This window comes from Vombatus ursinus, unplaced genomic scaffold (assembly GCF_900497805.2).
Source record: "Vombatus ursinus unplaced genomic scaffold, bare-nosed wombat genome assembly UNPS02014830.1, whole genome shotgun sequence".
In the NCBI taxonomy this organism is placed as follows: domain Eukaryota; kingdom Metazoa; phylum Chordata; class Mammalia; order Diprotodontia; family Vombatidae; genus Vombatus; species Vombatus ursinus.
Genome location: NW_020954608.1, coordinates 8,971,494 through 9,115,672, shown reverse-complemented (window position 1 = coordinate 9,115,672; position 144,179 = coordinate 8,971,494). Strand labels below are relative to the sequence as shown.

Below are 144,179 nucleotides of genomic sequence, written 5' to 3'. Positions count from 1 at the left end.
GTTGTTTACATCTCTGTCAATTAAGTGACTCTGAAGATGTAGTCTACTTTTATAAAGAATTATTTGTGAAACCCTGCTTATTCCATTTCCAGTGTTTTCCTCAAGGATGCCCTCGATATAAGCAGAGACTACTTGTGTAAAGATTTTATAAAGATGAAAAAGTGAACATATGGACAAAGATATCTTCTAAGTTACCTTTTTATGGTAGTAATGTCATCCATGATCTTTCCCATTCATTTGGAAATTTTCCCCCTATGAGATACCTTGAAAATTGTTCCCTGAATGTTTCCTTGAAAATTATGCTGCCTACAGGATGGATTTCCTCCTCTCTTTATTCAGTCAGATCCAGACACTCTTCACATTTTCATTCTCTACTTTACTATGTCCATTTCCTCAGAGCATACTGGGTATTGAGGTATTGGAGTCCAAATATGATGGCTTAGCTGTCACAAATGGTCAGAAGTCACTGCAGTAGAAATGCTGTCAGATCTGTTTCTATTTCACATCATTCTGTTGCATCTTGAGAGGTTCTTGGAATGATCTGGTTTACTGGGGTTCTAAGCTGAGTTTTCTACAAGTGTGTTTTCCTTTCCATTTCTTGTTTGCTGTTGTGTGGGACAGTACTGCCTGTAATCTTCCATAATGTTTTGCAAAGGAGTTTGTATTTGAAACTGGTATTGTCCTTGCCTACCATGTCTCTGTCACCTTTTGGTGGAGAGATCTAGTTTTTACTGGCTAAGATGATTTTGGGGCTATTTTGAACTTTAGATTGTGGCAATTAGTCTATATTTTCTATGTAAGACATCCTTCGTGACCCTGGCCACCTTTGGCAAGCATATTCCTTGTTGGATATTGATACTAGGAGTATTATTGAGCAAAGGTATCTCTTTGGCAGGTCTGACCTTTTCACTACCCTGCTTAAAAATCATCAGTGACTTCCTTTCATTTAAAGGATGAAATGCAAACTCCTTAATCGGACCTGTAAGGCTGTTCGTGATCTGCTGGCATCCTACCAATATAGATCAACATCTCTGATTTATAGTCGTAGGGAGTTGCCTGCTACACTGAAGGTAAAGGACTTGCTCTGGGACACACAGCCATTATGTGGCAGAGATAGGACTGAACTCAAGTCTTGTTGAAACTGAAGACAGCCTTCTATCCTCTATTCTGTGTTCCTTCTCACCCATTTCTCTTTTTCAAAACGTGTTTCATAATACTTTTTGTCTTTATATCCCAGTCATTGGCCAGCCTGCTCCAGATTGAACCTTTCCTTGTGACAAAAATTGAGCAAAAACATTTGATACATAAACTTTGACTAACATTGTATATACTATTCAACCCTGGTAGTCCCCCACCTCTAGATTAAGGAACTAGACTTAATTATCTCTACTCCAGAAGCTTCAGTGCAAACCCACTACCCTATTCACCAGCCAAAAATATATCAGCTTCCAAAAAAGGAGATTGGAAAGTACTTGGAAATGCTTGGCATTCTGTGAACCAAAATAACACAAGTCTTAGGAATATTGAACAGGATGTAGTGTTGTCCAGCTGTCACAAAATTTAGAATGTTGTCTTTTGACAACCTCATAATGCCAACAGAAAAAAAAAGCAGGATGAGAAGATTTAGGAAGCATATGACTTTTTTTCTCTGTGAGTAAAACTATAATTTTGATCCATTGAGAGGCAGCATGGCTTAGTGGTTAGAGAAGTAACTTGAGAGTAAAAACTAGATTTGAGTGCTGTCATTGACGCTTAGTTAGTGGCTTTGTGACCTTGTAAGCTACTTAACCTCCTGGTGCCCTAGGACACCGTAAAACATGAGTTCTTAACCTTTTTTTTTCTATCATGAACCCCCTTTCTAGTCTGGCTTAGCTTGTGGACACCTCCTCAGTATTATATTTTTGAATGCATAAAATAAATAGGCTTACCAATTATATTGAAATACAATTATTTTAAAAAGTTTTTTAAAGTTTATAGACTCCAGGTTAAGAACAACTGTTCATTCCCTTCGGTATTCAGTCCCAGAACTTAGCTGTACAGCCTGTCTGACTCAGCCTGTGAAACTAGCAACTTCTAAATTCATGGCCCCCAAGTTAGGAACATCTGCTCTAAGATTGTAAATTGCAAAGAAAATACTGACCTGGTGCATTAATAGAGGAAATATACTATATCATTAAAGTCACAGGTGTACGTCTATCCACATCTCTACCTAACTTTACCCCTTGGACAAATTACATATCCTTCCCCATGAGAAATTCAAGCTCAACAAAACCGACGTTCAGTTTTCTTCTCACCCAGCATAAATTATTATTACTGATCTGGAGAAAGAATACATAACTATTTCCAATACTCTTTTAATGATTAAAGAAAGGGCTCCTAACTCTTCTGCTTTTTAAGTCTTTTAAGGGCAGCTTTTGTGTGTGTATATGTGTATATGTGAGTGATGAAGAGAAAGTACCAACGAGGAATTAACCCTAACTGTAGAAAGCATACCCCTTCCCTTTTCTTCATCCACTGCCATGAGGAATTTTATCCCTCTTTCTTTTCCTTTCAGAAATTAAATCCCTGATCTAAGTTCCTATAAGCACTAACTTCACATAAATTCAAGATCTGAATTTAGTATTGTCTGGGGATATTTCTCTCGCTACAAATGAACTGTTAGGAAGAAAGGGCACTTCGATGAAGAAGGCATTGTGGTTGTAACACGACACCTCTTTTTATCAGTTACAGTGTTGGAGATTTAGACTGCATGAGCCACTTTCTGAGTGAATCAGCATTGAGGTAAAAGCAGATTTTACCTGTTTGAGGATGTCCAAATTGGATCATTCAGGATAAGGGATATTTTATGAACACCCTGCACCTGAAATTACTGTTTTTGATAAGATCATTGCTGACCTTGTGAAGATCAGATTTTTCTGCAACTTAGATGTTTCTTTGACCATAAAGCATTGGACCACAACAACAATTGCTCATGAAGGTCAAAACTGGGAGGATTTAGGAGTCACAGCAGATTAACTCAGCGCCTTGCTTATAATAATCGTCATAATAGCTAACATAGAAGGCTTCAGAATTCGTAAAATGTTTCATATACATCTTTGTTTGAGCTTCGCAAAAGTTAAAGGTACACTTTAAAAACAAAAAGTTTGCTATCACACTTCAAAGCTCCCCAGTTGTCTTACCTAAGTGAGTCTTCCTAGTATTATTTTCCATATTTTGCATATGAGGGAAGTTGAGGATCAAAGATGTTAAATGACTTTACCCTTGAACATACTGGTAACCATCAGAAGCAGCCCAATTCAATAAGCATTTATTGATTTTTTAATAATTTAATGACCAGATGTATTAATGTGTCTACATGATCAAAAGAGAATTCATCTTTCCTCCCAAACACTCCCTTCCTCCATAGGTTCATAACCTGGCTGTTATGAGAGTCTTCTCACTCTTTCTCACTCCTTTTCTCTACTTCATAGCCAAATCTTGCTATTTCTGCCTTCATAACATGTCTCTTACTTGATCCCTGTTCTCTACTTAGGCAGCCACTCTCTTAGTTCAGGCCCTTATCTCCTCTTTTCTAGATTATTCCAACAGTCTCTTGATTGCTCTCCTCCAACCGCCAAAATGATTTTTCCCCAGTGGCTCTCTGACCTTGTCACTCTCCTACTTAAAAAAAAAACAAAAAACAATTTAGGGTTTTCTTGGCAAAGATACTGGAGTGGTTTGCCCTTTCTTTTTCCAGCTTATTTTACTAAGGCAAACAGGGTTAAGTGACTTACCCAGGATCATACATCTAATAGGTGTCTGAGGTCAGATTTGAACTCAAGAAGATGAATCTTCCTAACTCCAGGCATGGCACTCTATCTTCTATGCTATCCAGCCACCCTAGCATAACTGTAAAGTTAATAAATATAAATATATGTCAAGTATTTGAAGTACAAGGTGGTTTGGGAGAGCAACTGCTAATAGAAGGATCAAGAAAATGCTTCATGTAGTAAGTAGGTGGTGCTTGAGCTGTGTCTTAAAGTAAGAGAGGGTCTTCTGAGGTTAGAAGTAGGGAAGGAGAATATTCCAGAAGGAGGATACATCCTGTGCAAAAACATGGAGATGGGAAATAACATCGTGTGTGAAGAGCAGAGAGAGCCAGTTTGACTGGACAGGAGTGTCAGGGAGAGGGAAAATAGGTTGGGGCTAAGTTTTGAAAGGATTTAAAAGCTAAATGGAAGAGTTCATATTTGATCCTGATCCTAAAGGCAAATTAAAGCCATTAGAGTTGTTTGAGTAGGTGAGTCATATGATAAGAACCAAACTTAAGGAAAATTACTTTGGCAGCAATGTATCGGATAGACTGAACGGGGAGAAACTTAAGGCAAAGAAACCAATTAGGATTTGTTGCAATCATTTAACTGAAAGGTAATGAGGGCTTGGACTTGGGGGTCACATTGAGAGATGTTGTGGAAGTAGAAAGAGCAAGATTGGAAGCTGATTAAAAATGTGGGATTAGGGAGAATGGGAAGTTAAGGGTAATGCTTAGGTTATAAACTGGGCAGATTCAAAGGTAGAGCCTTCTTCAGAAATGGGAAAATTTCAAAGAAGGGGGGTTTAGTAGGAAAGATAACATGTTCAATTTTGGACTTGTGAGGTTTGATGTCCATCAGGCAACACGGACTAAAGCTCAGGGGAGAAAGTCAGGCTGGATTTGGATCTGTGTATCTGTGATGAGATAATGGTTAAATCCATGGGAGCTAATGAGGCAACCAAGACAGGCTTTAGAGAAGGGGGTCTAGGACAGAGCCGAGAACAACTCCAACATTTAAGTGTTGAATAAAAACCAATTTTAAACCAAAATGACATGCATATATAAACTATAATAAGTATACATACATGTATATGTATATCTATCTAGGGATAAATAGACATAAAAGTTCATTTTAGATGGGCAGACAGGAAAAGGAGACTATTCTCTTTCCTACCCAGAATGTTGCTAATATGTTCTCCTACCATTGCTTGTTTAAAGTGTAGGATTTGATTCCTTTGAAGTATTCTAATAAAAAAGAAAACAAATGTACAAGCTATAGACAGTCAGTGAATATTTATTAAATACCTCTTATATACCAGGGACTCTGCTTGGCACTGGGTTAACAAACAGTCCCTGCCTTCAAGGAGCTTACAGTCTAATGAGAGAAAGAACATGCAAATAACTGTGTATAAACATGCTATATAAAGGATAAATTTGAAATAATCAACAGAAAGATGGCACTAGAATTAAGGATGATCAAGAAAACTTTGTTGTAGAAGGTGAGGTTTTAGCTGACTTCAAATCTGGCCTCAGTTACTTCCTAGTTGTGTGACCCTGGGCAAGTCACTCAGTCCTGTTTGCCTCAGTAAAATGAGCTGTAGAAGGAAATGGCAAACTACTCCAGTATCTTTGCCAAGAAAATGCCAAATGGGGTGACCAAAAGTCAGGCACAACTGAAACGACTGAACAGCAACAACAATTGTAGCATGATCAGATCCCAACTGTACTGCTTCTTATTTCCTAATCTGTAAAATGGGAAGGCATAAGGAGATCTTTAAAGTCTCTTCCAGCAATTGTAAATCCCATTATTTTTATTTAGACTAGCTGATACTTCATGGCGCCGAAATGTAAAAACTGAGGTCGTGAAAACAATGACAGACATATGTTATCTGCTAGCTTTCTCTTGGAAAAGAGGTACATCACTCTCCATCAGATTATAAATATTGGGTCAGATTTCTTCCAAGGGAGTAAATTACTACCGCATTAGTGCACTAAAATACTTTCCCAGTGTACTTGAATTATTTGCACCCAGGAATTACTTAGTTATCTAGAATGAACTGAATGATCATTTTTTATCCTTTTAGCAACCATTCATTTCCCAAAAGGCTGGATATTGTAAATGGGCATTGCTGACAGTAATAGATCTGTTAACCTGCCATTGTTTGTCTAACGATTCAAGTTAAGCAGACTTGTATGCTGCAGAAATCTGTATTTGTAATATGGAAGTTAACTCCACTACAAAGATATGCTTCCATTTGTAGCTATTGTGACTGCATTTATGCTCATTGACTAGAGAAAGAAAAGCATCCATTTTAAACCTTATAAATGTATAGTACTTTTCAGTTTTAAAATTATTTTTACATGTAGCCCATCCTCCTGAAAAGATGGAGATGCAGCCTGGCAACTGCTCCTGCAGGGGCCATAACAACAGCTGAAGACCCAGAAAAGAAGGTTCTTACAAGCAAAGTCCTTGGCAGTATCAAATGATTAAACATCAGTAGCTGATAGGATTTTTATCATTGGAAATTACACTAAAGGAGAAGCATTACCATTTGCTTTGCCGCTGCATACTAAATACTGTGAGACTTCCATCTCACTTGGAGCTGAAACATTCCATATATGTTGTCTTTCCCATTAGATTGTGAACACCTTGAGAGCAGGAGAATCAGGACCAATTCAGTTAAATTCCAACAGTAATTTATGAAGCAATTGCCATTTGCAATTTTTTTATTAAGGGCATTCTGTGAACTTCAGATTCAGTCAAAAGGCCACACTCGAGGACCTAAAGGGCTCCATGTGGCCTTGAGGCTGCAGGTTTCCCACTCCTGTGCTAGGCTCTGAGTTTACAAAGACAAAAGAGTCTTAGTTCCTCAGGAAGGTTACATTCTACAGTGGATACAAATTCCTGTGAGGCAGAATCATACATAAAAAGTTCTCAGTAGTTTCAATAGTCCCAAAACAGGATGGGTTTCTTTGGGGTTTGGTGAGTTATCTGTCCCTAAAAATTTTTGAACTGCACAAAAGTTTAATCCTCTTATAGAGAATCTCATATCCAGCATTCATGAGTACATGAGAATTGGATTAGATGAAGTCCTTCTAACTCTTATTTTATTCCATGATTCTTCATGCTTCACAACACCTACATTGTGTTTGGTCTTATTGTGATTTTGCTTCATTACCTTTTAATGTACTTGTGTGATCCTAATGAGAATCGCTTTCTTTTGGCCCTGGGTCTTTGCCATATCTGCAAGGCACTGGTTCCATGGTGTTCTCCTTTAAAAGAATAGCTCAGCTGACAGGGTGAATGTAGAGAGTGAGCATTGCTGGTCTGAACTGGTCTATTAACTTACAAGTATTTTAGGCCATTGTTTGAGTCAAATTTTCAGCTCTGTATTTAAAAAACACATATGTCACCCTTGATCCCCATCTTATTCCTGGAAGCCAGTGTTTTTTGTCAAACTAGAAAAAAGTGTTTGCTTGTTTTAGGAATATACATATTGAAACGCAGAATTGAGATGTTGAGACCTACCATACCCTAGCTCCCTGTTGCCTTCCTCTCTTTGTCCATCTGTTGCTCTAGCTGCTTGTGCCGGCCACTTTACCCGCCCAGGGCCTAAATGAGTAAAAATAATGACATGATTCATGTCATCCTATCATTAGGAAGCATGGTTGTGGGAGAGACAGGGATTTAAAGAAGAAAACATTGACGGGATGGTACCAATGATGCTTTAGCATCATCAGCTACATGAAGACTCTGTGATTCTGCCCAGTGGATTGAATAACTCTAATTATTAGGAAGTTTTTCTTTATATCAAGCCTAAATTTGCCTCTTTTCAACTTCAACCCATTGCTCCTAGTTCTGATCTCTTGGGACAAACAGAAGAAGTCTATTCCCCTTTCACATAATAATTCTTCAAATCCTCAAAACCAGCTCTTATGTCCTCATCTCCTAAGTTTTCTCCAAGCTAAACTTCATTTGCTTCAATTGATAATCCTGGTATAAGAGCTTCAGGTCTTTCACTGTCTTCATTGCTCTTATTTAGATGTTCTTCAGCTTATCAATTCCCTCCCTAAAATGTGGTTCCCAGAAATGAATGGGAGCAATAGATGTCCTTCCAGATGTCTGACTAGAGCAAAGTGATATGGCACTATCACCTCCCTGGTCCTATACCCTCTGCTTCTTTTCATGCAACCTCGGATTGCATTGGCCTTGTTGGCTGCCATTTCACCATGCTGATTCACTGAGTTTTTTAAAACTTCCAGACATTTTCTAGACAAACCTCTGTATAGCTGTACCTGCCCCAACTCCCATATAGAATTGAATTTTTTAGTCGAAGTCTAAGATTTTGAATTTATCCCTGTTAGGTATCATCTTTTTGGATTTGACCCATTGCTCTACTATGGGTTCAAAGTTTTTTTTTTAATCCTTACTCTGTAATCCAGTGTATGAGTTATTCCTCCTACATTTGTGTTATCTGCAGATTTTATAAACATACTACTCAGTGCTTTTATCCAAGTCACCAAAAGATTGTAAATTCCTTGGAGTTGGGGGCTGTTTCATTTTTCTCTTTATATCCCCAGCACCTAGCTCAGTGCCAAGAACATAGTAAATCAGTCAATCAGTAAAAATATTTCTTAAATGCTTACTATATGCCAGGCACTGTGTTCTCTAAGAGCTAAGGATAAAAAAAGTGACAAAAGACAGTTCCTGCCCTTAAGAAACTCACAATCTAATGGATTGTGAGTAGGTGCTTAATAAATACTTGTGGAATGATTAAAAAAAGAAATGGTAAGCAGTACAGAGCCATATGCCAATTCTTAGCTAGAGACCAAATTGACATCAGATCATTAATATTAATATTGTTCAGTCATATCTGATTCTTCATGACCCCATTTTGGAGTTTTCTTGGCAAAGATACAGGAGTGGTTTGCCATTCCCTTCTCCAGAGCATTGTACAAATGAAGAAACTGAGGCAAACAGGGTTAAGTGACTTGCCCAGGGTCACACAACTAGGAAGTGTCTGAGGCCAGATTTGAACTCATGAAGATGAGTCTTCCTGCCTCCAGGCCCAGCCCTCTATCCGCTGTGCCACCTGGCTGCCCCAGTCATCAGTGACTAAGCCATTGATGACTACTTATAGGGCCTGACCATTCAACTCTTTGGAATTCCACCAAATTGCACTATTACCTGGTCCACACCTCTCCATCTTGTATACAAAAATAGCGTGAGAGATTTTGTCACATACTTTGCTAAAATCTAGACAAATGCTACCAACTTTATTCCCTTGTTCTACCAATTGATTCAATCTATTAAGAAAGGCAATAAGCTTTACTTAGCATGACACCGGTGCCTTTAATCACCCCCTTTCCTTTTTTGGTGTTCACTAGCCATTCTTTTAATAGTTTATTGCCAGGAATCAGTAAAACTCACAAACTTGCAATCTGAAAACTCCATTCTCTTCCCCATTTTTTTGAAAGTCATGTCATTGCTATTCCCTAGTCCTGTGGTTGATACCTTTCCAAGTTCTTCACCATCTACTCATTGAGGTGATTCAGCTAGGCCAGGTGACTTGAACTCAGAAAAGGCAACTAGATATTCCCTTATTATTTTCTTACTAATCTGGGGTACCAGCTTCCTCATGGCCATTTTTATTCTGTCTAGAATGTATGTCAGACCTATTCCAAGCTTTCCTCCTCTTCTCTATCATAAACTTCTCCCTCAAAGTTTCCATCCCAGCAACCAGCTTCTCCTTGTTAGTGGCAGTCAGATCCAAAATAGAACTTAACCTTGGCAAGTCAAGAAATTACTAGTTTTTCTGCTTGGGATAAGAAAAGACCAAATGTCCAGATAATTGAAGTCCTCCTCACTGTTATATAATACCTTGGTGACAGGACTGTGATCTCTTTCCTGACTCCTTCCCTAGTTTCTTTCTTTCTGTCCAGATGGTTTGTAGTGTAATCCATTGACAATGTTGCTTCTGTCTCTGCTGCTGTTTATCTTACAGATGTTTTTAGATATAAGTATAGTGCATGGTAGTGAGTGAATGGAGCAAAAGAGGCAGGCTCCTTCCTTGTCTCAGTTACCCAATTATATACCTTCAGAATCTAGTAGTACAACTGTTTTGGTTTGGTTTTTTTTTAATAGTTAGTTGAAGGCTACCTCTGACTGCAAAATAAAGGTGAAAATTAAGATCATCTTCTGGATAATTAACATTTTGCCTAGAAATATCCAGATAATTCAGGTAAAAAGATATTTTTGCTTATATTATCTGGGTAAGAGTCTCCATTCTCCACTTTCCTGAAAGGTAGACATCATCTGAATATTTTTTTAAATGTACTTTTTTGTCTGAATGATGTAAGTAACATTGCAGAGTGGGTAAGATGTGTCATATTAGCGTTAGCAGGTTATTTAATCTCTTTGAGCCTCTTTTTCCTCATTTGCAAGATGAGGGGATTAGATTTCTAAGGTCCCTTCCAGCTCCAAATGGTATAATTCAATGATTCTGCAAAAACAACAGTTGAAAACTTTGTTGTTAGCTTTTGAACCTTGCAGCTATGTTCATTTTTAGATAGCAATGATAGTGACTTGATGGTTTTTCCTTTTTTCTCCCCAAACATAACAAGTAGTTAATCTGTAATGTGCATTGAACCATGCTTTTTTCACACTGGGAAAATATTTCATGCTTTCTCATAATCATTCGGACAGGACCCTGCATGTTTTATCCATTTGTTAACACATAGGTCAGGTGTGTTATGTGGAATGAGGCCACAGATCTGAAAAGTGTAGTTCCCTTGGGCACGTATTTATATTTGCCAGTAAACACAACTATTTCTCAATAGTATTACAGCATGAGCTTATTAAATCCTAATTTAATTAAAAAAAAACTCACCAGAAGAATATCTATTCAATCATTTATTATGCAATTAAAAAGTTAGCTCCAAGAAAGGAGAAATAATTAAAGAAAGGAAATGGATCCTTTTATTTTTATCATGTCTTTTTTCTAGGTAAAAGCAATCAGAATGATTAAGAATCAGAGGACCTGGTTGTATATCCCAGCTCTGCCAGTTAATAGCCATGTGGTTTTGAGCAAGTCATTTAACCTCCCTGAGATTCCATTTCTTTTTCTGTAAAATGGGAATAATATGACTTGCCCTCGTCTGCCTATCTCACAAGGTTGTTGGTATAGTTACCTGAGAATTTTTAATAATGTGAGGGTGGTTTTTAGATTCTGATGCACTGTGGAAAACTAGAAATTATTATTACTAATAGTGATTACAGTAAAATCTTCAAAAGTTGTTTATTAGTTCCTTTACATTGGCTTTTCTGCTGTTCCCTGATTACATCCAGATTTCATTTCACTGAATTTAATTCAGTAATACTTTTTAAACTCCTACTTTGTGAAAGACAATGTGCTGGGTATTAGATGTACAGAAACCAAAAATACAGTCTCTGACCTTAAAGACCCCGTGTTACATTGAGGAGATACGATATGTACACCAATGAATAAATACACTTTTTGTTGTTATTCATTTGTGTCCCATCTTCCTTGGCAAAGATCCTTTAGTGGTTTGCCCTCACCTTCTCCAGTGAGAAGCAGAGGTTAAGTGACTTACTTGGCCAAGGCCACACAGTTAGGAAGGTCATTTGAAATGGACAAAAGATCACTAACAACCTGGGAAATCAGAGCATGTTTCACACAGGAGATGGCATCTGAGTTAAGCCTGGGGTGCAGATAAAACCTGGAAAAGGCAGACTTGAGGAAGGAATACATTCCAGTGCAGGCAAAGGCCCTGAGGTGAGAGAAGGAATATCAAGCTCAGGGAATAGCTGGCAGTTTCATTTGGTTGACACTAAGAGTGCCCGAAAGGTAGACTTGAGCCAGACGGTGGAAATAATAGGGAGCAGCTAGAGATTTTTTTTAGAACCAGGGAAGTGACATAGTGAGACCTGTGCCTTTGGAAGATTATTTTAGCTGTTGTAGGGAAGAAGAATGGAAGAGAGGATAAAATGGAAGCAGTAAGACCAGTGAGGAAACAATTGGAGTAGTTCCAGCAAGATAAGTGATGAGAGTCTGTGCCCGAGGCAGTGTAGTAGTGTGGTGGAGTGGGGAGAACAGACTGGATCTGGGGCCTGTAGGCCTGCTTCAGATCCCAGCTTTGCTACTTCGTGCACCCTGGGACCTCAGACATAGCAACTTATGTGGAATTCGGTTTCCCCGTCTGTAAAATGAAGGATTTGGACTAGATACCCCTGATGCCTCTTCTTCTCCCCCCCCATTGTTAATGCCCTAAAAAGTCATGAAATCAGGGTTCTAAAGATGGAAGAAAGCTAAGGTACTCTTTAATCAAACCCATCATCTACTGTGTGCAAGGAATTTGTGGAATATAAAAGAGTCTTTTCCCTTAAGGATCTTGGGCAGCTAGAAGGCACAGTGGATAAAGCACCTGGAGTCATGAAGATTCATCTTCCTGAGTTCAAATCACACTAACTCTGTGATCCTAGACAAGTAACTTCACCCTGTTGGCCTACATTTCCTCATCTGTAAAATGAGCTGGAGAAGGATGTGGCAAATCACTGCGCTATCTTTGCCAAGAAAACCCCAAATGAGGTCAGGAAGAGTTGGACGTGACTGAAACGGCTGAACAGCAACAAAAGCAGTGATGAGACAAAGACCTGATTGTAATAGAAGATAAGATACAGTGCACTGTATGACATAATACACGGCGTTAGTAGTAGAGTCATAGGACTTAGAACTACCAAAGAGACCCACAAAGACATATAATCTGATCCTCACATTTTACAAGTCAAAGAGCCTTTGGGGCCACACGGCAGGCGGGAAGCTTAATCCTCTCTCCAGATCCAGTTGTGAGACCCAGTGTTGTATTTTGGGTAGAGAGAACCAGCCTTGGAGCCAGAGTGACCTAGGTTCAAGTCCCATGCAGGGCTCTGTGACCCTGAGAAAGGTACTTCACCTCTTAGTAACCTAGGCCATTGTCTGTCAGTTGCGGAGTTTGTGTCTGTCTACTTTGGTCCGGGGGGGGGGGGTTTCCTCACCCAGGAGTTCCCTCACCAATGAAATCACAGTCCAGTCTCCGTCCCTGAATGTAGGTCAGGGGCCTGGGGATAAAGAGGCCCTGGAATGTTTAATGGGGAAAGCAAGTTAATATAAGAACAAAACTGGGTTCCTATTTGAAAAAGCCATTCATTCAATGAAACATTCCTTAGGTACCTGCTGTGCTCCCCCACTCCCTCTCAGCAGAGGGCTTCGCCTACTACTTCCCTGAGAAAATAGAGACCATCTGTCTCAAGCATCATCTTCTCACCTCAGAACCCCACAGCATCATCCCCCATTCTTTCCCCTCATTGTTCCAGCCTCCGTGCCAAAGCAACTCCTCTACTTATGCCCCAATCTTAAAAAAAATCTTCACATGGGTAAGCAGAACCAGGAAAACAGTATACACAGTGTGACTACAAGAATGTCAGTGGGAAGAACACAAATAAGAGAAAACAGAATGCTGTGTCATTTGGATGGCCTGGCTCAGGCTAGAAGAGGAGGTGAGCAAAGGGCCTCTCCCTTCTTTACAGAGTCACAGGCCTGTGGATGTGAAACATTACCCACTGTAATAGTGATTCAGTTGTTGTGCTGTTTAGCTTTGCCCAATTGTTTTCCCCTCCTCTTTTTGGTTTATTCTCATAAGAAGGGATGGCTCCTTGGTCTGGGAAGGAAGAACGATTTATCCAGAATTGAAAGTGATAAAATAGCTAAAGATACCCATCTTTTAAAAAAAACAGAAACAAAAAAACCTTTCATGTGACTTTGCTACTCCTTCAAGCTGTTTCCACTGAAGCTGTTCTTCATTTCATATCAGGACTGATAGAAAGTGGCTATCCGCACTCTGCCTCCATTTCCTCGTCTCCCACTCATTCCTCCCCCCACTTGCAGTCAGTCTCATGAACCGACAGCTCCAGTGAAACTGTTCTCTCCAAGGTTGCTAGCAATGTCTTACCTGTTAAATGGCCTTTTCTTCATCATTTTTTACCATCTCTGCACCTATTGGTGGCACTGATTGCACTCTCCTCCATTTGCTTCTATGACATTAATATTTCTTGGCTCTCCTCCTGTCTGTCCAACTACCCTTTTTCATTCTAGTTTGCTGGACCACCATCTTCGCATCCACCAAATGTGGGCTATCACCCAAGGCTTTTTTCCAGGCTTTCTTTTCTCTTACAATTCCATAGATTGTTATCTGTGTGCATGTGACTCTCAGACCTCTGAATTTGGCTCTGATCTGTTTCCTGAATTCCAGTTTTTCATAGTTAATTTCTTAGCTTTGTTCAGTGGCTCTTAAATTCAGTTTGTCCTAAGTGAAACTCCGTATATCATATTGGGCAACTAGGTTGTACTGGACCTGGAGTCAGGAAGACCAGAATTCAAATTGAAGCTCAGATACTTCCTAGCAGTGTGACCCTAAGCAAGTCGTTTAACCCGTTTGCCTCAGTTTCCTCAACTGTACAATGGAGATAATAATAGCACCTACCTCTCAGGGTTGTTATAAGAATCAAATGAGATAATTGTGAATTATTGCAAATTTTAGATAATTGTAAAGTGCTTAACACAGTGCCTGGCACATAGTAAGTTCAATATAAATGTTAGCTATTATCATTATTATTTATTACCCCCTCAAAAAAAAAAGCCTCCGTATTTCCTTATTTCTATTGAAGTTACCTCCATCCTTCTTTTTCCTGTGGATTCACAACTAGACCTAGCCAGACCCTCCCAGTCTTTAGTAATCTTAATTAGATTACTTTGTATTTACTTAAATGTTTACAATCCTTTTTATTTACTTATCTGTCTACTGTTAGAATACCCCCCCACCCCCACTCTCAGTAAAATACAAACTTCTTGAGGGTAGGAACATTTTTGGTCTTTTTTCTTTTGTATCCCCTGTGCCTCACATATAATTGGAGCATAATAGTTGATGGATTGAATTACTCTGTGCAAGGCACTGTTATGCAATGTGAAGATACAAAAATATTTATGCCACAGACCCTTCTTTAAAAGAGCTTATCACCTAATGGGAAATGATGTGATTAGAAACAGCCTTGGTGCTTTAATTAAGTCAGGATGACTTGGATTTCAGTCTTACCTCAGACACTGAAGTAGCAGTGTGACCTTGGATAATTCACCTGCCTCCCAGTGTCTCAGTTTCCTTATCTGTAAAATGAATAGGTTAGACTCAATAGCCTCAAAAGTCCCTTTATGCTCTAAATATCTATGATGTGTACACAAATCTGTGACACCTAGGAGGTGAGTGCTAAGGAGCATGAGTTTGAGAAGTCTGTGATGGCTAAGATTTTTTTTCTCCTGAGGGATGAATGAGGATGGGCCCTGGAAAGACCAGGATTTGAGCTAAAATTAGACAAGGAATTATGGAGGAGGATGTCCTGAAGGAAGGGAAGGTTTTCAAAGGATTGGGAGCCAGAGTTTGAATTAGGCCAGAAAAAAAGTGGAATAGAGAGTACGTGGAGGGGGGAGTATGAGGTAAGCTAGAAAAGTCATGGAGTATGAGGTAAGCTAGAAAAGTCATTTAGAACCAGATTGGGGGAGGGTGGGAAACTGACTGACCTGTTAAATGGGCCTTTACTGAAAACAAAAAAAAAAGTTATACTTTTTCCACTGAGGGAGGGTAGTGTAGGGTACCCATTAATAAGGGAAATCAGCTGTTATTGATTAATTTTATTTATTTTTAGTTTGATTGTAGGATTAGGCTCCCTTTCGGAAAAGCTGGCCCTAACAGTTAAGCCAGACTAACTTAGTCTCTTAAATCTAGATTACCTATAGATTTAGTGAAAAGATAGACTGAGATTTTATCATTTAGTAGCAAATAATTTAGAAGAAGAAATTATCATAAGATTATAAGGTCTTTCAAAAAGCTAAGTCTGCCTTCTGCTAGAAAAGGGGGGTTGACCAGAGGCTAAATTCCCCTTTCTGGCAGCTGGAGAAAGTTTAGCCAGAGATTAAGTTTCTTTTGTCCAGTCTTAATGTATAAGCTCTCCTTTTTCTTGAGCGAAAGTCTGTTGAATCATGGACTCTGCTAAGGGAAATGGAGCAGCGACTACTAATCACTGACCTCAAGTTCCTGTTTCCAAGTAAGCTTTCTGATTACAAAAGGCATCACCTGGAAGAAGGGATGTCTGACACAGGATTAAGAAAGTCTGGGAGAAGCTAACCAGTCAAGTGACCTGACTTGTCCATTGAATTATATTCAAAACACGTTTCTATAATTTTTCCAGTTCCCCCCTTTTTTATTTTTGTTATATTTATTTTATATTTATTTTTGTTATAAAAATAATATCTGTAAATCACTCTTTGTCTCTGACGTCCAAGGAGTCAGGTGACCTGGTTTGATATGCAAACACTAGCTTTGCACATTAAATCTTAAGATGGATCGGTAACTTTGTCCTCAGTTTCCTTTTTATTTCAGATAATCAATTTTAACACCATATATATAGAGATAGGTATGTATGTATGTACATATACATATACACACACATATGTTTGTATGCATATATATTTACGCATATATATATATATGCATGCACACAAACATCTTTGAAATGCAACAACAGTTCTAACAATTGTTAATGCAGAATGAGAGTTTTTCATCATTGAATATCTGACTTATTTGTACCCCATTTTGGGAGCTGTCAGAAGCCATTGGCAATAGGAGGTGGTTTAATTTCTGACTTTGATTTCTGTTCGTACCCTTTCCTTAGCAGGTAGCAGCATAGTTGATATGCCCAGAGAGGCCAGGAATCAAATGGGCCATGACACCTGAAAACATGAACTAAAGTATATGTTCTCTTGTTTACCCTCATTGACATTTTGTTTCCTCCCTTGTGGCATACCTTGAGACAGTGAACTTTCTTTCTGTTAAATGCCTTTATTAGTTTTCCTGGAAAGGCATCATGGTGTAGTGGATAGACAGCTGGCCTGAGAGCCACAAAGATTTGGATTGACATGTCATCTTTGACAGATACAGGCAGTGACACCCTTGTCAAGTTACTTAACTTCTCAATCCCTGAGGCTAGTTCGCTAAGACTATAAATTGTGCAGAAGGTGCCCATTTGCATTTGTAGGATCCTCACCTGAGTGTTTCTAGTACCAATGAAATCACAGATGTCAAATCTCATTCCCTCATACCCATTGATTTTCCTGCCTATTTAGCCACTTTCAAACCAATTGGGTTAGAAGGTATGAAGAAAAGTAAGTTTTCCTCTCTACTTTTTCACTCTTGAGAGGTCAGGTAAAATGTCATTTATTTGGTAGTATTCAAAAAAACTGACCAAACCAGGTGTTTGTGTGTGGACATGTGTACACACATTGTTACAAAGAAGACCCCAGACTTGGTTGCGAAGACTGGTGTCTCAGAGACTTTATTTTAAAGAGGTTGAAGTGCGTCCTTTCGATTTCTCGAGAAGCAGGCACACCTCCTTGGAAGGGGAGAAATTCGAGCTTGAAAGAAGCCAGAGCAAGCTTTATAGTTAGTAGTTGCCTAACTCCTCCCTTCTGGATCAGGATTGGTCCTAATCCTTCTGGGTTACAATCTTCCTTACATGCCCCACCCTCAACATACATTATGTGCCTAGAACTGTCTTATCACACCCCCCCCTTGCACAAAGAAGTTAGTCTGTCTGTGCTGATTTCTTATCTACTTATGTGGAAACTTAACTCTTTCATTTCTCACAACAAGTATGTGTATACATCTTCGTACATGTGTGTACATACACACATACATACACACTTGTGTATATGCCTTCTTTTTATAAAGAGGGAACCTGGATCAACACCTGGGACATTTATACATGATTTCATTAGCACAAAGTGAAAGATTGTGATCATGTTTTCAGTTACATTAAAGATTCACTGTGTGCTGCTTTCCATATGACATTCAAACCAAGAACTGATTTTAAAGATCCACTTGAATGTACTTGGTCTCAGAGAAAATTTGATCATAATTGCGACAAAGATTTTGACTATTTAAATTACAGCGCACAGCCTCCTCCAATGCAACTCGGACAGCTAAATGAAACAGTGAATAGAGCACCAGAACCTGAAGTCAAAAAGACCTGTGTTCAGATCAGCTTCAGATACTTACTAGCCATGTGACCCTGAGCAAATCACTTAACCTCTGTTTGCCTCAATTTCCTCAGTTATAAAATGGGGATTAAAAATAGCATCTTACCTCACAGGTAGTTGTGAGGATGAAATGAGGTAAGTGTAAAGTGCTTAGCACAGTGTCTGGGACATAGTAAACACTATGTAAATGTTAGCTATTATTAATGCAGTCCTGTGTTTATGTTTGTATGGCTAATATCTTTGTTGTCATCCAAAATCAGTGATAGTAGCCAAATACTGTCCTGTGAATAATTACATATTGCAGACTAATTTTTCTCCTCTTTGTGGCATTTCATGAATAAAAGTAATATAAATTAGGGAAGCCTACAAAACGCAGAATATTAAAATTGGAACCTAAAGATTAAGCATCATTTCCATGGTAACTCAGTCCAATTCAGAGATACGTGGGGGAAAAGCCCTCATGTTCACTGATAAGGATTGTACACTTTAGAAAGGAAAGAAATTGGTGTTTTAGCATCTTTACAAGAAGCTGTTAGAAACTGAAATGGTGATCAGGTGCTGAATATTCCCCTAGGGCTCCTCAAAGTAAAATTCTAAAGTTCATTTCCTGAAAGAAATGCAGCCCTTGGGGAAAAGGTGTAAAGGCTCAGAACCTGCTGGATATGTAATGTTTTTTGTTCCAGAGTCAGGGCTTTTGGGGAAAAGGTTTGTGTTGGGAAACCCCATGGGAAGAAAAACCTGAAATGCCCCCAGAGTTCTCTTTGTAGAAGCAACAGAGCTTGGGTGCTATTGGCTACCATCAGGGCAGAGATAAGGAAATGCTTTTTATGTCTTTGGAAATGTGGATGCAGCTGAGTCTTTTATTTTTTGTTTTGTTTTGTTTTTTGTTTTTTTATTTTTAGGCAATTGGGGTTAAGTGACTTGCCCAGGGTCACACAGCTACTAAGTGTCAAGTGTTTGGTCTGAGGTTGGATTTGAACTCAGGTCTTCCTGAATTCAGGGCCGGTGCTCTATCCACTGTGCCACCTAGCTGCCCCCAAGCTGAGTTTTTTAAAATAAATCTTGAGACTGGTCTTCATTGGAGGGGGAAAACCCTTAAGTAAGCATTGGACTAAGAGTCAGGCAAATTTTAGTCTCTTACCTAAGAGTCTGGTGGTCACTGTCTTTATTTAGAGCAGGTATTCTTAAGCTGGGGTCCATGAATGTGTTCTTTTGAACATATTTAATTGGTTTCTTGTCCATAAATTTGTTCTTTTGGATTATTTAATTGGTTTCTTTTGTGATCTTATGTATTTTATTTTATGCATTTAAAAATATTCTAAGAAGGGATCCATTTGATTTCACTGGCCTGCCGAGGGGGTGGCATGCTAAAAAGATTGAGAATCCCTTCAGAGGTGTATTGGAGAGCTGTTATCCAGTACCAGAATCCATATACTAGAAAGACAAGTTAAACATACTTGTGGAGAAGATAACGACCTGCATTGGTAAAGGGAACTTCCCTATCTGAGAGTTCCCTATATCAGTGAAATCACAGGTTCAGTCCCTCTCCCTAAGTGACTCATCTGTCTCTGATTATAAATTAAGGATAATTCTCACTCTTCCTTTTCCAGGGACACTTCTCCCCTTTGAAGGGATCTGTTGAAATTGCAGATAAAGCTCTATTAACCTTAGATGTATTACCAAGTGACTACTTAGATTACTAAGGAACTCTTGGCTTAACAGATGAGTTCACCACAGATGCCCTGTAAGAAGTTAAGTTATTTTAAGTAAATAAGTTTTTTTTTTCATGTTTTCTTTCTTCATTTGACAGCTGTACTCTACTACCTCACTTGCTAAAAAGAATGGGGCATACTTCATTCACAGTCAGTCTTATGAGGTCAAAATTGGTTACTGCATGGTGAGCCATGCAGTTCAAGGCTGTTTGCCTTACAAATTTCTCTGAATTCTTCATATTCTTCAGATGAGCCTTCTGAAGAAGCCTAGAATGATTTGCCTCTTCAAATACCTTTCTCATCTTCTTTTTTACCTTCTCTCTAATTTGTGGCACTTCCCTGATGGTGAAAGGCTTAAAAAAAAACCTTCCTTATTGGACAAAATTGTTTACATTTCATTCTAAACACTCAGTCATCACTCAGAAAGTGACTTCCATTAAAAAAAAAACCCAACACTCCCATATTCCTTTATTTCCTATTAACTTCCAAATAGCAAATGTGGTGAAGTAGATAGAGTTATTATCGTTATTATTATTAAGTGTAATTATCTACTAGAATGGCCCAGCTCTTCCCCACTTTTATTAATAAAATATTCCCAAGCTATTCCCATAGGCATTTCTCTTCAAGGGTTCTTATGATGATTTGAGACAAGAAAGCTCCCTGTTGATTTCTACTGTGCCCAAAGTATGTCATGCCTGTAAGGGAATATAAAAAAGAAGAGGCAAGAGTTTTTCTTTCCTTTTTTTTTCCCCCCACTCTTTTCTGTCCTCAGGGTTTCCCCCTTGTCCAAAAATAATTGGAGAAGTAAACACTGCTGGAGAAGAAAAAAGAAAATAACTTTGCAGATGCATAAATCTCATTTTGGAATTTCATAGGACACATTTCTTTAACATTTATTTTTAAACAATACCATTTTATCCATCATTTTGGTTTCTAAGCTTTACAGTAAATTTTCCTAAGTTAAACAAGATATTGTAGATGTAACAAATGAGTTCCTTTTGTAACTTAGTGTTTATAACCTGAAAGGGAACCTGGCATGATGGATTTTGCTAGAATTGAAATCAGAAAGACCTGAGTTCAAATACTGACTCTGACAGGATCCACTTTAGTGAAGGAAGTTCCCACATCAGAAGTTCCACATGCTGACCTTTGCACATTCACATTTTTATAGTTATATTTTTAACTAGTACAACTCCTTCTGGATTTCCCTCACCCCACTTTAGGATCATGAACTCTTCTTTTGGCATTGGCTTTCTTTCAGAACCCACTAAATCCTTTTTTTCCACCAGAATAAAATTATAGCTAGTATTTATAAGACCAAAATGGGTAAAGAACCTTTGAAGTTAAGGCCTAGGTCTTCCAAAGCTTGGAGCAAAGGTGAAAATGATATTTTGGCTGATGACTTTTGATTCCTTTCTTTATTACACTAAATAAACGTGGCTTGCTTACAAAATACGAGGATGATGGGATTGCAAAGAAGCCATGAAAAAGACTTCACAAATTTACCTGCCTGGTATTTTAAAATGATGAAATGTTGCAGAAATATGTTTGTCTTTTGCTTTGAAAGATGGAAATGTGACTAAAATGTTGGAGTTGCCATCAGACGTCAGAATGATTTGGAAACTTCAAAGGGAAAAATAGAACAAACGGTCTTTTTTCCTAAACCAACTCTCCCAACACAGGTTACGTATCCATACTTTACTCAAGTCTGTCACCATAATATCTTAATGCCCTAAAGGAAATACTGACAGAGTGGTAAAAGAAGTGGACCTTATTTAGAAGTTTTAAAATATTGGCAGTGAATATTTTAATCATAATAACATGTCCTAGTTTGTTATTTTATTGTTCTTTTTTTTTCTTTATTTTTGGGGGGGGGGCAATGGGGTTAAGTGACTTGCCTAGGGTCACACAGCTAGTAAGTGTCAAGTGTTTTGTCTGAGGTTGAATTTGAACTCAGGTCCTCCTGACTTCAGGGCTGGCACTCTATCCACTGCGCCACCTAGCTGCCCCTTTATCGTTCCTTGTAATAAACAGTCAATAATGTCAATAAGCATGTATTTGGTGCCTTCTGTGTGCCCGGTATTGTGCTTAGTGTTGAGGATACCAAAAGAAATAAATGACAATCCCTGCCCATTAGGAGGTCACAATCTAATAATCTAATCTGATAAACCTAATTGCAAACATTTTCCATACTTAGGGGTAAGTGTAGGACTAGACTTGTGATCTCAGTGGTATAAGGAGCTCTTGCTGAGGACTTTTCCTCTAACAGTCCAGGTGGGCACCATCTCTGCTATTTAAATAGTCTTAAAGGAGTTGCTTAGAACACCAAGAGGTTAAGTGACTTGTCCAGGTTCACACTGGCAGGACTTGAACCCAGGTCTTCCTGGCCCCAAGGCCAGTTTTCTGTTCACTATATCATGAAATATGGAAGTGTCTTCTTGAGTGTTTGGATGAAGAATCACCAAAGGGACTCACTTTTATTTTAAACAAATTAATTTTTCCTTCAGCAGATAATTTAAGAAATTGCCTTCTGCTTATGAATAGTAAAATTATCATGCCTCTGCTTTAATTACGAGTCTGCTTTTGCATCTGATATGTACTGGCCAGAGGCTCTTTTTACATCCATGTGTGAAGTCTACCCCTACCACCTTCTGTTTTCAGTGCCATTAGTGAAACCTACACCCTTTGTAGTGGGTTTGCCCAAGATGTGATTCACTCTCAATTTTTCAACCTTAAAACTTCTTTATCACATATGTACCAAGAAAAAAGACACTTAAAATTATTAACTACTTGATAGAACAAATTTTTTTTAGTTTGTCTTTGTGCTATTTAGTGACAATACCTCTAGGTAAGTTTTAGTCTGCAAAGTTTTCTTTTGATTCTTAATATTTGTTTCACCAAAAACATATGCCCTAGAGCTAACTTCTGTTAGGATTAAGTTCTCAATGTTTCCTCAGAAAGAAAACTTATTTTAAAGATCTGGTGACTTAAAATACGCTGTTATGGAGGTGGAGGTCTTCATTTTTCAAAAGTTTTTATCTCTGATTGTGGGTGAACCCTGACTCTATGTGCTGGACCCTCTTCTCTCTCTTTATCATCTTCTCTCTGGGTGACCTTTCAACTCCCATGGGTTTAATGATCATCCCTATTACAGATGACTCATAGACCTGTATCTGCAGCCTGAGTCTTTCTCCTGAGCTCTAATCTATTTATCACCAGCTGCTCATTAGATATTTTAAACTAGATGTCCCAAAGATGTTGCAGACTCAACATGTCTAAAACAGAAATCATTATCATTCATCTCCCTGCCTCATGTGCCTCTTTACTACTATCCATAGTCTACACGGCTAACAGCTCTGACAATGATACTTCCCTATTCAGTCAATTTCAGTGTTGCCCTGTTTTATCTGTAGGATAAAATATAAAAATGCCTCTGCTTGTCTTTTAAAGCCCTTCACAACTTAATCCCTGTGTATTTTTCTAGCCTCAATATACTTTACTTCCCTTTCTGTACTCTCCAGTCCAGCCAAACTGACCTTGCTTCAGTTCCTCACATGGGACACTCATCTCCCACCTTTGTACTCCCTGTTTACCATTCCAGCGAAGCACTCCCCTCTCCCGCATCTTCGCTCTACCTAAAAGGATAATCATAATGAATATCATCACGGGCACTCTGCCCTCACTTTCCTCCCTTCAGGGACTTGACTCTAGTTAACCAGTTCAACTATTGTCTTCAGCTCTTGATTCGATTACCCTCTTATCCTCCTGGTGTTCGCCCCCCCCCCCATCCCCTCCTCAAACCTGTATCACCCCAAGATCTCTCTCTGGAGCTCCTCTTCCCAATCAGCCCTTCCTTATCATCTTCATTCTCTTCCTATCTTCTAATTCCTTCCCCACTGCTTACAAACATGCTCAGGTCTACTCTGAAGCCATTCATTGGACTGCTGTTCTTAGACAATCCCATTCCAAAGCTCTTCACTTTTCACTACAAGATTCCTGGAATCCTCTTCTGCTTCCACTTCTTTACTATCATCCTCTTATTTCTCAGCCCCTGGAAACCTAGCTTCCAGTGCTGCCACTCAGCTGAAACTACCTTCTCAAACTGTTAAATCCAATGGCCTTCTCTCAGGACTAATCCTTTGTGACCTCCTCTGAATACTTCTTTCTTCCTTGACCTTTGTGACACTTCTTTCTATGCCAGGACAGTGTACCACAGTGAATAGAACACTGGCCCTGGAGTCATAAGGACCTAAATTTGAATTCCATTTCAAATGTCTGATAAATTCATTTAACCTTTCCCAACTTGTGGGTGCATTTCTGTGCCGGTCCAAACCGCGCACTCTTTTACAGCCTGATAGGCAACCAGGGTCATACTCACCGGTCTTCGGGATCACCCGGATTTACCAGAGACGAGCCGATCGGGGGGTGCAAAAACCTGAACTTTATTCAGTAGTCATCACAGCAAGGCCAGGCAGGAAGGCACACGCGCGAGCAGGAGCAAAAGCCGACTCCCCCCCCCTCCCTGCAGCTCTTTTTAGTACCTTCTTCCTCCCTCCTCCTCAGCCCACCCATAGTGACTCGTCGAGGATCAAATATCAAAAGGGATGTCCAGCGCTAGTGTCCAGACAAAGGGAGCATACGTGGCACAGGAAGTGGGTCCCAGAGATTTGGAAGGAGGCGTGAGGGATCAGTGCATAGACAAAGGAGAATGTACGTGACGCAGGAAGTCGGGTCCAGATACCGGGGGGAGGTGTCTGGGGTCAGTGCTACACCTAGGGAGCATACGTGACTCAGGAAGTCAGGTTTGGTCACAGGAAGGAGGCGTCTGGGGTCAGCATAGTACCTAAAGAAGGAGGCTAGACAGAGAGAGCTCATTCTCTGCCGTCCTCCTCCCAAGCGGCACCGTCCCTGCCTCAGGAGCACGCGCTCCGGCCACTTCCCTATACCCCGCTTCCTCCCCAGCCTGTCACAGCTCCATCCAGCACCGCTCCAGTCTCGGGAGCGTGAGCTCCGGTTACCTCTCCGAACCCATCCCAGTACACCACAGCTCCGCCCAGCACCGCCTCTGCCTCGGGAGCAAGAGCTCCGGTCACTTCCCAATACCCAGTTCCCGTCCCGTGTTGGCACAACTCCCACTTGGCAGCAGCTAGCATCAGACAGTCCCTCACACATTTCCTCCTCATCTCTAAAATAGGAATGGTAATAATAGCCCCTACTTCACAGAGTAAGGATAAAATATATATGTGTGTGTGTACATATATATATATATATATACTTATACATATGTACATACATATGTATGTGCATGTACATATACATATGTGTGAATAGTGTGTGTGTTTATAGTGCTTTGCGAACCTTGAAGGTTTGTATAAATGTGAGCTATTATATCTTTTGGCTTCTAGCTGGCTGACCATTCCTTAGTCTGCTTTACTATTCATCTGGCTCTCTTAGAATAAGTCCCACCCCTCTCTTCCTCCAGGGATCCATCTGGACCTTCTTCCTTTCTCTCTCTATTTTATGCCTTCAACTAGTGTCATAGTGGGCACAGTGCACTGGACCTTGAGCCAGCAAGACCCAAGTTCTAATCCAGCCTTAGACACTAGCTGTATGACTGTGGTCAAATCACTTTACCTTTGTTTGCCTCAGTTTCCTCAGCTGTAAAATGGAAATAATAATATCTACCTCCCAGGACTGTGGTGAGAATGTAATGAGATAACACTTGTAAAGTACTTAGCCTAGTACTGGACACATAGTGGGTGCTATAAAAGTATTACCTATGTATTATTGTTGAGTTGGTTCAGCTTTGATTCTCCTGATTTTAGAGATGGAAAAGCTGGCAACAACAAATTTACCGACTTTCTTTAGAGCATACATTTAATCTCCTGACCCCTCATTTTAGTATTCTTTACATTATAATGATTAGACCAATCTGTTGCTAGTTTTATCTTTATGTTTTTTATTTCCTAGTTCACCAATTTTTAATAGCTGGCTATAGTTGTGTTTACAAGAATATTGACAAGAGTACCAAATGTTGTTGCTGTAGGACTTTATTTTTTCCCAGTCATTTAAAATAGTTTTGCACAATGAAACAATAGATCAAAGAAAGTAATAGCTATTTTTAAGTGAAGCTGGATTTGAAACAGAGAATGAATGTGGCCTCTCAGCTCATTTCTGCAGTACCCTTACCTTGGTTCAATTTCATTGAGCAAATATTTATTAAATGCCTGCTGGGTACAAAACACTGTGACAGACACTGGGGGTAGGTAAAAAAAATCAGCATCTTTGTTCTCAAACTTACATTGGAGTAGGGTAACCACAACTATAATATTAAATAGAACATGTTGAGTGCATCAAAGAGGTTGAAGTACTATTCAGAGTTCAGGGAAGGAAAGGTCATTTCTAAATTGGTATATGGGGTACTGTGACCAAAGGCTTCTCAGTTGGTTCTCTCTCCTCAATATCTCTTACGTTCATCTCCTCCTCTCGGTGACAACATGGTCATAGGATCATAGGTTTAGAGCTAAAAGGGATCTCAGAGTCCCCGTCTCTTAACAGATGAGGAAACTGAGGCACACATAAGTGATTTGGCCAGAGTCAAACAGCTGGGAAGTAACAGGCAGGATTTGAACTCTGATCCTCATGATTTCAAGTTCCATATTCTATCTAGGATACCACCTGGTATAGTGAAAAGGTCAGGTTTTGAGTTTTGACTCCTACATTTCCTTACTTGTGCAACTCTGAACAAGTCAGGACCTTTCCAAGTTCATATCTTTGTCAAATGGGCTTAGTAATAACAGGGTGGTTGTGAGGCACAAATGAGATAATTGATATAAAGTGTTTTGTAACCCATAAAACATAGAAAGGATTGCCATGATTATGATTCTTCCTATTACCACTTCCCTTTATTAGGGAATTATTCCCTTTATTAGGTAATCTTATCACCATCCACCTCAGCTATTACTACCATCTCCTAGTCTTCCTGCTCTGCGTTCTCCCTCAGCCAATTCATCTTTCAGATCACTGCCAGGATAATATTTCATGTGCGAAGGTCAGGTCAAGTCACTCCTCTGCTCAAAATTCTCCATTGGCTTCCCCCCGCCCCCCGCCCTGCACTGAGTAAAGTTCACATTTTTCTGTCTAGATTAAAGTCCTTCCAGTGTGGTGCTACACTTTCTTTCCAGCCTTATTTCATGCCACACCTTTCCATCCACTTTACATTCTAGCTCGACTAAACCACTCACTATGCCCAAAACATGCTTATTTTGCTTTCCCTCCCACTACTCACTGGGCTTGGACATGCCCTAAAGAGCCCTGAATTTGAACTTAGAAACCCTGCCACTTGGCTATTGTTAATGACCTTGGGCCAAGTAACTTAATTTCCTTCAGTAGTAATAAATCACCCAATAGCCCTTTATTAAGTACATGCTAGGTTAGTTAACAAGCATTTCTTAAACATCTACTATGTGCCAGATACTATGTTAAGTGCTTTTACAGATATTCATTTGATCCTCACAACAACCCTATATGGTGGTGTTTTACTCATTTTCAGTCATGTCTGACTTTTTGGGGTTTTCTTGGCAGAGATACTGGAATAGTTTGCCATTTCCTTCTCCAGTTCATTTAACAGATGAGGAAACTGAGGCAAATGGGGTTACAGCTAGTAAGTGTCTGAGGCTGGATTTGTACTCAGGAAGAGGAGGTTTCCTGATACCATGCTCTATCCACTGTGCCACCTTACTGCTGCCACCAACCCTGTGTGATAGACGCTCCTAGAATTATCCCTATTTTACAGACGAGAAAACTGGGACAGGTAGAGGTTAAATAACTTGCCCAGAGTCACAAGTAACAAGTGTCTGGGGCCTGATTTGAACTCAAGTCTTCTTGACTCCAAGCCCAGCGTTCTATCCATTGTATCATGTAGCTGCCACTATGTGCCAAGCACTGTACTACATTCTAGAGATACATAGACAGAAACATAACAGCCTCTGTTATGGAACTATGGAGCTATGTTAAGGAACTTAGATTCTATCTGGGGAGATACTATATGCATATATGAATGATTTCTGTACAGGAATCTTCATTGGTTTAAGGAACTCCAGGCTGAGGAAGCTACCTTAATCAGTGCATGCTAGCTTCTCCCCTGCAACTCTGCGGTAGAGAGTTCCTTAGAGCGCTGAAAGATTAGATAACATTATGTGTCAGAGTGATTCTTGAACCCAGGTCATCCTAGATCTGAGACCAGCTCTCTAGCCACTACACTGAACTCTACACATTTAAATAAACCTACATACAAAGTAAATACAAGGCAATATTTTGGGAGGATGGGAAGCAGAGTACTGGCATCCAGGGGAATCACAGAAGACCTCATGTGAGAAGTGGCCGCTGAGCTGAGCTTTGAAGGTAGCTAAGAATTCCAATAGGCAGGGGTGAGGAAACAAGCCAATTCCAAGGGTGGAGGAACAGAGCGACAGAGAAGAGAGATGGAATATCACGTGTAAAGAACAGCAAGAAAACCCATTTGGCTGGACTACAGGGTGTGTCCAGAAAAGGAATGGGTAATGAATCCAGAATAGAATCACTAATATTTAACAGTTGATTGGATATGGGAGTGGTAGAAAATGAGGATGAAGTAAATGAGGATCACTCGGGTTTTAAATGTGTTTGATTTGAAGGATGATGATGATGGTCTCCATAGGAAAGTTATGGAGGATGGGTTTGGGGGGAAAGAAGAGTCCTAGTTCGGATATGTTGGATTTGAGATGCCTATGGGATCTCTAGTGGGAAATGTCCAGTGGGCAGTTGGTGTGGGATTGGTGCTCAGGAGAGAAACTCAGGCTGGATATGTAGATCTAGTAGTGTGTAAAATGGTGGGATTGTGCCAAGTGAACTCTGAAGTCTTTTTTAACTCTAAATCCCTGAACCTAATGATCATTTCTTCATCTGTTAAGTTTCTGCCCATCTGTTTTTAAAACCCACATCCTTCAAGAGGCATTCCTTGGTTTTACCAATTAATAATGGACTTTTTCCTCAAGACCTCCCGTAGCCGTTACTTTTTCACAGTTATTTTACATACTCATAATATGTTGGAGTTAACCTGTGCATCTTAGTACTGTAAGTTCCATGAAGGCAGGCACGATGTCTTAATCTAAACTTTATATCTACCTAAGTTCTCATCATAGAGATTTACACATAGAAGGTACTTAAGGCACATTGGTTGAATTGAATCAAAATTCCTTTCTGCTTTGTCATCCCTAGACATTTCTTTGGCAGTGGACTTGGGTGGAACTGTTTGCTCCTGAAGTAGCATGAGACATTTGTAACTTGAGTGTTTTCATCAAAACATTGCAAAAATGGTCTGTTTGCTATGTGGCTCTCAGATATCTTCAGTATTTTGTTTTTTGATTTAAGATATGGTTGTTTTTAGTTGCAACCAAAGTTACGAGACCAGATGACTACAGTAACACCTCCTTATTAATTATAGCAGATCTGAGAATGGATTTTTCCGCATAAGTGAATTTTCCCAATTAACTGAAGCTTTGTGTGCTAAAACTGTCTTAACCATATTTGATTGAAATATTCCTAAAGTAATTTATCTGCCTAACACTTATGTATAGGCAGCTAACTAGTACACTAGGTAGAACGTGATTAACTAGCTTTGTGACCCCAAGCAACTCATGTAATCTCTGTCAACCTCAGTTTTTTCACCTGTGAAAAGGGCATAATAATACAGCCTATCTCCAAGAATTGTTGTAAGGAATATAATAACACAATATATGTAAATTTGTGAATTTGCAAACCCTGAAGTGTTAATCATCATTATATTAGTTCCTGTGTCATTTTTTTATAGTTTTTCTCTCTCAAACTGCTGGGTTAAGCTTTTTGTTGTTAGTACTTTACTTGCTTTTATCAACTTCTCTCTCATATTTTCAGTTTCTAATCTGATGTGGGCTTGGAAAGCAAATTATCAAGTTTGTTAGTACTATGTCTAAAATTTAAAAGTAAATAAGATTTATATGAGGGACTGAGACGCTATACTATAAATTAAGGCCATAAACTTCAATGCTTAGACTTTGTGGTATCTATTCAGGCTGTTCAGAGGCCTTTTTAAAGCTTAGATCTTAATTTGTGGCCAAATATCTGTAGTTGCCAGGTAGCCAAGCCTGGTAAATATGATGTCACTGTAATTATTTAACTTAGGGGTGGTAAGTTAATGTCATTGTACTCCTTAATTGATAGGAAAAGGAGAACATGCCAGTTTACATCTAAACAAGTTTTATATGGGGAAACAAAGTATTTGCCATGAATAAAGGAATATACAAAGACTAGGAATTTCACTGATTTGCACAAAGATCATATGGTCATTGTTTGTAGAGCGGGAATGGATCTTGGGAGTCATCTAACCCAATGCCCTCATTTTACAGCTGAAAAAACTAAGGCCCTGAGAGGTTCATTGCCCTGACCTAGGTTAGACACATAGTAAGTCCCCGAGCTAGGATTTCAACTCAAGCCATCTGACTTCAGATCAAATGCTTTTTCCACAGTACACATGCCTTTTGTGTAGAGTCCATTGAAAAGTGTTCAAAACTAGAAAAACACCTCCCTTGCCTTCAGGCAGAGCTCTGGGCCAGTTCCATTCTGTGTGCAATTAACTTTCATAGCCATATGTTTCATAGCCAAGACCATGCAGGCTTGTCCTGGGTAGAGCTCATGTGAGAAAATGACCTTTTTTTTCCTCAGGGTAGGAATTATTATAGGATGATAGAAGACTAAATTTAGAGCTAGAAAGAACCTGAGAGACCCTCTCACTTAACAGATGAGGAAGCGAAAGCTTCAAGGAGTTAGAAATGGCTTGCCCAGGGTTACACACTCTGTGAATGTCCAAGGCAGGCTTTGAACTGAGGTCTTCATAATTTCAGGTCCAGACCTCTTGTGTGCTTACGCCATGTTTCCTCATATATAGCAATGCTCTTTGTTTAAAATATCATGTATTGAATACACAGATGTTAATTAAAGGACTGTAAGAAGAGTTCTGTCCCTTGAGCTCATCATTATGTTGTATAATTCAGAGGTTGGCAACCTCCTAAGGAAAATCTTTTTTTTTTTTTTAATATTAGTCTCAGACTGTAACTTTTCAAAGAGACACATTTTCACACACAAAGACATATGTATTTATATATACACATACATGAGTATGTATGTATGTATACTTCTAATTGATACCAGGAATGAAGGGCAACATGGCACTGTGGATAAAGAAGTAAAGGCTGGCCTTAGAGTCACAAAGACATGAGTTCATGTCTTCCCTGTGACATGACCTGGCTCTGTGAAACTGGGCAAAGCACCCTCTCAGGGCCCCGAGCTACTGTCTTAAGGCTGCCTCCATTGATAGAGGGAGTTTTTTCATCCTGGAGGTCCTTATACCAACGACATCAAAGATACAGTCTCTCTCTTTACCAGTGATATTTTATACCAACTTCATGTATACCAGTGGGCCCTGTGGTACAAATTTTAGCCTTTAGCTTTCAGTGCTTTCTCATTGTGTAATCAAAACATATTTGTATGTGTTCCATTTAATTTAGTCAAATTAATACAATATCATTTTAACATATGTACAAAATGTACAAAGAGTTAGAAGAAAAGCCTCTGTCATATTGGGTGAATCCTCTGTTGAAGATCTATTGAAGAAATTAAAGGAATCTCTATTGAGGCTCACTGGACAAGATGTATTTGTAAGAAAAACTTGTACGGTTCTGGGATCTCATCAACATGGGTATTCCCTTCCTTGATGCAGATTGCAACCCATCAAAACTTTCTGATCCTGTATGTTCCTTGTCCTTAATACAAAATCCTCTTGTTGTTTCCTAGAACCCCAACAGATTTACAGAGTGCTTTACCACCATCACCTCATTTGATCCTCAAAATAGCCCTTTACTTGTTACTGGTTCCTGAGTGACCTTGGGTAAGAAACTTAACCTTCCTGGGCCTCAGTTTCCACATCTGTAAAACAAAGTGGTTAAACTAGGTGACCTCCGAGGTCTATTCCAGTCATGATCCTATGATCATTCCCATTTCAGAGAGGAGGAAGCTGAGGCTCGAAAAAAGTGTATCTTGTGATAAAGTGTGAGAAGCAGAAATCAAACCTAGGGCTGTCCTGATGATAACCAATCCGGTATTCCTTATGATAAATACTCCATGCTTCTTCCTCAAGGAGGGAGCATTGGTGGCAGTGAGATAAGACTAACTCCAGATGCCAAGAGCTGATAGAATTGAGGAAGATGGAAAGCTAGGAAATGGGAGAATGAGACCCCAGGCCAACTGTACATCTTGGTTCCTTGCAAGGCTGTCACCTCTCAGATCCACGTTGAAGCAGAACAACTTGGCTTTTCAAGTCCATTTCTTTTTTCATTTTAGCAAATTCTAGGAGAGATGATAAAATTCCTTAGGACAACAAATTACCTTTCTGGTCACTTAAGTAATAATAATTGACTTCAAGGGGCATTATGCTAATATTTCTTAACTAGGCTTTCTTGGTTTTTCTCTTTAAATGACCCTGTGAAGTAATAAAAGGTTGTTAACAGTTACAGACCTTAAGAAAAATATGGTTTAGGAAATACCAATTCTAAAAACTCCACTGATTCCGAGAAGCTTTCCAATTACTAAGACCAGCATTTCAGATTTAAGTGTCTTACTTTGTATCAGTGATCCTCTAACTTTGAAGTGTGTGTATGTGTGTGTGTGTATTATCTTCCTGAAGAGTTCAAATGACATTTCATAATAGTAAGTATTATTCTTCTTCGCATTTTAAGGCAAGGAAATGGAGTGATGCATGGGAAATGATCTGGATTGTACATTGAATGATAGCCAGTTCGCCTTGCATTGCCCATTAGCTCAGGCTGCCATAAACTGAGGGTTTTCGTCATCCCATTCCAAAACACTAGCATCTCAACTCAAATGTTTGACATGCATTTTGTGATTTTGCTCTACCCTCCTCATCTCTAGTTCTGTACTTTTTAGTGAAGTTCATGACCATAAATTCTTTTAGTCACTGCAGTTGCCATCTTTCTTCCCCCAGACTCTGTGCCATCTGGTGAACACCCCAGCATGAATTGCCTGGAAAAATGAACATTATTCCCCTGTAGGATACTTAATTCAAGTCACCGTCACCAAACATTATTAAGTGTGGCTGTGTGCAAGGCACTGTGTATCTTCAATAACTAACCCCAGAGAAAGGCTCTGGCAATTTTAGTGAATTCTTTTCATCCATACTCTTGAGAGTAGTTTGGACGACACATGGATTTCTCCCTTTAAAAACTTCACACATGTTATGAGGGATGATAGAATTTTGGCACTCAAAGGGACTAGAAATCATCTTATGCAACACTCTCATTTTATAGTTTATCAAAATGAGACACGGAGAGGTATGGTATGTTTCCTACTCTGAAAATTGACAGCCATTTAAAAACGTTAATGTCATCTTTTCTAAATAAGTTTTTAGTGGTATCTTCTGTTTCTTACATCATCATAGTTTTCCCAAGTATACCTCCCCTATAATAAGTAGTATTTTTTAAAGAGGGGGAAATAAATATCAGCACAACTGACAGACACATTGAAAAAAAGTCTTAAAACATGTGCCAGTTTGAAGTTGGCCATGTCTTTCTCATATCTCTTCAATTATGTCCTACTTGAACATTATAATTTTACTACATTTACTTTAGATTTTTTTCAGTGTTTGGTCATTCTTTCCATTTATATTATTATAGCAGCTATATGTTAGTTTCTTGGTTCTGCTTACTTCCTCTGCATCATAACAGATCAGTCTGTACTTCTCTGTACTCTTCATATGCATCATTTCTTACATCACAGTAATATTCCATTACATTAGTTTACCACAATTTGTTTAGCCACTCCCTAGTTGATAGGGATCTACTTTGTTTCCAAAAACTGCTGCTATAATTATTTTGGTGTATTTTGAAGCCATCTTCTGATGGCTTCCTTTGGTGTAAACCCAGTAATAAATGGAGTCTGGTTCAAAGATATGGACATTTTAGTCACTTTGTTTGCATAGTTCCCAGTTGCTTTTCAAAATGGTTGTACTATTTCACAGTTCCACCACCAGTGTATTAGTGAGTGCCTCTCATTCCACAACTCTTCCAGCATTGACGATTACCATTTTTTGTCATCTTTGCCAGTTTACAGAGTGTAAGGTGAAACCTCAAGTTTGTTTTGATTTGCATTTCTTTTATTAGTGATTTTGAGTATTCTTTCATGTGGTGGTGAATGCTTTATAATTCTTTTCTTAAGGACTGTTTTTCCTATCTTTTGACCACTTATCTATTGGGGAATGGCCATTAGCCTTATCTATACTTGTTAATACTTTGTTATACCTTGGATTCCAAACTTTTTGGGGGGGGGGGCAATCGGGGTTAAGTGACTTGCCCAGGGTCACACAGCTACTAAGTGTCAAGTGTTTGGTCTGAGGCCAGATTTGAACTCAGGTCCTCCTGACTAAAGGGCTGATGCTCTATCCACTGTGCCACCTAGCTACCCCCTGATACCAAACTCTTATCAGAGAAATTCGATACAAAGATGTTTTTCCCATTCAACCATTTTCCTTTTTTTTCTTGGTATAGTAATATGTCCGTATAAAAGCTTTGCAGTTTCAAGTAAAGTTTTCTGTTTTATCTTTTGCAAAATTGCCTCTGTCTTTTACTTGGTTAAGAATATATCTCCTACCTATAACTGTGAGAGGTATAGGATCTGTTTCTCTTCTAGTATTTTTCTAGTATGGTATTAAAATCACATATCCATTTAGAAAGTATTGTGGATGGCACAGCTAGGTGGCTCAGTCAATAGACCTCTGACCTTGGAGTCAGGAGGACCTGAGTTCAAATCCAGCCTCAGATACTTAACACTTACTAGCTGTGTGACCTTGGGCAAGTCACTTAACCCCGATCGCCTCACCAAAAAAAGAAAAAGAAAAAAAAGAATGTGTTGTGGAATATGTGGAATAAGCCTTATTTCTGCCAGACCACTTTTTAGTTTTTTCAGCAGTTTTTAATCAAATTAAGAGATTTTTTTCCCCAGATAATTTATGCTTTCCACTTTATCAAAAGACTGGGTTATTGAGGTCTATTGTTTCTGATTCTCCCTCATATAGTCTGTTCCATTGATCTATCTTTCTATTTTCTATTTCTATCAAAACCAGATGGTTTTGATGACTGCTGCTTTGTAGTGCATTCCCTCTTCATTGCTACTTCTTTTTGTGATTTCCTCTGATATTCTATCTAGATCATTTGTTTTTCCAAATTTCATTATTATCAAGTTCTATAAAATATTCCCTTGGTAACTTGATTAGTATAGCATTAAAATTGTAAATTAATTTGGGTCATATTGTCATTTTTATTGTGTTGGCATAGCCTGGTCTCAAGCACTGAGTATTCCTCTAGCTGTTCATGGTGTTCTTTATTTCTTTAAGGAGTACTTTTTAATTGAATCTGTACAAGTCTTTTGTGTGCCTTGGTAGGTAGATCCCCAGATATTTTATGCATGTTTCAGTTACTTGGAATGGGATTTCTCTTTCTATTATTGCCTTTTCGTACTTTGTTATTATCATATAGAAACATTGATTTTTGAGAATTTATTTTGTATCCTGCAACTTCGCCAATTCCCTAAGGGTTCTCCTCTCTGTCCCCCTCCCCTCACACCCCTTTCGGTGATTTCTTTGCGACTAGATCCGTTGATTTCCTTTTCTGAGATTGGGTTATTTAAAATCTCTGACTGGTGTTTTGATAGTTTAGTATTTTATATTAAAGTTTTCTCAATTTTTGTGTTCTTAGTTTTGTTAGCATACAACTGCATAATATGTTCTGATTATTTTTAGTTCATCTGGTTTTGCTGTGATTTCACCTTGCTTATTTGCTATTTTATTGATTTAATTTTCTGCTCTTTTCAGATTAGCTGAAGTATGCCAGTTTCATTGTTCTTTTCAAAGAACCAACTTTTGGGGGGGTGGGATTCCATTTCTGTACTGGAGATACAAAGACAATCAACTAAATAGTCCCTGCTCTCTAGGAGTTCATGATCTATATTATAATTAAATTTTTAAACCATACAGGAAATTCCCATAACTCCAAGAAGTCTTGTCTAATACAACCACCTAACACTGTCATCATTGGGAATATATAAAATCACAGACAAGTCGATTTCAAGCTGGAAGAGAACTCGGATGTATTGTCTAGCTCCCTTTTTTAATAGTTGAGGGAACCTAGTCCCAGAGTGGTGAAGGGACTCCAGTTCCAGCTTTCTCCTGCATTGCGCTGTTTAAGTGAGTTTCTGATAAAACTGTAATTTATGTCCTTTACTAATCAAAAAAGAGTCACTTTGTGGGTGTCTTATAAATGTGACTTTCTTCTAGGCATGTGAAAGAAATTTTAAAAAATTCAGGGGCTGTTCATCAATAAATAAGTAACACAAAAATTAAATATAAAAATGTTCATGACATATTTTTAAAAGGTACAGGTAGGTACCAATTAGTGCAAACAAAGAATCCCTTGAAATGGTTATGTGTATTTGGATTCACAGTATTCAGAGTTATGGTTATGTCAAATATGGTAATAGAAAATTTTCAAAAATAAGATAGTTTAGTCCTGGCTTAATATTTCTCCCTAATATACACTAATTAGTGTTACAGGGTAGACATGTTACTTTATAAATATGTTAAAGACTCACTGTAAATAATGTCTTCCATTTCCTGGCAGAACTTGGTTATTCATCTGTAGTAAATAATCATAATGAGACTTATACATAATGAGCCAAACCTGCTCACTATGCTAACAACATCTTTCAAATGAGTTAGGTGCTTGGAAATGGCATGAATGTCCTTACTTGGGTATCATTTTTTTCTGCAATTATAGGATTAATTCATCTGGCCTAGAAGGACTGATGTGCCTATCAAGTATCATTTTCTCAATTTAATACCTAGTTGGATCCAGTTGATCTTACACATATTCTCTCAGTCCTTACAAAGCAAATCCCTAGCAAGTAGTACCATCCCTATTTCATAGATAGGAAAATGAGATAAAAAGAAATTCAAGACTTCATCTTGGACCTTTTTATCTAATAACTTTATTTTTCCACACAGTACTGATTCTAAAATAGTATGGCAGATTCAAATTAAAAACAAACAGCTTCCACTGTCAAATAACAGGCCTATATAATACTTTAGTCTCACAGAAGGTGGTTTCAGAAGGCAATAGAAGGAATCTGGGGGGAAAATATTTTAATTTTTTTCCCCCACAAAGCAAGAGGCAGAGAAAAGACTGGGAAACACTCCAAGAGGCTCTTAGACAGTTAGCAGCCTCCCCTAATTGGAGAGAATTCAGTAAGATAGTAATCATTAGGTTTATTTATATCTCCTGAAATTAAAGCAAAATGAGAAACACCAGTTCATATCCCCTGCAGGAGAAATTATAGATGAAAAGCATTTGCCTGCATGTGTTTTTGTACTGCCTCATGCCAGGAGTGACCCCCAAAAAGCCAAATAATATCAACTCAATGTTCTTGAGTTTCTGTTTGATGCAAGGTACTGTACATATCTCAGGGAGTCCTTGGACATTATACTACTACTATTACTACTACTAATAGTAGTAATAATAGTAATAGTATTTAAGTTGTTTGGGGCCCAGGTTCACTAGAACATAAGACTCCATGGACCACTTTCTATGCCTACTCTCATATGCCCTTATAAAAAGGGGAGAAAGAATGAAAATCTGACCAGTTATGAGAAGATGGATAAATGAGTCATATATGTGAAATTTAAATATGGAAGTCTGTTGTATAAGAGACTCCAGGAATCTGATGGATTCCAGGTCCTCTCTTAATTTCAGTGCATGGGTTCAATCCAACATACTGGGGACCTTCCTCGAGTTCTCACTTTTTTTTTTCCAAATTTGTTTCTCTTACCATGGAAAGAATGTAGGATGTTAACTCTGCCACTTCAATTCAGCCATCATTAAGTGCCTACTATGTGCAAGATCCTGGGTTAGGCATTAGGAATACAAAGACAAAAAATGAATTAGTTGCTACCCTAAAGGAGCTTATATTCTGCTGGTAGAAAACAACATGTACAGAGATAAGTAAATACAAAATAAATGTATACAACAACAACAACAACAAAAAGGCCTCTTAAATGTCATTTGAGCAAGCTTTGAAGAAATCTAGGAATTCCACAAGGCAGAGATGAGGAAGGAGAGCATTGGATGCATATAGGGAGGTCTTTGCTCAGGTAGAGAGACCTGGGTTCAAATCAGGGATATGCTAACAACTGACTCTCTGGGTGGGTGTGGAAATGTACATGTAACATTTTTAAGTTTAATCAGCATTATTTACATTTTCTCCCATCACTTAAAACTGGACAACCAACAGAAAATAAATCAAGCCCTGATTTGTAGCATTTGCCATTGCTCACACTGAAATTTTAACAGTCAGCTTTCCTAAACAGAGTTGAGCTGGTTCTAGCAGAAGCCTCATTCAAATCTTGACTCAAGTTACCTATTAGCTATACAACCTTAACCAAGTTAGATTAACCAAATTAACTAAGTTAACATTTCTAAGTCTCAGTGTCCTTATCTATAAAACAGTATGGTTGGACTAAATATCTTCTAAGGTTCCTCTAAGTCTGTGAGACTTTGATTGAAAGATTTTTCAAAAAGTAAGTAAATATAGGAAGGATGGAAGATTTTCAAATCTTAAAAAACTTCTTCCCAGCCTACTATTGATGCTTATTAGGTAGCAACTAAATCCCAGGCCTCTTTCTCCGGTGATTTTATGCCTCTCTTCTATGCTCTTTCCAAAAAAAATAGTGATTTAAATCAGCTTGAAATGTCAGATAACAGACCCATAAAATCCCTTATTCACAAAGAGTGGTTCAGAAGGGGATGAAAGGTCTTCAGAAAACACATATTGATTTTCACAGAGCAAGAGTTGGTAAAACAAACAAAAACAAACAACAAAATCTAATAAATACTGTAAGGATCTCTCAAACAGTAGTAATCTCCCCTAATTGGAGGAAATTAATGATTTTTCATGAGAAAGCATTGAGGGGGATGCCTGATTTTTATTAAATACAGTGTTATGGCAGGGTGGGTAGGTGGCATAGTGGATAAAGTGCTGGGCCTGAAGCCAGGAAGACTCATCTTCCTGAGTTCAAATCCAGAGTTCAAAATTTACTAGCCAAGTCATGAAACCCTGTTTGCTTATGTTTCCATATCTATAAAATGAGTTGGAGGAAGAAATGGCAAACCACTCCAGTTTCTTTGCCAAGAAAATCCAAAATGGAGTCACGAAGAGTCAGACATGACTGAGCAACAACAAAAATGTTAATGGCAGTTAGATGCCACAGTACACAGACTTGACTCCAGGTACTGGAGTCAGGAAGACTTGAGTTCAAATCCAGCTTCATACATACTCTGTGCTCCTGAGCAAGTCATTTAACCTCTGTTTGCCTCAGTTTGCTCAACTATACAATAAAGATACCTACTTCTAGGTTATTTAACACACACACACACACACACACACACAAAGGACCTAGGACCTACCTCCAGGGTTGTTGTGAGGATCAAATGAAAAAAATATGTGTAAAGTGCTTAGCACAGTGCCCAGCCTTTAATAAATGTTTATTCCTTCCCCCTTCCCTTCTTCATGACAGTAGCCAATTTAAAATATAAAAATGAACATTATTGCCCAAAGAGACCACCCAAGGACCATCTGGAAACCTGGAATATCACCAATTGTTCTTAACATACATTTCACAAATATTGTTGGAACTTTACAAACAAAACATTATTGTCATCTACTCCACATGAGCTTTGAGAGTTGGACATTCAGCTACCATTGCAAGATGGTCATTGTGGCTTCCATTCTGGAGTAGATGTTAGGGGGGAGGTGAAGAATGCTGTTAACTTTTTTGAGTAACCAGGAATGGAGGAACACTTTACCTCCTGGGTTTTTCCATAGATTCTGCTTACCATTCTTCTCTAGGGAATGGAGCAAGGATGAGGCTCAAACCTCATGGGTCAAAAAACAAGAGAATGAAAATGTCTAACCCTGAGGGACTCTGTGCGTGAGATTTACAGAATTCTAATTTTTCCAAGTATGACCCTCAACATTGTTTGTAAGTGAGGGTGAGGGTGGAAGAAGAGCAGTGACCTTGGGCACATCATGTCGTTCTGGGTCTGAGGATGCTCGATGGCTTCTAAGGCCCTCCCCTTCCTGCCAGCTTTATTTCTTGCCACTCCTGTACATGAATGCCACAATCCAGCTAGAGTAAACCACCAGCTGACCCCACCTCAGCATGCTGTTCACTGTTTCCATTCATCTGCACAGACCACTTTGTAGGCCTCTCAGAATCCTAGGCTTCTGCCCAAGTGTCCCCTCTTTTGTGAAGCCTCCTGTGACTCTCCCCAGTGCTCCCTCCTTTCTCTCTTGTCCTTCTGCTATTCTTATTCACAGTAAAGGTATGGTAGAAGCAGCAGCAGATGAAATCGATAGAAGGAGCACTTTTAGGTTCGCCAATTTCCTCCTCTAATAGATGAGGGGGTTGAAGCGATTTGCCAATAGATAGAAAGGTAATATGTATCAGAGGCAGGATTTGGACCAATCTTTCTTAATATCCCCCCTCTCCATAGAACTTCAGGGCAGGGCCTGGTTTGTTTTTGTTGGCTAGTTTTGCTTTGTATTCAGTTGAGAGGCCAGTTGTGACAACAGATAAGAGCCCAGAAATTGGAGTTGAGAAGACCTAAGTTCAAAACCTGCCTCCGATCCTTATTAGCTGTGTGACCAAATCATTTCAGTTCTCTCAGCCTCAGTTTCCTCATCTGTAAAATAGGATGTTAATGATTATCATCATCATATGGGGCAACTAGGTGGCACAGTAAATAGAGCCCTGGGCCTGGAGTCAGGAAGGCCTCTCACACTTCTAGTTATGCAACCCTAGGCAAGTTTCTGCCTCAGTTTACTCACCTGTCAGATGGGGATAATAATAGCACTTATCTGCCTGGGTTGTTGTGAGAATCAAGTGAAATAATAATTGTAATGTGCTTAGCACCATGCCTGGCAGGTAGTGTTATACAGATGTTAGTCATTAGCATTATTATTATCATCATAGTGCTTTAAAGTTTGCAAAGCACTTAACCTAAGCTAACTCATTTGATCTTCACAACAGCCCTGTGAAGTAGGTGCTTTTATCCCCATTTACATATGTAAAGCGCTTTGCCAAAATGCTAACTAGTATTAATGTTCTTAATGCTTTTTTTCATAGCATCTTAGATTTAAAGCTGGAAGGGGCCTCAGAGATTATCAAGTCCAACTCCTGTATCTTACAGACATGGAAACCTGGGCATAGAGAGGGTCACCCAATAAACGGCAGAGCTGGACTTCTTGAACCCAGGTCCTCCAAATCTAACTCTTAGCACTGGTGCACTCTGGCATTTTTGTCTTCCAATTCACTTTTTAATTGAACCTACTTGCTATGACTAGGGATTTTTCAAGCCTTTGGGAGTTATGGGATACAATCCAGCTTGTTTGCCTTTGATGTTGAATGCACTTCTACTCAAATTTCTTTAAACAACTGCTAAGGGCACGGCACTAAACTAAAATTTGGAAGATACTAAGATTTAAAAATCTGCAAATGATACTGTCCTTGTTCTCAGGGAGTTTGTAACCTTGTAAGTAGCTCTGAGCTGTGGGGCATTATTTGGTTAGGTCTTGGTTGTCAGATGTAAGGGAAGAACACAGCACAAATTCCAAGAAATGTTAGGACATGTATGTATAGAGAACTCAAATGATCAGTAGCTTGTTTGTACATAGTCGTTAGGGCAACTAGGTGGCACGCTGGCTAGCATGCCAGACCTGGAGTCAGGAAGTTTCATCTTCCTGAGTTCAAATCTGACCTTGGACAATTACTAGCTGTGGGAAGTCACTTAACCCTGTTTGACTCAGTTTCCTCATCTGTAAAAATGAGCTGGAAAAGAAAATGGCAAACCACTCCAGTATCTCTGCCAAGAAAACCGTAAATAGGGGTCAGAAAGAGTTGGACACGACTGAAGAACAAGTGAACCACATAGACATTTGTCTGTTGTCTCCCTGATTCATTGTGAGCTCCTGTAGGGCAGGGACTATTTTTTTATCTTTCTTTGTATAATCAGTGCTTGACACGTTTGTTGTTCAATCCTGTCCGACTCCTCCTGACCCTGTAGACCCTGTATCAAGCCAGTACATTCTATGGAATTTTCTTGGCAAAGATACTAGAGTAGTTTGCCATTTCCTTCTCCAGTAAATTAAGATAAACAGAGGTTAAGTAATTTGTCCAGTCACACAGCTAGTGAGTTTCTGAGGTCAAATTTGAACTCTAGTCTTCCTGTTCCCAGGCCCACAACTATTTCCACTGAGCCGTCTAGCTGCCTTGCTTGGCACAAAGTAGGCCCTTAATAAATGCTAATTTACTGACTGACTTATTAATTCATATTTATGACTTCTGATGATATAAGGTGACTGTTTAGCATGCAAAGTGAACCTGTAACCCCATTTCATCATACAAGAACAATATTCCTATGAATTTTTCTGTCTATGCCCTCCCTTAAAAATCATAAATGCAGACATTGTAATATGCATGAGTTATGTATGCCACTATATTAACATTTGGAATTTCTGAGTACATAATCTATAAAGTATTTCTTTACATGTATTTCATAAGGGAAATGGTTTTGAACATGAGCTTTTTTATTTTTCCACACCCACCTTGTTCCCATTCTCTTCCTCCATATGATTTGCATATTAAACAACTTCTGCCCTACAAAGTGTTGACTCGAAATTTCTTCATACATTTCTTGATTTCTATCCAGGTCCATTGCTTCTAACTTATTTCTGTTAATCTTCAATAAGCACAAGCTAAAATGTACTTAGTTTCCTTGCAGTTAAGCCTTGAAGTACATGTTGTAGACCCTTTATTAGACTTTAGTATGTAATAGATGCTAAGCACCTTGAAGTAAGAGCTAGAAAACCAGTTCTTGAGTCAGAAAAACCTGGGTTTGGGTCCTCCCTCTAACACGGCCTGGCAGGGGAACCGTGAGCAAGTCACTTAACCTCATGTAGTGCTCTAGGCCAGAGTTTCTCACACTTTTTGATCTCAGGACTGCTTTATACTCTTACAGATTATTGAGGACCCTACAGAGCTTTTATTTATGTGGGTTCTATCTATCAATATCATTAGAAATAAAAAATGTTTTAATATTATCGTAAAAAAGTTGCAGGTCAATAAGGGCATTTACACATGAGTAGGACCCCATACTAATGAAATAACAAGTCTGAAAAACAAACAGACAAAGTGTGAGTCTTTGGTTTTGTGGAGATCCAAGTTCTCAATCATTGTGTTCATTTAACAGTACTTTTCTTTTCTTCCTAAGAGATTTCTAGAAACAAACCCTTCTTATTAATTCTCTTCTGCATTTTTTTTTCAGCCCTTTCTAAGGCCCACGATGAAGTCACCACAATGAAGAAGCAATCTGAGAGTCTTTCAAAGGAATATGACCGCCTTCTGAAGGAGCACACACAGCTCCAGGTATGCAAGACTGTTGTAACTATAATTGCCAAAGTCCAGCCTTCTGCCACTTGGCTTTCCCCAGATCCAAGAAAATAGATTTAAACATTGCCTCCTAGACCCTTCACTAACTAAGCTAGTAAAAGGGCCATCCCAGGGCAGTTTCTCTCAAGTGAGTAAATACTACAGACCTGGAAAATTCAAAGAGATAGTCAACTTTTTGAATTTCAGCCTGTGGTAAAGTTTAGAAAGGAGATACTGAACCAAAGAGTAGAAGTATCAGAAAGGAGAGAGTAGTTACTGTTGATAATCTGACTTGAGCTATTTGCCCCACAGGGTGAAAATTGAAGTTTCAAAATGAGTTTACTTTCTTCACTTCTATTTCTCTCCAGGGTTTTAGATTTCTGAGAGCAAAGTTACCAGCCAGAATTTAAATATGACCGAGTTTTCTTTACCATCTGGTCCCTGTGGCTCCTGTTATATTTCACAATATAAAATTTCAACAATCTTACCCTCATTTAAAGTGTGACAGGTATAGACTTCATTTAGCAAGGACCCTTTTTCTCAAGTGTGACTTTGATTTTGGTATTTGCGTCCTGGAAACTAGGTGAGGAACAGGACTTTGAGGGATAGATGCTCTCAAGAGCTAAACCATCATCAGTCACCCTGTCTTTTCAATAGCAGCTTTTCAGTTTTTGCTTTTGTTGGGCAATCTTCTCTTTAACTTAGGCTTAGGACCTTCTTCTCTTGAGGTCATTCTTTCTTTTATGTCACCATGCCACTTTCAATACAGTAACCCTGATGTTGAGGGGGAAACATACAAACAAAAGTTTTAAAAGAAGGAACAAGTTTATTTACTGTAAATGAATCCCAGTTCTCCTTCTTTTCAGTCCCTTAGGATTTCCCCATCTCTTTCCATTGTTAGCACAAAGAGAATTTGAGAAAATAACCCCTTCAAAATATGTAAAGTTCTCTTTTTCCTTGTTTGTTTTGCTGTCTGCAAGAAAGGAGGATGGCCAATATCTGACTTTGGGCAGTAGAGGTTCACATCCTCATGTGGAGTTCTGCCAGCATTCAGAGTTCACTTTTAGAAATCAGTCCAAGATGCAGTCTTTGTTCTGAGAGACTTGTGTTTCATTGGTACTCAGTACAGATTTGTTGGTTTGATTGGGTCTTAGGGGATTATATTTATGAAGATAAAAAAGTGGAACTTTCTGGCTCAACATTACTTCTTGCTGAACATTTTGAAACATGCCTTCATAGCTGAATGATCAGTCAATAAGCATTTATTAAGCGCTTACTATATGCCAGTCACCGTGCTAAGCACTGGATCAACACAAGTGTTTGATGTAGTTGGTCCTGAAAAACCCTCACTCCCTAGCTTCTCTAGCTATGAAGTACTAAGGAGCAGACTTCTTGACTACCAGAAAGATGAAACACTGGGAAGGGAATAAGCATTTGTTAAGTGCCTACTGTGTGCCAGATGCTATGCTAACAGCTGTACAGATATTATCTCAGTTAATCTTCACAACAATTCTGGGAGGGGGATGCTATTGTGATCGTCATTTTATGGTTGAGAAAACTGAGGCAGAGGTTAAATGATTTACCCAGAGTCACACAGCCTAGTTAAGTATCTGAGGCTGGATTTGAATTCAGGTCTTCCTGACTCTAGGTCCAGGGTTCAATCTGTTGAGCCACCTAGCCACCTCTGGAACCAGCTACTGAAATAGCCAAGAAGGCAGCAAGTATTCACAAAGCACTTAATATGTGCCAGGATGCAGATGCAATTACGATAAAAGAGAAATACAGTTCTGTCCTCAAAGTGCTTATATTCTCATGAGGAAAGATAATATACAAAAGAGAACAGAAAGCCAGAAGCTCTGGCTGGAAGGGGAATGAGGCATAGTTGGCCTGGCTCATGTCTAAATTGGAGACACCCCCTCCCACCTCACCCCCTACCATTCCCCTAGGGAATTCAACAAAGGAAGAGAGGAGGGGACTGCATGGTAAAGGGATGTGCCAGGGTGAGAGGTCCCAGGTCCTGATATCCAGGACCAGCAAGATGGAGTTGTCTGTGTCTGCAGAGATTTAGAAAATCATAGACAGTTTTCTGTACTGGTGGATACAAGGGGTTGAAATGATTGTTCTTCCTGCTTTATTAAGCATCTACCCAACCAGAAAATTTGAGAAACAAAGAAAAGCCAATATATCTCCCCCTCTTCAACTTCTTTTCCTGGAAAAATTCTGATTGTGTTTGTAGTAGTAGCAATCTTTAAAAAAAACCAACCCTCTTTTTACCTAGAATTAGTGCAAAGTAGATCAAAATAATCCATGTTTAGAATTTTAAAATGAAATCTGACAGGGTACTTTTGTCCTGAAACATTTTTCCAAGTAAGACTTCCATATGATAAACTACTGAACTATGCTGTGATCATTTGTGACATTTTTTTTTTTGAGAAAAAATACTAATAGAGTCATTGCTTTCAAATTTCATTTGTTTTTTCTTAATATATATTCTCTAATTGTTACCTCCAAAGGTTGAAGAGATATGTCATTTTAAAAAGAAAGGAAAAATTCCTTTTTGATGATAAGACTCTGATTTTTAAGTCTTTGATGTGTCAACTCAGTTGTATTTTCTTTTTGCAGGAAATTTTAGCAAAGAGTGAAAAGAAAAAAGACCTCTGAAAGAAGATGGGGATGTGGCAAATTAATGCCATCTGTATTGAGGTGGTGAACTGATTTAACAAGTTTGGCCTCTGTGGCCTTTAAAATGAAATGAAATGTTAAGAAACAGTGCACTGCTCATCACTAGCCAATCATAGCTCTTGAATGCCATGTATGTATCCTGTGTTGCAATGGCAATGTCAATAATGTATGCTATATTTGGTTGTGTGTCAGATCTACTGTGAAATCTGTACCCCAGCTCCTGAAAAGGAAAAAAAGAATTATTCTAAGCACAGTCATTACATATCAATAAATATCACTAGTGTTCTGTGTTCTCTTTTCCTGAAAAAAAGAAAGGAAAAAGTTATCGGACAATGGCTTCCACCATCTGTCTGAGAATTTAAGTTGTGTAGGCCTAGGTTTGAAAACATTGATGTTATGTCAGTGAAGATAAGAATGAATCTAAATTATTATTACAATAATAATTTAGAAATTATATTTACTATCAGGAAATGTTTTCACAACGAGAGTAGATATGGGTGATCTTCATCAGCCATTATGTTTTTATATGCTGGGGTCTAAAAAAAATCTATAAAAAATGAGACTGAGTTTATTTTTTTAAATTGATGTCATTGTGGGTCATGTTTGCACATCAGCTATATTGACAGCTATGTTTTGCTCATTGGGTTTCTGCATGAGCTTAGTTGTTTTTCTTAGAAATTTCAAAGTTATTAAAACATAATTAACAAAAATGTTGACTTCTTGAAGTCTCTCTGTGGCAAGTTCTATATTTCTTTGCTGTTAACTATAGTGTCACTGAATCTGCTATTTACAAAAATAAAATTCTTCAAGGAGAAGGTTAATGTATAAGTCACCCACAACTTTGTCGTGGTTTTGCAGCGCTATTTTACAACTGTACCTCAGATGTATGTGCACTGGCTTTACAGACTATCTGAGAAGTCTTTAAATCCCAAAAGGTAAATATTAAGCACTATTTTTCCATTAGAATCTTTATTGAACATTTCCTTTAAAAGTGCATACTGATTGTTTTATCTTATTAATAAAATACTTCTTTAGGTATGAATTCTACTGTCTTCATGGAAGCAAGCCTTATCTCAGAAGTTTGTACTATGAAAGAAAAATGAAAAATAAGAACATGAAAAAGAGAGGGAATAATTATAATATTTTTATTGCTCCTTTTTGTGTCTTCCATGAAGGTTTAATGTAGATACTAACTTTTTTTTTTATTTAAAAAATGAAATAAATGAGCAAATGCACTGGCATTTTTTTTTTCCAGATAAAAATCCAACAGATACTGCTAGGAAATAGAAATGTAGGAGACATTTAACAGAGATGAGTAATGGGACCAGGCCCATATGGACTGACAGTACCACAGATAACAAGGAAAGGCAATACTGAAAAGGGAAAGAACAGAATGAAATGACAACTCAGAGAGCAGGCAAAGAAATATCAGTGTGACATCTACATAAGCAATTATATCATTACCGAGAATTTGGTGTCCCCTCTTGCTGGATAAAAATCAGGACTGGTAGTAGCCAGCCTATAAAATATGTGCAATAAGGAAATTAAACATTCTTATCCTTTTCTGTTTGTCATTTTAAATGTACTTTCTATTTTTATGTGAAATTTTAAAATATTTTAATTTTAAAATGATTTACATTTTATGCATTTAGCTCACTGAACATTTATTAATGGCAAACTATGTGTAAAACCCTGTATTCAAAGATTCAAAGATAAATAAGAGAGTGTGTCCCCATTTACAATCTAGTAATGGGAGATGAGATATACAACTAACAATCACATCACTTAGATGTGGTAAGTTCATAAAAGAAGTACAAAGTGCTATGAGAGTTTAGAAAAGAGAGAAGTCACTTCAAGTGTGGAAAGGGGTGGGGTAAGATAAGGAGTTTGTGAAGGCTCCACAGAGCAAGCTTTGTCATAAAAACCTTGGTAATTACGAAGAGCCCCATAATCTTTTTGTATTATCAAACTGATTTTTTCAAGTATTTCCCCTTTCCCCAAGTAGTCATGTTAAGATGATAAATCTTTGTTTCCATTATTGTCCTTTTCCAGCTTTTCAGAACTACATATCTCCCTAATTTAGTTTAATATCCTACCCTTACTTTATTCATGGCATATACTTGGCATGGTTTTCACTTTATAAGATAAAGTAAAATCCCATGGGAAAAGGTTGTGTTTTATGTATATGATTAATTTATATGTCCTGCCTTTTCATGTTATGATTTATACATTAGGCATTATGGAATCATGGGATTTTGAATTTGGAAGAGACCTTAGGGATTCTGTAGTCCAGTCCTCAGTTTTTATGACTGAGGAAACTGGAGCCCAGAATGGTGAGGTAACTTTCCCAAAGAAACACTGCTAATTAGTAAAAGAACCTTGACTAGAATTCAAATTCTCCTAACTCTTAATCTAGTAGTCTTTCCACACCAGCCAGTCAACAAGTATTAAGCACCTAGTACATTCTGCTAGGCACTTGAAGGAAAAGTATGAAGAATGAAAAAATCCCTACCCCCAAGGAGCTTTTTATTTCAATAGGGAAGAATGAATGAACGAACGAATGAATGATTTGAGCACTTATTCTGCACAAATCTCTGTGCTGTGTGCTGGACATACAAATAGATACTCCCTCTCTCAAGGAGCTCACATTCTAATAAGCAGGGATTTACACAGCATAAATGGAAAATGAATACATACAAATATGATGCAAAGTAAATCCAAGGTAGCTTGAGAATAGGGCACTGGCAGTTAGGAAGACCAGGAAAGGTTTCATGCTGAAAATGTTACTTAAGTTGTGTCTTAAAGAAAAAAGAGACTCCATTTGGCAGACCTGTGAAGAGATGGCATATGGGCCCGAGGTGGGGTGGGGATCGGGGGGAGGGGGTGAAGGGGGGGGTTGGCCAGTAAAAGGCATGGTATAAATCCTATCAAGGGTAGAACAGAAAAGAAGGCCAGTTTGGCTGACTCATAAAAGTGTTGGACAGGGAGTAATGTCCAGGTCCTGTACCATTTGGAGGAGTTAATTAAAACACAAAAGCAAAGCTCATCGATCTTTTTCCATTATTCTTACTCTGGCCTGGTCAAGTACAAAACTGCTTGGTTTGCTCTTCCAGTAATATAATCTTACAATTCTAGTCTTCCTTATCTTACTCAGCATTCCTTATTTTACTACCTTTGACAAAGCCAAAGCTACCACAGGGCCTTTGGGCTTTGTTCTTAGCCACGCCATAGCTACCTACATTTGATGTGTTCTTTGATGGTTTGAGAGGTCCCAGTAGTGCAAAATCTCGACGTAGGGGATCTTTTCCTGAGGGAAAAGAAAAAGCTATGTATATATTTTCAAGGTAAAGGGCATCACCACCTCCTATTTTTCAACTTTTACAATCCCTTTCAATTCTCTGTTTCTGCTAAATTGGGACTATAATTATAAATTCAACTCAACAATTCTTCATGTGTAACATTCTCTTTTAGCCTTACTGTTATTAGACAGCTAGAAACATACATCAAGCACCCACGCATGGAAACTGTCAAGAGAAATAGATGTCCCAGACTCATCCCACAAGTATGGTGCAGATCAGTGGTGGTGGGGCTATGCAGTGTCAACTAGATGTTTTCATTGAATGGGGCAGGGAAGAGAAAGGAAGAGAGTAAGTATTTGTTAAGCCCCTACTGTGTGCCAGGAACTGTGCTAAGTGCTTTATAAGTATTATCTCACAGACCATTTTTTATTATTCTCCTTTGATTTAATTTGTTACCAGTAGTTGTTGTAAACCACTTGTTGATAGGGATTGTGATATCTGCTGCTTTTCTCACAGTCACACATACCCAAAAATTCATAAAAGATTAATAGAGTGATTAGGATAGTCCAGTGTCTGTGATAGTCCTTGCCCATAGTAGGCAAATGATAGTAGGCAAAACATAGCAAATGTTTCTTGACTATTAGAAGAAGCTTATTTCTTTCATAAATGTTTCCCTTAATCAACCTTTTCCCTAAATGAGTGCATAGAATAATTATTTAACCCATTCTTCTTGAACCAGAACCTCACTGGGTTTAATTGGTCTCCTTCCAAGATTATTTTTTAATCAGAATCACAAATCTGTTATCAAGGACTTCCAGAAACTAGATCCTAGGTAGTTTGATTTCCTGGTGTACCACCTGTTCTCAATGACTTCTGGAGCACCTCTTAACTCTGTCAAGCCATTCCTGGAACAATACCACAATTTTTATTGACATTAATCTGGGTTTGGGCTTTCAGAATTATACCCAAAGTGGCACATCGAGTATCACAATACCAGCTGCCAACATAACAAAGCAAAAAAACACTTCCTAATCCCCATATGTGGTATCAGGTGGCACCCTTATAGTCCTAGGTTTAACAAAATCAAATAGCACAAGCCGAAGTTGCAAAGGAACGTCATGGGTTCTGTTTTCTATTCGTAATACATTAGCATAGTGGAAACTAATACGGTCTAAGACTTTTACTATATTGAACTTTCTTGCCTTTTTCAACCTGGACTAGCCCAAAAATATATGTCCAATAAATAGCATATTCTCCTCTTAAAAAAAAAGGAAAGCAGTTCAAACAATCTGGCACTTCTAAAAATTAACATTTACCCAAAGACAAAAGGGGGGGGGGGAATTGGCAGCAAGAGCAGTTTTTGTCAGGCCTTTTTTGCCAGCTCCAAAAATTCTGGGACACTCAATCTAGCTTTAGTTGTTTGTTAACCTCAGAGGCACTGAGAGGGCTTAGTCACTTAGTCACAAATCCTTTTGTTAAGGGGATTTGTTCTATGAAGTTAGGATTCAGTCAGAGGGCCACACTTGAGGACCTAGAGGGCCACATGTGGCCTCGAGGCCACAGGTTCCCCACTCCTGGTTTAGTGGATAGAATACTGGGGTCTGGAGTCAGGAAGTCCTAAGGTTAAATCTAGCCTCAAATACTTGTGATCCTGGGCAAATCACTTCAGTTTGCCTCGGTTTTCTCAACTATAAAATGGAGATAATAGCACCTATCTTGCAGGGTCTTTGTGAAGATCAGATGAGATAATTATTTATAACGCATTTACCATAGTTAATGTCATGTAATAGGCACTATATAAATATTTGTTTCCTTCCCCCTTGGAAGGAATGTTAGAGTATCCCATCCTATATGTCCTCTCAACACCTAAATCATTTGTCCATCAGCCTGATTTTGAGGTAGTCATCTTGCTTTCATCTTCAGGGCAGGTGGAAAAGAACAGTATTGCAAGATTATATGGGCAAGGATGGGTTTGGGGGTAAAACCTACCTATCGAGGAACAGTGGAGATTTGAAGACGTGGGTGTCATCCTCCTTCCTTCTCTCTCATTCTTAGAAAGGGCCAGCCATCTCTAGTCCCATTATACTTCCTTTTCTGTGTAATGGGGGTAAACCACAGTCTCCTTTGGTGTGATTATTTATCCCCATTACTTGTATCTAATAATCTTCTAGATACAGTTAAGGATGAACTAGTTTAAACTATTCACCCTACTTTTGAATGGCTAAGTAAAAAGCAAAAAAGATGCCATGGTGTAGTAAGGTGCCAGCCTTGGAGTTCAGAAGACCTGGTTTGGGGTTCAGCTGCTGAGGCATTAATTGTATAACTTGGTGTGGTTCTCAGCGTGCCAGGCAATTTCCTTAGTTGAAAATCGGAATCACTATAGGGAATTTAGAATTTAGAAATCACAGTTCTGGGCCATCACTCCCTCAAAAAAGGGGTTGTCAGTCATCTAATGTAACTCAGAAAGCCCAATGTGCACATAATCCCCCAAAAAACCTTTTGTTTAGCAAACATTTAAGTTTTTACTGTAGCCATAACCTTGATACTAATTGCTGGGAAGGAAATAAAATCTCGATAATGTATAGTCCCTTCCCACCTGGAGCTTAGAGTCTAATAGGGAAATGAGAATGCAGATAGCACAATATCACATAAGTACATTAGAGTTGTCTCCCTACCTCTCCCAAACAAATAAAAGTTATTTGAAGTTTGACAGGGAAAACTGTTACAGACCAGGAAAATGAGGGAAGGCTTCAAGAAGGAGTGGCACATGAAGGCTTAAGAGGATGGAAAGGAATTGAATGGGCAAAGGCACAGTCAGGAAAGTGCAGATCATGTCCACTTTGCATTGGGATTAGAGTGCACCCAGAGGAATGGTATATGATAAAGCAGGCGAGGCAAACAAAAAGCATCAAGTATCAGCGAAGGAATTTGGTCTCAACTCAGAAGGTCATAGAGACCAGAGTAAAATGACCAGATCTTCATTTAGAGGCACTAGGGAGCCACTTAAGGTCTTGATCCCTTGAAGTACAAATCCTATTGAGAAGGAGATAATATAGAAAACCTTATCTAGCATTTGCGCTTTAAGGTGAATATAATTAAGTTTCTTTCCTGTGAACAAGTTTTTATATGGAGAAAGTAATCATGAGGGTACTGGGTTGGATGGGGATGGGGCATCACTGAAATGTTGCCTATCTGTACAACCTTGGGTAATTCACTTATCCGTTCTGGGCCTCAGTTTCCTCATCTGTAAATTGAAAGGGTTGAATTAGATGATGTCATCTTGATGGTCCCTTCCCACTCTAAATCTATGATCTTAATAAAGGGGCATAGAGAAATTGAGGGAAGCTACTTGCCAAGTTTTAGCCAGTGACAAGCCCCGCCAGCGAGTAGAATTCTTTTCCTTAGTGCAGGACAAGATAGGTATTGGACCTGGTCTTCCACCGACATAGAGAAATCCCTAACCTAACGAGAAAAGTCCCAGTACCCACACAGGTCGGCACCTCCTCCGTCACTAAGTCTTAGATAATTATCCAGAGTACATTTACCAGGGTAAATGTCAGTATTTGAACCCATGTTTTCCCGGTTTTAAGGCTGCCTTTCTACTAGGCAAAACTGCTCCTCAGATGCACAGAAAAAATATTACAACTCATGGAGTTGATTCTTGATACTAATCATTAAACACTAAATATCTTTCTAGCAGATACTGAGATACTTTTGGTGTTCCTCAAGTTAGCCACAATGTAACTAGTCTGCCTAATACAATATATTGTTAAGTCATTTTTCAGTCATGTCCGATTTTTTGTGACCCCATTTGGAGTTTTCTTGGCAAAGATACTAGAGTGGTTTGCCGTTCCCTTCTCCAAGTCATTTTACAGATAAGGACACTGAGGCCAACAGGGTTAAATAACTTGCTAGTCACACAGCTAGTAAGTGTCTGAGGTCACATTTGAACTCAGGAAGATGGGTCTTCCTGACTTCAGGCCCAAAATATGCTCTCGAAGGAATAATAGTTGATTTCATTAGCACTTTAAGGTTTGTGAAGTACTGTACATGCATTATCCACTTGATTCTCAGAAGAACCCTGTGAGTTAGGTGCTGTTATTATCCCCACTTTACATATGAGGAAACTGAGGCCCAGAGAAGTTAAGTGATTTTCCTAGCTTATTGTTTGGTCATTTTCAGTCATGTCCAACTCTTCATGACCCTGTTTGGGATTTTCTTGGCAAAGATCGTGAAGTGATTTGCCATTTCCTTCTGCAGGTCATTGTACAGATGAGGAAACTGAGTCAAACAGGGTTAAGTGACTTGCCCAGGGTCATATAGCTACTAAGTGTCTGAGGCGAGCTTTGAACTCAGGAAAATGAGTCTTCCTGACTCCAGGCCTGGAATTCTATCCACTGCCGCACCTAACCTGACTTTTCTAACCTCACTCGCCTATTAAGTGCTGCCCTAAAGCAATATAGAAACCCAAGTCTGCCTGATTGGAAGTCTAGCACTCCATTCACTTTCTCCTCAGCTAAAACTCTTGATGGTAGCTTTTTTCTCTTGGGTTTCGAATAAGGGCTGTGAAAGAATCATCTTTTTGCAGAGAAATTCATCTGCCAACCTGAAATGATGCTATGGCAGGGGGAAGGAGGGGTAATAAATAGTAGGTGGAAAGCCATTTCTTCCATTTTCTATCTGTCACCTACCAACTATTTCAGCAGACCACTGATAAACCTATAAATCAATAAATCAGCATAAATCAATCAGAACCACTTATTAAGCATCTGCTATGTGCCAGACACTATTCTAGTTGCTAGAAATAGAAAGACCAAAAAAAAAATACATTCTGTAGGGAGAGACAACAAATCTAACAATTCGAGCCATCTGCTGGGCCCAGGAAGCCTAGAACAAAAAGTACACTCTCTTTCCACTAAGGGGTGTGGGGCAGCCCTCTGCTCTGGACCCACTGATATGGGATGCCTGGTTTCATTACTCTTGGGAAAGCCTGGCCACTTATAAGACCAGTCATATTCTTTTTTCTCACATTCTTTCTAAACCTCCCCCCCCTCCCGCACCCTGGTGCACTGGTGGAAAATTACTTAAAATTTAGGTTTGGCCTCTTGTCTAGAATCTCTCCAAATGAGAGTATTAAAAAAGTATTTAATATATAATATATATCAGGTATAGGACAGTTATTTATTTCCTACACACACAAGAAATGGTTAACATAAAAGGCCCTCACAAGGTCACATTGGCAAGTGTTAACATAGGATTCAGGTACTTATGACTACTGTTATACTCGTAGCACACACTGACAAAAACTTGAACAAATTAAACAAATGATAATAATAATGATGTTACACTGGGAGATTAGGACAAACAGAACGTAAAGCAGTTTCCCAGGACTGCTGAATAGACATTGTTACATTTCACCAGTTCTGCACTGTCTCCCTCTGGTCTGTGTCTGATCTCTCCCCTTCCACCCCACCCCCACCATTGCTGATATCCTTTCAAATTCAGCCCCTCCCCTCCTTGCCAACAGTGAACTCTGACCACTGGATCTAGGATATTCAAACTCATGAGGCTGCCTCCAAAACAGGATAGGTTCATTTCAGCATTGCTATTCCATCATCTATTTATTCTAAGGAAACAGGGAGGAGGCAATCCAAGACCTGGGCTCAAGTCCAACTACTTGATTCCTTCTTCTCTAGGTATCACATAGGAATGGTTGCCATGCTGCCATGGTGGGTGAAAAGTGACCAATGCCACACTTCTACTCCTCCACTCTCTCAACCAGGAAGAGAAGGAACAATAGAGGATGGGTCGTTCTATTTTAAAACTCCACTGAGTCATCACTCTTCCTCCTTAGTGGCCAATAAGAGGATTACTTCATCATCCCCAAAGATGGAGAACTAAAGTATTAAATTATCCATGGTCACCTGAAACACTGAGAAGCTTTGTCATCCCTAAAGCGAAAATGGACATGAAAGCTCTGCAAATACTCTGCGCAACCCCTAGTTACATAGAATACACAAAATATATATACAGTAAATACAAGGTAATTTTTTATGGGAAAGCACTGGCCTTCAGGAGGATCAGGTAAGGCTTCATGCGGTAGGTGGTGCATGAACCAAGTTTTGTACACAAGATTTCATACTATCTATATCTGAAAACAGGGTTTATTACACTCCTAAAACTTGTCATTTCAGACAGGCCACCACATATTTCTGTCAAGGAAAAGCAAAAGGTGAAGTGCTGTATCCACCAGTTTCTTTGTCATCACTGGGGACCTTGTTAACCTAGAGATTCTGAACTTCAGTCTAATTTAGATTGGAAGAAGCAAAAAATTAAGAAATGTGTAAAGAGAGTTGGTACCAAATTGTATTTCAGAATAGAGGCTTTTCCAGCTTAGCAGGTCATTGAACTTGCTGCATTCCCTCTCATCACTCTTTTTTTTTTTCTTTTCCTTTTTTTTCTTTCCTTTTTTTTTTGGTAATGGTGGAAACAACAGATAGAACTTTTCTAACCCAAGAAAAAACTGGGCATAAATATTAATCAGAGATCAGTTGTTGAATTATCTAATTTATTTTTCTAGAAATATTAGGCAGATTAATGAGTGCTTGTAATATATTCTGAGCTCTCTGTTGGAAGGGAGTGGTGAAGATGTTCTGTAAACATAAAATAGTAGCCTTATTTCAGTTTCTCTGTACTGCTTAGCCTCCAAAGTCCAACTCAGATGCTGGTGGCATTTCCTCCAGGAAACTTTCTCTGACTGTGTCCAGACCTCTCCCTTTAGTAAATGATCTTCCTCTATACTTGACATAGCATTTTGTATTCTAAGTCCCTAATTAATGCATTTCTAATGCAAGATTGTTAATTCAAAGGTCTTTGTGTTTTTGTCTAACCTCATTCCTAGACTATACTGAACTCCTGGTGGTCAGGGAACCATGTGTTATCTAAATTTCCTGTGTTAGCTACCAGCCCCTACTATACCTAGCTGCACATAGCAGGTGTTAAATAAATGTTTTTGTTGCTGTTGTTGTCATTGTTGGTACTCAGCCCATATTAACTTTTGCATTGGATCCCAATATAATTATATTAACATCACATTAGCATAGTATTTTGTCTCCTACAGAGCTCTAATATTCTAAATAATATTTACTCCAGAAAGGGTTGTTCACTCAGCCTTGCTGGACAACTCCTCTATTTTATTATTTAATAATTCCTTCTGTTTATTATTTTTTGAGCAATTTTTACTCTGTATGACTTTAATAGAGTCTGAACTTATTCAGAAAATGCCCTAATCAGTCCAGATGTGTGGAATTGATTGTATTCTCTTCAACATCTTATTGGGAAAAGCTGTTACACTTACCTGGATTAATTGACTTATTAATAAACCTGGACTGTCAGTTGTTCTTCAGCTCAGTTCTCCAAATGTTTATTAAGCATCTGAATATATGATGCTGTTCTAAAAAAAAATACAGAAAATATAAGCCTCTGAGAGATGCACGAGAAGTACATGCTTGCCTGACTCTTCATAAATGCTTATTGAGTGCTTGATTGACATATTACATACCCTCAAGGGGTTTAGTGAAGGGCAACATAAACAAATAAATAATAAAATAGTAACAAAATGAATGATACTCACAGAAAGTGTTGTAACAGTATAAAAAAGGAAGAAATGAGAGTGTATTTAAATAGGCAGAGAAGAGTCTCAGAGTTGGAAGAGACTTTGGAGTTCTTGTCCAGTAAATGATTGAGATTCCATTTGAAGATATGAAGTGAATGTAGTGAGTGGCTGATTGTGATGGAATACTACTGTGCTGTAAGAAATGATGAACTCGATGATCTTAGAAAAAGACAGAGAGAATTGCACAAAATAATGAAGAGTGAAATGAGCAGAACCAAGATAACATTGTATACAGTAACAGCAATATACAACTTTGAGCAAATAAGTCATTTTGACTATTATAAATACCCAAATTAACTACAAAGGACATATGAAGGAAGACACTGTCTGCATCTGGAGAAAGAACTGATAAATAGAAGTGTGTATAGAAAGGATTTTACATACACATACATATTTGTAAATATACACATCTTTACACATATACATATTTACACATATGTACATATACACATACATATTACATATATATAATTGTAATGATAGCTATTTCTAGAGCAGGGGAGAGGGAAAATGGGGGAAAAAAAGAAATTTACATGATAATTTTATTATATATTTAAAAGGAATAGTAAATTGTATGTAATAAATTTGCAGTTTTATGAGCAATCATCTTTTTTGTATTATATTGTGTTATGGAAATACTTGTTTTATTCCATAAGTTAAAAATAAAATAAATAAAACCAAAAATTAAAAAAAAAAAAGATCTGTAGCAAGGACTAAGTCACTATTTCTCAAGACAGCACATTTCACTTTTGGATTGTTCTAATGGTTAAGAAGTTTTTCTTTGGGTTGAAGGCAATTTCTGCAGCTTACAATCTTTACACTTCTGGAGCCAAGCAAAGTAATTGTAATTCCTCTTCCCCTTTAATACTGAAAGTGAGCTATCATGACAAACCCTTCTCATCCCCTGTCTTCTCACCTCAATGCTAAATATCCCCCATTACCTCTATAATTCTTGATTGATGGAATCCCTTTACCTTCCTGATGGTCTCCTTTTGTATTTCCTTGTTCAGTCATGTCTGATTCTTCATGACCCCTGAGGACCAATTGTCCATGGGGTTTTCTTGGGAAAGATGTTAGAGTGGTTTGCCATTTCCTTCTCCAGTTTTTATGCAGGCAGGGGGTTAAGTGACTTGCCTAGGGTCACATAGCTAGGAAGCTTCTGAGGCTAGATTTGAATTCTGGTCTTTCTTACTCCAGGCCCAGTACTCTATCCATTGAGCCACCCAATTGCCCCATCTCCTACAGCTTATCAATGTCCTTCCTAAAATGTAGCACCCAGAACTGAACATAGTATTGCAAGTGTGATCCCATCAGGGCAGGATACAGTAGTATTATGATCTTGAGTGTTCTAATGGAGACCAGGATTCCATTAACTTTTTTGTTTGTCATATCCCACTGTAAAGTCTGTGACCCAAAAAATCCACAGATCTTTTTCAGAAGAACTAAACACATCATCTTCATCTTGCACATGCAATTGGGCAATGGCTGAACAAGTTATGGTATATGAATGTAATAGAATACTACTGTGCTATAAGACATGAGGAAAGGTATAGGTTCAGAGAAACCTGGAAATATTCAACTGATGCAAAATGTAGTGAGTAGAGCCAAGAAACCAATTTATACAATAACCTCATAATGACAAATAACTTTGAAATATTTAAGAACCCTCATAAATGCAATGGCCAATCATGACTTCATAGGACTGATAATGAACTCTAAAACCCACTTCCTGGAAGAGATGTGATGGATTCAAGGTGCAGAATGATGCAGCAATTTTTGGACATGGACAGTGTCAAAATTTGTTTTGCTTGAGTATGCATATTTCTTACGAAGGTCTTGATTTTCTTTTCTTTATCTATTAAATGAGGGGATGACAGAAAGACAAAATAAAGTATTAATTGAAAAATAAAATGAAAAATATTTATCACTTTTAGGTTAAGAAGTATCATTTTCTTCTTGATTCTATTTATAACTAACTGATTTTATCCTATAACTGCTTAACTCATGCGTGGCTCTTTGTCTCTAAACAGTAATGAGTCTGGAATGAGTTAAGTTTAAAAATCCATTATTCTCCCCTCAAGGAATTTAACTGACAATGGAGAATGCTTGTAACCAGAAAGGGAGTTGGGTCTGATTTCTTTATTCCACCAAGTTGTTTTTTAAGGATACCTGGTTTGCTGTCCCAAAATCTAGGATGCTATCTCGTACTGGACTCAATGAGCACTTCTTAGTCTCATGAGAGAGAAAAGGGGATTGTTGCTAGCCCTCTTTACCAAACTTCTAGTCTATCATGTTGTTCCCTGAACCTCAGCTCTGTAACCCATCATGTTGCCCTCAGTCCCATATCATCTACCCTGTTCTATTTTTTGTTCTTCATTCCCCAAAACCTACATAAGGGGAACTGTCCTTTTGCTTGGGGTCTTTGGCATAAATGGAGGCGAGCCATGGACCCATTTATTGACAGGTAGCATGCCCCTGCTAATAAATGTAAATGTTTTCTTGCTCAGAAATCTACCTCATTTTGTTAAAATTCAGTTGTGACAAGGTAATATGAGCATAGAAAACTGCTTCTACTGTTGATGTGTTAGTTTTGCTGAACTGCTTTTTTCCCTTTTTTTTTTTACATTTTTTTTATGACAAAGGATGGCTCTCTGAGGAGGGAAAGGAAGAATACTTGGAAATAAAGATGATGTAAAAATAAAGAATAGCAATAAAATTTTGAAAAATGAATTATCTATCCCTATTAAATTCCATTTTAATAGATTGATCTCATCATTCTAGCCTTCCAAAGTTTTTTTGATCCTGACTCTGTCAGCCAGCATATTAGGCATCCCTTTAAGCTTTCTATCATTTACAAATTTGTTAAGGATGCTAAGTATACCTTTATCTGAATCATAGTTTAAAAAAAAGCTGAATAACACAAATTCAAAGGTCCCTGGGGTTCTCAATTACAGATCTTCCTTCAAGTTGCCATCAAGTCATTGAAAATCTGTTCTTTGAATCTTCCAACTAGTACTGAATATGCTAAACTATGCTCTCATTTGGCCAACATCTTTCTATCTTGTCCACAAGGATTGCAGGTGAAACTATGGCTTTTCTGAAAACCAAAAAACCAAAATCAAAGTAAGAGTTGAGTTGATCTTCCTTTAAAGTCCACCCCTTTCAGGAAAATGGACTTAGAGCTGGAAGAGACTTCAAAAAGTCATCTGGTCCAAGTCTTTCATTTTACAGATGAGGAAACTGAGGCACAGAAAGGAGAAGGAACATGTCCCAGGTCACACAGGTAGTAAGTCCTCTGGCTCCGAATCTGGTTCCTTTGTCCTCATCTTTTTTTTTTTAAAGATTATTTTGTAAGCCAGAGGACAAATGGAAGGGTTTTTAAATGACAGGAAAAAATGGGGGCATAAAACAGAATACGATGACAATTTGAGGGAAAGTTCTAAGAATGTGAAACAAACTGGGATTGAGTACAGGGAGATTATGGTATCAGGGAGACATGAGAAAGAGTGATGACATGGAGTGGGGAAAGCTAAGAGATGAAAGATGGAAGCAAAGTTAAGAGATGAAGGATGGAAATAAAGTTAAGGAATTAAAAGATAACAGTAGAAAGGACTTTGAATGAGACGAAGATCGGAAAGTAAAAGGGTAGAATCACAGGGGGAAAAAAAGAAAATAGATACAGGGAAGGGAAATGTAGAACAGGAGAAAGCAAATTAGAATTCCCAGAAGAAAGTGCCTTTTGACATATGATGATGACTCATGCTAATTAATAGTCCCCATGCCCCAGGTCCCTGACCTTAAGGTGACTTTTGTAAATTATAGAATCTCAGAATTGTACTTCAGAGACCATCTGGTCCAACTCATATATGAATAGGAATAAGAATCCTCTCACAAAATATCCAATAAATGAGCTTTGGGTATTTTTGTCAGTGACTTGGGAAAACATTGAGTGATGCAGGTGAAGAGAAAACACGTTCTTCTGCTTAAGGTTTTTTCTAGCACTTTTTAGATTAGTGGTCCATCCTCATAATCTAATGAGGTGTTGATGAAGCTCAGAAACTGGATTGAAGCCAGCACTGGCATTAAACAAATGTGGATTCAGTCTAGCTGAAAATAATTGCCTTCACATCTTGGTGATATCTTCCATGGACTCTGCAATAAAAATCAATTATAATCCCTTTGGCTGGGAGAAACTAAATTAGAAAGTAAGTGATTAGAAACAGAAGGCAGCTTGACTTTTGAGCTGCCAGGTTTGTTAAAAAATGTGACTCAAAAATCATACATGGGTTTTTCTGGATCCCCTCCCAATTCACAACCTTTAGCACGCAAAAAGCAAAAATCAGTGACTCAGAAGAGCGTGATGGTAGGAAATTTCTAACAGATGAAATGAGCTTATCTTGGCAGCATCTTATTCCTATACAGATAGCCACATACAAAGATATGCTTTTCTTTAAGAAAACTCAAAAAATGTAATAAAAAAAAATCCACACATATAAAATAAATTGGGGGAGAATCTCCCTTTACAAAATAATTCATTTAAGACTTCTTTTATATTGCTCTTTTTCAAATGATTCAATTGAAAAAAAAACAAAATCACAAACCACTTTTTGTACCAATTACTTCAGGTGAGATAGATGCATAATTGTACCTTATCATCAGAAAACACAAATATTATAAAAGAAGTGGGCAAATAAGTCCTGGAAGTTCTGGGCTAGGATGAAAAGGTTAAAGGCTGGAGGTCACCATCCTAATGAAATGATGTCTTTCTTATTAGACTCTAAGTAAGAGCCATTCATCTTATGATCTCTTTAGAAAGCTGGTGTGAAGAGTGAATTTGGGTTTTAAGCTCACTGCACCTATTCCCCACTGTAGAAACAGCAATCCTAATGATACTGTAATCATCACCTTGGATGATTTGTTAAAAACAAGCCATCGATCCTTTTCCCTGACAGGGGAATTTTCAACTTTCTAGATAAAAGTCTTCCTTGATTGAATATTCACAGTGTTTTCCCTAGCTACTGTATTGGGTAGAGGAAAACCAGGAGGACAACCCAGTTCTTTGCCTATAGTAGGTTCTTAATAAATATTTGGATGATTTTTAAAGGCAAAAGACAGCAGGGTGTGGCTCAGCTCAAGTATCACATTCTACAAGAAGACTGTCTTGATCCCCCAACTAATAGTGCCTCCCTTGTAAAATTATCTTGTATTTTTATTTCAGAGTATATATATTCTGAGCATCTAGGCAGCGCAGTAGAATTGAAGAGGTCTAGAGGTTTTGGGGTGCTCCTAGATGCACAGAGGCACCCTAAGATCGCAGCACCAAGCCCTGCCTGAAAGAATTCAACCCAAATCTTCTTCCAGCCAGAGAAAAAGTTTATTAGAGATAAAGCATATAGGCCAGACTCCCAAGCAACCCAAACATCAGTAACGCAGGCATGAGAAAACCTCAGCCTCTACGCATGAGAGATTCTCCGCGTCTGCATGCTGGCTAGAGTGGATCTTTTGTACACTAAAGCAACTTTGGGTAGCCAGAGGAAGGGGGGGAGGTGGTTAGGAAAAAAGGTCCAGGTGAGAATTCCGTTTGGAAGGTCTGAGAGATTTGAATAAACAATGAGAATAGATAATGAAGGGAACTGAAAGGTAGTTTGCTTTCAAAGTGAGATAAAGAGAGTACATAAGGAACCTAAAAGTTTAAGGGTTTTCTGGGACCAGTAGACAAACTTCTTTTTAGGGCTAGGGGCAAAGGTGCATCTGAATAAGATCAAAAGGTGAGGCTAAGGCTTTGGAAGAGAGATAAGGTGAGTCTATAAGGAATCTAAAAGTTTAAGGGTCTTCTGGGGTCTGTAAACAAAGGAGCCAAATTCCTTTTGGCAAAAAGGGGCAAAGGTCTCAGCTTCTGAAACTGAATGATACCACGGCAGAATCAGGAGGAGGCAAGTTCAAATGTGACCTCAGATATTTACTAACTGTATGACCCTGGGCAAGTCACTTAACCCTGTTTGCCTCAGTCTGTCATCTGTAAAAATGAGCCGGAGAAGGAAATGGCAAACTATTCCAGTATCTTTGCCAAGAAAACCCTAAATGACCCAAATGGGTCAGTCAGACACAACTAAAATGACTCAACAACATATATATGTTGTCTCCCCTAGTAGAATGTAAATTCCTTGAAGTCAGGGACTGTTCCTTTTTTGCCTTTGTATTTCCAGTTCAGCCCACAATTAGTGCTTACTAATTATTTGTTGATTGATTGATCATTTCCTTATGTGAGTGAGGAAAATGGATCAGAGGTTCTTCATCCCATTTGTGCCATGGAACCCTTCTGCCGTCTGGCATAGAGTAGGCACTTAATAAATGCTTATTGATTGATCAATCACTTAGTGAAGTTATTGTATCTCTTTTCAGAATGATACTTTTAAATGTATTGTATAAAATACACATTTTCAAATGAAGTAAATTATATTGAAATGTAGCTATCAATTTTTTTTAAATCAAGTTCACAGACCCCAAGTAAAGAACCTTGGTTTAAAAAAAAAAAGAGAGCCCCCAGTAGATGATATCAAAGGTCTCTTCCAGCTCTAACATTCAGAAGAAATTATCTTTTCTCTTGTAAAGATCTACTTGCTTGTGTTCCAAGAGAACACGAAGAAGCAACATTTTTAAAAAGTCATTGTCAACATGCAAAAGACATACTTTGACTCTCTTCATCTGGTTAAAGACTTACACAAAAGAAGGGGAGAAGAAAAAATCCTTGAGAAGTTGTAATTCCCTTCTTAACCATGAACAGAGAGTCTTCAATTGCTCTTGATGATAGGCAAGATTGACTGAGACCGGAATAGGGATATGCATTGGACCTGAGATTTCAATGTTACAGGGAATTCTGAGATGAGGAAACTCTCTGTACTAATAGAAGTCAGCATCTTTTTTGCAGCCTATAATCTTAGAGAGTTGTCTAGAACGCTGAATAATAGGTTAAATGACTTGGCACTGACTGTATATTTCAGAGGCAGGACTTGAACCCAGATCTTCCTGGCTTAAAATCCTGTTAACTATGCCATGTTGCTTAAAATTCAAGTCTAGGACCAGACTAGCCAGGAGTGATGAGGCAGACTCCATCTGATGTCTTCCCTATTAGAACTTTAATTCCTTATGATTAGGGATTGTTTTCATTCTTTGTATCTCCAATGCCTAGTACATAATAGGCATTTAATCAATGCTTGTTGATTGATTAACTCATGGGCAAATAGTAGCTTCAGTTGTGGGTGCCGCCTTTCAGGAAAGATTGACAAACTGGAGAGGGTAACCAAATAACGACAGGACCAAAGGTTCAGTTGAAAGGACCTGGGAATTTTTAGCCTGGAGAAAGAAAAACCTGAGTCTTTAAGTCTCTGACATGGAAGACTTCAAAGACTACTTTATATCTTCTTTGCAGGTATCTTATCTATCTATGTGCAGCCTGAGGGCAGGGACTGTTTTGCCTTTTCTCTAAATTCCCAGTGCCTGGCACATAATAAATACTTAACATATGTCCTTCATGAAAGGATGTGCACAAGTTTCTCGAGATGAGAAGAATAGATGTGTTGTGACCTGCCTTAACGGATTGGGATTCCCATATCAGTAAAAGCTCAACTCCTTTAAATTAAGATCTAGAACTAGCACAAAACCAGAGAAAAATTAAATAGTGAGTGCATAGAACTGGCTCTGAGTGCTTTTTAAGTTCAGAGGAAGAAGATATTTTCAGTCAATCAAGCACTTATGAAGTACCTTACTATGAGCCAAGCACTGAGATAGACACTAGCATTACAAAGACAAAAATGAGACATTTCCTGCCCTAAAGAAGCTTACATTCAACTAAGGGGATACAATCTGTTCCTAGATAAGTAACTATAGGATGTGCACATATGCACGAACAGATGCATATACATATGCTTGCATGTATAATGGAAGACTGACCAATGAAAGACCAGTTCTCATTAGCATTTCCAGAGAGTTCTGCCTATTATACTGTCTCTGCTACCTGTAAAACAAATGCACAGTGATGAGAGTAGGCAATAACAGCTGAAAAGACTCCTTGGTGAAGGTGGCTTTAGGGCTGGGCCTTGAAGGGAGTTAGGATTTCAAAGAAGCAGAAATAAACTGGGAAAATATTAAAGGGATGGGGGACAATCTAAACAAAAGCAGGTAGCGGAGAAATAGAACACTAAGGTGGCCAATTCAGATGGAACATAGAATTCATGAGGGGAAGTAACATGCAATCATTTTTAAGATAGGTTCTTTGTTGTTCAGTCATGTCCAAATCTTCATGACCCCATTTGGGGTTTTCTTGGCAAAGATCCTGGAGTGATTTGCAGTTTCCATCTCCAGCTCATTTTATAGATGAGGAAATGGAGGCAAACAGGGTTAAGTGACTTGCCCAGGGTCACACCTCTAGAAAATGTCTGAGGCTAGATTTGAACTCTGGAAGACTCATCTTCCTGACTCCAGGCCTGGTGTCTATCCACTGTGCCACCTAGCTGCTGTGCAATAGGCTAAAGAAGAGTTTTAAATGCTTAACAAAGGAGTTTATACTTTATACTAAGACCAACTTTGTGTATACTTTGTATAAATATATAATTAATTAACATTGCAGAAATCCTTCATCTCTTATCTAGTAAAAATAGAAAGAACCTTTACTGTACCTAAAATAAAAGCTTTGGTTTTGAAACTCCTATGAAGAATCATACACACATGCAAAGGAACACACTTAGGAATTGGCAGATTTGATAACAGAGTCTCATGCATGCGATATGTCTAAAGGACATCTAACAAAATGCACTTGAGAACACTCTACCAATATGAAGTTAATAATAATAAATTGGTAAATTAATACTAGGGAGTAAAAATAATTATGATTACCATTTATTTTGATATGACACATCCATCTTTTTGGAAAGGACTCCTGGAAATGATTCTATTTTGATGAATAAGAACCACCTACCCACAGGTGAAGGTTAGTTTTTAAAGCATAAAAAAATGAGTAATCCACAATGTTTAATATAGAAAGTAAATTGGATGTATGGAGAAAGCTGTTATCACTTCCTACTCTTCTGTGTTTTTAAAAAATGCCCAATTCAGAAACTTTTCCCTTTACCTATAAAGAGGTGTTGTTTACTCTAATAGAAATCTGTAAGGCTGCTAAATTAATGTCTGCACAACATTTGCTTTTCCTGGAGGGGACTTGCTGGCCCCTAAACTGTACACTGCCCTGAAAGTCCATTTCTTTAAAATCAATATTCTTCCAGTGATGCTATATGGCAACAAACTACATTTTCACTATTACACAATTGACTGAGGCATAAAAAATATAATATTACACTGCATCTCTTGTTTGTTGACTTTAAAAAGTGTTATTTGTCTCAGTAGAATCAAATATAGCTTTACAGACTCTCCCTCAAACAAGATATCTCCTGTGCATATATTAAAATCATGCATATTTCCTGACAGATGCAACCATGGAGATAATTTTGTTCAACAATCTGCTGAGAATCAGCATCAGGCAAGGCATAAAACAAAGCCATAGATTCATCAGAGGAGATCCAGCACAAAATCAAATAGAAAGCTTCTTTATCAATGGCAAGGTTTTCCAGATATTCTTCTTGATGAGTAAGTAACATTGTACTCACCATGTCAAGCTCTGAAACACTGAAAGTCTCATCCTTACAGTCCATTGTCATTCAAAAGAGATTGCCTAGTGAAAGTCAATTAGTCAACAACCATTTATTAAGCTCTGACCATGTGTTAATCGCTTGGAATTCATTTAGACCTTCCCATTATGCTTTCCTTCCCCAGGAAAACTCATTACTAAAAAATCTCTTTATGATGCAAGATTGAATCTGCCTGATACTCACATCTCATCAGTACCTTCTGTCTCTCTGATTGAAGCTTTGGTCTGGAGGGCAGGCTATAAACTCCAGAGCCTCTATTTAAAGAGTGAGCTCAGTACAGTCTTCTCCCCATTTCCCACCACCTACACTGTTTGTGGACTTCTTTGGAATTCACCAATATATGTTCCTCCACTCCTTTTCAGCTTCCTTTTGTGTGTTGTTTTCCCCCTATTAGATTATAAGTTCCCTGAGAGCAGGGACCATTTTTATTTTTACTTGTAGTTGTATCCTCAGCTATTAGCAGAGTGCTTAGCACATAGTAGGTGTTTAATACGTATTTATTGGCTGACTGAGGTACAATACAGAAAAAGAAAGAAAAAAAAAAGAAAGACAGTTTCTGTTTTCAAAGAGCTTACATCCTAATGTCAGTCAGTCAATGAACATATATTAAGCATCTGCTATGTGCCAGGCACTGTCACTGTGCTAAGCAATGAAGGTGCAAAAAAAAAAGAAAAAGGCAAAAGACAGTTTGTCCCCTCAAAGGAGCTTACAATCTAAGGGGGAAAGACAACAAATAAAAAGAGTGAAATGGGATAAAGACCTGCAGCCAGGTGGGAAATCCAGAGGTGGCTGTACTTGGTCCCTTCCTTAAATGGACAGTCTAGGAGGAGTTCTCCAATAACCACCCTCTATCCTCTCCAGTCAGAGAAAGGGTCTCAGAGCCTGGGACATGCTGAGGACGCATGAGTTTCAGAGTTGATGTTATCTTGTTACTGGAGACATCAAATGATGAGGCCCTGGAAATCAGCAGGGTGAGAGATGATACATAAAAGGGGAGCTGAGAAATGTATGGGGAGGGAAATGCATGCAAAGGCATAGTGAGTGTCTAGGTCCAGAAGGATGGCTGCTCTGAGTCCTTCCCCAAACGGGAGGTTCTGGCAAGAACTCACCAATGGGAGAAGGAGGCTACAGGAGCAAAAGGAGGAGGTAGCCCAAGGATCAGCTGAAGTCTGGAGAATGAATAAGTGATAAAAAGTCCATATTACTCAGATTATGATATGTACTTCTATGTACAGCCCACTGTCCATCAGTATGTATGACTTGGATAAGAATAATCAATGAACAAAAAGTTGTATATGGTGTGTTGTTGTTTGTCCTTGGTTCTCGAAGAAGACCATGACATCATGGAGGTGATGCCATGACATGCAGATGGATTGGATTTAACTGAGGGAGGGCTGTGCAAAGTCACCACCCTCACTTTACACAGTACTAAGATGAGATAAGGCTGATTTGTATTTAGGAAACAATGTAATGATTTCAGTGCTCTAGAGTTCTTCTCTGCTATGAAAGTCTCTCTCTTTTTTTTAACAGTAGCATTCTCTTAGTGTAGTATTCTTCAATGTGATATGTGAGGGTAGTTAAATATTTATTAGGAAATAATGGAACAGGAGTAAAAATGACAAATTACAGAAAGTCAACAGTCAACAAGCGTTTATTAAGTGCTTACTAAGTACCAGGCACTGGTAGGCTAGGCATTGGCTGATTTGTCCTTTATTCAGAAGTTTCACCCCATAAATCATAAATGCTTAGTTAAAAAAAAAAAGAATCACAAGGCTTTCAACATGGTGAGTACTAGTTAATACTACAAACAATTAAACTGGTTGTATTTTAACAAACAGGAAAATGATATGACAGTCATTCCTTCCTGCTTATTTCTTCATCAGCTACCATGCTGTCTGAACCAGAAATCAAGCTCTGGAGGATTTTATCCTCTCATGCCTGGAATTCCTGCCCTAGAACCCAAATATCTTGATTGGGGTCTGCCTCAGTTTCTCACTATATCTGGACCTGAGCTCCAGCCATACTTCACTTCACTCCCTGGCCTTTTCTTCACCTACCAATGCTTATATCAATAAAATAGAAAAAGATCATATCAACAAATTGGTCATGAAGTCAAAAAAACTAGAAAAAGAACAAATTTTAAATGACCAATTAGACACCAAAATGGAAATCCTGAAAATCAAAGGAAAGATTAATAAAATTGAAAGTAAGAAAACCATTGAACTAATAAATAAAACTAGAAGCTAGTTCTGTGAAAAACAAACCAGTAAAATAGATAAACCATTGATTAATTTGATTTAAAAGAAAGAAAGAAGAAAACTAAATTACCAGTATCAAAACATGAAAACAGTGGACCTACCACCAAGGAAGATGAAAATAAAGAAATTATTAGGAGCTATTTTGCCAAATTACATACCAATAAATCTGACAATCTAAGTGAGATGGATGAATATTTGCAAAAATATAAATTGCCCAAAGTAATGAAAGAGGAAATAAAATATTTAAATAATCCTATCTTAGAAAAAGAAATTGAATAAGCCATCAATAAACTCCATTAAAAAATCCCCAGAACCAGATGGATTCACAAGTGAATTCTACCAAACATTTAAAAAGCAATTAATTCCAATACTATATAAACTATCTGGGAAAAAAATAGACAAAGAATTTTCTTTTTTGACTAAATTCTTTTTTTGACACAATTATGGTGATGATCCCTATTTCCATAATGAATATTGATGCAAAATTTTTAAATAAAATATAGAAAGAGATCATAGCAATATATCACAAGGATTATATATTATGATCAGGTGAGATTTATGGCAGGAATGCAGAGTTCGTTCAATATTAGGAAAACTATCAACAAAATTGACCAACAAAACCAACAGAAATCATATGATTATCTCAATGAATACAGAAAAAGCTTTTGACAAAATACAACATTCATTCCTATTAAAATGCTAAAAAGCATAAGAATAAATGGAGCTTTCTTTAAAATGCTAAGTATTATCTATCTAAAATCATCAGCAAGCATTATCTGTGATAAGGATAAGCTAGAAGCCTTCCCAATGAGATCAGAGGTGAAGCCAGGATGCCCATTATCACCATTATTATTCAATATTGTACTAGAATTGTTAACTATTGCAATAACAGAAGAAAAAGGATAAAAGAATTATAATAGTCAATGAGGAAACAAAACTATCATTCTTCGCAGATGATATGATAGTGTACTTGGAGAATCCTAGGGAATCAACTAAAAAAATACTTGAAATAATTAAGTTTAGCAAAGTTGCAGGATATGAAATAAACTCACAGAAATCATCAGCATTTCTATATATTACCAACAAATTCCGGCAGCAAGAGATAGAAAGAGAAATTCCATTTAAAATAATTATAGACAACATAAAATATCTGGAAGTCTACCTACTAAGACAAACCCAGGAATCTATGAACCCAATTACAAAACACTTTTCATACAAATAAAGTCAAATCTAAACAATTGGAAAGATATTAATTGCTCATGGGCAGGCCAAAACAAGACAATAAAAATGACAAGTCTACCTAAATTAATTTACTTATCCAGTGACACACCAATCAAACTATCAAAAATAATTTCACCAAGCTAGAAAAAATAAGAAAAAAAATTCATCTAGAAGAATAGAAAGTCAAGAGCATCAAGGGAATCAATGAAAAAAAAATGTGAGGGAAGGTAGCCTAACTGTACCAGATCTCAAACTGGTTTTTTTTACTTTTTTTATTAATTTATTTTGAATTATCAACAATCACTTCCATAAGCTTTTGAGATTTAAATTTTTCTCCCCCTCCCTCCCCACCTCCCCCCAAAATGGCATGCAATCTGATATAGGCTATACATATAAATTCTTATTAAACATATTTTCACATTAGTGATGTTGTAAGTAAAAATTAGAACCAATAGGAGGAACCACCAGAAAGAGGAAACAAAACACAACAGAAGAAAAAAAAATAGCAAATAGTATGCTTCGATCTGCATTCAAACTCCATAGTTCTTTCTTTTTTGTGGATAGCATTTTCCATCACAAGGCCTTTGGAGATGTCTTAGATCCTTGTATCATTGAGAAGCGTTAAGTTTATCAATATTGGTCATCGCACAACATGGCTGTTATTGTGTACAACATTCTCCTGGTTCTGCTCACTTCACTCAGCATCAGTCCATGCAAGAATTTCCAGGTTTTTCTGAAATCCTCCTGCTTATCATTTCTTATAGCACATTAGTATTCCATTACATTCATATACCACAACTTGTTCAGCCATTCCCCAATTGATGGGCATTCTCTCAATTTCCAATTCTTTGCCACCACAAAAAGAGCTGCTATAAATATTTTTGTACATGTGGGTCCTTTTCCCATTTGTATGATCTCTCTGGGATATAACCCTAGAAGTGCTATTGCTGGGCATAGTTCCAAATTGCTCTCCAAAATGGTTGGATCAAGTAACAACTCCACCAACAATGTATTAGTGTTCCAATTTTCCCACAACTTCTCCAACATTTATCATTTTCCTGTTTTGTCATGTTCGCCAATCTGATAGGTGTGATGTGGTACCTCAGAGTTGTTTTGATTTGCATTTCTCTGATCAATAGTGATTTAGAGCATTTTTTTAATATGACTAAAGATGGCTTTAATTTCTTCATCTGAGAACTGCCTGTTCATATCCTTTGACCATTTATCAATTGGGTCAAACTGTTTTTACAAAGCAGTAATCATCAAGGCAATCTAGTACTAGCTAAGAAAGAGTGTTGGATCAGTGAATAGATTAGGTGCACAATATACAGTAGTAAATGAGCATAGCAATCTAGTGTTTGATAAACCCCAAAATCCAAGCTTTGGGACAAGAATTCACTATCTGAAAAAATTCCTGGGAAAACTAGAAAGCAGATTGGCAAAAACTAGGCACAGACCAACATCTCATCCCATATACCAAGATAAGATCAATGTGGATACATGATTTAGACATAAATGGTAATACCATAAGCAAATTATGGCAACTTGGAAAAATTTCTCTCTCAGATCTATGGATAAGTGAAGAGTTTATGACTGAACAAGAGATAGAAGGATCACAGGAAGTAAAATGAATACTTTGGATTACACAAAATTAACAAGGTTCTGCATAAACAAAATCAATGTAGCCAAAATTATAAGGAAAGAAGGAAACAGGGAGAAAAGAATTTACCTCAAGTTTCTCTGACAAAGGTCTCATTTCTCAAATAGATAGGGAACTGAAAAATTTATAAAAATATGAACCATTAAATGGTCAAAGGATATGAACAGGCAGTTTTCAGAAGACAAAATCAAAGCTAGCTGTAGTCATATGAAAAAATGCTCTGTCACTAATGATTAGAGAAATTCATATTAAAGTAACTCTGAGGTACCGTCTCATATCTATAAGTTTGGCTAACAAGAAAGAAAAGGAAAATGACAAATGCTCAAAGGGATGTGGAAAAATAGGCACCCTAATGCAGTGTTAGTGCAGTTGAGAACTGATCCAACCTTTCTGGAGAACAATTTTGAACTATGTCTGAAGGGCCATAAAACTGTGCATACTCTGACTCAGCAATACCACTACTAGGTCTGTATCCCAAAGAGGTTAAAGAAAAAGGAAAAGATCCTATATGTACAAGCATATTTATAGCAGTTCTTTTTGTGATGGCAAAGAATTAAAAATTGAGAAGATGCTCATCAATTGGCTGTGGCATATGATTGTGATGGAATACTATTGTGCTATAAGAATGACAAGCAGGATGGTTTCAGAAAAACTTGGAAAGACTTACATGAACTGATACAAAGTGAAGTGAGCAGAATCAGGAGAACATTGCATACAATAATAGCAATACTGTAATGATGATCAATTGTGAAAGACTTAGCTACCCTAATTAATACATGATCCAAGACAATTCCAAAGGACTCATGATGAAAATGCTATCCACTTCCAGAGAGAGAACTGATGAACTCTGAGTGCAGATTTTCCAGTTTCTTTATTTTTCTTGATTTTGGGGGGACAACATGGCTAATATGAAAATGTTTTGCATGACTTCTCATGTATAATGAGTATCATATTACTTGCCTTCTCAATGGATGAGGGAGGAGCTGAAGGCTGGGAGAGAATTTGGAACACAAAATTCTAAGAACTGAATGTTAAAAATAAATTCATGTAGGGGGCAGCTAGGTGGCACAGCGGATAGAGCACTGACCCTGGAGTCTAGAGGACCTGAGCTCAAATCTGGTCTCAGATCAGACATTTGACACTTACTAGCTGTGTGACCCTGGGCAAGTCACTTAACCCCAACTGCCTTGGGAAGAAAAAAAAAAAAAGAAAAATAGATGAATGTAATTGGAAAACACTTAATAAAGTAAATAAAGATATAATACAACATAAAAATAAATTAAGGGGATGTAAAAACAAGTGATAGTAAGTTCAGAAATTCAGAAGGATACATAAACAAACCGGACATTTTTGTTGTGACCTTCTTAAATTTAATATATAAAGGACCTTTGAAGTTCCCTTTAGCTCTATATCTATTATCCTATGACTTTTTTATAAATTGCTAAACAGGTAAATGCAGAAAGAGTATTCTAATAGAGAAGAGGGACTCAGACTCAGAAATACTTTCTTTCTTAGTGCAGGTGACTTTTTGACTTTTCACTTTCACTGCCTCCTAATGCCCAGAAGCAAAGTGGTCTGCCTCATTTATTGGGCTAAATCATCTAAAATCATGATTGATAATCTTTTAAATCATCTAAAAAAGGGGGGGCAGGGAATCTCTCACTGATTTTCAGAATGGAATATAGAGCATGTTTATAAGAAGGGATGTATGCACACAGGCACAAAATATGTGAATCTAAGTATATAGAGTATACTAGAACCAGGAGTAGGGGAAAGGGAGTCAATGAATTGAGAACCTAATAATGTGCCAGGCCCTGTGCTAGATGCTAAGTATATAGTACAAGTAATGAAATAATCCTTAATCACAATGAGCTTACATTCCAGGTAGACAGTCATCTGGGACACAACACAAATGTTTGTAGGGGGAAGAAGAGGACTTGAAGAAGAACATTTTTATAAATGCCCAAATTTAAGAGACAGCTTGAGATCATGGCCCTCTCTCATTGTTATTCAGCCATTCAGTCATGTCTGACTCTTTGTGGCTCTATGGACCATATCACATCAATGCTGTCCATGGAGTTTTCATGGCAAAAACACTGGAGTGGCTTACCATTTCCCTCTCCAATGGATCAAGGCAAACATGCGTTAAGTTACTTGCCCATGGTCACACAGCTAGTTAGTGTCTGAGGTAAGATTTGAACTTAGGTCTTCCTGACTCCAGGCCCAGTGCTCTATCTACTGAGCCACCCAGCTGCCTCCTATGATGGCTCTCTCGGGGCTGGATTTAGAATCAACCCCAAATTCTGCATCTGACACTTTGTGACCCAAGACAAATCACTTAACCTGATTGTGCTTCGTGAACTCCTTATAGGATCATAGGGGTGTATGGAGTGTTCAGGGAGGACTAGTACCTCTAAATCAGGTTGAGGGTAACCAACAGGCCTCAACCCTATCAGTGAAGTAGGGGAATGTATACCCCAAGCACATCAAGACTTCCCTCCTGGCGGAATGGGCAGATGAGAACAATTTGTTCAACTGCCATGAAGGCAGTTGAAGCTGGCACTGTGGATCCATTAGAGGTTAGTCAGACATGGAAGGTACCAAGGTCATCCACAGCATCCCGAACTATTGTCAGTCGTCCTGACTTCTGTCTTGCCATTGGACTTCAATGACTGGAAGAAAGAGTGGGGTTGGTGACTTTGTGCAACTCTGCCTCACTTAAATCCAATTCATGAATGAGTCAAGATATCATTCCTTGATGTCATTGGTCCTATTTGAAAATGAAGGATAAACAACAACTAAGTCATAGTTGGGTTGTGACCTGTATTGGTGGAAGGAATTCCCTATGCTGATAAAACCATGGATCCTTTAAGTTATTGAGTTGCCCATTTATAAGGCCATAAAATTCCTCTCAGGCATATTGAGATTTACTCCCTACTATGTCAAGTTGAAACTTTATAGTGAAGGCTTGAATTCACAGATAAGTGCAATTTTCAAACTTTTCTTATAATTCACAAATGGCTAGTCTTAAGTCAGGAAAATATACAGTACCTACTATGAGTGTGCACTCAGTCTTATGTGACTACTGTAGTCTGTCTAGGACTATATACTGAGGCAAAAATATAAAGCTATTTGTCATTTAGGTGTATATATGCTATGATGACATGTATGCTAATGCCTTCTCTGAGGTTATCTTTTATATGTTTTATATTTGTTTTGTATATAACTATATATGAACATGTTGTTTCTTCCATTGAAGTGTAAACTTCTTGAGGGCAGGTACTATTTTTCCTTGTCTTTTCACCCCCAGGGTTTTAGCACAGTGTCTGGCACATAGTAAGCATTTAATAATTATTTGTTGTTTATTGATAATAATATAATGTAATAATATGGCATATATACCTTTTTACTTAGTTCACATTGCCTTTTATTAGTCAATATACATTTTAAGGGGGCCATCTCCAGTCATCCTGATCTGTATCTTGCCACTGGACCCAGGTGGCTCTGGAGGAGAAAGTAAGGCTAGTGACCTTTCACAGCCCTCACTTAAATCCAATTCACTTGCAAGTCATGGCATCATCGTCCTGATGTCATGGTCCTCTTTGAGAACAAAGGACAAACAACAAACTGTGAGTAGTCCAAGCTTCCCCACTGGGGACCCAACTGACCAGTTCCAGTTGGGAAATTCATCTCCTTCCTTCCTTCCTTCCTTCCTTCCTTCCTTCCTTCCTTCTTCTCTTCTCTCTCTTTGCCTCCCCTTCCCTTCTCCTTCCTCTCCCTCTGTCCACGTGGGGTACCATGCCCTTACCTGAAGGTGCTCTGCCCAAAGGAATGTAAATTTTGATGGCTGAAACCTAGCAAGATATGTTAAGGTTTACTGGCTAGACTGTTTTCTTAAGAGTATGCCTAGGGGCAGCTAGGTGGTGCAGTGGATAGAGCTCCAGCATTGGAGTCAGGAGGACCTGAGTTCACATTTGACCTCAGACAGTTGACACTAGCTCAGGGTGACCCAGGGCAAGTCACTTAACCCTGATTACCTCACAAAAAAAAAACGACAAAAAACAAACAAACAAAAAAAAAAACCCATGCCTTAAACGAATTCACTCTGGCTCTCATTGATTGGCCAACAATAGGTCCCAGCCCAAGCTGTACTTACTGGTCATTATTTGGGCCTGAAGGCTCAGAGTGAATAGTAATTGTTTTTGTTTTGGCCAGAAACCCTGGGAGTCTTTCCCTCCCAGATTGATTTTTTTTTTAAAATTAGGTAAAAGGGGCCATTCCTTGGCTCATTTCTTAATTAGCCTTAATCACCAAATGGGCTTGCCTTGGTCAAAGTGAGAACTCTGAAAGACCTTAGCTTAAAAAGGCCAAGGTCTCCTTCTGCATCGAGGATTCTCTCCAGTCCTCTTGATCTATATCTTGCCACTGGACCCAGATGGCTCAGGAGGAGAGAGTGAGGTTGGAGATCTCATGGCATCATAGCATCATCTTCCTGATGTCACGGTCCTCTTCAAGAATGATGGACAAATAACAACAACATACATACATACATTTTAAGGACATATATATATATATATATATATATACACACATATATATCTCATTATTGGTAGGAGAGAATACTATGGATTGGGACAATGTGGTAGGATAGAACAATCAACTCAAAGTCATAGGACCTAAGTTTTTCTGACTTCTCTACTTCCTACCTTTGTTTCTTTAGGCAAGTCACACTAGACTTCAATTTTCTATATCTATAAAATGAGAAAATTGGGTTAGATCATCCCAAGGTCCCTTATAGTTTTAAGTTCTATTCACCTAATCTTTTTTAAAAATCACAAAAAAATTTTCTACCTGCAAAGCCTTGTGAAAACATTCAAAACCTCATTCTCTGTCTCTCTGTTTGTCTCTCCCCCTCCATTTTTGACTGTGTCTGTCTCTACCTTCTGTAACTTTTTCCCAAGTGAATGAAAACTATTTTGAAGCCTCAACTGACTTAATAAAAATCTTATTTTTATTGGTATCTTTTGTTTTGATATTACTTTCCTTTCTGAATGCCTTACCCCTTACCCAGTGAGCCATTACTTCTTACAGATTTCAAAAGAAAGAAAGAAAAAGCATTGAACTGACTTTTATCTTCCAGGTCCTTTTATATAATTAGGACAAGTCTTAAATTTCTTCCCTAGAAATTGTCCTGTGCCATGTAGTCTGAAAGCTGACCTGAAGGATCACCATATACTTTCATAATTTTTATAGACAGCATATATAGAATATTTACTATACCATGGTAATGTTGAGTTCAGATGCCAAACCAAAGTGTTCCTTCATCTGATTCATGAAACAGCAGGTGGTGCTAAGATACAGGATTTTCCAGACCTAAAGACAAAATTCCATTCTAATAAGGATGTTCCTACCCACTCCCCTCCTTCCTTTACCTTCCTACCTCCTGATTCCTATCTCCCACATGTGTTCTAGTGTATTCTATTTAACCCTGTCTTAGGGCAATATTCAATGTGCTTTCTCCTTTTCATGTCATAATTGTGCATTTGAATAGAAATACATAGATGAATGCAAAGATATGGAGAGAATCAGAGAATTTAGGAAAGAGTGAACACCAGAGAAAAATTTCTTTCTAGATGTAGATATATATAGTTATAGCTAGGTATAAATATATTTTATATACATATGTGGAGAGAGAAAGAGAGAGAGAGAGAGAGAGAGCACCAAGCTGTGACTACTTTCCTCTTTTTCAATGAAGGGCTTGGACTAAATGATCTTTAAGGCACAGCTCTGAGTTATCTGATTCTGTGACTCAAATTCCAAAGAGAAAAAAATTTCACCTAGACTTTCTTTTTTGTCAACCAGCTTCACTTCTCCACTTGGTGCCTACCAGTTTACCTGGGTAAGAGAGTCCAGGAAAAGATGGAACCTGGGAGAAAAGGCCTGTACTCCAGGTGGCCCTAACTTCTTGATTATTCTCTTAATCTTGCCTAGCTCTGCCTCGTATGTCAAGTTGCCCCCAGCATTTGGCAGGTTCCAAGCCCTGAGCCTATAGGGGAGACTCTAAGTCACAACAGTTGAAAAGCTGGAGGAGGGGAAAAAGGAAGGGCAGAATTTTTTCCCCTTAGGCAGGTGAGTAGAACCGGCCTTGGGTAAGGACTCCCTCTTTTTCTACCAAGATATTTGTTTCTGCATAAATAAACGTTCCACCCGCCTTCTGCATGCTATATAAAAGCACCCTCGGGGCCTATCCCCAGGCACATTCTGGGAGGGGCAGTCTAAGGAGCAGGTAAGATCGTTGGCTGTCCAGTAGAGAGCAGGGCTGCAGCAGCCTTCCTGTACAGTGGGTGGGTGAGAGGGAAAAGGTGAAGAAGGGAGCTGAAGGAAAAGCATCACAGGCTTCGTTCTGTCGGGTGCCGGCCACTTTCTTCCTGAACAAGCTAACCTGGACTAAAGCCGCTGAGGTAGGAGGAGAAATCAGGGCGGGGGAGAGGGTGAGAGTAGCGCTGCTTTTGGAAGTAGGGTCCCACGAGGGCGAGGACCGATTTTCTGGAAGCTGACCTCTTTGTACGCTAGCAGATTCCAAGGTCAGTCTCTTCCCGGGGCTGCACTGTGTTCTACTGGGGGGCTGAGTTGTGGCTCCATCTTTGCTTAGTGGGAATGAGTAGGACGGTAACTTGAGAGTCGTCCTCTCCCAACTACTCCCCTTCTTATCTCTTCCCTCACCCCCGTACTCCTTGCCGCTTAGTTGACTCTTACAAATTTCAGGACCCGGACAGCGCCTCCTTTGTCCAGAATTCTGAAGGGGACCCGCGCAAAACTATCCCGAGCTCTCTTGGGGAGCGAGACACTTAGCCTGCCAAAGCTCTGAGCTCTAGGTGCTGTCCCAGTTCCCTTAGGCCATCCCATTTTGGGAATGATGCCAACGGGAGAAGGGAAATTGGGGGAAGCTCTGGCTCTCTGGGGCCGGCTGCTGAGGACAGCGGCTAGTCAGGTTCTGAAACGGCACTGATGGATGATCACTTTCCCTGGTCACGTTCCTCTCCTACTCTTTGTCCCTCACTCCCCACCTCCCTCTGTCCTCTCCCAGGGACCATGGCATCTCCACGCAGGATGGACCCGGAGCTGCCGGAGTACAGAAACTATGTGGTTTCTCGGCCTGTCTACAACGAACCCTCCTTCCTGGAGCAGCACGAGCGGCAGCTGCGTGAGCGCCAGACAGTCCGCGAGAAGCTGGTCAAATGCTGCAGGTAGCGGGGCTGTCCCCACTATCACGGGCTGGGAGTGCCGCACACGTGCCTGGGTGGGGAGAGGGACCTCTGAGCCCAGGTCGTTGGATGATGTGATCTAGGGAAGCCTCACCCGGGTGGGAACGCTCTCAGGTGTGGGTCTAACAGCGAGCCCTCTCTCTGCCTTCCCTGGGGAAAACCGGCTGGCCTTTGGTCTTCCAGATACAGGTCTCCGATTCGCATGCCGTCCAGATTCGGCTTCGTGGCCGCAGGCTGAGTCTTGTGTTCCCAGTTTTAATTTTCATTCCTCGTTCCATACCCTAGCTGTTTCGGAAAATTAAACCTCAGAGACTTTCTACTGTCACACCTTTCCGGATTCCCCTCTCTATCTGCCCCCTTTACCTCGCTCTCCCGTCCTCTCTCCCATCTCTTGCTGTTTCCCACCACCTAGCTTTTCCCTTCCACAATGCTGTCTTCTTTACCCTGGTTTCCATTCCTTTCTGATGACCTGGCAAAGGTGGAAGGGGAGGTGAAGGTTGAGGGTTTTTAAGAGAAATCCAGCCCGAGGGAGGGGAGTCACTAGGATAATCACCTGACTGAGAGTCCTTGTGCCACTGAGTATGCTAAATTACTAGTTCCAGTAGGTTATACTCTATATCTACATTTGAAAATTTAGGATCAAAATAATACTAAATAATTAGAAAGTGGTCACAAAATCACAGGAAAGGATTTGAGCCTGAGGCTATCCAATCAAAGCCGGAAACTCCAATCAATGAATTTAATCTGAACATGCAACCCAGTGGCATAAACAGGGAAAACTGAACTATTGCCAGGTTTTAAAGAAAAGGAATGTTGCAAGGGACAATTACATGGAAGTCACTTAGCTATTCATCAAGTTAGGAATCCTGTAAAAACTGGCACAAAGGGAGTGGTATGCCAAGATACACAAATCATGTTTACTTAAAGGAAAAAAGCAGGCACCTGGGTTAGAAATGTCAAAACTAATTTCTGATTACTGAGACCACAATGTATTGGGACTTTTTTTTTAGAGCATTAAACGGGTGGTCTGGGAGTGAGCTACCGGCAGAGCACTGGCTTTGGAGTGTCTCAGTCCTATTCAAATCCTGGCCCAGTCACTTATCAACCGTGTGAATCTGGACAAGTCATCTAATGTCTGTGGGCCTCAATTTTCTCGTCTGTAAAATAAAGGGGCAGGACTGGATGACTTACAGGGTCCTTCCAGTTCTAAATTCATGATCTCATAAAAGTATACTTGCACATGTGTTTTCTACTACTACAGACTCTTGAACTAGATACTCTTTCTCAGTTCTAACATTAAATGAGTCTATGATTCCTTCACTGATATAGTTCTTGGCAAATACATGATAAAAACTTAAATGATCAAAGTGAAGATGTACTTTTAATTGTTAAAACACATTTTTTCATAGAGCTCAGATTATTATTCCTTCCCCTAATGGGTGGACTGTTGTTACTCAGAATTAGATTAGAAACCTAATTTTCTTGCTTTTTGGTAGTTGTTCCAGAAGGAGGGCCATTCGGATGCTGAAGTCTCTTTTACCCATCTTGGAGTGGCTACCCAAATACCGAGTAAAAGAATGGCTACTTAGTGACACAATTTCTGGTGTTAGCACCGGGCTTGTAGCCACTTTACAAGGTAAGATTGCCTTTTTAATGTTTGCTCTTAACAGCCTCCCAGAGCTTCACACAATCATTGTAACTCCATACCCACAGTTTAGGAGATCCAGAAGGGGGGGGGGAGAGAGAGAGAGAAGCCTTTCTATCCATCCCAGCTGTTATACCACTGCTGCACAGTCTACTAGGTAAACATGTAAAGAGCAAAGTTTTCAAAGCATAGAATACATTATTCGAGGCTCACAGCAAACCTGCGAAGTATTACCATTAACTCCATTTTACAAATGAAGAATCAGAGACTGGGGAAGTTAAGTGATATACTTGAAGTTACACAGTTAGTAAGTAATAGAGATGGTATTTCAACCTACTTTTCAATCCAGCCCTATTGCATTATACCAAATTGCCTCAGAATTTCCCACTGACTCTCTTCCCCACCTCCCACCCCCATCTATAGCTAGATGTACTTCACTTTACTTCCAATCAAGCTATTTCTGAAAAGTGAATTTCTATAAAAGCTAACCTTATTATCCATACTGACTTTCATTATGAATTTAGAGATGAAATCCCACAGAAGGGAAAAAAATTTCTATTAGATGGGGAAAGATCTGAGTGAGGTGGAGGATAAAGATCCTCTGACTCCATGCATGAATATATGCACACACAAAGTTCTCACTTTCTCCATTTCAAAGATGTCTAATAGAGCTAAGTTTGCAATATCACCTTTTATCCCCAGAATTACTACAAGAAAAGTACTTTGAAAACCTCACAAACAGAGGTTCCATATAAATGGAAATTGTCATTACTGTTTTACTCTATTCTAAAAATTCTATAAAGTTTGAGGGTTTCAGGTCATATAACAACAACAGTAAGATGTTTCATTCTTGGACCAGTTCTTCAATCAAAATTTATTTAAATCAAATCTACTGAGAATGAAGATCACTGCAAAATATTAGAGTAGCAGTGTTACCTGAAAAGAACAACATTGTTTTCCAGAGCTACTTTCCTATTCCACATGCTTTGGAGGACTGATCACTCCTTATTATGAATGATTTAAAGAAAATTTCCATACCATTTGACATCATGGGTTGCTAGATTTTTCTCCCTCACTTGCCAAGTGGGATTAGGAAATTAAGCTAGAACAAAATTTGGCTGGCCCAACCAATAAACATTTAACCAAAAGATTAAATCCATATAGAGGTACTCCAGATTCTGTCCTGAGGCTATGTGATGCATAGTCCCTCCAGGCACATGCTTGGGAGTATGAACTAACCTGGGCAAGATGTAAAGACTGTGCAAGGATCCATAGTATTCTTAAGATCATAGGGCTCATGGAATTTAAGCTAGAGCGCTTTTGTTCTTTGAGGCACATTTTTAACTCCTCTCACCTATATAAGGAGTTATCCTCACAGGCTCAGGTAGCATTGCTGTCATGTTCAATTGGATTTTTTTTTCCTTTTTGCCTAGAAATAAAGTTTTTTTTTCCTCCCTAGGAAGGGGAAGGGAATTATATAACAGTAATCAGGCTCATAAAAGAGGATTGAGCTTAGCCACAAGTTTATCCACATGCAAAATTGGTTAGACCATTTGAATTGAGTTAACTAAACTCTTTGAAGAATTGATTTAACTTGTTTAACTGCTTAACCAGTACATGACTAAATTGCTTATTGATTTAGTCAATCATTTGAATAGGTGGCATGTTTAAATGCAGCCCTTGTTTCAGCCAAGTTGAATTATTTCAGCTCTGATACAGAGCTGTTCCTAGAGTTGGAAGAAGTGGGTTTAAATCCTACCTTTATTTGACAGAGGCTCTGGAATCAAAGCAACCTGTGTTCAAACCTTACCTCTGATGATTATGACCTATACAACCTCTCTGAGCCTTAGTTATTCCAATCTTCAGAATGAAGAGTTGGACCAAGTAGCCTCTAAGCTCCCTTCCAGTTCCAGATCAAGGATCTTATGAGCCCCCGTACTAGCTGTGTGACTGTGACCAATTATTCAACTTCTCAGTGTACTAGGTCACTAAGATTTTAAGTTATAAAAGAGTTGCAAATCTGTACCAGTGGAAGGAATTTCCATGCAAAGAGTGAAATCGCAGGTCTGGACCATACATCCAACACACCCACAAAATTTTATGTAGAATAAGCAGCTTAAGTTGATTTATCGAGACTTAAGAGAAGGGGATGCCCATCAATTGGGGAATGACTGAAAAAGTTGTGGTATATAATTGTGATGGAATACTATTGTGCTGTAAGACATGATCATCAAGATGATTTCTGAAAAACCTGGAAAACTGATGAAATGATGCAAAGTGAAGTGAGCAGAACCAGGAGAACATTGTATACAGTAACAGTAATATTGTACAATGATCAACTGTGAATGACTTAACTATTCTCAGCAATACAATGATCCAAGACAATTCATTTTTCTTGGGTCTTTTTTGTTTGTTTGTGTTTTCTTTCACAACATGACTAATATGGACATATGTTTTGCATGACTGCATATGTATCACCTATATCAAATTTTTTTGCTTTCTCAATGAAGGGAGAGGGTAAGGAGGGAGGGAACAAACTTGGAACTCAAAATTTTAAGATATGAATATAAAAAAATTTTACATGTAATTGGAAAAATAAAATATTAAAAGAGACTGGTAAGAGTGATTATTGGTAGAAAGCACTTTTTCAGTATAGAAGATATAACACCAACTTTTAGGTTTATAAATTGAACTGTTTTGGATGTACTTTTAGGTATGGCATATGCACTCCTGGCTGCAGTTCCTGTTGGATATGGCCTTTACTCTGCTTTCTTTCCGATTTTGACATATTTTATCTTTGGAACATCAAGACACATCTCAGTTGGTAATTATGAATATATTTCTATGTATGCTAGTTTAGCATGGACAATTAAAAACACATTGGATAATATCTAAGTCATACTTCTGGGGATTTTCTTTTGGTTTTTCAGTTGACTTGGGGTTTTAGTGACAGTCAAGTTGGTTATTTGTGTGTTGTTTTTATTTATGGGATATGCTGGGAATTGTTTTGGAAATGCAACACCCTTGTTGAAAAAAGTGATAGAACTTCTTACTTCAATAGAAAATAATTAAGAAGTGGGAAATTGAGAAAAAATGGAAACTATAGCATGTTCTAGTAGTACTTGGACTATATTCATATTCTAGTAGTACTTTGGGGAGAAAAGACCATCCTTCATAAAACTGACGCTTCGTTTAGAAAGTGTGCAAGATCTTAAATCTTGTACAAAAGTTAAGCTGAAAAGAGGAAAATCTTATAATGACTTTGAATTTGTTGTTTCACTGGATTAACTTAGAATTCACTGATTCAACAAATATGTATTAAGTGCAGAGTACTATGCTAGGCATTAGGGGAATTAGAAAATTTCAACAAGACATTCCTTTCAAAACTGAGGAGTATAAAACAAAAACACAGTGAAATCTAAAATACACAGTATTACATAAATGCATTAGCATTTTGAAGCCAAATGCTATGTGAGGACCAAGGAAAAAAAGTTATTCCTGACTGTGGAATCAGGGAAATCTTCATGGAGGAGATAAGGTTTGAGTGAGGCATCTTCTGGTTCAATAAGAGTTGTGGGACAAGGGCTGGTTCACAACACCCCACCCCCACCAACCTGAGCCTCCAGCCCTGGGGCTCAGAGTTGGGTTGGTTTGCTCAACTTGCCCCTATAGCCTGGGGCACAAGTCAAGCTGCCATTTATTGGAGTACTTGTGTATTTCTTAACCTTTTAACATTTATAAACTGTGCTACCATTTTTAAATTAAGTTCATACCTTTTTTATGTGTCACTGATGAAGTTTTTGAGTGTTGTCCTCCTAACCCCACTTTCCCCCATAAATTTTATATTCTGAGATTTTGCATAATATGGGAATGTACGTGCTGCATTATAAGGAAACTGCCTGTAGAGCCTGAAAAGTTTGTATGGTACTAGATTGTCAAGCCCAGAAATTTGTTTAGGTCTTTGAATGCCAGGTAAAGGAGATAATAGGGAACAACTGCAGATTTTTGAGTAGAGAAGTGAAATGACTAGATCTATTCATAAGAAAGATTATTCTGGCTGCAATATGAAGGATAAATTAGAGGGAATTAAGGCTGGAAGTGGGATAAACTGACTGCAGGTTATTACAGTAATCCATGGGAAACTCATGAAGACCTGAAGTAGGTTGTTACAGTGTAAACAGAAAAAAAGGGTCAGATGTGAGAAATAAGGAGTGGAAGCACTTGTTCAGCACCTATCATAGTACCTGACACAAGGTAGGCACTTCATAAAAAAGCTTATTAGTTGATTGGTTGGTTGGTAATTGATTAGATATCAGAAGAAAGAGTCTAAGATAACCAGAGGGCTGCACCCTAAGGAGATGAGATAAACAGCAGCACAACCAAAAAAAAGTGAAGTCAGGAAGAAAAGTAGTTTTAGTGGAAAGAAAAAACAATACACTTAATTAAGTACATGTTAATTTTGAGGTGGTGAGGCCCATCCTCCAGCTGGAGATGTTTTATAAGCACCTGGAGATATGGTTCTGGAGTTCAGAGGTGAGGTCAGGACTGGACACAGAGATGTTGCCACCATCAGCAAATAATTGGTAGCCAAAAGAGATGGCCAAGGGAGACTGTAGAGAAAGAGAGAAGTGAAGAGGACTGAGAGTAGAGTTTGGAGGAACACTCAGTTTAAGGATAATTTCTCCCAAATAGAATGTAAATTCCTTGATTGAAGGAACTGTTTTGCTTTTCTATTTGTATTCCCCGGTGGGTAGTGCAATGTTTAGCACATAGTAAGTGCTCAATAAATGATCATCCTTTCATAGTTTTGAGCTGGAAGAGACCTCAGAACACTAGGAAGAATAACTTTAGAATATGCCATTTCAGCATATATCTCTTCTTTCCCATGAGAAGGGATATCAAAGTTTTGCCAAAACAATTGTTTTTTTTTTTTTAACTTTTTTTTTGTGTGTGTGAGGCATCTGGGATTAAGTGACTTGCAGTCACACAGCTAGTGTCAAGTGTCTGAAGCTGGATTTGAACTCAGGTCCTCCTGATTCCAAGGCTGGAACTCTATCCACTGCACCACTTACCTGCCCCCAAAATAATCCTTAAAGCTAGGTTTAGCTCTCTTCTTTGATGTAACTCAAAATAGGGTTCCTTCCTTCTTGTCCTAAATTTTTAATTTTGTTTTGGAAGAATGTTCTAGTAAATAAAATATTAAAGCTGATCTTACTATTGAGTTTCTTGCTTCTATTAATGGCACCACCATTCTTCCCAGTCACCCACTAGTAAAACTCTTGGAATTACCCTTGACTCTGCTCTCCATTCCCTTCCTCATTCCCTGCCCTCTATCTAAGTTGTCAAGTCTTTTCATTTTTTAATGTGACTTGCATGTAGCTTCTCCTTTGAAAGCCATGTTTACTACCATCACCCTACACCTGGTCTTCTGTCATCTGAACTTCTTTAACATTCTCTTACCTGCTTTTCATCTGATATTCCATTAGATTGTGAGCTCCTTGAGGACAGGAACTGTCTTTTGCCTCTTTTTGAATCTCTAGTGCTTGCACAGTGCCTGGCACATAGTAGGCACCTAATAAATGTTGATTGATTTTTCCTATTTCCAATCTCTTCTTTGGTAGTTCTGCCTACTTAATCTTCCTAAAGTATTGGTCTAACCATGCCACTCCCTAACTCAAATCCCTTCAATTGTCTAACAAATACAGTCCAAACTTTTGAACCTTGAAGAATTATACGTTTAGAGCTAGGTCTCAGAGACCATCTAGGCCAAACCCTTCATTTTACATATGAGAAAATGGGGGCCCAGAAAATGTGATTTGCCTAAAGCTATATTGCTGAGATTTGAACCCTAGGTCCTCTGATAGTATCCAAAATGTGGCTTTTTAAAATATTATTTCCTATTAACAAAATTGGACTTTTTGCTATTCCTTAAATATGCTTCATGATTTTCTGTCTCCATGCCTTTGCACATATCTTCCTTCTGCCTTGGGCTGCTGCAAATTTGGAAAGTACTTTGCAATTAGCACAGAGTAGATGTGAACTGGGATAGCTAGGGGCACAGTGGCTAGAAGACTAGGGCTAGAGTCAGAAGATTCATCTTTGTGAGTTCAAATCTAGCCTCAGACATTTTACTAGCGATTTGACCCTGGGAAAGTCACCAAACCCTCTTTGTCTCAGTTTCCTCATCCGTAAAATGAGCAAAAGAAGGAAATGGCAAAGCACTCCAGTATACTTGCCAAGAAAACCCCAAATGGGATTGTGAAGAGGACACAACTCAACAACAACAATAACAAAAAGATGAACTGTATATTTTCAGACAAAGAATTCAATAGGCAAGAACTGGCTGGGGAAAAGAAAGCTATGGGTTCATTCGCCTTAAGTCTCTCTCTTGTCCTGGACTTTTAGATTAAAAGCTTATCTCCATGGTAAAAACAAACAAACGAACAAACAAACACAAACTACAGTCTCCTCTCACAGTTCCTTATCTTGTTTTGAACCCTGAAAAACTGAGCAAGACATTGGGTTAATTCATCCCCAGACAGATCAAAACACAGAATAAAATGAGAAATGGGCTCATATGGGATGGAAATAAGCATATTGTGGAACAAAATGAAAGTAAGATCAATATGTGTGATCTGAGGAATTGGGGTTTTGACTTTTTTGACTGAATGAATAAAAATTTTTTTCTTAACTAAGGTGCTGGTTATTGGCATATTGCTGATGATAATACATAGACATTTATAATTCTTAATTGACTAATGACAAATTAATTCCTGTAATTTCTAGGACCCTTTCCTGTGGTCAGTTTGATGGTGGGATCTGTTGTTCTAAGCATGGCCCCTGATGAACAGTTTATCTTGCCTAGCACCAATGATACAGTCGACAACATTACCAGAATAGACTCTGGTGCCAGAGATGCAGAGAGAGTGTTAATTGCCAGCACCCTCACTGTTTTAGTAGGCATTATACAGGTAATGTATCTCTATGGCAAGTACACATTTAAGTCATGATTTCTTTATTAACTAACAATACTGGAGAGTCACCAAGGTATAGTGAATGGAGGGAGAGCCATTCTTGGAGTCAGAAAGTTCTGGATTTAAATTCTCCCTCATAGGGCGCCTGGGTGGCACAGTGGATAGAGCTCCAGTCTTGGAATGAGGAAGGCCTGAGTTCAAATCTGACCTCAGACACTTGATAATTCCTAGCTGTGTGATCCTTTGCAGGTCACTTAACCTGGATTGCCTCACCAAAAAGCAAAAAAATTAAATAAAAAAATTATCCCTCATTCTAGCTGTCTCCCTCTGGGCACAAACTCTTTGGGTTTGAGTAACCTTTCAGTTATTCTTTGAGCAGTTCTTTAAGAATTGAAATTACAGATGAGTTGCCAATCACCATTGGTGGAGGGGATTTCTACACCACACTAATGAAATTACAGGTCCAGAACAAAAATGCCATTTGATTTTGTAGAGGCATTTTTGTGTTTGATGTAGTATGGACTGTCATCAAATCATCAAAGCTTCTTATTGGACATAGGTTTGAATCCCACCTCTGACTCTTACTGGAAATGTGACCAAGGACTTGTCACTCAGTCCCCAGTTCAAGATTTTTCTCTGACACAAGCTATTATGTTCATACCATAGCTGGCCTATCACTTCTTCTCTCTAAGCTTCAATTTCCTTATCTGTAAAATGGGGGTAATATCTGTAAGTATTGCCTCATAGGGTTGTTGTACGGATAAAATGATATTGTATGCAAACTTTAAGGGCTAAACAGGATATCTAATCTATTTAATCTATTAAATTTTATAGAGGTACTTAAGCTATTATAGCTTTGCAGTAAGATTTAACATTACCTTGCAGTAAGACTTTGGGAACACTCTCCATAAATGTCAGTTATTTTTACTACTACTAGTATAGCTAAGTCATTTAGCCTTCCTGAGTCTCAGTTTCTTTACCTGTAAAATGTGGAGAATAATACCTGAAATATCTCTTTCACAGAGTTGTGAAATAACTGATGTATCTTTAAAGACCTATATATATATTCAAGTATTTTTTGAGCACTTACTATGTGCCAGGCACTGTCCTAGGTGCTGGGGAAACAAGGACAAAATTATTGCCAGATATGAGACTGTAGCTCAGCATAGTAAAAGGACTACTAAGCAGCCCTGGAGTCACAAAAGACCCAGTTTTGAATCCTGTCTCTTGAACTTATTAGCTGTGCAACCATGGGAGAACCACTGAATCTCTCTGATTGTCCCCATTTTATAGCATCTCCAGGGTTGTTGGAAGGATAAAATAAGATGGTATATGGAAAGAACTTTGTAAACACAAGCAGCACTATGCAAATATCAGCTAGAGGCAAAATATTAGCATTTTTCATTCATTCCAAGCAAACCATTTGTTTTTCTTTCTCTCTTCTTGTATTAGTTGGTATTAGGAGGTTTGCAGATTGGATTCATCGTTAGATATCTCGCAGACCCATTAGTCGGAGGATTCACAACAGCTGCTGCCTTTCAAGTATTTGTCTCACAGCTGAAAATTGTCCTCAATGTTTCCACCAAAAATTATAATGGTGTCCTCTCAATAATATATGTGAGTAGTTTTGCTTTTTTTTTTTTTTTGATCCTGCCAGTGCTGATCTCAGGTAGTATCTATTCTTTCTCTTGCTATCAATACATTCAGAAGTATTCAGTATAAGACTGAGGAAAGACAGGTGGCCCAGTAGTTAAAAGACCTAATTTTGAATCCTGCCTTTAGATACTAGCTGCATGACGTTGGGCAAATCCGTTAACCCTTCTCAGCCTTAGTTTTCCCATTTGTTAAGAGGGTTAATTGTTCTACCTACTTCATAGGATTATTGTGAGACTCGAATGAGAAAACACTTGCAAAATGCTTAGCAAACTCTAAAGCACTATATGAATTAATATTACTTGCTCACCAATGTCATAAAGGAAGGATTGGATAGGGTGGGAGAGAGTGGAGAGAAGAAGACCTGTAAGGAGTCTAATGCAACAGTCTTGGAAATGGTAATAAGGGGCTGAACTAGGGCAGATTGTGGGAATAGAGAGAAGGCAATGGAGGTGAAAGATGTGGAGATGAGGAAATAGGACTTGATAACTGAGAGGTTATGAGGTTATGAGAGGTGATGGGGAGGAAAGAATCTGAGATAACCCTAAAGTCCTGAACATGGAAGATGAGGTAAATGACTGAGTTATAGACAGAAATGGCATAGTCAGAAGGAGCAACAGGTGGTTGTTGTTGTTTTCCTTGCTTCTTTTCCTACCGAATCTCTTATTTTTTCTGTGCCTACTTGGTGTATTGCTTCGATAGATCGGGTGACCTCATCAATTCTATATTCCCCTCCCCCCACCCTCATTAGTGGAGATCACAACCCCCATGCCCTTTCATCCATGGTGACTCTTTGCCTATAATTCTGAAATCCTCTCAATGTGTTGGGATCTTCCTTGAAATCTCTTAACATGAAAAGGTCACCTACACAGTGGACATATGCTGTCTCATGATTATCACTAACTTTTGTTACATGACTGACCCAACTCCATTTCCAGTCATAAATGGAATTATTTCACATAATTGATCAACTATAATACAGGTGATTGACTATAATTACAGTCTAGTTATGCCCGATGTGCATCTATCCATTGTCCTTCATGTGGCACAAAGACTAGTATAGTACATGATTCAGTGTGATATAGCATTACCCACAGATTGTTAGTGTTAAAAAAATGGATTTTTGTTTCATTAGGAAGCTTGGGTACTTGAAAGCACTTGCAATTTCCTGAATTCAATCCATCTACATACCTTTTACACTGACTAATTCTGGCTTACTCCTTTATTCTTCCAACCCCTCAGTTATCTCACTGTCATATTCTTCAGATCAGCTTGTCTCTATACCTAAGTCTCCTGGGTTCTGAACCCAGGATATTGCCCTGTTTTTTGAACTTAGGAGGAGGCCTTTCACTAATCTCTGTCCTACGTGGCTATCCAGGAACTGAACTCCTTAACAATCCAATCTCTTATGACCACAGATCCTCTGGCAAATAGCGACATTTTGTCTCCAGGAACTGCATTTCAAGCTAGGCGTGACTACAGATCCATTTTTGGATAAAGAGATGGTTATTGAAACAAGAAAAGTGAAAAGACTGAGCCGACATTGGATAGATTTATGATATAGGCTTAGTGGTCTATGTGAGCTAGTTGAAAGCAACAGCGTAGAAAACAAATGTGATGGGCAAACTGCAATGTTTGGGCACCCATCTTATTTTCACATGTGTGTGTTTTTGTTTCCTTTCCACACAAGCCTGTTTTTCACTTTATCTGGTGTCCTGATTTTCTTGAGATGAATTAAGCTGACAACTTGTTCAAAATTTTAGTAGTTAAAACTACTGAAGGCCAGAAGGAGGCTTTTGTAGAAATCTATGAAATAGTTAAGACTAGACAGCAGATGTAGGAAAGGGGATTAGGGTTGGATAGAATCATAGAAACTAGCAAAAGGAAAGAGTAGGAAGGGGAACGGTGGTGTGGCAAAGCTTTGAGCAGTGAAAGGCCAATGAAATGACAAAACAAAACTATAATCCCATTAATAAGGTAAGTTTTAAGAGAGCCCTTTTGCGGTCCCCATTATTCTTAGAGTTCTAGGAGAGCCTCCTCAGGGCCTGGCCAAGTTGTATGGAGGTATTTGAGCTATTCCAGTTTAATACTGAATAAGGTGTGTTCTTTTGATGTGAATCAGGAGCCTAGAAGCCCTTTCATAATAGTCCTATGAGTTAGGTAACTTTGGAGAATAGAACTTTGCTTCTGGTGTTATCAGTCATGATCATTCACAACAGAATCCTTCAACAAATTCAAAGGAGCAGCTGTCTCCTTAAGGGAAAACTGAAAGATTGTTGTAAGATATTTCCTCCAGGAATGTGGCTAATTTTGTCTCTCTCTCTCTCTCTTTTCCCGTGTTTTTCTCTGTCTTCTCTTTTTCTATTTCTCTTTGCTCTCTCTCTCTTTCTCTTTTTGTCTTTCCTCTCTTTTTCTCTTTTTCTTTGCTCTCTCTCCTCTCTGTCTCTCTCTCCTTCTCCTGCTATTCTCTTTCCTCTCTCTCTTTTTCTATTTCTCTTTGCTCTCTCTTACTTTCTTTCTATTTTTCTTTCCTCTCTCTTTTTCTCTTTTTCTTTGCTTTCTCTTTCTTTCCTCTCTCTCTGTATCTTTCCTTTCTCTCTCTTCCTCTCCTCCCTCTCTCACTGTGAGCTTTGTGTCCTGAAGTACTGACGGCTAAATATAATGAAGACAAAGAAATTGAAGAGGAAATATTAGACTTAAATGAAGGGGGAAATCTTTAAAAATCTAATTAAAAAAATACTGCAAAGGGGGGCAGCTAGGTGGCGCAGTAGATAGAGCACCGGCCCTGAAGTCAGGAGGACCTGAGTTCAAATCTGGCCTCAGACCAAACACATGACACTTACTAGCTGTGTGACCCTGGGCAAGTCACTTAACCCCAATTGCCTAAAAACAAACAAACAAACAAACAAAAATACCGGAAAAACTAGAGGCAGAGAGGAAAACGAAAAGTTAAAAAAGGCTCTTGCAAGACTTTCCTCAGAGAATTTCCTAAGAGAAAGATAAAAAGATGATCTTGGCTACAATTCAAAATTATTGCCATGTATCTTGCTTATTTTGAAGGGCACCAGAACTGCAATTTCATTGGCACAGGTCGCTCTCAGTGAGGAAACGCTTTCTGCCAATGAAAGAAATACCTACTATGCAACTTAAGAGTGTTTGGGTATTGTCTAGGGTACTGAAGGGTTAAGTGACATTATCCCTACTCATATGGCCAATGAGAGCCCAGGTCTTGTCTGACTCCAAAGCTGGTTCTCAATCTACTGTGCCACATGGCTGTTCTTCATCCTGCTCATGTAAATAAAGTCCAAAGTCTCTTTTTTGAAGTTATAGTTTTATTTTCAGTTATCAAGGACTTTTTCTTTCTCTTCTTTCCCCCTCTCCCTAGGGGTGACAAAGAAAAGAAAAAGAACTAAAAAAAACCCCCAAACAAACAAACAAACCAAAACCAACCAAACTACAAAACCCAGGTCAAGCAAAACAAATTCTCACATTGGCCAAGTTCAAATATGTGTGTCTCATGCTGTATGTTATCCTATCACTTCTCTATCATGAGATGGGCAGCATTCTTCATCATGAAGATGATGAAATCATGCTTGAACATTGTGTGATCAGAGTTCTTAAGTTTTTCAGAATTATTATTTATTACAATATGATGTGAAAATGTACATTGTTCTCTTGGTTCTGCTCATTTCACTCTATGTGAGTTCATACAAATCCTCTCAGGTTTCTCTGAAGCCATTTTTTTTTCTTTTTACAGCACAGTAGTATTCCATTACATTTATATACTGCAATTTGTTCAGCCATTCTCCAGTAGATGGACATCTCCTTAGTTTCCAGTTCTTTGCCATGACAAAGAACTGCTATACATATTTTTGTACAGCTGTGTTCTTTACTTCTTTCCTCAATCTCTTTAGGATGTAGGCCTATTAGTGTAATTTCTGGGTCAAAGGATCTTCTAGAGGTTAGTACCTTTTCCAGCATAGTTCCCCATTGCTTTCTAGAATCGTTAAGTCAATTTGCAGCTCTACAAACAGGGTTTCAGCATTCCTATTTTCCCATAACTCCTCTAACATTTGTCATTTTTCCACTTTGCATGAGGTGGAACCTTAAAGTTGCTTTAATTTGTATTTCTCTGATATATTACTGATTTGGAACATATTTTCATATGACTATAGATAGTTTGTATTTCTTCCCTTGAAATCTGCTTGTCCATAACCCTTAACCACTTATTATTTAGGGAATGGCTCTTATTCTTATAAATTTGAATCAATTTTTTTATACATTTTGGAAAATCTTATCCAAGAAACCTACTGAAAAAACATTTTCCCATGTAACTCTTTCCCTTCTAATCTTAGCTGCATTGGATTTATATATGTAAAACTACTTAAATTTTATGTAATCAATATTGTCAACTTAATCTTTTATGATAATCTTCCTTTCTTTTTTTTTTTTTTTGGTGAGGCAATTGGGGTTAAATGACTTACCCAGGGTCACATAGCTCATAAGTGTCAAGTGTCTGGTCTGAGACCAGATTTGAACTCAGGTCCTCCTGACTCCAGGGCTGGTGCTCTATCTACTGCACCACCTAGCTGCCCCCTTCCTTTTTTTATTGATCTGAAAGGTAATGTCTTCCTTGTTCCTCTAATTTGTTTATAATGTGATTGTTTATATCTGGGTTGTTTCTGTTTGGAGCTTACCATGGTGTATGGTATGAGGTGCTGGTCTAAACCTAATTTCTGCCAGACTGTTCAGTTTTCCCAGCAACTTCTGTCAAATGGTGTGTCCTTAGCCTAGTATCTAGATTTTTTTTTAAACAGCCTTCCCCAGTAGTTACTTATCACCCAGATTGAAAGTAAGGAGCTGCAGCAGGTAAGGAGATCCTGTGAAATTTATCCTTTGGTGGCTACTTCTAGATTCTCACTGCTAAGGGGAAAAGACAAGAAAATGAATATTTCAGGGTTAATCTGTATTTGTATGTATATGGATTCTGATACTTATACAGCTTTATCAAGCTGATTTCTTTTGACAGTGAAATGTAAGCCAATAAAAGCCAGAAAAGGACTACTTTAGGGCTGATCTTGCTTTGTATCACATAGAATCTAACTTAACTGTGGAAAAGCTTAACTTCAAGCAGGTATTAGTATGAGAATAATACTGGTTGAAGTCAGAGGACCTGTTTTAGATATTCATCTCTGCCACTTAGGACCTATGGGCATAACCTCATTTACAAAATGAGGTTATAAAATGATTCTACACCATAGATAATTAATTTGTGGGGCAGCAAGGTGGTGCAGTGAATAGAGCACTGACCCTGGAATCAGGAGGATCTGAGTTCAAATCTGGCCTCAGACTCATAACACTTGCTAGCTGTGTGACCATGGGCAAGTCCCTTAACCCCATTGCCTAGCAAAAAAGAAACAATTTATAATCAAGAATCCATAAATAAGACTAGGCATATGTTTCTTTATTGTTTGATTTACCTGAGTAATATTGTACAAAGGAAGGACAACTATCAAAATGATGTTGCCTAGAAACACATTTTCTAAATTAATTAAGTATCTTTACGTATCTAAACACAGGTGAGGAAAAAATATTTTATAGAGGTGCTCATCAGTTGTGATGTAGTTAACCTCTTGGTAGAATACTTGAACTAAAAATAGATTCTAATTTACCCTGTTGCTGGGTTTGTTTGTTTGTTTGTAGTTTCTTTCTTTTTGTTTTTATTTTTGTTTTTTTTTTTTTGTCTAAATTTGATTTCATTGGGGAACTCATCATTCCTATCAGAAGCAGGACTCTAGATTTTCCTGGGACAAGGAAACACTGAATATTATTGGATAAATTGTCACAAAAAATGTAGATGTACTTCATTTCACAGAATAGACAGAACCCTGAAAAGTTATATATTGATTATTCATAAATTGGAGGACACTTTAGATGTATCAAGGAAACATTTTTTAAAGATTTGCATATGTTCATACAGATTAACCTGGTATTCCTGTAATGAATTTTTAAATTAAATGAACAAAAGAGTTTATAAGATAAATAGGGATAGGGACTGGACTTGGATAAGGAAATTCCTACTAATTCAGATAAGCATCTTCCCTATTCCTAGGGAGTTGCCTAGAGCATAGAGAGGTTGTGACTTGAGTCTCACAGTCAGTATGCGTTAGAGGTAGAATCTGAAACTAGGTCTTTTGGAAAAAGGTAAATAATTGCTCTAAGTTTATGTGTTTTAATAAATTTGAGGGGTTTTTCTGCATTGGATTTAGAGGTATAGAACTAAATAGGAAAGTTTACAAAAAACTATAATCAAATAATGTTTAAATGACAATTAATTATTAAACATTTCATTCTTAGAATTATATGGATAGAGTGCTGGGATTGGAGTCAGGAAGACCTGAGTTCAAATCCAGCCTCAGACACTTATTGGCTATGTGACCTTGGTCAAGTCACTTAGCCCTGTTTACCTCAGTTTCCTCATCTATAAAATGAGCTGGAGAAGGAAATGGCAAAGCACTCCAGTATTTCAGTCAAGAAAACCCCAAATGGGGTCACAAAGAATCCGGACACAACTAAACAACACAACTTCTTGACTCCAGGTCCAGTGCCACCTAACTCTGGGTATAATCTATCTAACTATTAGTAAAGCTGTTAATAAGATAGCTCATCTATTCTGGTGGAGAAGATGGAGAGAGCATGGATTAGATGATAGTACAACAGTAGCTAGCAATATTCAATGTCAAAGAGACAGGAGGTCTATAGTGGCATACCCCAGGGATCAGTGCTTAGCCCTGTGATGATTAACATTGTGTCAGTGACATGAATAAAGGTATAGATAGTATGCTCAAACAATTTACAAATGATACAAAGCTGAGAGAGATAGTTTACACACTGAATGAAGGTTAGGATCCAGAATGATCTTGACAAGCTAGAGCAATGGAGTCAAACTCAAATTGAAAGGGAGCTGGGGGGGGAGGGAGCATGGGAAGGAAGACACTAAACTATATAGAATGATTCCTGGAGAGGGGGGCAGCTAGGTGGTGCAGGTTCAAATCCGGCCACAGACACAATAACACTCACTAGCTGTGTGATCTTGGGCAAGTCATTTAACTCTGATTGCCTCACCAAAAAAAAAAAAACAAAAGAATGATTCCTGGGGTGAGTATTGACTTACAAAACTACATATTAATGTTATCTATATTTTATTTTAATTTATTTTGTTAAATATTTACCAATTATATTTTAATCTGATTTGGACTACACTTTGGAGTGTTGTGGACTAAATGCCACCACCTGCACCCCCACGCCCGTGTGTTCGAGACCTCTGAGCTGGAGCCCTGAGTTGAATCTAATAAGATAAAATTGAATAAGAACAAAAAAAAAGTCTTGCACTTCAGTATAAAAACTATTAACCTTATAACTATCGATGGGGAGGCATGAATAGTTAAACATTCTTTAAAAAGCTGTTTGGAGGGTTTATAAGTTCAATATGTGTGAGTCAACAGTGTGGTGTGGATGATGAAATAAGCTAATTTGATCAGAGCCGCATGAAGAAGGGGCATAGCTTCCAGCAATACAAGTCATAACTCCCCCTGTACTTTGCCCTCACCAGGCTTCATCCTGAGCATGGTTTAAGAAGGATATGATAAGCTGGAAAGTGTCCAGAGGAGAGAAACTAGGAAGTGGAGGTCCTTGAGGTTTGATAGAAGAAACTGGAAGTGATTAGCTAGAAGAAATGAAGACCCAGCAGGGATGCAATAGCTTGTCTTCATGCACTTGAAGAGCTGGGATTTGGAGAGGTATTGCACTTATCCTGCTTGGTCCCAGAGGGCAGAACCAGGAGCAATGAGTATAAGCAGCCCAGAGACAAATTTAGACTTTTGGTGGCAGGAAAACCTTCCTAACAATCGATCACTTGTCACATATATGATAGTGGGAATTCCTTTTGTGCATGAATTGGACTCAGTGTCTGCTGAGGTCCCTTGCCAACACTCAAATTCTGTGACTCTAACCTTTTCTTAAATGATTCGATCATCTTCCCAAACATCAGTTATTATCTTGTACTTCTATCTATCTAACAATACCTTCAATATCTACCAAAGTGCATCAAAAAGTAGCCCCAACTGCTAGATTTTTTTAGTTTTTAGGCCTGCATTCTCTGGGTTTTTCTTTCCTTCCTTGCTGTGATATCCATTCCCCTCCTCTAGTTCTTAACCTCTTATTAGAGTCAGGTGCCTGCCTCTAGAAAGTACTCCCCAACTTCTAATTTGTTGCTTCTCTTCTACGGTGGGCTAGAAAACTCAATCAACAAATATTCATTAGAACTGTGCCTCAAATTTAAAACTCAAAAGCATATGGAAGTGATTGTTGAAAACTGGAAATAAATTAATAAAAAGAAAGAAGAAAAAGAATTGTGCCTAAATTAAAAGTTAATATTTGTGTCTAATGGTAGCTATGGGGGGGAGGGGAGAAAAAAAGGCATTTATGTGATTTTGTTGTATATCTGAAAGGAATAGTAAGTTGTATAAAGTATATTTGCAGTTTGTGTGCAATTATCTTTTTATTGTACTATGTTATAGAAATGCTTGTGTTAGTCCATAAATTAAAAATAAATTAAATTAAAAGAAAAAAAGAAGACAAGCTAAAAGTGAGGATGTTCTAGAGGTTCTTATATGGATCCTGTTCATGAGGTTTAGTGCACAGACTTTGTAGCCCCTCAAGATATTTCTTTGCTCACTCTCTTGTTCTCACATGTACTTGAGATGATTGAATTTTCTGAGTCAGAAATCTCTCGATAAATGAGGCATTACTATAGGCTCATTGAGAACAGTTTATTGTTGACATGAGGTCTACAAGTACAGCATGCCTGCTGGAAATGGGTAAGCTACAGTTTACAACTTACAAGGTGTTCCAGTCCCTTTGGCTTGAGTTTGAAGGGGGCCTAGAAAACAAAGACTTATTCAGAGTAAGTGAAATGAAGCACCATCTTCCACTGTTGAGTGAAGATTCTCTGTCTGAAATAACTGAGTAACAGCATCTTGATCTATAATTCCCACAGGGGTGATTCTGATATTGCAAAGCTCTTAATTCTCCTCTTGGGGTTTTTATCTTTTCCAACTCTCTTGAAAAACATGTTCCTTTCCCCTCAGGAGTATCCTATTTATAAAACAAAACTAGTTTTTCTTGAGTTCTTACCTTAGGGGGAAGCACTAGTTTATTAATTTTAATTTTTTTGACTAGGCAATGGGGTTAAGTGACTTGCCTAGGGTCATACAGCTAGTTAAGTGTCAAATGTCTGAAGTAGGATTTGAACTCAGGTCCTCTTGACTCCAGGGCTGGTACTCTAGCCACTGTGCCACCTAGCTGCCTCCAAAAAGTAGTTTAAAAATTCTTTAATTCAGGTGTAAAAACTGGTGCCTGACGCGAAAAAATACTCAGAATGTATCTATAGTTGACACATTCTGTGGACTTGGAATCTGAAGGCCTGGGTTCGTATCCAAAGACTTTGCTCCTTACTTCCTGTTTGACCTTGACTAAGTCATTTCATTTCCCTTGGGCTTCATTTTCCTCAAGTTTAAAATGAGAGGGTTTCACCAGATAACCTACCTCTAGGGTCCCTTCCAAGTCTAAATCTATGATTCTATGACCTTTGCCAGCCCTAATTCTGTGTGAATCATGGCATACCTCTTTATTAGCATACACAGATAGGATAATTTTGGAGATTGGGGAACTTCTTTGCAATCAAATTGGCATAAAATCATAGAAAGCTAGAGCTGGAAAGGATTTGATTAAAAACACTAATTTTTTTAAAGTTTCTCCCATCTGTATGGCACTTTGTAAAATGTTTTCCTCACAAGAATTCTGAGTCAAGTAACAAAAGTTTCTTAATTATGTTTTTTTAGATAGATAAATTGAATTTCAAAAAATTGAATCCCACAGCTACCTGCCAAGTCAAGGCTCAAAACAAAGACAAAAATGAAACAGTCCCTGTCTTCAGAGACCTTGCTTCTAACTCCCAACACTACCTCCCATTTGTATCTATACACACCAAGCCTATCACAGTATTATGACATTTACCAAGATCATTTAGGTTCAAACAAAAGTTTCACCTGAAATATCACTCAGTTGACATAACAGTGGTTAGGGTGTTTTGTTACTGTGTTCGAAATGTCTAGAGAATTGCCATCATAACCTTGTGGTCATATGTGTGGTCATAACTTTTACTCTAAGAGTCTCAAAATTTCTATGCTAAAATTATGAACATGTTGGTCAGCAAATGATACTTTCAAGTTATTTTAATTTAATTTATAAATAAAATTTGTTTTATACAATTTAATTATAAAATTCCCTGTTAGATTGCAAGCTCCTTGAGGGCAGGGACTGTCTTTTGACTCTTTTCGTATACTCAACTCTTAGCACAGTACCTGACACGTAGTAGGTGCTTAATAAATATTTATTGACTGACCCTCTAAATCAGTTATGGGATTTTAGAAACAAAAGGAACACTAAAGATGATTTAGTTCAACCCTGTCACTTTGCAGAATAAAGAATCTGAGGCTCAGAGAATTTGTACCTAGCCCAAGTCCCCATGTCTGTCACCAGATTACCAGTCTAGTACTCTAGGTAGCATAGTGGTTGGAGTACTAGACCTGGAGTCAGGAAGATCTGAGTTCAAATCCAGTCTCAGACACTTACTGTGTAACTTTGGGCAAGTCATTAACCCTATTTGCCTCAGTTTCCTCCTTTGTATATTGAGCTGGAGAAGGAAATGGCAAACCACTCCAGTACCTTGGCCAAGAAAACCCCAAATGGGGTCACAAAGAGTTGGACATGACTGAACAACGACAAAAACAGCTCTTGTCAGTATCCAGTGCTTTCTCTATTACTAAAGTCATTTTTATAGAGCTTAGGAATCAGACGCATTTTTTAATTTTAATTTTATCTTTTATTATTTTGAACTTGACAAACAACCATAAACATGTACATTTACATATGTAAAGAAGAACAGAAAAAGAGAAGTTTGCATATCAAACTGTGATCTTTAATTACATATAGCTAGTTAAAAATTTTTTTTAAATTCAACATGTTTGTTTCAAAGCTGTTGTGCCAGTCTGTGTTTCCCTATGAATTCCCTTCTGTGCTCTTCTGTGCATTGAAGACCTGCTTCATTTACACTCTTTTTTTAGCCAAACCCTCACCCCTTCCTCCAGTTCTTCTCTTCCAAAGTATTTTTTAAGTCTTTCTTATAATAAATAATCACAGTGGACCAAAAGAGATCCACATATTGTGTCTGACATGCATGTCTCATTCTGCAATTCTAGCCTGTCACCTTTCTTCCAAGAGGTAGGAAGTATGCTTCATCATTGATCCAAGCACGCTGCATCATTGGTCTTCTGGAATCATGGTTGGTCATTAGGTGGATCAGAGTTTTTATCTTTCAAAGTTGTTTTCCATTACAATGTTCAAGCCATTGTGTGAATTGTTCTGACTCTTCTCACTTCATTCTGTGCCAGTCCTTCCAGACTTCTCTGAATCTAGAACTTGAGGCATTGCTTATGGTTTAGTAATAAGAAATTTGATGCATTTAACTACCTCTGTACAATCACTAGCACAGTGGTACACACAGAAAGGTAGTAAGTGAAATGTGATGGCATCACAGTGCTTACATGAGTTCCCAGGTTGATAATCTGTGAGAACAGGAATATTATCTTTTTGCAACAGAAAGAAAATTAGCCTGGGCCAGCAAGTACAGGGAATATAAAGAATCTGGAAAGACCCTTAAAAAATTACAAAGAAAAAAAAAAAGCAGAACCCCTGGGCATATACCAAAAGAATCCTAATGAGGACTTAAAGGGAGTGACCAAATAATTGTTTTGATACATTATGAATTGTAATTAACTTAAATGTCATAGTTATTAAGCAAATTGAGCTGGTTGTAGTGATGTTCACTGTTAAACTTTTAATACAATTTTTTAAAAAAGTGAATCACTTTCTTTTTTTATAGACTCTGGTTGAGATATTTGAGAAAATTGGTACTACAAACATTGCAGATTTCGTTGCTGGACTGCTTACCATTATTATCTGCTTAGCTGTTAAGGAAATAAATGATAGATTCAAACACAAAATTCCTATTCCTATTCCTATAGAAGTGATTGTGGTAAGTAGAATACGCATTTATTTACATAAACATAGTGACCATATTGCAAGAAGAGATATTTTTAAAAATCAGAGATTTTTTCTTTTTTGCTTTATTTTAGACAATTATAGCTACAGCCATTTCATATGGAGTCGACCTAGAAAAAAAGTACAATGCTGGTATTGTTAAATCCATTCCAAGGGGGTGAGTAGGGTATCCCTCTTTGGTAATACCAATATGTTCATCTTAGCTCAATATTTTAATACCAATTTAATTATTATTTAATATTAATATTCATTTTATTCATTCATGTATTGATATTAATTTAATATTAATATTTAAACAGAGCCTTTTATATCAAATTGCTTTTCAGGAGTATTCCTTCAATGGCCCTGCTCATAGATGTACAAATCTAAAAGAAATATCTGCTTATATAAAGAGTGAAACAACTGATAATTATTGTCTAGACTAGAGAGTTCTCTTTATTTGAACACAGCCTGCAGCTTCTCTTTTTCATTCTCTTTTAAAAGTGCTTACAGAGACTTAGCTAGCTCCAGAGTTCTGATTTGGGCTTGTGTATGCGTCATGACAATCTAATCTGGTTAATATGGGTCAGTAACATCGATTGCAACATGCAGAGGTGTCTTGGAAAGAATCAGAGACCCTGTTTTCAAATCTCAGCTCAGCTATTTCCTACCTATGTGACCTTGGGGAAGAAACCACCTCTCTGGGCAGCAGTTTCCACATCTATCAAATGACCACTACTAAGGTACCTTTTGGCTCTCAATCTCAATTTCTTTGGGCCAAATTTTGCACTCAGGTTGTTCTTTTTAGTCTTTTGAAGTTTATGTTTGTAGCATTAAAGTCTTTGGATGACATCCACCAACTGAAATGGGGTTGATAGGCATTTCTTCAGCTTGGTGTGGTGGGGAGAGTGGTAGGCTAGGTAGACATAGAGAAACCTCTGTTTTAATTTGAAGGTCTTTCATGAAGGATTCATGTGATATTGAAAAAGTCTCTTCACTTGTCTGTGTCTCAGTTCTTTATTGGTAAAATTAGGGTAATAACCCCTGTACTGCCTTTCCCATAGGCTTAGGAAGACAAAATGCACAGCCTACCAGCCTAAATAGCCCCAGATACTTGGACAAAAGGAAGGCCTATAAATGTCTTTATAGCAGTAGAAAAACTGGCCTCGTTTGCTACACAAGGAACACCGTTCAGATGGGGGGAGGGAGATATTGTAGCAGCACAGTCTGGGTAGCTTTTTAGAAAATGAGGATGAAAAATGAATCTTATGTATGGTGGTGGATTTTCTTCAAACTTGAAATATAACTAGATATTTCTAAATTGTATTATGCATCTTTCTAAAATACAAAAAAAGGCCTGTTTTTCTTGAGTCTTCTAATGTTCAGCCAAAACAGCCAAAATAAATACGAGACTTAATAAAGAAACAAAATATTGGCAAGCTTCTGACATTTCATGTTTGTGGGATTTAAGTCCTCTTGTCACTCTTCTTAAAGGATTGATCTTAAGAATGGTGGTGTGGAAACTTTCCATTAAGAAAAAAAAATAAGGTGGACATCATTTGCATTCTTGGGAAATCTTGCTGGGAAATGTTGCACTACATGAGGAGTCGTCTATATTGGTCCCTCTCTTTGGGCCTATTTCTGTAAAATAAAATGGTAGGGTTCCTTTCCACATCTGACATTTTATGTTTCCTTAAGATCAAAAGACTAGGAAAGAGTTTTCAAAACTATAAAGTACTCTAAAGTTGTATGAGTTTGTTATTATTTGGCATTTGGGGTATGATATCTATAAGAGAAGATTTTCCCAGTGAGACTTTGGCTAAAGCTGAAGGTCCCCTGGGACTAAAGAACTGAGACAGAGAAAAATTCTTGGGATGTCAAATTGACATTCTCTACCCTAGAATGGGGCAGAAGGTGAATACTTCAATTACAAAACAGTGAGTTTGCCCCCTGGGCATGGACTGGCATTCTGACTTTCATTCCATCTATACATAAACATACAATTCCCAAAGGATAACTGGGAGTGAAACTGACTAAATTGAAATTAATCACACTAAGGCCACATGGTGTGCTGATGGAAAGGGCTTTTGAGTCTGGAAGAATTTGCTGACCAGAGGAGGTAAGACTCTTTTCATCTCCTGCCTGCATGTGACAAATCACCTCAGAGCTAGGAAGGATGGACGCAAAGGGAAAAAGTCTCCATTGATCTCAAGCCAAGGGTCCTTGCTTTACCTGTAGTACTCCAATCAAAATGAATGCAGTCTCACTCAGCCAAGCTAGTGCCTAAAGGTGGAAAAAAGACTCTAAGTGCCCTTTGACTGAGCTCAGGAGGCCAGCCAATTCATCAGGCAGCATCTCTGCCTGGCAACAGAGCCTGGCAAGAAGCAGCGACTCGCTCTACCCACTCCAGCAGCAAATTGGCCTATGTAACTGGTCCTTGGTCCGGCTGATCCAACAGAGATTTCCCAGCTAAGCAGCTAATTGACTCATGCCCTACAGTGAACTTGTGAAGAACCTCTGGAGAGAGAAAGGCCATTGAGGCCCTTCGGTTTGAGAGTTGTAAGTTATATTGACCACACGCGGTCTCCCCACCCGTGCCTTTGTATCATTGTACTTTAAGTTGATGCTAACATTTCCCCTTCCAATGGTGAATTTGTGGGATAACAAGCTGGTGTTGGGGAATATACTTTGTAAGGAATGCTCTTGCTATGCCGTTTGAGTAAGTGCCTTTGCTAAAGGACTTATTGAGTCTACTGACTGATTGTTAATGGCAGGTGCACTAGTGGGGATCTCTTGAAATAGTGTTTAGAAGCATAGCCAGTCAGAGTTACTCCTCGAACCTAAAAGTAGTAGTAGCAATAATTCTAGAGAACCTACCTGCCAGTGGCATTGGGAATTGGGTGAATGAGACCTGGTGGAGGCCTTGTAGACGCCTACCTTTTAATGGAAATCTAACCTTTGTTTTCCCCTGTAATTAGTCCTTATCTATAAATGATTATTGGAATTTAGGATTTAGAGCTAGAAGGGACCTTAGAGCTCATCTAGTCCAACCTCTTTGTTTTATAGCTGAGGAAACTGAGGCCCAAGAAATAGCCTATCGAAGGTCCCACAAATGAAAAGAAGCAGAGCTAAGATTCATACCTAGATACTCTGATTTTAAATCCACTATACTATTTACTGCATTCTACATCATTCTCCCATTCTTTTGTCCATAATATTGTGAACTTTCTCCTCCAACTTCTAATCACTCTTATCATGCTGTTTATTCTTCTTCCCTTACATCTAATTCTTCCTCCTTTCCAAAAGAGGCAACTAGGTGGTTCAGGGGATAGAATGTTGGGCTTAGAGTCAAGAAGACCTGAGTTCAAATCTGGACATTTACTAGATGTGTAATCCCGGGCAGATCACTTATTCTCTGTCAGCCTCAGTTTCTTCAACTATAAAATGAGGATAATAAACAGCATCTACCTCACAGGGTTGTTATGAATATAGAATGAGATAATATTTGTAAACTGCTTAGTACAGCGTCTAGCACATAGTAAGCACTGAATAAATGCTTGTTCTTTTTCCTTCCCCCTCTCTCCCTGATAAAATCAAACTAGTCAACAATTCAGCAAGCATTTATTAAGCATTTACTATCTTCCAGACACTGTGCTAAGCCCTGAGGAAAGGGGAAAAAATAGTCTCTGCTCTCAAGGAACTTATAGTCTAATAGGAAAGATAACATTCAAACAAATATGTACAAGAAATGTACAAACAAGATATATACAAATAAAGAGATATAGCTACATATACAAATGTGTATATGTACATAGATACATGTATATACATATGAAAGTGTGTGTGCGTATCTGAGGGTAGTCTCAGAAGTAAGCCTTAATTAAGGTGAAGGTGATCTAGGAAAGGCTTCTTGCAGAAAGTGAGATTTTAGCTGAGACTTGGAGAGAGCCAGGGAATCCTGGAGACAGAGATGTACAGGGCGAGAGTGCCAGGCATGGGGAATAGCCAGTAAAAATGCCAAGAGTTGGGAGATGGACTATCTTGGGAGAGGAACAGCAAGAAGGCCACTGGCACTGGATTACAGAGGACATGGAGGGAAGTAAGATGTAGGAAGACTGGAAAGGTAGGAAGGGGCCAGGTTAGAAAGGGCTTTGAAAGTCAGAGGGTTTTATATTTGATCTTCTAGGAGGTAATAGGGAACCACTGGATTTTATTGAATGAGAGATGACATGGTCAGATCTACATTTGTTTTTGTTGTTTGGTTGTTCCCAACTCTTTGAAACCCCATTTTGGGTTTTCTTGGCCAAGATACTGGAGTGGTTTGCAGTTTCCTTCTCCAGCTCATTTTACAGACAAGGAAACTGAAGCAAACAGGGTTAAATGACTTGCCCAGGGTCACACAGCTAGGAAGAGTCTGAAGCCAGATTTGAATTCAAGAAGAAGACTCCAGGTCTGGCACTCCATCTACTGTGCCACCTAGCTGTCCCCTATCTACATTTTAGGAAAATCAATTTGACAGCTAAATGGAGGGTTGACTGGAGTGGGGAATAATCTTGAAGGCAGAGGGAAGGGAGAGGGAGAAAAATTTGGAATTCAAAATCTTATAAAAAATGAATGTTGAAAACTATCTTCACATGTAATTAGAAAAAAATAAATACTATTTATGTATTTAAAAAAAAGAATCATGAAGGCAGGTAAACTAACCAAGTAGCTATTGCAATAATTGAAGAGTGAGTTAATAAAGGCCCGTGTCAGGGTGGTGGTAGTGTCAGAGAAAAAAAAGGAACTTACACAGGAGATGTTTTGGAGGCAGAAGAAGGTAGAAACTGTAGAATTTGGCAATTGGGGTGGATATAGGGAGTGGCAGAGAGCTGAGGAGTCAAGGATGACATCTGGTTTGTGAGACTGAATCACTTAGAGGATGGTGGTACCCTGGACAGTAACAGGAAAGTTAGGAAGAAGAGTGGGTTTGGGGGAAGGATGAATATAATGAGGTCAGTTTTTGACACAATGAAGTTAAGATGTCTATGAGACACTTAATTTGAAATGTCCAAAAGGTAGTTGGAGATGGGATACTGGAGGTCAAGAGAGAGGCTAGACAAACGTATAGGAGAATCATCTGCATTGAGATGATAATGGAATCAGGGGAGCTGATGAGATCATCAAGTGAAGTAGTATAGAGAAAGAAGACAAGAGGATCCCGGACACAGCCTTGAGAGGGCATTCATGGCTCTCCAGCAGGCACCAGATGAAGATGCCACAAAGGAGACTGAGAAGAAGCAGTCAAGACAATTAGAAGTACAGTAGGAGAAAGTAGTATTACAAAAGCCTATAGAGAGTATCAAGAAGACAAGGTTGATCAAAGGGGTAAAAGGCTGCAGAGAAGTCAAGAAGTGAGGAAAAGCCATCAGTTTTAGCAATGAAGGGATCATCACTAACTTTGGAGTGAGAAGTTTCAGAGGAATAATGAGGTCAGGAGCCAGAATGTAGAATCAGAAGGCAGTAAAAAGAAAGGAAGTGGGAAGCACTGATGGTAGATGACCTTCTCAAAGAATGTAGCCACCAAAGGGAGATGAGATTGAGATCGATATGAGATTGAGATCGATAACTATCAGTATGAGTGGATCAAATAAAGGTTTTTTAAGAATTGGGGAGATATCAGCAGGCTCGTAGGCCAGAGGGAAGCGTCAGCAGGGATTTTAATCAGGTGACTCCCAAGGATCATATTTTCCTAGGAGTAAGTTATGTGCTTCCCATCCTGGATCATTTTCTCTCTTCCTTGGTGTAACCTTTCTGCAACTCATTCTCCAGGTCCCTAAAGCCCTTAGTTCTCTCTGTTAAAACTTCCTTTCAGGATATGACCTGATTACCAATCATTCATATCTTAGTGTGAACAAGTTTAAATTGGCATATTATCTTTCTTAGGGGTACTTTCATTTTGAGCTTACTCTAATTGCAGTAGGAGACCTTGGCCTTTTCAAACTAAAGTCTTTCTCAATTTTCCTGAGGCAACACCCATGCAGTAATTAAAGGTTAAGTAAGAATTGAGATAAAAGACGCCTCCTTTGCCTTCACAAAAGAAATCAGTCAAGGAGGGGAAGACCTTCCCAGTGCATCCTGGACCATTGCCAGTTGTCCTGACCTATGTCTTGCTACTGGACTCCAACAACTATGGCCAAGAATGAGAGGCTGATGACTGCACAGCTCTGCTTCACTCAAATCCAATTCATTTGCAAGTCAAGATGGCACCCTCCTGTCACCCTCCTGATGTCATTGGTCCTCTCTGAGAATCAAAGGACCAATAACAACAACAAATATGATTATTAGGGCTTATGTGAGCCTTGGTTGTGAAATTCCTTATTCCTTTGTTTAAAAAAAAGGACAAACAACAACAAACAATAATCTTTCTGATTGTAGGATGATTTCTTTAATGGAATTTCAGTGATTAGATTAGATGAGACAGACGCTATTTAAGGCTGAAATCCCTTTCAGGTATCTCCCATATGACACTATGTAGGTGACTGCCTCTTCTGCTTGAATGTTAGGTCATTTCTGCAAATTCCATATCTAAGTTTCTCTCTTTGTGTAGAGCAAAGATCCAGGCTGGCATCTAGGTGCAAATCTCTGGGGCCTAGTAATTTAGCCTGTGATCTCACAGCAAATGTGGTATTTTCTTTGCCTTGAAGATAGTGTAGTATAAAACTGATAAAAGCAAACAAACAACCGTAATCTCCTTTAATCTCTGAAACACTTGGGCCATGATATGGATCTTCACAAAGCCATGAATTTCTTACCTAGGCATCTCAGTATCTATAGTCTTTCTCTTCTCAGTCATTCTAACTCTCTACACATAAATTAAGTACCTCAAGTCATGTTTTAGAAGTGCATATTAAATAAGTGAGTTGATAAAGGCCTGTGCCAGGGTGGTGGTAGTGAAAATTCAGGAAAAGAGTAAATTCAGATAAAGAAAATTCAGGAAAAAGGATTTTCCCAGAAGGCACAAGTATATGAAATAGGTTGACATGGGACCTAATGGTGTCATGGAAAGAGCATTAGATTTACAGTTAGGAGTTACTGTTCAATTGTTCCCAACTCTTTGTAACTGTGTTTGGAGTTTTCTTGGCAAAGATACTGGAGTGATTTGCCATTTCCTTCTCCAGATTATTTTTCAGATGAGGAGACTGAGGCAATTAGAGCTAAGTGACTTGCCCAAAGTCACACAGCTTGTAGATGTCTGAGACCAGATTTAAACTCGGGAAAAGGAGTCTTCCTGACTCCAACCCTGGTGATTTATCTACTGTACCACTTCTCTGTCTCAGGAGATTTGGGTTTCAAATACTAGCTCTGACATTTACTACCTCTTTGGACATGGACAGGTTACTTCCTGTTTCTTAGCCTCAGTTTCCTCATATCTCAAATGGGGATAGTAATACTATATTTCGCAAAGGGCTGTTGTGAAAAAAAGTAGTTTGTAGACCTTAGAGCACTATGTAAATGTGAGCTATTATTAATAAAGTTTACAAAATTCAGATTTTGTTTTTTTTCAGAGGTACAAAGAAGACTACTGCCTTTGAGGATCCCAAAAGAACTTAGGTTTAACCTTAAAGAAATAAGCCTTTGTGGAAAGCAATAACAATAAAAATTATGTGAATAAGATACAGTTTGTTGTTAGAATATTCTACATTTCCATATTATCTTTGTTTGAGTTATTATACTTTTACATATAGTGTGCATGTGAGTTTATATAACATTTGGCAAGTCAAAGAGATACCGTCGATTGTAGGCAAGTATGATGAATGCTTTTTCTTTTTTTAAAACCCAATAGGTTTTTGCCCCCTGCTCTTCCATCAGTAAACTTGTTTTCTCAGATGGTTGCTGCTTCATTTTCCATTGCTGTGGTGGCCTATGCAATTGCTGTGTCTGTAGGGAAAGTCTATGCTACCAAGTATGATTACGCCATTGATGGGAACCAGGTAGGTTCACCCCTGTTGCAAAACTATCTTACAGGATTGGACCTTTGAGCAGAGCTGTAACTAGGAATTTTTGTGCCTAGGACATGGGCCATAAACTACACCAGGCCAAGTACCAGGAAGCATGTCCTTGTTTTAATAGGGTAGGGGGTCAGGGAAGGCAGTTTGTTCCCTGGGAGGTGGTAGAGGCAGAGACTCTAGGACACCAAGGTTCTGCTACTGAGGAAACTGCCTCAAAGGTCAGGGGATGGTAGCTTCCTATTTTGACTAATTAATTTGACTAACTAGGTGCTAAACTGATTAAACGCCATATTGGTGAAGGACTAAAAGTGCCATCAGCACCTTCTGAATCTGGTGCTCTCCAAATTCAGCATCTTGAGGCAATGGCCCAAGTATCCTGTCCTTTTTAAAGTTCTGCCAAGGTAGAAAAATTCAAACCTGGGAAGAGTTTGGCATTTGCTGAAAGCTGAATCTGCCTCTTCGATAAGAATACTATTGGGGCAGCTAGGTGGTGCAGTGGATAGAGCACCGGCACTGAAATCAGGAGGACCTGAGTTCAAATCTGGCCTCAGACCAAACACTTGATGTGTACTAGCTGTGTGACCCTGGGCCTCAGACCAAACACTTGATGTGTACTAGCTGTGTGACCCTGGGCAAGTCACTTAACCCCAATTGCCTAAACAAACAAAAAAAGAATGCTATTATTACTACACTGATTCTCTGTTAAAGTTACCCAAATACTTATCAATTTGGGATAATTTTGAGGAGTAATGTGGATATTATTATATCACTATACACTTTCCAAGATTTTTTTTCTTGAGTGGTGTGAACTGAGTCTGTGATTTCATGGGTGCAGGGAATTTCTCATGAGAAAAGTCTGATTACTAGATCAAACCAGCACCTGTTCTGAAACTTACAGTCTTAGAGAGTTGGCTGGAACACAGGGAAATTAGGCAAAGTGTCCAGGGTTATACGACCAGTATGTGTGGAAGGTGGGATTTGAACCTCTATCTTCCTTACTCCAAGACCACCTCTCAATTCACTAAATCCACATTGCCTCTCTTTGGGGCACACCTGATTTTTTAAAAAGCATTTATGCAGTCAGATCATGAATAATATACACATTTAACATTTCTTTGGCAAAGAACTGTGAATGCTTTATATAACTCAAAAATCTTCTCAAAGTGTGTTTTTTTAATAAGCAGTATTTCCAATGTAGCAATTTCTGGTAATATCAGATAAGATTTAAAATGAAAGTCTCTAAATGTGCACTTCATTTGGTTGGAGTAGGGCAGTTAGACAGTCCTAGGGCTGAAAGCTCCTTTTTTGAAAACTACAAAACTGTCTACAAGTAGTGCATGTTTCTGAGAAGACAGCAGAGCAATGAGAACAGTTGAATGACAGGTGATCACCCAGAATTCTAGACCTTTCTGTCATAATACAGTCCATGGCAAGTCTTCAGCAACAGATAACAACAGAAATGAAAGCTGCTGGTATGCTAATAGCTTACTGAAAATGAGATGAGTGACTTGTAATAGCCTAAAACCAGGGCAATGAAAGAGCTATTTCAGCACAGGGTCAGTTACTGCCCATCATTTCAGATTTCTAACCTTAAAAATAATTGAAAGTTGGGAGGCTTTTCTCAGGTACTAATTCAGTCCAAACTCCAGGCATCTTGCGGCTTTTCAGATACTTCCATCTATGGCATCTATCATTAAAAATGACTTCAATGGAAAATGGCATGTATTATCAGTTGCAAACATTCAAATAGTTTTGCAGAACTGTTTTTTGTGGGACGTACGATGGCGGTGGGGGAGGTAGTACCTTAAGTAACTGCTGTGTTCAAATGGAATCTTTTTTTTTTGTTTTTTGGGTTTTTTCTTAAAGCTAGAGATTTTTCAAAGTAAACTTGGGAGACTAGAGGAGTAGGAAAGGGATGAGGCATTTGGCTTCTTCTTACCAGTCTTTCTCCTAGGAATTTATTGCCTTTGGGATCAGCAATATCTTTTCTGGATTCTTCTCCTGTTTTGTGGCTACCACTGCTCTGTCACGCACTGCTGTTCAAGAAAGCACCGGGGGAAAAACACAGGTAACGAGACCTCAGCCTGGGAAATGCAAGAGTTTCCATTTATTATCACAAAGAGCAAATTCAAGCCAAGCACCAACCTCAAGGGAACAGAACAATTAATCTTTTTGGGGAGAACTTCACGTCCTGGTTCTGTTAAAGTTGTCTGTCCACCTTCCTTGCCCCCACACTTAGAACTGATAAAGAGTTTATGGTTTAATAATGCAATTGTTCTGGGGTCTTCTGGTTTAAGGATTACCTTGCTTAGACACTTCCTTGACTGTGCTGGGCCAATAATTAGTTGATACTACACCAGTTAGGAAAGATGTTATTTCTTATTTACTTCTGTACTATCTATGGCTGGAGCAGCTAGGTGGTGCAGTGGATAGAACTCCTGACTGGGATCAGGAAGACCTGAGTTCAAGTCTAGCCTCAGAAATGCACGGTGTGACCCTGGACAAGTCACTTAACTCTGTTAGCCTCAGTCTCCTCATCTGTGAAATAGGCTAGAGCAGGAAATGGCAAACCATTTCAGTATTTTTGCCAAGAAAACCCCAAATGAGTCAGGAAAAGTTGGATACAACTAAAAAATTGACTGAACAATAACAACTATCTGTGGGAAGGAGGGTTGGTAGAAACATTTCATGGTCTAGTTGTGGGGGGGGGGCAGTGGGAAACCAGCGCCCTAGAGGCTACATGTAGCCGTCTAGGTCCTCAAGTGCAACCCTTTGACTGAATCCAAACTTCACAGAACAAATCCCTTTAATAAAAGGATTTGTTCTGTGAAACTAAAAGCCCTCTCATTTTACAGCTGAGAAAATTGAGTCTTAGAAGGGTGAAGTGAACTGCCAAAAGGTCACACAAAAGGCAGGTCAGCAATAATTTCTTAAACACCTACTCTGTGCCAGGTGCTGTGCTAAGCATTAGGGATACAACAGATGGCAAAAACAGTCCCTGCTCTCATGGAGCTCATAGTCTAATGGGGAAGACAACATGCAAACAGCTACGTACAAACAAGATATACACAGAATAAAGTGGGGTTGATCTCAGAGCGAAGGCACTGACTGGGAAGAGCTTCTCCCCAAAGGGAGGATTTGTAATGCTAGGCATTACTAAATAGGACACACATCTGCATGTGGCAACAAAAACAAAAATTAAATTAAGTTCCTGTCCTCAAGGAGCTTATATTCTATTGGGGGAAAACCGTATCCACAGATATGCAAAAGCAAAATATATATAAAGTAATATTAAGTAGTCTCTGGGTTGGGGAAGAGCCCTAACAGCTGGGGGAATCAGAAATGGCCTTTTGTAGGAAGTGGCTCCTTAGGTTGGGTCTTGAGGAGAGTTAGGGATTCCAAGAAGTGGAAGTGAAGAGGAAAAACATGGAGAAGCAAGGGTATAGAGGCGAAAGAAGGCAGGCTGGGTCCAGGGAATTGCAGTCCCTCTCCTTTTTCTGGACTACAGAGGAATGAGAGGGAACAATGAAGTCAGTCTAAAAAGATGGTGCCCTGCCTCTGCTATTTACTAGCTCTATGACCTTGGCCAAGTCATTTCCCTTTCCAGGACTTCTGTAACTCCCTCTCTAAAATGAAGGTGTTGGAACAGGTTATCTCTAAGATCCCTTCAGGCTCTAAATCCTTTGGTACTCTGACCCCAAAATACCTTTCTCTTGTTTCTATTGAAATCAAACCCTCCCTTTCCTCTCACCTCCTCTATAAAACCTTCTTTGACTACTTTGAGCCATATACTAATTTATACTCCTTCTGAAGAGAGGTCCTGGGTTCAAATCCAATCCTGACTTTAATGGATTAAAATTGCCCTAATTTTACAGTGACATGGTCTTCTACACCTTGGGCAAGTCACTTAGTTAATTTCCTTGTATCTCAGTTTCCTCTTCTTTAAAATAAGGGAGTTATATAGCCTTTGAGGTCTTTTCTAGCTTTAAATCTATGGTCCTATGTTCCTACAGTATTTTTTGTGACTTGTGCTACACAACCAGGTCTTTTATTACATACAATTCCAGGACATCACGTTTCAGAAGAACTAAAACAGTTAACTGATAGTGAAGCCAAAATTGCTGACTTTTACTCACTGGCTGTTACTTCTAGGCTCAAATGAGACTTTGAGTAGCTGTCTCCAATAATAATGTCTTGGGTAAACTACCCTCCCTTGGCAAGAGTCCTGTGAGATAATAGTGTTCTTGTAAGCTGATATCCCCTTCCACACACAGGCATGTATTATATTTAGCAATGGAAAAGGCCAAGATTCTAGGAATGAGGAATGAAACAAGCTGAGATATTGTTCAAGATTTAATTACTGAAATATACACTAAGTTCTGAGGTTTAAAGGCTGAATGCATGGACTAGAACCCAGTAGACCATGACTCAAAGGGACTAGCAGTTCTCTCCACGGCTGTGTGACTTTGTATCTCCTGTAACAGCACCCCTCAAAACTGGGCCTTTCTTTGTTGGGCCTGAGCTACTCAACAGTTTATTTGAATTTTTTATATAAATCATGTCCCAGCTTGGCTTAGGTTTGTCTAAAGAACTAATGTCCATCAGCAATCTGCATATCTCATGAGTGTGCCTGTGTTTACATTTCTATTCTCAAATCTAATGGTTAGGTTATCTGACTGTTGTATCATTGAGCGTTCTTAGAATGTCAAAAGATAATTTAGTGAAACACTCAATTGCCCTTTGGAACAAGAATTAACAAAAGTATAATTATCACTTTTGCCAAGTTTTTGGGTACTGCTTAACATTCGTTTGACATCAGCAGCCATCAGTTAAAAACAAAACGAAAGTCCAAAATGTAGGTAGAGAACAGATATATACACACAAATCCAATCTAATTTGTTAATTGTTAATAAGAATTCACATTTACATAGCAGTTTTAAGGTTTGCTAAGCTCTTTCCTCACAATAACCACTGAGAGGTAGACAGTCCAAATTTTATTATCCCTGTTTTTCAGATGAAGAAACTGATGCTCTAGAGATTAAATGCCTTTCCCATGATCATATGGTTAGTAAATATTTGATATAGAATTCATCCCAGGTCTTCTGACTCCATGTCCAGGGCTTTATCCACTAAGCTATGTATATTCTCCATTGTTGATGGATTTTAACCAGTGTGGGGTATTGATATATTGTATAATATAGTTGAGCATTCAAAATTCATTTCTTTCTCTCCCGTTTGTATTCTGTTCTCTCTGATTTTACCTTCCCAGATGACTTAGGACAAAAACCTTTTGTATTCATGTTGTTCTTCCTAGCTATGAGTGCTATGATGATAATAATAATAATAATAATAATGTCTAGCATTTCTATAGTGCTTTAAAGTTTTTAAAGTCCTTCATATATGTTATCTCATTTAACTTAAATAAATATTGGTCTAATTTCTTAACAATTAACTTGGTTTCTAGATAGATCTCAATTTCTTCAAACAAACTCTGCCAAGTATAGTTAATTTATCAACCATCACACATTTTTACTACCCTACCTTCCTATCAGAAAGTACATAGATAATGGAATCAATAAATGCACCTTTCTTACAAGAAGAATTGCCCTTATGGACGGGAAGCTTCCTACACAGTGTGATTTTGGGGACATTTGAGAGGTTCCTTCCTTCACACCCTTCCCCCCTCCAAAACCCACTTCTCTTACCTGTCAGCTGATGTTTGCAATTCATTTAGCAAGAGACAAAACCTTAAAATAATTAGGAAGGAAACAAACATTTATTAAGTGCCTTTTATGTGCCAGGCACTTTGCTAAATACTTCAGAAATATCATCTCATTTAATTCTCATAACAACCCTGAGAAGTAGGTGCTATTATTATCTTTTTGTTTTACAATTGAGGAAATCGAGGCAGACAGAGGTTAAATGACTTGTCTAGGGACACACAGCTAGTAAGTTTCTGAGGCCACATTTGAATTGAGGGTTTCCTGACTCCAGGCCCAGCCTTCTATTCACTGTGTCTCATCTGGCTCCCTCTAACTAGAGAGAAGGCTGAAATCCTCAAATGCCTGGGGGAAGTATCTCATGAGTTCAAATTCATTCTAAGATACAAATGACTGACACATCCTTTCCTGAAAAAGAGGAGGAGGAGGGAGGAGGAGGAGGAGGAGGAGGAAGGGGAGACTAAATGAAAAAGCATGAAGTCCTAGGGATTCAACAGAGGGGATAAAAGCACACAAGACTGGTGGTGGTACTGAAGACAGACTTTGCCTGATTCATAACATGCATAATAGTGTATTGAAAGGGCCCTAAGTTTGACTCTAGCACAAACTGTGCCAGTAGAATATCTGAGTGGTTTGCTCAGAATATTCCCAGGTTTGCTGCTTTTCTCTTTTAATGTGAAAACCCAGAAGTAGATGGACCTTTCTGACTTCTTCTCTTTTAATTGCTTCAGCATCTAGTTCTCCTGTCTCCTTTTCTTTCAGACTTTCTATTGTTCACCTCTGTTTAGGCCCGGCTGTCTAAACTGGTGGCTTCCACCTGCTCCTATGTTCTCAGCTTCTCTTCCAACCCTTTTTCGACCTTAAGAGAGCTTTTCATGACAGAAAAGGTAAAGCTTTTGGAGTGTATATTACAAGAGCCCTGGTAAAATTCATGAGTCCATAGCATGGTTACTATGTGGTGAAGGCACACTAAAAGCCACCATGAGATAGCCCAGAAGAAGTAGGAGACATGTGCCCTCCTCAAGGTTACAAACAAAAGATGCAGGGCTCTTTGTATCCGTAATATGGTTTGTAAATAAATATTTTTTTATTAGCTTGAGTAGATTAGAAAGAAGAAATTGTTCCATAAAGTGTGAAGTTTTATTATTGTTGTGATGAAGATGATGGTAATGATGGTGATGGTGATGATGTCCAGATTTATGATTTCATCGGTGTGAAGGAACTCCTAACATGTAGGCATGGTTTGGTTGAAGGAGTATGGGATTTGGTGTAAAAGAAGTAGGATTCAAATCTCATTTCTAACACCATGTGACCATGGGCAAGTTGCTTCACCCCTTGGTGCCTCAATTTTTTATCTGTAAAATGAGGGTGTCAGACCAGATCATCCCTGAGGTCACCTGCAGCTCTAAATCTATAATCCTATAATCAATTCTCCCTTCAATGATGAAGATTGACAATTTGTGGGTCTTAGAGTTGTAAAGCGACTTGCTTATGGTCATTTAGCCAATAGTTTAACTAGCTGTAGAATCACCTACCTATGCCTGGAAAAGACCTTCCCTTCATTTCATAGTTGAGGAGACTGAGGCCTAAGGAAGATAAGCGACTTGACCAAAGTCACACAGGTAGTAAGTGAGATTTGAATCTAAGTCCTCCAACTCCAAAATCAGTGCTCTTTCTACTGCATCATGTCACTTGTTGGAGGGAGGACTTGAACCTAGGTCTTTCTCATTCCAAGACTGGTCCACTGTGCCACTCTGGGTCTCTAAGTATTGTTATTATTGCTTTTATTATCTTAATTTTCCATTCACTTTATCCAATATTTACTAACTGCCTATATTGGCCAAGGCTCTGTGCTGGGCACCAGAGAGACAAAGACAAAAACTGCAATGAATAGATGAATCTGGTGTAAAGTACTTCTGACATTACAAATAATCTTTTGTCCATTTAGGAATCTGGAGAAAGTACCTTGAAGTTCTGGATTAGAGATTATTGCAAACAGAACGGACTATGAATCCTGTAGGATATCTAAGAAAATTATCCATTTTCTCAATATGAAATCTGACTTGACCTCGATATTTCTCAGTTTCTGTAGTTACTGTAGCTTCTCTGCCCAAGTGACATACTTATTTCTTTCCTCCCTCTGTGTTTTGTGCGTAATAGCAACAATCATCATCCCCTCTAATAGTATTGGTATGTGGGGAAGAAAAGGTAAAGAGGAGAAAAGCATTATTGTCATTCAGTGCTTATAAAATAGCTTCCTTGTCTAGAACGATGCCCAGAAGGCATCTCCCAAGGCTGTTGTCTATGGTGAGCTTGGAAACCAAGCAGAAAAAGCAAACCACAGATATTTACGTGAACACTCTTTTTTCAGGTTGCTGGCATTATCTCAGCCCTGATTGTAATGATTGCAATTGTGGCTTTGGGGAAGCTGCTAGAACCCTTGCAAAAGGTATGACTCTGCTTTTTGGCACAATTTTCCTGGCACTGGTCTGCAACAAGAAAGAAATAACAAGAGATTTAAAAATCATCCCAGGGAAAAATCATTTCAGTGAATAACATAGCCTTCCCTGTCTCTCTTGGCAGTCTGTCTTGGCTGCTGTTGTCATTGCCAACCTGAAAGGAATGTTTATGCAAGTGCGTGATGTTCCTCGTCTGTGGAGACAGAATAAGATTGATGCTGTAAGTCCCAGGTTGCCCATTTCCTCTGAAACTAATCTGGGGTATGAGTATCCCCTCCATACTAAGTTGTACCAGCTACCTGGAAAGCCCAGTATTCAAATCAAAAATAGTAAGGCTAAACCAAAAGCAGTGAAATGTCTCATGCATGCTGTATTTTTGTGATGTTCCCTGTATACATATTAAATTGAGTTCCCTGGGAAAAATCTATTTCCATTGGGAGCTTTGTATAAGACACAGAAACTCTGAGCTCTAAACAGCCATAAATCTGACACCAGGAGGTAAAAAAGGCATCCTAATTACAACTCCAAAATGACCTCAGCTACTATGAGAATGATTTTAAAACCTGAATCCTTTTAAGTTATGCTGTAATTCAAACAATGATTGGGAATGCTTCCTTTGAAGCGCTACTTCCCATTTCATGCAAATAATCCAAAAGCGAGAGAAAAACCAGGACAAGATCAGCAGTAATGGGGCTGTCTGCATGCACATGGGTGGAGTTGCTCCTTAATGTTCATACTGTTCTGGAATTGATTTTGTTATTTTCTCTCCCCCAGACTGGATTCATTTTCCCTTTAATAGCTGGGTTATAACATCTCTGCTTTCATGTGCTCCCCTAGGTCATCTGGGTGTTTACATGCATAGCATCCATCATTCTGGGTCTTGACCTGGGATTGCTTGCTGGCCTTCTGTTTGGATTACTGACTGTGGTCCTGAGAGTTCAGTTGTGAGTAACACGAGAGAGAAGTTTTTCTATGAACCTTAAAATGATTCCTATGGTGTTTTGATAAATACTAGAGAAGCGACTTCTCATGAAGTGCTGTCTGCAGTGCCCAGGAAACTAGAGGAGGCCTAACGTAAAAGGGATGGGATGTAGTTTGTGGTCTCTTCTTGGCACGTTCCTAGCTATGCAATGGAGAGCAGCAGGATTTTGAAGAAGGGTTGGGGACATAAGCTAAAAGAGGGCAAAAAATTCATTTGTTCAATTCTGCCAAACCTGTTACAACTAATTCACTGCCAGTACAAGCGGTGTGTTTATGTAAAGTGTACATACTTGGAGAGAGTTCAGAAGAGAGCATCACAGAAGGCGAGGGTAATGGAAAATAAAATCTGTTGAGGAAAAGGTAAAGGACATAGGGCTCATCTCTTTCCTTTGGTTCCAAGAGACTGTTAAACGTATGCTCTCCTGGGCTTAAAGGGGAGACACCTCTTCTTGCATCAAATTCTCCCATAAAAACAGGCTTCCCATTATCTCCCATATGCTTGCCTCTCTTGATCTTCCTCAACTTATGCTGGTGGCCAAGGCTACTGTCGAATGTCTCTGGCCCAGTCCCCGCCTCTTCCATCTGTCCAGGCCTGGTGTGCTTCCTCTACCTAGTGCTCCAAAGCCTCCTCTAAGCACAGAATGTTTACTACTGTAGTGCACTAAATGGTTGCTTAGGGGCCTCAAAGAGTTCGTGTGCCTCCAAGAGCATCATCTAATTCGCTGTTGAGGGATATCTCAGGGACCAACTTAGGAAGAATCTGGCTTTAGGATTCTGGGCCTCCATAATTTGCCTTGATTTTTCCTTTATTTTTTTTTTCTTGGTAATTTAATTTTATCATGGGCTTCAAGCTAAGAGATTGCTACTATGGAACAGAGTGAACTGAAAGGGAAACTCATGGTACATGGTCACTGCTGATCTGGACCTGGGCTTTTAGCCAGTAAGGAGCAGTACCTTTCTTTGACTTGGGATTTAATTTCCACTAATTATAATGCTGATCCACTGAGTCCATTGTTGAAAGAACCCAAAACAGAATCCTCTTTCTTTGGGAATTCTATTTACTATCTGTTTCTCGTCACACATGACAACTCATGGAATTTATCTGACAGTGAAAGGTTCAGAACATCCATAGTCCAGCTGATAGAAAGAAAGACTAGAAGTAGAAGGTCTGGAAGTCTGTTTGTGGCCCTCCCAGGCCTCCTACTTCAAGGAAGCAAGCAAACAACCAACCAGTTATGTGCCAAGCGCTGTGCTGGGTCCTGAGGATACAAGTACAAAGAATAAAACAATCCCAATTTGCAAGAAGCTTACCTTCTAATAGGGGAATACAGCAAATATAATGGAAATATAAAAAGAATAAACACAAATAAGTGCAAAATCGTTAAATATAAGGTGGTTTGGGAGAGAGGGAGGGCATTAGTTGAAGGAATGGCTTCATTTCAGTAAAAATAGGCGTGATACATAATAAGGATGGGATTAAAAAGTCAACTATTTTTAGCTCAAGGAAATGATCAGACACAATGATTATCACTTACAATAATAAATCTTTATTGAGTACAAAGCAAGTGAAAGGTGTTGAGTGCTGAGGAGGCAAGGCCTAAGTAGCTGACCTTCAGCAATTCTCTTTATCTGATTCTTTCTCAGTAAACAGACAGGTTGGAATAGATAACATTTAAGGCTGCTTTATGCTCTGATAGTCTTCATTTGGGGGACTGCATGAGGTCCCTGCCTTTACAAAGTTTGTAGACTCTTTGAGGAGGCAGCCACGTCACATGGAAAAGATGCTGGATTTCGAGTCAGAGGAAGCAGCAAAGTGCAATGGAAAGAGATTAGAGGAGTCAAGCTTAAATTCCAGCTCTGTCATTTGCTAGCTACCCTGTGTGACTTTGGCTAAGTGGCTTCACCTTTCCGGGCTCAAGTTCCTCATCTAATAAAATGAAAGGTTTGGACTAAATGACCAGTAAGTTTCTTTTTGGTTTTAGACCAAAAACATCTAAAAGATGTTTAGATCTAGACATCTAAAAAAAAAAAGACAAAGAAACAACATAAGGTAGCATGTGCTAAGTGGCAAGGAGATTTTAGGGGCAAAAAGTGCCATGGGAGCTCACAGGAGAGAGCAATCAGCCTGAAGTGAGTGGGAAAAGAGGGAAAAGTTAAGCTGAGTCTGGAAAGAAAGAGAGTACTCGGAGAAGCAGAAGACTCATACATCTAACTCTGGAAGAGGTGAGCTAGTTCCAGTCCCTCATTTTATGGATGAAGAAACAAGATGAGAAGAGCCAAAAGGACCTGATCTAGGTTGTGCAGCTTGTGACCCAGGCAGGTCAAGGCCAGGTAGTCTGCACAAAGGGACAGGAAGAATGTTGTAGGTAGATGGCACTGCCATCGATACTTTTCAAACTTTTCTCTCTTCCTCAGTTTTCTCATCTGTAAATGGAGATAATAATACCACTAATTCACAGGGTTATTTTAAGGATCAAATGAGTTAACATATGTAAAGCATTTCACAAACCTTTAAGTGATAAATAGGTGGCCCAGCGGAGAGTCAGGAAAACCTGAGCTCAAGTCTGGCCTCTGTGACCCTGGACAAGTCATTTAACCTCTCTAAGCCTCAGTTTTCTGTAAAATGGGAATGATAATACCTCCTACCTCCCACGATACTGTGAGGATAAAATGAAATAATAATTATAAAGTGCTTTGCAAGACTTAAAGTGCTATTTAAATGCTAATATAATTTATCCAAACACACTTTGAAAGATATGTGATTTTATCACTGTGAGTACTTGTGCCACCAACAGATTATAGGCCCTCTGTGATTAATGAGTGGTCATATTGCCATGTTAAAAAAAAATCATCTGTTGGCCAACCTTCTGTTTTCTGACTTAATTAGGCTAGACTTCAAAGGACAGACGCAATACATTGCTAGTCCCATCCTCAAAACCCTTCTGTTTTAATAGGGCTAAGAAGCACACGGTGTAGTGTAGAGGCCTTAGACCTAAAGTCACTAAGACATGGCTTTGAATCCTTTCTCAAACTCTAATTAGTTGTTCGTGAAGTCACTTCCCTTGGTGCCAGTTCCCTCATCTGTAAAATGAGGTGGTTGGGCTGGATGACTTCTAAGGGCACTTTCAGCTCTAAATTCGTGATCCTACCTTTCTGTGGTTTGCCAGAGCTTGCTCTCTAATGGAAGAAGCTTTAAGAACCCCCATCTTCCATGCTTACCGCCACAAAGCATCTGAGGTTGACTTAAAGTGGTGCCACTGAAGTATATATAACAGCATAAAATGGAATCCATTCTTTCTCTCAGTCATAAAAAGCTGTATCTCCCTGGCCTTATACTTTCACACCAGGTATCTGATTCAGAGTTAAGAGATAAGGAAAAGCTTCAACCTTCAGCAGCCAAGTGTGAATCTTCAATAACATCAAAAAATGAGCTCTTCAGTGCCTGGATTTAAGGGCTGGCTAGTAAATGTTCCATTCCAAAATTTGCCTATGACAAAGTACCCTGACCACAGTTTCCTTTTTCTTAGTCCCTCATGGAATAACCTTGGAAATGTCCCTGGCACAGACCTCTACAAAAGCACCAAGGATTACAAGAATGTAAGTCCCTGTGACCTTCTCCATCATTGTTCTAGGTTTGGGTTTGTGGGATGAATACTTTCACAGGCTGCTTCCTTTCACCAAGGCTCTAGGCATGAACTTCAGGTAACTTCTTCCAGTTGAATAACTTTGATTCCTATCTCTTCCCAACAAACATTCTTAGGAATTTTTTAAAGGGGATGTCCAGGGTGCTTTTGATTTGGAGAGACCCTATGATTTGTAGGCTGTATGGTCTGATGAGACAAAGAACTGGAGTTAGGAGGCCCATGTTTTAGTACCAGTTCTGCTATTTATCGACTAGCTGAGTGATCTTGACTAAATCACTTACCTTCCCTGGGTCTCCATAGGCAATGGGTAGAAGTTGTAAAGATGCCAGTTTAGTCTTGACACTATGAAAAATTTCAGAACTAGAACTGCCCAGAGTAGAATGAGTGGCCTTAAGATATAGTGAGTTACTTGTGCTTTGGAGGCCTTCAAGTAGAAGCTAGAAGATCACTAGTCTGTCCGGTTCATTATAGTGGGGATTCCTTTTGGCTTTGGAGTCAATTTGATGACTGCTAAGGTTGCATCTAGCTCTTCAGTTTTATGATTCTGTTTCCTGATCTGTAAAATCAGAAGATTTCTACTAGATGAACTCTAAAGTCCTTCTTTAAGCTCTGAGATTCCATGATTCTAGAAATATTGCTTTTGGTTCTTCAATTATGTTGCATTGTGACCCATGGTAAGTAAAAGACTCCTACAATGTCACTAGGATTTAATTTCTTCATCTCTCCAATGGGAGTCATACTATTTATTGCTGGTTAAAAAAATTTTTTTTAAAAGATTTTTGACACAGTCAAGAGTTAGCTGTATTGCAGACTAAAATCTTTGTCAAAACACAAAATTGAAAATGTCCAATACACGGAAATGAAAGTTAGTTGCCAAGCTCTAGAGTACTTGTGAAGGATTGCTCTTCAAAGTCCCTGCAGCTTTTAAAATTAAATGCATGAGGCTTGAAATTAATTGCAGAAATACTTTCCTCTCCAAACTGCAGGTCGATGAACCCGAAGGAGTGAAGATTGTTAGCTTTTATAGTCCTATTTTTTATGGCAATATCGATGGCTTTAAAAAATGTCTCAAGTCCACAGTAAGTAGTGCATCATTGGAAATTTATTTAATTTTCTTTGACTGGTCATTTATCAAACATACATTTAGTGTATACTTTGTGCATGACATTGTAGTGGTCGTTAAAAAATGTAACAACACGAAGTCCCTACCCTCAAGCAATATCATTTGATTGAGGAGGTAAGACATACAGATAATGAAAATTTAAATAATCTCAAAGTTAAATAGTATAAGACATCTTGCCCCTTTGAACATGCTCCCTCTTTAATTTTCACCCTCTCCTTATCCCCTGGCTCTTTCCTTTCTTCCTTTAAACGTTTCCACATCTTTTCCATTCTTTAAAAAAACAAAGAAAAAAAAAAATTCACTTGGTTCTACCATCCTCTCAAGCTATCATCCTAATTTTCTGTTCTCTTTCTCAGCCAAACTCTTAGAAAAAGCTATCCGTACTCTTCATTTCTACTTTCTCACTTCCTACTCCTCAACCTCTTGCATTCTGGTTTCCATCCTTGCTTCTTTGTAAAACTGTTCTCTTCAGGGTCACCCAATGGTCTCTTTATTGTTAAATCTAATGACCTTTTTTCAGGCCTCATCATTCTTGACTTCAGTAGCATGACAGTGTTGACTATCTGCCTTCTTTTTTTCTGGATCCTTTCTGGGTTTCATGACACTGCTTTGTTAGGGTTCTCTTCTTACCTTTTGAAGCATCCCTTTGCAGACTTTTTTAGGATCATAATCCATATCACCCTCCCATCACCCCCAGCTATATCCTAGATCTTCTCTTTTTTCTATTCACTATTGACTCCTTCAGAACTATCTCTCCTTTTGATCTCAGAAGCTCCCATGAATTCAACTATAATCTCTTTTTAAATTGAATATTTAATTTTTTCCTCAATTACATGTAAAAACAATTTTAACATTTTTTCAAATTTTGAGTTCCAAATTCTCTTCTCCCCTCTCTCACTCCCCCCCAGTGAGAAGGAAAGCAATTTGACATAGGTTATACATGTGCAGTCATGCAAAACACATTTCCATGTAATTCATGCTGTGAAAGAAAACACAGACAAAAACCCCATAAAAAATAAAGAAACTAAAAAAAAGTATTTTTGATCAACATTCAGGCTCCACCAGTTCTTTCTCTAGAGATGAACAGCACCTTTCATCATCAACTCTTCAAAATTGTCTTAGATCATGGTACTGCTAAGAATAGCTAAGTTATTTATTCACAATAGATCATCATACAATATTGCTGTTACTGTATATAATATTCTCCTGCTTTTGTTCATTTCACTTTGAATCTGTTCATGTAAGTCTTTTGAAGTTTTTCTGAGAGCATCCTGCTTGTCATTTCTTATAGCACAATAGTATTTCATCACAATAATATAGAACAATTTGTTCAACTATAATCTCAATGCAAATGATTCCCAAATATTCAGCCCACTTTGTCTGAGCTCTAGACTCACGTCTTCACCTGAATGCCCTAGAATTTCAAATCCAACACATACAAAACTGAGGTCAGGTGTCATTTTGTTGCTCCTAACTCCATGCCTCCTGTATCCACCCCCTTCTTTCCACACATACCACGACCACTCTAGTTCAGGTCCTTATTATATCTCACTTTGATTATTACAATAATCTAATTGGCCTTCCTTCAACTAATCCTTTCCCAATCCATCCCCCATACAGTTGATATTCTTAAAAAATAGAACTGACCATGTCACTCCCTTCCTCATGAAGCTTCTGTGAGTCTTTATTATCTCTAGGATAAATGCAAACCCATCTTTTTGGCATTTAAAGCCCTTCACAATCTATTTCCAGTTGATTTCTTCAGGCTGATTACACATCACTCCCCCTCAGATGGGTGGTCTAGTCAAACTGGACTACTCACTGTACACACATTCCATCTCCCACCCCTGCACCTTTAAACAGGCAGTTCTTCCCTCCTGCTCTCCATCAACCCCATCCCTGAAATGATCTCTTTTCTCACTCCTACCTCATGAAACCATAACTTCCTTCATGGCTCAGTACAAGTGCCAACTTCTAGAAGAGACCTTTTCCTGATTCTCCCAGTTGTTAGAGCCTTCCAGTTACTTTGTATTTATTTTCCTATCTTTAATTTACTTATCTGTGTATTTGTTGCATTTTCCTCACTCCCAGTAGAATGTGATCTCCTTGAAAGGAGCCGAGTCTGGAATACAACAGGTGTTTAATAAATGCTTGTTGAATTGAATTTGTATAAATGATGATCCAGATGTTTTAAGTAACTTACTTCTTTTCAAAGGTTGGGTTTGATGCAGTTCGAGTTTACAATAAGAGGCTAAAAGCACTGAGGAAGATACAGAAACTCATTAAAAAGGGACAGCTACGAGCAACAAAGGTGAAGATGCACTTTTCTTTCTTCTCCCCACTTCTTCCTTCACTTTTATGAAAGTATGTTGAATGCCTAAAATTGACATCTAACTATTTGGGCACCCAGATGCTAACAATCAGGTCATATGGACAAACAGAATATCTGGGCTGAGTCTTTTTAGGTTTTGAAAGAAGACAGATTATTTCCATAGGAATTTAGGGTAAAATCTTCCATCACAAAGAGTATACATTTCATTTTGTAAACTTTATTGTTAATGGAAGGCATACAAAGATAGAAAAATAAATCCACTTCTGCATTAGAAAATCACTCATGATGTGGGATAAGCTGGTACAATGGATAAGAGCACAGGCTTTGAAATAAGGAGACCAAGGCTTTACACCAGGCTCTGCTACAAACTGGTTGTGTGATGTTGGGCAAGTGATTTTTATCTCTCTGATTCTCAGTTTCCTTATCTTTAAAAAATTGTGGGGTTGGATTGGATTTTCTCAGCTCCCTTCCCGCTCTAATGGTCCATGATTCTAAGATGTCCACAGACTTTTGTGATCATTCATTTCTATGCTGATTATCTCAATGATGTCTCTGTTGGTAAAGTCTAGCACAAGGTCTTCTAAATCTGTCTGTCCCTACTGCTCTTTATTTTTTCTTTCTGCAGAAGGCTCAGAGTTTGGGTTTAGGTGAACTTGACTTCTATTACCTGTGTTTTTCTACTTTTTATTTTCAATTTACTTTATTCCATTTTCTATGTTCTTCTAAGGAAGAACATACGCCTATTTAGTGAAATAAATTAATTGAGAGTATTACTTGGAATCACAGAATTTTAGAGCTAGACAAGACATTAGATACAGTCTCATCGAATCTACTAATGTTAAAAATGAAGAAAGTCCTGAGTCTTGCCCAAGGTCATCCAGCTGGTTGGGGCAGAATTGAGATTAAGATCCAGGTCTCTTGCCTCCTGAACTAATGTTCTTTCCAAGATACCATATATCCACATAATAGTCATCTCTCTTTTGGAACTTCAGCTTTATAGAATGAAAGAAAAAAAGTGGTAGAATACATAGAGGCATGGGCTTGGACTCAGGAGGATGTAGGTTCAAATGCTGCGTTTGGCAATTTACTAACTATGTGACTCTAGGCGAGGTATTTACTGTTGTAGCCTGTTTCCTCATTTGTAAGATGGGAGTAATGAATGAATGAACCAACAAATACTTATTAAGGATTTACTATGTGCAAAGCACTGGGGGCCCAAATTAAAGTAAGATAGTCCCTGCTCACAAGAAGCTCATTTTCTAATGGAGGAGACAATGCATAGAAGGTTTCACTCAAATGGAAAGGTAACATAGTCCTTAGAGCCCAGTGGCCAAGTGATTGGTAAAGCATTTTTTAAAAAATCATTTCTATTGATAAAATCAAATCCATTCTGATGTAGAACCATTCAACAGTGCTAAAGACTTTGGTGGTAAGAATTTTCTTTTCTGGATCTTCAGTGGCTGTGGCTGCTGAGGAGGCTGGGCTCCAGAACCTGCCACAGGGTTTGCTTCCCAAGATGATGGCTGGGCTAAAAGTGGGACTGAGGGTCCAAGAAGGTGCTACCATCCACAGTTAGTGGTGGTGGTGGCAAGGAAGGTCTGTGGTGCCCAGGCTGGAAGGAGGGACCCATGGTCTAGAGGTATTCTATTACCAAGGCTTATGAGTTCAGGGTCTTAAGCTGTCTCTGTTGGGTTCTTGTAGGAAGGTAGTGATTGAGTGCTTTGACTTGCCTGGCAAATGGTACTTGTGAATGTCAAATCAGATAATATATGTAACGTATTTTGCTTTTGCTTAAAGTGTCATTACTATTACTATTATCTTAAGTTTATTTGAAGCCAACTTTGGAAAGAAATTCCCAATTTCACACACAATGTTCTTGGAATTGTCTTCTTGGTTTAGAATGGCGTTGTCAGTGATGCCTGTGCCACTAATCAAGGTTTTGAGCCTGATGAAGATCCTGAAGATCCTGAAGACCTGAATATCCCAACTAAGGAAATAGAGATCCGAGTAGACTGGAATTCAGAACTTCCTGTCAAAGTGAATGTTCCCAAAGTCCCCATTCACAGCCTGATCCTCGATTTTGGAGCAGTATCATTCCTGGATATTGTTGCAGTGAGATCACTACGAATGGTATAGTTTTCTTTTACTTTTGTACAAAAAATTCTAACTACTGGCTTGCAGACAGTTTCCAGCTAATTCATTAATGTCTCTGATTGCACTGAGCTCTGGGAAAATAAAATGGGATGGGGTTAGCCCTAAGATGGTCATTATTTTATTTATTTTCTGTGTGTAGGATGTGGAGCTTAGGGATCTGTGATCGAGTGAGAGAACCCTGCCCTTGGAATCTGAAAACCTGGGTTCATATCCCAGCCCTGCAACCTACTTAGCTGAATGACCGTGGGCAAATCACTTGACCTCTCTGACTCACCCTCCTTATTTGCAAAATGATCTTTTACAAGGACTAGATGGTCTCTGACAGCCTTTCAAGCTCTGAAATTCTGTGAGACAAAGATTTGTTGCCAATGGGACTACTTTTTATATGGAGACTGGCAGGGTGAAGGTTGTCAGGTGCCAGGATTTAGAGGGCCAGATAGTAACGAAAAACAAGCAGTTATCAGAACAGTTAGATATCAGAACAAGTAATAACTCAGGAATCCAGAAAGTCAAGGAATGAATTGAAGAGTATGCAATGAATTATCAAAGGTCAGGAATAGATAAGAGATCAGAAATCCAGGTAAGGAGGCCACAGATTAAGAGATAGATGAGCATCAGACTTTATGATGGGCAAAAGGTCCAAAATCCAGGTGGACAGATAACTTGGGTCAAAGCTCAGGCAATCAGCCTAGGGTGACACAAATATTAGTATGAAGTAAGCTCTAGTTCAGCTAGAATTCAATAGTCTCTGCCCATAAGGACTTTACCTTCTACTTGGGGAATATCACAGGTAAGTAAAAACAAGATAATTTAGTAACGGACAGGAGGAACAACCAGGAGAATCAGGAAAGTCTTCCTGTAGGAAAGTAGAATCTGAGTCTTGATGGGAAGCCAGGGACTCTAAGGGTAGAGGTGAAAAAGAAGTAGATTCCAGGAATGAGGGAGAGCCTTTGCAAAAGAACACAGGCAGGGGCAGCTAGGTGGCATGGTAGATAGAGCACCGGTCCTGGAGTCAGGAGGACCCGAGTTCAAATGTGACCTCAGACACTTACTAGCTGTGTGTCCCTGGGCAAGTGCCCCAATTGCCTCAACAACGAAAAAAAAAAAATAAAAGGAACACAAGCAGAAGATGAAAGAGCAAGCAAGCCACTTTGACTAGAAATGCTGGGTGTGTGAAGGGAAGTAATGGGAAATATCTGGAAAGGTGTGAAACCTCACTATGAAGGGTTTGAAATGCTATGCTGGGGAGTTTGTAGTTTATCTTAGAAGCAATAAGGAGTCACAGAAACTTCTTGAATGGGAGGGTGACATGGTCAGGTCTTTGCTTTAGGAAAATTATTTTAGCAGCTACGTGGAAGATGGATTGAAGAGAGGGGAGACTTTACGAAATTGAGAAGAAAACATTTTATACTTAGATTTTTTTCCCCAATATATTTCTACTTATTAACCATGAGGCAACTGAAGGAAGGTTTTGGCTTTTATTCTATTCAAAACACACAAACACACACACACACACACAGCCTTATTGTTAGTTGCCCTTTCAAATGAAAGGGAGTAAAAAAGTGAATTTTTGGTTTTCACAGATATTATTTACTTATAATCAGAGTTTCGTTGGAGACATCCTCATACCTGTTTGGAAGAGCCAATTATTACAATTTTAGGGTGAGCATTTACACCTTGGGAATTGGCAAGTACTACAAATGCGGGCTTGAATCATCATTTAGCTTATGGTCCAAAATTAAGAAAGTGATGGAGAAAATTTTAATAATGAATATTAAACTTAAGCATATGAATATTTTCAGAAAGCTACTTGTTAAACATTTACCAACACACCCTTACTTATAATGTATATATTAGTACACACCCTCATTATTATCAAATATTATAGATAAATGTCTCTGAAAAAATGAAGTTTTTAACACACATACATCTGCCTACGGCAACAGAAGCACTCACTCAAATACAACTGTGAGCTGATACTCTCTCCTCCCATTAGTGTGGGTTATATAAAGGAAATCAACCACCCCCTCAGTATGGTACTCATTCCAATGGGTCTAGCACAATCTATCTATTCATTTAAAGTTCCATTGTCTGTGTAAATTTCTTTCATCTGCAAACTTATTGGATTCACCAGATTTTCAGAGCTGGAATGGACTTTAGTGGCCATCTAATTCAATCCATACCTCCCATACACCCAATGAAAGAAAATTCCCATTATAACATGCCCAACAAGACCTTTACTGCCTCCCGAGGCAGCCATTTCCACTATGGCATAGTTCTGTTAGGAAGTTTTTCACTTAATCAAGTCTAAATATGACTCTTGGTTACTTCCATCCATCACTCTTAGTTCTGCCTGTTGGATCTAGTCAGTCAGCTAATATTTATTAAATGTCTACTGTGTGCCAAATGCTGGGGATACAAAGAAAGGCAAAAAACAATCCTTGCTCTCAAGGAGCTCAGAGTCTAATGGAGAAGACAACACAAACAACTATGTATAAGAAAGTCACATAAAGGATAAATTGGTGGGGGGACTAATATTGAGGAGGACTGGGAAAGGATTCTTGGAAAAATTGGAACTTGAGGATAGTTCCAGTCTAATAATACCTCTTCCAGATGATGTTTTTTAAATACTTAGGTATTTAAGCTAGCTGCCCCTGCCTGTGTTCCTTTGCAAAGGCTCTCCCACATTCCTGGATTCTACTTCTTCACCTTTACCTTTTGGAATGCTTAAATACTTGGGTCCAACATAAACCTCTTCTCAAGGTTAAATATGCCCAGTTCCTTCAACAATTTTCATATGACGTGAATCTGAAGTCTTTTGCCTTTTTTTTTTTTTTAAAGCTTTTTGACTAGGTAGTGGGGTTAAGTGACTTGCCCTGGGTCACACAGCTAGTTAAGTGCCAAGTGTCTGAGGCTGGATTTGAACTCAGGTCCTCCTGACTCCAAGGCTGGAGCTCTATTCACTGTGCCACTTAGCTGCCCCTGAATCTGAAGCCTTTTGCATCCTGGTTACTCTTATCAATATCCATTCTAAAATGTACTGTTCAAGACTGACTATAATACTCAGGATGTCACCTGAGCAGGATGAAGTACAGAGGAAATATCACCTCCCTATTCCAAGAAGCCATGCTCCTCTTAATGAAATCCAAGCCGTTGTTACTTTTTAAATTGCCATAACACATTGTTGACTTGTATTGAGCTTGAAGTCCACTAATATTCCTAGATCCTTTTTTAGAGGAACTGATGTGTGGCCATGACTCACCTATCTTGTATTTGTGAAGTATATTTCTCAAACTTCAGTGCAAGATATTACACTTATCTTTATTACATTTTATCTTATTGAATTCTGCCCAATTTTCTAGCCTGCCAAGATCTTTTAAGATCCTGCCTGTCATTCAGTACACTAGCTCTCCTTCATAGGTTTGTGGCAACTCCCAAGTTCTGTTTATTTGAGGAACTTTTTGGAGCTGGGTAATACTTTAGTGATCAGATGCTATAGAAATGTGGCTATATTAATTCACGCCCATAAGAATCATGTATGAATTTACATCAACATTAAAAGTTCACTTTTCTTTTCAGATTGTAAAAGAATTCCATAGAATTGATGTGAATGTGTACTTTGCTTCACTTAAAGGTAAGTGTACGTATGTATGCATATACTTATTCACAGTTTCCTGCCCCTCCTCATCCCAGACCTGTGGAGTCTGGGGACTTTGTGTATGAGTACCTTTCCGAATGAAAATACACAACCTCCTCTTTACTCAGTAGTGCTGGGAATGCATTGAAACCCATGTTCTGTTGACTGGGTTGCATCAGTGAGAAAGTATAAAAGGGTGAGATGTGGGTAGAGATGGCCTTCCCATTGAATGAAGACTTACCTCAAATGGACATCTTTCCCCTCACCCACCCCCCTCCCCCACTCTCTCTGATGAAAAACTTCCTCGAGGACGAAGAGGTTTATCTTGGGACAGGGATACAGAATGATCTTCCACTCTATCTCCCCAACCCCACCAATATTTCTCTCTCTAGTTATGTCAACATGTATAATTTTGTTCTATGTCCAATGCACAGTATTTTCATTCTTTTGTAACATAAGTAGAAGACATGGGCCCAGCTCCCAAGAATATTACAATATTTTGTGGGAAACTGATATATAGGCAGTTCTACTATAATGAACAAATGTGTTCTCCAAAAGCACTCCACTATGAAAAATTGTGCAATAAGAACTACAGAGCCATGAAGGAATGGAATTAAGGGCATGATGCTCCAAAACTGTGTCAGTGTTACATTTAAAAAAGTATAAGACCCTAATTTTTAAAAAAAATAGTAGCATAGTTTTATACATGTTAGATGGATAAGAAATACACAAATACAGTAATAGTGGCCCCGGAGTGAAGTCAAGACGATGGAGTGAAAGGAAATATTTTTGCCTAGTTTACCCAGCACGTCTCCTCTACAACACAGAAAATGGTCACACTGATGTCTGGCTGGGAGAAAGTCAAGAAAAGTCACAGACATAGGGGTGGGGTATGGCCAACAGTGTAGAGTAGAGAAAAGGGAGTCCCTGGGTAGGAAGCCCTGGGGCAGAAAGATCTCAGGGTGCTAGAAGCAGGAACAGATGCCATCTGGAAGCTCTGTTGCCCATTACCCAGTTCTGGGTCCCAGATCCAGGATAGAAAGGAAGAATTCAAGGGAGCACAGAACCTAGCTGAGTACTGAGCAGGAACAAGTTCCAGAAACTTAGCTATGTGACTGAGCCCAGTTCTAGCCTTTAGTCCAACAGTGGAATAACCAGGGGAGGATGTCCCAGACTAAAGGGGAGCCAGCAGTTCAGTCACTAAATCTGCAGAATCTCCCAAAGGGCCAGCAATGACTGATTTCAGCAAGAGTCTACTGAAACCCAACCACACAGAAGCCAACAGACTCAAACTTGGGTCAAGAACTTGCAGAGCCCAGACCAGGAGAGCAGTGAACAGACTTTCCCTTCGGAGCACTGAAAACTTGCAAGCCCCCATACTGGATTGTGAAAGCAGCAGGAGAACATAAAAGGACAGGAGCTCAAGCCAGACATCTCCCCCTCTTCTCCAGAAGTGAGCAGAGCCCAACACTAACAAACTCCAAAATTAAGAAATAGGCTGAAAGAATAAGCAAACAAAAAAAGAACCTGACTGCAAAAAGCTGCTCAGGTGAAACAGAAGCTCAAGAAACAATAGTCAGTGGTAAGGGCTATGGCCTCAGGCCGCTGCTCCACCTGAACTCCAGGTTGGGCAGGTCGGGCAGGCTGCCACAACTCTGAGCCTCAGGGCTAGAGGTCTGGTGGAAGGGGGTGGGGTAGGTGAAGGGGGTAGAAGTGACTCAGACCAGCCCTTCTCTACTCACAGCTCCTACTGCATCAGAAGATATACAATAAATATGGCCTTTTACCTTGACAAAGACCTGAAGTTTGCTTGTGAAAGTGGGCATCAGAAGGGTTGCAGCTTGTAAGTTATGATGAAGTGGCACAGTTTTTTTTTGTGTGTGTTTTCTTGCTGTTTCTGGAAGAAGAAATCTTGCAAAAGCAAATCTGAGTTACATATTTTGTGACCAGGGGCATGGCTGATTTGCAATTTCATCAACATCTCATTGGCTCTCCTACTTACCCTTTACATGCCTAATTTTATCATATGGTATGGGGGAACTAGATTGGTCAGCAGTCCTCTGATCAATCCCCCACTCTCACTACATACACATAGGAAGCAAACAAAAAATATAAGAAAATATTATGTAATCAAGTGCTAAATTTGTACAGAGAACCAATATATGCACATACATACTCACCTACACAAATATACTGAATTACTTAAAGTAGTGTAGATAAAGGGGAATAATAGCTATCTGGAGAGGCAAAAGTTTTCTTATAGGAAAGAATGTTTTCAGTCAGAAAAAAATGTATTAGGGTGTCTGTGCGTAAAGCCAAGATTGGAATGATGAGGCTAATTAGAGTAATTGGACTAGCTATTGCATGAACATCTTGCATGCGCTGAGAGAACGTAAGCTCTTGGAACAGTACATGCATCTACTGTGTATGTGTTTTGTAGACTTCACTATTTACATGCTGTATACCCCCATTTGAATGGAATGCCTTGAAGGCAGGGACTGTTTTTTGCATTTCCTTGTCTCCTCAGAACTTAGCACAGTGCCTGGCACATAGTAAGCATTTAATGCTTGTTGATTAACAAAACATTTTATTTTCTTAAAAAGTTTTTATTGGTGTCTTCTGTTTTTTACATCATCATAGTTATCCCTAGTATTCTTATAGCCCTCCTCTTCTCAGAGAACCATCCCATATGATAAATATTATTAATTACCTTTAGGCAAGAAGTACATAAGCACTTAAGTACATAAGCTCAAGGCTGTGTTATTTATTTATTTACAAGGCAATTGGGGTTAAGTGACTTGCCTAGGGTCACACAGCTAGTAAGTGTCAAGTGTCTGAGGCTGGATTTTAACTCAGGTCCTCCTGACTCCAAGGCCGGTGCTCTATCTACTGTACCACCTAGCTGATCCAAGGCTATGTTATTTTTAAAAATGTGTGTGTGTGTGTGTGTGTGTGTGTGTGTGTGTGTGAGTGTGATTATTTTAGGGCTATCGCCAATCAGTCAACAAATATTTATTAAATGCTTACTATGCAAGGTCCTGTGCTAAGCCCTGGGGGGGATACCAAGAAAGGCAAAAATTCGATCTCTTCCCTAAAGGTCACTTTATAAAAAGAGAATTGACATGCAAAGAACTACAATGCACATGTAAGCTACGTAAACTTTTAAGACTGGTTAATGTTTGAAAAATATCCTTGCTTCCTTAGAAATACAAACTGAACGTATGTATTGATTTTTGGAGTCACAGGCAAGAAGATATTAATAATCTGCTTTGATGGTATGGAGCTGTACTCTCATTACTCTTAACTTGAACATATTTTCTTTTTTTATATTTCATTCTAAGACCATGTGATAGCAAAACTGGAGCAATGTGGCTTCTATGAAGATAATATTGTAATGGACATGTTCTTCCTGACTGTTCATGATGCTGTGTTATACATACAGAGTCAAGTTAAAACCCAAACTATTCAAGACCCTATCTTGGAAAAGGTAAACATTTAATCTCTGTGTCTCTCTTTGAAAGAGGTTAGAAAGCTTTATAAAAGCCATTTGGTCAAATAAGAAGACACCCATACTTGATGTGGTGTGTTTAAAAACTGGACATTAGTCATATACTGCCTTTTCAAAAGACTACATGTGAAACTCAGTTTTGCAAATGGAGTTAAAATAGTTTAAATCCTGCAATTTTTTGCTATTTGGATTAGGTTAGAAATGAACTCAAAAACGGTCTACCAGCCCACAGCCCAGAGAACCATGAGGATCTGTTCAAATTTGATACTGTCTTAACAAAACAAAAGAAGTTCACTGGTTTTTTAAGGGTTTCCATATTGTGAACCTTCTCACCAAATACATAGGGGATCTGGACTCTGAAAAAATCTCTGGTCTGGCTTTAAGAAGACCAGACTATTGAGTAACCTCAGCATTCAGAATCTTGTTTTTAATTCTCTCACCTCTATTGAATTTGTTTAAGGAACGAACTACATACCTCAGTGATCCTACCTTTATTCAGAATTGTATTTAGCATTCCATGTATCTGAGGACAGGCCATGACCCTGTTTTATACTTATTTGGGTCTCCATTGCCATTCCTGGCATGTGTCAGGTACTCATAGTAAATATTTGTCACTGACCTCTTGGTTTTCCAATAGTGTTATTTGAGCATGATTTAGGATAGGCCAGAGGATACAGGAACCTACACCCTACATCTCTATCCCACTTCAATGCTTCTCTGAGGGCTGAACCCAAAGGAAATGCTCTGACCCCTAGTTCAGTATGTACTTCTAATTTTCCCAGTTTATCCTCAACATTTCTGTGTGGACTTATAGCTCTTGTCATGTCTATAGCAGCAAAATTAACTAGGTTACTGGAATGGGTAATTATGTTCTCAGTGAATATTAATTTTATTCTCTTTGTCAAGATTAATCTGATACAAGAATATAAAGATCCTCTTGAATTAACGGACAGAGAGATGAATGAAGATGGTCTTGATGTCCAGGATGAGGTATGATTATTATTTCTACAAATAAAATAAATCATTTATTATATTTTATAATGAGCTGAAAAGCACAGATTATGAACGTCTGATTGGAAACTGACCAATGAGAAATATCTACAAAAACTATCCCAAGGAGTCATCCTGACTCTGCTTGTATAGTTCTTCCATTTTTGAAAGTTTGCACTATGAAAATATTATTTGTTCGTAGCAACCTGCCTCCCTATAGCTCTTACTCTGGTCCTATTTCTGCCCTCTGGAGCAATATATGATATCTTTTCCCTCTTCTACATTGATGTTACCCTGTTCATACATCTCCTAAGCTTTTCTTCTTTAGGCTAAACATCTTCACTATTCTCAACTTCTACTTATGAAAATTAGTTCACATTTATCTTGTTTTTAAAGAAAAACCATGGCGAAAATCGTTAGGATAATTTTGATTTCTGATTCTTACCCATAACTAACTGACCCAGCTTTGTTCTGTCTACAAAACTAACATTGGTAGCAAAGGTGGGTGAAAAGCATGTATGTGTACATATATATTTCAATTAAATTTTTTATAATCACAAGATAAAACACAGGTGAACCCCTGCTTTAAGAAGACCCACAAATGAGACTTTAAAAAGCTGATAAATTTGATGTATTACGCGCTTTTAAAGAGTAGTCAGGGCATAGTTCCTTTAAATCATTTGTTTCTCTATTTCATTTACAATATGATTAGATTTACACAAATTCAGTTTGTATTCAACTCTTTAGAAACACATATATTTTGAGATACACCACAAATGAGTACATTTGAGTGAAGTTTATGCAATCTGGAATTAGGAAAAGAAGACATAGATTCCAGTTAAATTAAGATCTATCAATCAACTTTCTTTGTTTCTGCAGGCAATGCGTAGACTCGCTTCCTGATGGAAGGCTAATGAAGTTGGCACCACCATGGACTGTGTGGCAATACTCTGAAAGCATTTTCTATCTTGACTATTTCTTTGAATTTTAAAACTCATTTGTTTTCTATTGCATATTTTTAAAATATTTGCATGTTTTTCTCCTAAGACTGTCATTAAGCCAGGTCTATAAACAGTCTGTTTTGCACAGAATGGCTAATGAGAAAAACAATTCAAGCAAATTTTAAGAGTATATGCTGAATATACAGTGAAGATTCTTCCATGAAAAGGGGCAGATTTACTAGCAATGTTAAAGGGGATGCATGTTTATTTCCAATCTGGGAAGGTAGTGATGCATTTGGAATGACTAGCATTAATTTTTTGTGTTATTCTGAAGCTCAAAGAAAAGAAAGTATCCATTTTTTTCTTTATCACTGTAGGCGGTTCTGCCTGAAGCATAAAGCAATGAAAAATAAAGACCACAAATATTTACAATGATTCATCAACCAAGGCAGAAATGACATGATAGTCTATTTTGGTAATATAATTAAAGTGAATCTTTTTTTTCCCCTTAAATACAAAGTTAGCACATGAGAAAGAAACGATACTACCTGTGAATAGAAACCTAACCGGAATTCAGATGCTATAAAATTGTATTGATGTACTTATGAAAAATGTATTTCTGCAGAGAGGTATGTGAAAGTTGGGGGGGAGAGGCAGTCAATGACAGAATTATGCATCTTTTTTAAAAAGTGGTAATTTTACAGAATATACAATTAATTAATCATAGTTGAAACAAGATAAAATATGAATATTTCTAGGATCAGACAGCCTATATCATGCTTAAGACAATTGGTATGCCTGTATCCACACGCATATTCAGTATATGCATATTACATATGTTTTTAGAAGTCACTGTTGATTTGAGTTAGATATTGCAGACTATTCTAAAATCTAACATTAAAATAACTGTATGAGCACTTTAAAATTCATATCTTTTAAAAGAAAAGCTATAATAATATTAACACTTATAGGTACATTGCAATTAAAAGTTATGTTTTTGTAAGCTTTCTTTAAAATTTCTTGCATTTTATATAAAAACTAGCTTTTAGTAAATCATGAACACATAATATATAAAACCAAAAAATATATCAGAGAAAATATTCAATGTTGAAAATTATTAAGCTGTGGAAAACACTACCTTTTAAGATGCTCTAAAAATTTTTTAAGGGATTTTGGTATAGACAGTAAGTGTATACATGTATGTACAAATATACACATGCAATTGAAAAAAATCTAGATTTTTAGACACCAAACTTTATTATTGTTATGCTTACCTAATATTTTCTGAGGGCCAATGCATTACTAGGTTTTGTGAGGAATATTGAAGTACAATTGGCTCTGAATTTCTTTCATCCTAGAAGTTAAAGAAGTTGCACTTAGAGAAAAAAATAAAATAAAACTGCACAGCCACCAATTTGAGAATATCTTTTATTGAAAGGCTAAGTTTTGTACTTGGCATATATGTGTGAAATTCCCTATGTCTGGTGGCTAAGCATAAATGTCCAAAGGCAGAATCTGTCTTTGTTTGTTATTGTTGTTATTCTGCTGAAAAACAAAAAGAAATAATAATCATAGGATTTAGAACTAGAAATAGACCTTAGAGATCATCATGTCCAAGAAAACTAAGGCCTGAATAGATTAGATGATTTCCACAAGGTCACATAGATAGTAGTACATAATGGACCTGGGATTTGAACCCAGGACTTCTGACTCTAAATTCAGTGCACCTTCATTATACCATGCTGCTTTTTCTTGGTTCCAGGTCTGAATGGTTAAATGGAAGTATCATAAACAAGGAGTATTGCTTAAATGCCTCTTGAACGAGCTAAAACATCCTGTAATATATGAGACTCTTTCACATTCCATAGGTAACTGGGCCTTTACCTGACTTTAGATTTCTTCTGAATCTTGGACATAGGACACACTTGTCTATTTAGGAAGCATTTTTCTAGCCCTAAAGAGCTAGTTTTAAAATGATAGCCTTGAAGGAAAAAAAAACTGTATGCCTCTGTTTAATAGGGGGAATATGCAGTTTGTCTTTTATAAGAAGGAAAATACCAAAGTCACATATTTCTCAGTAAGGTTAAAGGTTTGTAAAGGCCAGTGTCCATTTGTGAGCACTGCAAGCCATATGTGACATGGCTGTTTTCCAAATAGGTACTAAGAATGCCGTTTCCCTGTGCATTTTTGTGAACAGTAAACATCTCCATAGCTATACCTTCACTGAAAGTTTTACTTGAAACTAAAGGCCTATTTTGTTCTATTTTAAACTTTTATGGATAAGATTTTGATATTGTAAAGAGATTTAAATAATAAGGAATCATGTACAATATTTGCACATATTTTTGTTAATATAAAGTTACCTTTTAATTGACTGTGATGTGTTCTTTAAAATTATTAAATATAATATGGAAAACAAACTTCTTGCTTTTCCCAATTTGCCTTTTATTGCTGCCATTCCCGCATTTTTCACATCATTTCATACCTACATTTCCATCTGGCTTGTGTGAAATTTCATTCATAAAAGTGGCATTTACAGTCATGGTTGCTTTTAAATCTTGAATCCTGCCTAAATCTGACTAATGAGTTTGTATAGTTGTATTAACGATAACAATTTATGGGAAACTAGATCAGGACTCATGAGGTCCAAGGATGGACAATCATTTTTTATCAGCATTCACCCTAGGAAAATGAATCATGGTTCACATATAAGTAAAAAAGCAATTAATTGAGCAGGGCTTTTTTCCGCCAAGCCAGTGAGAAATTCATCTCAAACTAAGAAGAGAGAATATAAAACTATACATACATATAATCCTTGTGGTGGGGTACAAGCTTATAGAATTAAGGACAAGGTTACCTCTTTGGACATCTTACACTTCAAATGGCCCATACTCCAACTCAGAAACCAAAAATATCTATCTCTACTTGACAACCCAGAAGGTAAGCACCATCTCCTCACTTCTAAGCCCACTGAATACAATTATCAGAGAAGTGTTTTGTTAAAAGAAGAGCAAAAATAAATTATATATTCAGAAACAAGTAATTTACAGTCACAACCAAACCTCAAATTCTGAAAAATCACTGTCAGGGCCCCAGCACTGTCTTCTTTATATTAATATTAAATATTAATTAAATAAATATTTATATAAATCTTTCATATGCATGCAAAACCTTGAGAAATTCCTAAGGTAAAGAACCATCACTTTCCAGTTACATTTTCAAGTTTGAAAATAGAAGCAAATAAATGGTTTCCCATTTCAGAAAAGATGACTTTTTGAATGCTAGAATGCTATTTAGTCTTTTCTAAGAGTAGTGATGACAGATAATTAACTCTGATGTTTATATAACTCTTCCACTTTCATTTAGTTGGATCATCTCATGACGTCGCTTGGGGAGTTAACATCACTTTCCTCACCATAATCTCAACTCACCCTTTAGAGTATAACCAAGTAAGTAGATCCTTGTTTTTTATAGTCTCAAGAGAAAACAAGGCAAATCTACGTAGGTAGGGCCTGGATATAAATTGGGAATTGACCCTGGAACCTGAAAATATTCAATCTTCTGATTCTGGGTGCTCTGGCTTTCAAGGGACTACTGAACTGCTTGAGGATTCACAGACAAGAGTCTCTCTCTTTTTACACTTCTTTCTTTCTATCCTTTTTGTCACTTTCCCTAGGTAGTACAGTGGACTGGACCTGGAGTCTGGAAGACCTGTGTTCAAATGCTGCCTCAGACATTTACTAGCAGTGTGACCCTGTGCAAGTCACTTAATCTCACTCAGGTGCAATTTCCTCTTCTGCAGCCTTATAAGTGTCTCATCTACTAGCCATTTCCCTAGAGTGTCTTTAGTATTAAAACAAAACAAAACAAACTTGATATGATGCCTTAAGTTTAATCTTTGAAAGACTGAGTACCTCATTTTGGCTGAATTCTAGAAATAGTTTATACCATAGCAAAACCAAACTAATTTAATATCACCAAAATGTCCAGGATGACAGGTTAAGAGACCCCTCTTCTCCACTGATCAGAATATGTCAGGAGCACTGTGTTCTACTCTGCTCATCACATTTTAGGAAAGACTATGACAGCTACAGCATGTTTAGAGTACAACCAAGATGGCAAAGGGACTCTAAAATGTTATATTAGGTTGGTTGAAGGAACTGGAGATTTTTACCCTGAAGAATATCAGACTTGGGGGTGACATGATAATTGTTTTCAAATAATTTCAAAGGGCTATCATGTGAAAGATTATATTTCTTTTACTTAACCTTGGAATTAGAACATCAGGTTTTGACTCAGTATAAAGAAAGACTTCTTAACAATTAAAAGTGTCCAAAATTGGAATGGATTGCTTCAGAAAGTGAGTTTCCTCTGATTTCTCCTTTCTTGCTCTTGGGGAAAAAAAAAATCAAGGTCATTACCCATAACAAACTTAAGACTTACAAATTGCTCTCGCTGAGAGAGCTTTATCTGAGAAACTATCTACTCCCAGAACTGTCTTCTTCATGATCTTGGCTACCTACATTTGTTATATTTGTACAAAAAACTTTTTAACTGAACGTAATCAAAGTTATCTACTTTACACCAAACTTTGCTATCTCGTTTCTTCATAAATTGTTTGCCTGTCCATAAGTTTGATAAGTAATATGTTCCATGTTCTAATTTTCCTGTAATATCTCTCTTTATATCTAGGTCATGTATCCACTTTGACTTTATCTTGGTAAATGGTGTAAGACATTGGTCTATGCCCAGTGTCTGCCATACTGCTTTCCAGTTTTCCCAATAATTTTTACTAAATATATGAATTCTTATCCCAAAATCTTAAGTCCTTACACTTCTCAAATATAGGTTATTATGTTTATTTACTACTGTAAATTGTATGTCTACTCTATTCCACTGATCTACCTTCCTATTTCTTAGCTAGTACCTGATAGTTTTGATAATTACTGCTTTATAATGTAGTTTAAGATCTGGTACTGCTAAACCTCCTTCCTTTACATTTTTTTTCATTATTTCCTTTGATAGTCTTGACATTTTGTTCTTTCAAATTAATTTTTATCATTTTTTCTAATTCAGTAAATTTTTTTTTTTGGTAATTTAACTGGGATGGAGTTGAATAGATAAACTAGTTTGGGAAAAGTTGTCATTTTTATGATAATGGCCCAGCCTACCCATGAACAACTAATGTTTCTCTAATTATTTAACTCTGATTTTACTTAAGAAGTTTTTTATAATTTTGTTTATATAGTTCCTGGGTTTGTTTTGGCAGGTATATTTCCAAGTACTTTATACTATCTAGAGTTATTTTAAAGAGGGTATCTTTTACTATCTCTTCCACCACTGAATCTATTTCCAAAGATAGGGCAGGAAAGAGGGAAGGAAAAAAAGAGGAAAAGATAAGAAATTTACATAACTTTGTTGTATATTTAAAAGGAATAGCAAATTGCACAGTAGATTTGCAGTTTCATGTGAATCATCTTTTTTATTATACTATGTTATGGAAATGCTTGTTTTATTCCATAAATTAAAAATAAAATAAAGTAAATTTAAACTATAAATGGCCCTCACTGTTGCTTGGCAATCCTTTTATCCTACTTTAAAAACTACTCCCCATATCATTCTCTGAAGCCTCTATTCCAAAATAGTCCTATTTCACAAAAGGAAATTTGTAAAACCGCCCCCCCTCATAAATTTAATCATTTTATATTCACCTTTCGTGCCTTTGTATATGTTGCTTTTTTACTTAATTGCCTAGTTATGTTTGTTCATTTGTTTTTAAATCCTAACATTTCTAGGCTGAATTAAGAGGAAAAGTGTTATGTTAACAAGGAGACTAGGAGAGCTGGGGAAATCTTGGTACCCCACAAACAAGCATTTACTGATGACAGTAAATGAAAAATTCTTCAGTGTGCCACCCCAGCAGACCTATGAAAAAAGTGATCTACCTTTCTGTTAGAGAATAAGCCTGGTGATATGACATAGCCGAAGACCAGATCAGCTGAATTCATTGTGGTCAGAGTGATAAATTGTGTGTCTAGGACGGCTACCAAAGATCTTCTATTTCAGGGGTTCTTAACCTGAGGTTCATGAACTTCGCTTTCAAAAAAAAAACTTAGTATATTTCAATATGATTTATTTCCTTTGTAATTTTGTTTTATTTTATGCATTTAAAAACTTTATTCTGAGAAAGGGTCCAAAGGCTTCACCAGACTACCATAGGAGTCCATGATACACAAAAGGTTAAGAACCCCTGATTTACTGATGTATAAACAGACTTTGACATGCATTGGTAAAGAAATCACTCATATTTACAAGATAACAAATCTTGAAGTGTGGAGAGAGGTATAGGGTTCAGTTCTACATGCTTTCTACCTGCCTATTAACATTTTCTCACTAAAATATTAAAGAAAAGAATTTTGACTTGAAATTAAGCAACAAAATGGACTACTGAAGTAAAAAAAACAAACCAAACCAAAATAAAACAAACAAACAAAAAACCTTTGTATGCCTTCTCATGATTAAGTATTTCACAAATACCCTGGTGGTAATTATTAAACAGAAGAGTCCATTTAAAGTAAACTCTACATTTAAAGTTGAATCCCTTTCCGTGGAGTCTGAATAATTCCTTTCTTTTCTACCCCTATTTTCCAAAGATAGATAACCTTTTAATTTTCATATAAAATGCCCTTATTTAAACTTTTTTTTTTTTTGGTGACAAATATTTGATCCTATGTAGCAACAGATTTGATCCTATGTAGCAATACCTTTAACTGGATTGGCCTGAAAATCAATGAATTTGAGAATTTATTTTATTAATTTGTACTAAGCTACCCAAACACATGCCTTACAAATAGATTGTTTTAAAGGATGTCATGCTTAAAACATATACTTATAGGCAAACCTAAATACATTCAAATAAAAGTTGCTAATTCAAGTGCTGAAGCTTAATTGGCAAATAAATTCTGAATTCATTATTCAGTCTTTGAGAAAATTTATGACCAAAAAAAGCTATCAACTCAGTAATATTTTGAAATTAATTTATTAATCACAACAGAATCTACATTCATTTAACTGTAGATTCATATTTTAACACCCTGACTCCTTGAAATCACTACCTACCTAAGTGTCCTGTTTGTAAATACCAATCTAGCATAAATAAGTTTTTAAAGATGAGGAAACTGAGGCCCAGAGAGACAATGTGAGGTACCTAAGATCATAGAAGTAGTAAATAGCAATTA

The 144,179-nt window shown here is 38.3% G+C and overlaps 2 protein-coding genes across 2 annotated transcripts in view; both read left to right on the top strand.

Moving 5' to 3' along the window:
• Window positions 1-46,784, top strand: part of BCAP29 (B cell receptor associated protein 29) — a 68,792-nt gene extending 22,008 nt beyond the window's left edge. The window contains exons 7-8 of the mRNA XM_027838884.1: window positions 43,163-43,263; window positions 45,889-46,784. Coding sequence (XP_027694685.1) covers window positions 43,163-43,263; window positions 45,889-45,927 — 140 coding nt within the window. The 3' untranslated portion in view covers window positions 45,928-46,784. The remainder of the gene's footprint in view (window positions 1-43,162; window positions 43,264-45,888) is intronic.
• A 32,070-nt stretch (window positions 46,785-78,854) lies between these two features.
• SLC26A4 (solute carrier family 26 member 4) lies at window positions 78,855-136,903 on the top strand. Its single transcript, XM_027838855.1, has 20 exons — window positions 78,855-79,009; window positions 80,524-80,663; window positions 83,386-83,496; window positions 87,459-87,643; window positions 89,099-89,263; window positions 101,304-101,456; window positions 101,557-101,639; window positions 109,287-109,434; window positions 111,407-111,520; window positions 117,544-117,621; window positions 117,756-117,851; window positions 118,469-118,575; window positions 122,140-122,209; window positions 123,243-123,335; window positions 125,595-125,690; window positions 127,611-127,841; window positions 131,445-131,499; window positions 134,844-134,989; window positions 135,917-136,000; window positions 136,880-136,903. The coding sequence occupies exons 1-20, from the start codon at window positions 78,855-78,857 to the stop codon at window positions 136,901-136,903; spliced, it is 2,334 nt and encodes a 777-aa protein (XP_027694656.1).
• The last annotated feature ends 7,276 nt before the right edge of the window (window positions 136,904-144,179 follow it).

Bases quoted from the DNA above. Each gene is read 5' to 3' on its own strand.
- SLC26A4 (XM_027838855.1), top strand. From the start codon at position 78,855: ATGGCATCTCCACGCAGGATGGACCCGGAGCTGCCGGAGTACAGAAAC. The intron at 79,010-80,523 runs GTAGCGGGGCTG...GCTTTTTGGTAG, and splicing joins AAGCTGGTCAAATGCTGCAG to TTGTTCCAGAAGGAGGGCCA. The intron at 118,576-122,139 runs GTGAGTAACACG...CCTTTTTCTTAG, and splicing joins GTGGTCCTGAGAGTTCAGTT to TCCCTCATGGAATAACCTTG.